Consider the following 124405-nt stretch of genomic DNA (forward strand, 5'->3'; position numbering starts at 1 on the left):
TTTTTATTTAAATTTTTTATGGACTTGGTCTCAGATGCGTTACCATAGCATCCCTGGTTTGAATCCAGCACATCTTCCCCTCAGTTTTTACTGTCAAACACAAACATGCAAAATGCCAAAAAGTGGTTTATTGATTTATATTGGGGACTTAAAACTTCTTTGTTTGTCTGAACTCTTCTTTGCTCAGGATTCTACTTTTGCTATGTCATCAGATCAATGCAATCAGATTGGAAAGGAAATAACAGTAATAACAGAAACAATTTCTGCACAGTTTAGATCTACGCTGTGTCTTCCCTTCTCCTAAAGCTTAGAAAATAAAGTGAAAGTGGTGTGGTCATCCTGCAATATCTGTCCCTCCACTAAAAAACTAGAGTTGACCATCTCCCACAACCCTGTGACATTTTGTTACTGATCTTTTGCATGGCATCATCTCAATGTCCTTTTCAGTAATAATGATGACTTTATTAAACTGCATAAATTTAGACCTTGTCATCTGTCGACAGGCTTTGTGCGGAGAGTTGGATCCTGGGCAACGGAGCAGACGACAACACTGAAAGCTGCTGTGTTGCTGTGGGCAAGCTAACTGTAAGTTGCCATTTGCCTTCCTATAAACCATATGATTTTAGCCCTGGTTGTATAAGTGTTTGTTTATGCATGTCATTAACAAAGCTGTGTGCTGGTTTAAAGATGTGTTAGATGAACAGAATGTTCATTTTGTCTTGATAGACTTTCAGTAACAACATATCTGGTGGAGCTAATCTGTTTCCTCACAGGCCAGCACCAGTCTGTGATTTAATTTAAGAGCACACAATCAAATGTAATTCATGCTATAAACACATTGGCATGCTAAAGCACACGGTTAACGATTACCCTGCTGCAATTCACTCAAACTGGTTGAGACCAAACAATCATTTCAATCACTTGAGAATATTTTCTCTACATCTCTTCAACCCCCGAAATGAGAATTTGAATTTCTGCTCACTTCTTGCTGGAACTTCAGTCTATAGCTGTGTTTTTTTTATTTTTATTATTTTTATTTTTATTTTTATTTTTATTTTTATTTTTTTATGATTTGACAATTTGGTCTAAACATGATTTGCATCTTGGACCAGGATGAAAATGAAAGTTACCTGATGGGAATTGAGGATGTGCTCTCGTCTATAAGGCTAATTTGATATTATTTCCTTTTCTTTACAGTTTACAGCACTTATACTGTACAGAGTTTAGATGGGAGCTGATTTGGTTGACACTGTCATTATGTTTTCCACAGATATTCTCTTCATGAACAAGACTGTAGGCAATGGGAACCAAAAGCAAACGTAAATAGGCTTAAATGAAAGATGACAACCATTCCTACAGTATCTAATGACACCCGGTGCTTCTAGAGTCTCAGAGTGGAGCAAAACACTGGTTTCTAACAAGCACTTGTCTAGAAGTTCAGTGTTGCTTTGGAGGGAATAGCGGTTCAGTAATGTATTGCCATGATGGAACGGGCCATTAATGTCTCCAAATGGTTTTCGGATGCCCATGACTGGAACTTGAGTTCTTCCCACAAAATCACTCAGTGAGGTGGAGTCTGCTGCTGAATCACTGAGGCAGTGAGATAACTGTGTAGTGTTCTACTTTTAAGTAAATTACAGGCACCCATTGGTGCAGAAATACAGTAGTTATATCTGAAAGTTTCACTGTGATGTTGTTTTCAGGTTGTACGTACGTACAAGAGCAGGACGTTTAGCAAAACAATGAATTTTCATAAAGTAGGGCAAATTAGCTTGATGTGTCAGAGAAGATGGTTGTTGCATGAAATGTGACCACTTCAAGAAGCTAATTTCTGCAGTAGAAGAGATGTCTTAGATCTAGTATTATTTGTCAGGTAGCTATGATATATGATGTAACTATCTATGTAGTGGTGAGCCGTGAAAACTTTAGCTAACACAGCAGCTAACAATGCTGCTACAACACAAAACAGTTGACTACAAGACACAGAAGTTGTTTAAGTGACTCTAATGAGCACTACCAGTCATTATTTCTATAACTACTGTTGTGATTTGCTGCAGTGATAAGCTGGTTAGAAAGGTTTGATCATGCACAAGTTATTGTTTGCTAGAACTGCCTTGTTGTTTGTTGATGGTGCTCATATCCACCTCCATCTGAGTTGTTCCAGAGACAATGATATTAAAAATTAGGTGGAAATTGCTGTCTTGGAGCATTTAAATATTACGGCCTGTCCCTATGGTTCACACTGAAATGAGCCAAAAGACTTCTATGTCCTCTGCTCTCCTATATTTGCAACTAATTGAAAATTGATTTGAAGGAGTGAAAAGTGGTGGTTGTTCCTGCTGATCTAAAAATGTTTCTGAAAATTCTTTCTTTCTTTCTTTCTTTCTTTCTTTCTTTCTTTCTTTCTTTCAAGATATCTGTCTTTTTTAAATATATCTATTTGAGCCTGAATCACGGTTCTCTTAGAAAGTCACAGAGCTACTGTTAAAACTACTGGTGTTTATGTTAGCACCATTTTTTCATCCATGTGGTTCTTAATAATTAAGATTAAACTTGGAACCATGAGCCAGGCTAAGTCCAATTTATATTCCAACTAATCGGGTCCGGGTGAGGTCCCATTCTGTCGCACTTAGTCTCAGGTCTGTGTTTCAACATGTCAGAAATGTAGATGCAGTGGAGCAGGCGTGCGTCATAATCGTAATGTGTTTTGTGTAGGAGCGTCATGCTGCTGTCAGTATGGTATTTATACTTGGGCTTGTGTAGGTTTTTCACCGTTCCATCTTGGTTGGGGTCCAAAACTTTGAAACCATTGAAAACTTCTACCACATTGTTCTTCAGCATTTGGCAGCTATGCACTATAACAACAGTGCTGGTTAGTTCACAGGATCATTAAATAAATATTTCTCCCCAAGGGTATTCTGACTGGCACATTGTAGAGTGATGGGTGTTACCCATTTACTTTTAACTCAGTATCACTAGCAATGTAGGGTCCCTATTGGTTGATTCTGCACTTTATGATTTACATAAAAAGCCAATGTTCAGTGCCAGCGTAGTGAGTAGTGTTCTTTATGAAGTGAGGCAAAATGTAAGAGCTTCTGACTTGAAGTCGAGCGAAGCTGGCATCCTGTCACAGACCTGCAGTTAACATTGGTGTTTATAAAGCATAACCATCCTGCCAAACCTTAACCAAAATTTATTTGCTATGAGTCTTTTCCTAATAGCTGCCATGTGCAGGTATTGTAAAAAAAAAAATGTGAGTTTGCATTGGATTTATGAACATTTTGTGACTGAATGTAGATTTTGCAGAAAATTCTTGATTAGAGACACAACAACAATATTTTGTGCTTTAATTTTTCCAGTCATTCTCTTACTCTTGTAACATCATGTAAAGTTTTGTTTTTGTCATATTTATTCAGTTAAAAATATGCGTCTAAATCCAATTTAGTCTTTGTAGTCAGGTTCTGTATATGCTCTGATACTGGGGAGGAGCCACAGACCAAATACGAGCAAGGACAATGGGACATCTGTACACACATGGCAGTGTCTAGTTGATTGCGAGAGGAGGTCTGGATATACTAAGACATTTGTCTCTTCCTACACACAGGCCAGACTAATCGTACAGCCAGTCTCTATGTTCCCTCAGCCCCTAAGTGTACCCCACTCCTGCACCCCACCCACCCAAAAAAACCTCCACCACGATTCCCCACTAAGGATTGTTTTACGCTTAATTTTGTTAGACTTAATGAGATTTCACTAATTAAATCTCCTCCTGGTTGGAGACCCCCCCCACCACCACCACCACCATTACATTGGCCCCCCTCCCCCTTCCACTAACAATCAGTCCAGCCCGTGTAGTGATTGCTTGTAGAGCTATTTTATACAAATAAACTTTTTTTTTCTTGAAGATCAAGGACTGTGGGTTGCACAAGAACAGGCCTGTGTTACTTTGCGGATTTCCAATTTCGCGCCAAGATGCTCCGCTGCACTTGTGATAGCCAATAGGTTTTCAAATCTGATTTGGTGTGTGTAAGGGCAGGAAGTAGCTGTCAAGTACATCTTGATGTCTCTGCATCATAAGGATGAAGTGCAACGGAGTATGTCAGGGGGGCTTTGTAACATGGCATTCTCAGTTTTGATAATATTTGTGTTTTAATTTTTCATTACACCTGGAGCTTTTCTTCAAAATAATAACACTGTGTTGCGAATCTTTCCCTTAAAAACCCACTGTCCGTATATTACAGCACAGTAGCCAAAGCTCAAATGAAAATCCATGTGACAGGACTTCACTGACAAAGCGCACACATGCTCCTGATACATGTCCCTAATAATAATCCCTGCATTAGCTGTATGGCAGCACTCAAAGGGAAGTGATGAAGGGTGGGACCAGCTCATTTCAAGCAGTGAGGCCTTGGAGGTCGTTGTTGACAGTAGCCGCTTGCCCTGCTATTGTGGACGACCCTCTGGGACTCTTGCGCTCACTATTGTGAGAGCCAGCCTCCCGTTTCCCATTTGAGCCCTGGACACCCGCTGCCAACTCCACTGCTCGGTTCTCCAGCTCCCCCATTCCTGTCTCATTTATGCCCACACAGACACACACACACACACACACACACACAAACACACCCTATCCGGCCTCAGAAGCCCCTGTGCTGTGGCCCTCGGGTGGGCGAGTGGGCAGTGTGCCCGTTTTTTAGACGGGAGTGCTTCCTTGATGAAGGCCCATGCTGATCGGATTTCTGCCACCTGTCATTCAGCTTAGGAGGCAGGAAAGGGGGCAAGAGTGGTTGTGAGTGGTGGGAGTGAGGGGGCGGGGTGAAGTGTCGTGGTGGTGGGGGGGGTTGAACAGAAGAGATGCCATGGCAATTTGGCACCGAGCCTGTAGCCTGCTGTTATTTCAGTATAGCCTCCCAGACTTCTCAAGTAGACCACTTAGTTCATGCAGTGGTGAGTTCGTCATTTAATCTAATAATAAAATAATCTAATTACACACATTGTCATTTGATTCTTTCTTAAATTTACTGAACATTGAAATCACATATTTAATATGAAAAATCTTTCAATAGAAGACTGTTTCCATTCAGGGTAGTTCACTGCGCTCTGTGGCCTCACAGGTCAAATCCTTTTTCTCAAGTACTGAATTTTCCCTTTGAAAGAAGTTAATACATGTGAATAATGGCATAGATTTGTAGTTTTTGGTCAAAAAGCTTCAGTTTTATTTTTGATTAATCTTTCTTTTCATGAAGGCGCCACCACATCTGATTAGAACTTTTTCAGGCACACGTCTACAATCTGTGTAGATTATTTCCTGGTTTTATATCCACACTAGAAAACACAGAGGACACATACGTATCTCTGCCAAGTACTTAATAACAAAAATATTCTAATCAGTGTCTGTGTATGGATCTACAGCACAATAATGATGGACAATATGATTTTTGGACGATGTGTAAATCATAAGAAAAATTTGAGCAAAAATATGACGTTTATCTTTTTATTCAAACGTTGCTGTGGTGTCACCTGCCATTAAGTGTTGCATCACGGTAGTGTACGTCCAATAGTTCATGTTCACATCAGCAACCACTAACAAGAAAATGGCATTTCATAAAAGAAAATAAAAAATTTGAGCATTCATCCTGACAAACTTAGAGAAGATTGGACAGGAAGAGTGTTGAAGAAAGTTTCTGCAAGGTTCAACAACATGGTGGACAGTGTAGCCGAGTGGAAATGAGCCTGGAAAATGTGAACAAATACATGTTGGATCCAAGACTCCAGGAACCTGTGTCTTACAGTTCAGGAGTTATGAGAAAAACCTCATGAAAGCCCAGTAATACCCAACAAATATGCTTACACACTGTGCTAAAACCATATTATTAGTTGTTATGTTATTAACCTGCTTGATGGTGGTAACAAAATAATATAACCTGCTGTAATTCATTGCAGGAAATCATCTCACAAACACAGCATGTTATTGCAAATCAGATGTTGGTGCTGTACTGGCAGTGAAGTGTCCAGGGCCTCGTTTAGCCTCGCTCACGGAGAGAAATTCATTTGTCTTTCCTCCTCCTGTGTGAGAGTAGCAGGTTTTCTTAGTTGTAATATCTGATATAGCTATAGCATACTTAGCCAGTCTTGTCAGCTGCCATTTCAAATTCCACAAAGGTGCAGCAGCCAAACCTATTGTGGAGCTCCTTTAGCCTCTCCTGCCTGGGTAAATATCACACCATCTTTAGCAAAGAGTTTGTCAGATTCTCTAGCCTGCGATCCAGCCTCGGGTGAAGGGGATTATCCGAGGTAATGAAATGATCCTAGGGTCTATTTTGGCAGCAGAAAGGGAAATCTACCTTTAATCAAAGAAGGTTAGAAGACAAACTGGCATGCGCCGACACAGTCTCTCTGACCTCGCTTTTACACGAATTGGGGGTCACACTTCTGCTCTTCGTTATTAGCTTCGCTGTGTGATCCCACATTTCCCCCCATCACAACTCGCTACCTCTACGCTTAACCATCATCCTCCAATCCATCCATATCCATTTCTCCCTCACCCAGGCTCTTTAGCCCACCAATCCTAATTGTAATTATGTTGATTTAACTTAGACACATGCGGCTCCCTCCCCGCCATCTGAATGGAAGCTTATTAGTTGGAATATTTTTTTTTATATTTATTTATTCCCATTTCTCAGGGTCCCTGTCGGCATTTCCAATTACTCTTGTCGTGCGGCTGTAATTGCCTCCATGCTAATGGTCGCCAGACAATCGTGCTAAATGAGGTGAGGCCGAGAGGCTAGGAGCCCGACTTCATTAAGAGCTAATGGGATTTTATAAGGGGGACTGAAGACCCAGCTCATCAAAACGAGGGAGATGGAAGGAAAACAAAACAGATGGAGGGGGAGAGCCAAATCACCACTATTCTAACTTAGCCTGCTCCTTTTCCTGGCACTCTGATGAAAAAAGAACAGGTTACTCTTCCTCTAGAAGAATACTACCCAATTATAAAGACAATATAACTGACTGTACAGTGATAGTGTGAGAATATACACAATGATAAATGGATAAGTTTGCATAATTCACTCTGGCTGTCCAGTTGAACATGAAAAGCAGTTATTTTTATGTGTCTCGGGCTCTTGGAAGCCGACTCAAAGCAGCTATTTCATTTTTTTTGGCCAAGTAACAGAAATGGATCCGTATAAATTATATATTTTAGAAGTGAGTGGACTGTCCGGTCCAAGTCCTCCCACACTTTTCACACTTCGATTAGACGAGGAGAGACTTAGACTCATGCAAACATAGATGGAAGGATGTGAATGCACGGTTTGAACACAGTGAGACCAAGGCAGCGATACATACTTTAAATCTGCATCTGGGTTGAAGGCCGACAACCCAGGCCACCAGATACCCGCTAGAAATAATGACAATGCTGCTTTAATGATGATGAAAATATCTGTTCTTATACACTTTATAATGTAAACTCTGCACACTTGGAAAAGAGAGATTCTGTAATGGGGTTCTCCGGAATGTAATCTTAAATATGAACATGGAGAATGTGAGTGTCTATAACTGGAACAAATGGCTGCAAGAAAAACTTGAATAAATAAATAAATATTTGTTGCTATTTCTCTGTAGCATTAGCACTGAACCCTCATGTCCATGCTTTCTTCGTTTTGCTTCTGCCACAAAAGGCTCAGTACAGTCGCATTAACAAACTCCTCCATTCAGACCCCTTAAACCAACCCTTCACAGACATAATGATCCCATACTGATCTGTCTGCCCTTGAAATGCATTGAAAGGCGGCCATCCATCTTGGCGTAATCGCTCCGTTCCCCAATGGAGTATAGTTACACTGTGTGCTCTGCAGTTGCAAGATCAGTTGCCCTACACTTTAATTTGCCGCGCCATCTTAAAGCCGACACAGTTTGTCTGCCGTCGGTTTCAGCTCGGTTGCCTCTTTGGCTCCTGTAGATGAGGGGGGCCTGCCAAATTCTATTACACGCTGAATAAACCAACGTGTTCACCTATGAGCAGGAGGCATTATAGAGTCAGTGGGGTAAAGGATACTGTAAAGTGGGGATACTACTACCACAACCCTTGCTCGGGTTCATGCTCTGGCTTTTAAGTATCTGCTGATTTGTTCATGGGAGCATGGAAGAGAATCAGTCTGTTACAGTTTAATGTATGTCAGCTATTGGTTATCAAGCTATAATATAACCAAGAAACATCTCTTGACTTTTTGCATCACTGGCAAAAACTACATTAGTGCTTTAAGCTGATGTTTGTGTATATCACCAACCCAGTCTGCTAGAAATTATGTTTAAAATCAAGAAGTTTGCAACATTTTCTGTTAATATAATGATGTTATGTTGTTCATTTAAATTTAAAAGTCACAAATACCTTAATACTGAACTTATCAATAAAATGTTCACAGATGACGTGTTTGTTTTCCATCAAAATACCTCAGTATAACACCCACTAGTGACTCCAGCATTATTGAACAGTTTTAAGTTCTGTTCAGACTCTCACAACACTTAAAGTTAGAGAAAGATCCTGTTCTGGTTTAATAGAGAAAAAGTTCAGAGTGACTTCAGACACAACCTGTTTATTCAGATTAAACTAAAACCACCATTTTCCCCTAAACTTAACCAAAGTGCTTTTGTTGCCTAAACCTAACCACAGACCACAGGAAGTGAACCCCGGTCTCTGGGGTGACAGTTGTGTGGTTTGTACGGCTGCCATCCACCCCAGACTACGTCCTGGAGATGCCGCTGCTGTTAATAAATGTAATGCTTTGTTCATTCAGTCATACTTCAAATATAATCCAGCCAGCGTAATTGGGAAATGACTTTATTAGTATATGAATGTAATTTCTAGGGGACAGGGTTGATATCACAGAACCTACATGAGCTGCTGTAAGTCCCACAGTTCTGCAAACCAAAACTCTATGTGAAATATAACAAGAAAATGACAGACTTCTCTTTTGATCAGTCTGTACAAACGTTTAGAGCTCTGCATGGCTACTCCTTCCCAGCGAGGCCAAATGGGAGATAATTATCTCTTTCGGGGACGACATGCAAATGGGACTCATAGAGTCGGTATTGAGGGAAATTCAGTGATATAAACAACTAGGAAGCACTGTCTGGTCACACAGTGGAAATTAGGCCAATTATCCACAGCTATTTTTGTTGTGGGCAGTGAGCAGAGGTAAAACTGTTGTCATCTGATGGAAAGATGCTGCTGTCGGATGTTAGGAATAGCTGAGCTACACCAGAAAGCCTCATAAAATATGAAATAACCTCACTAGTAAAACTGTAATTATACAGGGCATTCAATCTACACTCATTACAACATAATGACAAAGCTAAACTGAATTTTAGAGATTTTTGCAAATTTAGTAAAAAGGAAAAAGTGAAATATCACATTGACATAAGCGTTCAGACCCTTTGCTATTAGCTAATAGAGCTGAATTCATATTGAAAGATCCAATAAGCTCAGTCAGGTCTTTATTGCTCTGTACAGAATCTGCCTCCTCGTCTTTTTCCACAGACTTTTTTTCTGAAGAATTGACTAAGTAAGGCAGATGTGTCTAATCATTTGGGCTGCGGGGTGTTTTTGTCCCCTGAAATGCAGTTTGGGCTGCGCTGATGGTGGGATGATGGCTGTGGTCTGAGGCTCAGGCCTGGTAGGAACAGCTGTCCTACAGCTGCCATCTCTCCTGCGTTCGGGGGGGAGGGTGGGGGGTTGAAAAACAGTCCCAAACCTCCTGGGTCAGAGCCCTGGTATGGCGGTCTCCCTGGCAACTGGAGCTGAGACTGTGGTGGTGTGTGTGTGTGTGTGTGTGTCTGTGTGTACAGTATATGTGTGTGTGTGTGTGTGTGTGTGCAGCAGTGGGGAGAACAATCTGGCCAGTGAGAAGCAGAGTACTGGGGTGTAAGGGTACTGAGTCGATCTGTATTTCTTTCAATCCAGAGACTATTGGCTTTAACTGTTTCCCAGAGATGATATGGGACATGGCCAAAGTAGTGCACAAAGTGTCTTTTTTTTTTTTTTTTGCAAAACCAACAAACAACCACATTCAAACCACACTGAAATGATTAATATTCTGCCTCTCCTTCTTTTTCTCTAACTACTCTCTAAGCTCAACACAAGTGAATGTGAAGCTCCCTGAGCGGGGCAAGACGTTGAGAAACAGGGGAGAAAAAAAAAAGAAAAAGGAAAGAGAACGGGAGGGGGTGGGGGATCAGTGAAAAGAGGAGAACGTGAGTTTAGGAAGAAAGAATAGAGAGCAACGGCGAGAATGAGAACGAAGACGGGGGGATGGAGAGGAGAGGAGCAGAGAGGACAGGGAGGCCTCTGGAGATGGAAACGCAGGGAGGACAGGGGATGAATAGGAGAGGGAAAGTGGATATGTAGAGATACTTGGCTTTGGCCCCATCAAAATAGCGGTTGTCATGCTAACTCAACCCTCCTTCTTCTCTCTCTGTCTCTCTCACACACACTGAGGCTCTCTCCTTCACACCCCAAACATCTCAGACAGCTTCTAATTAAACACAACATTTATTAAAAACTGGTTGTTCTAACATTAAATGTCATGTTTTAGCAATGCCTTCAACATACGTTAACTTTTACACACAGTTCATTTCTAAGTTTTAATCTTTTTTTTTTTTTCTTTGATTTATATTCAAGACACCTTTGCCACTTTCCAGCTGATGAATATGGATACAGTGGTTGCTCAATCCTGGCAATTATCGTATAGAGTGTACTGTATTCTCACACTTAAACTTCAAATTATATAGCGCCCACCAACCTTCTGTGCAAACACATTTGATGGAACAGCCTGAGTTTGTGTTCTGCTTAGTGAGAAGTGCTGTACAGTGTATCACAATAAACTCACAAGACAAAAGCACGGTAACAGGTGTTAGCTATGACACTTGAGCAGTCAGTGTGTATTGGCTGAACAAGATGTGAGGGAGGAGTGAATGTGCGTGTGTGTGTGTGTTTGTGTGAATGTGTGTGTGTGTTTGTGTGAATGTGTGTGTGTGTTTACAGAGAAGAGTGGTTTTATTGACATTAGCTGCATAGAGTTTGGTGCAAACTGAATTTAAATTCCCTCCCATGTTTTTTTTTTTTTATTAAGCAGGGAGTTATAAAACTATTTAGAAAGCAACACGATTTAGATCAGTTGAGGAAACAATCAGCAACAATTTTGATGACTGATAAAGTGTCTGTGGAACTTTTCAGCCAAAAATGCCAAAATTTTTAAATATGTCGACTAGAACTGTGAGAAAGGCACCTCTGACTTTTTGACATTCTGGTATTCTATAGATATATATAGACTAATTAGAAAATAATTATCTTATTAAAACATACAACTTAATCCATACAATCCATTGGAATATGGTATATAAGGCTTGGGCCCATATTCCATAATATCAAATACACCAATATTTCCCACCATATGCAATATTTTTATTAAAAAAAAATATATATATATACATACATATACATATAAATTTTTTTTTTCTATATATAGACTAATTAGAAAATAATTATCTTATTAAAACATACAACTTAATCCATACAATCCATTGGAATATGGTATATAAGGCTTGGGCCCATATTCCATAATATCAAATACACCAATATTTCCCACCATATGCAATATTTTTATTAAAAAAAAATATATATATATATATATACATACATATACATATAAATTTTTTTCTGCTTACTGTACATTGGCATGTGATAAATAAAACTTTGAAATGTTGTTTAGTGGCAGCAGCGCTTATACCTGACACATAAAATACAATAATATAATTACATAAAAAACTCCTGAAACATTGAACACAATAATATAATTATAAAAAAAGTGAACAAAAACCCTGAAATATACAATATATTTGTATTGTTTTAAAAAAAAGTGATAATAATAGCGATAATATTATATCTCGCAATATTTGAGCTGAACTATATCAGGCTGGATATCGCTAATATAGCCATACCTTACTTATAAAATAATATTTGATTGTCTCAAGTGACCTCATAATGCTTTGAGGGGTCAAAAACAAATATCATATAATCAGCTTCATCCACATCTTTGTAGCAGTAGATGCTCTCTGCTTCTTCCCAGGGCTGTAAACGCATTCCAGTGGAAACATGACAGACAAATCTTTAAATATGATTCTTTCTTCCTCTCAGTTACAAGTGGGCCAGTTTTGGCTGCCCGGTGACAGGAAAACACCAAACATAGAGGGGCTGGACGGAGTTTCCATAGTAACAGACCTCATGTGAAAAGGTCACTGTCAGAGGTTTTTGCTCAGAAAAAAGCAGAAGGATTATAGAAAGGGGGTGAGTCAGACAAGAACAAACAAAACAAAAAAAAAAAAAGCAATTTTATTATCCATTTTTCTACATTCCTCTTTTCCCCCCAATGAATATTCTCACAATGATAAAAAATGTAGGATTTAAATAGCACAATTACATGGCTGCAAATGGTGAGAGCCCCCTCTCTTTTTTATTATTATTTCTTTATTCTCTTTTGAAGTCGGGAATTGAAAAGGGAGAGTGGTCGACAGCCAGCGCGATGCCTGAGCTTTGTGTTTCAGTGCAGATACGTCGCCTGCTTGCCCCCTCAATCACTGGCAGCTCCTTTCTCTCTCCCCTCGTCTCTCAAGTCATTTTAATTAAGTCAGTCTCACTGGCATGGTAGGCAAAGATAATTGGAGAAGGTTTTTGGATGCCATTTACTCTAAATGATGCCTGTTTCTTCCCATTCTCTCGCCTTTTCTCCACTCCCACAGCTTCTCCCGCCACCACCACCCCCCTCCCTCCCCCTCACTCCTCATCTCCTGGCAAAGAGTTACCTATCTTCCCTTTCCTTCCCTTTTTCTTCTCTTCCATCTCATATTCAAACGTGAAATATGGATTAACCTCTTCTGTGTGGCTGAGGGGACGACTTCCTGTGAATTGCAAATTTTGGCCAACACTGCAATTTATTTGAAATGGCAAATCAGGCAAGGCAATTTGCTGGAAATGAAGAGGTTCTTTGAACTTTCCTCATTTGAAAAAAGTTTGTGTTTTCTCATCGCATGGGAAGCATCTGCCGCACAAAAAAAAAAAAAAAAAAAAAAAAAAAACTTATAGAAATGTCTGTTTCAAGCTTTCATGGAAAAGTACAACATGAGGAATCAAGATGGGCTTTGATTCATGTCTTTATTTCTGTCAATGAGGTGTCAGGGAACACTTTGAATATCTCGGTGTCGAGGAACATGCATTTCAGGCAGTCAATGAAGTCCAGAGTTGTATCCATGTTCCCATATTACTACCATATGCCAGGAGCTGGTACTTACATTAAAACCAAGTCAATTCATGTTTATTGATTACAAACTTGTATTATGATGCACTTCAATCCGCTAGGTCTAAATTCACTTGTAATATATGGGGATAATACTGTCGAAATGTATCAAAGTGTATCAAGTACTCAATGCATGATTGATAGGCCAAACTACACACAGAGAAAGGTGGAAGTACATGTGTCCATACTAATCCATGTTAGCAGCCCCACCAGTGTTTCAGTGGTCCACACTGTATGTCAACCGTGTGGGATTTGTCAGTGTGTGTGAGTGTTAAGTGTTCATGTGGGGCTCCCTCTATCAATCAGGTAGGGCTGGGCCCTGCTGCTGAAAGGGGGCTACAGCGGGCCACCCATCCAGTCAGGCGCTCTGGGGAGATCCAATGTCCTTAGTGCTTTAATGCGCTCCAGATGTCCCTTCAGCTGAGAGAGAGAGAGAGAGAGAGAGAGAGAGAGAGAGAGAGAGAGGGGGGGGGGGCCAGATAGGGGGACCGTGAGGCCGGAGCACCTTAAAGCAGACCTCGGTCTGGCTCACGAACTGTAGCTCTGGTTTGTCAATCTTCTCCTCGGGGGGGGGGGGTTGTGGTTGTTGATGCACCTGCAGTTTTGTGTTTTTTGGTAGCTGAAGGGCCGAATCTCCCCATTTAAAACATGACTAATAGCATTCGTTTTTGTCTCAGGAATAAGTGCGTATACTGTCTTTGTGTACTTCCTGCAGTCTGGAGTGGCTTTGTCTTCGTTGCCTGTCTTCTTCGTCTTGCAGGAGGGGAGGAAGACAGAGACTGTTACACCAAATAAATATTTCTTTCTGCAGTGAACTTCTATTACTTGGATCACATAAAATAAAACAATAAACAGTTACATACATTCATGTATGTGTTGGGAGAGGTATTTAGTTCAAGAAACTCAGGCTCAATACTCCACCTAAAGGATGAAACAAGTAGAAGCACAAAAATGATCGACATGTCATCAGAAAGAAAAAGAAAAATTACAAAACTATGTCCTTAGTGCTGACCTTCTGCTGCCCACCCTTTTTTCTTTAGTTCCATTGCCAGCTATAATAAACTGTCATCGGAAGTCTTGACCGCACAGTCTAATATATATTTCTCACATACAAATTTATGGAGTTACCTGTCTATCTAGCTCTTGCATATATTATAAAACTCATTAAGTATTTACTAAAATGTCAACATACACAATGCAGCACGTCCCCACTTTTGATGTAGGCGGGAAGTTAAAAGAAAAAATAAGAGTCGAAGCACTTTCTAGTTGATGAAACACATAATGTCTGTATATCTTTATGTCTCAAATGTCACACTGAGAGGCATGAGAGTTTGAGCAGGAGGGTTCTAGTTTTAATAAATGGTGTTTACCAATCTTTTTTTTTTTTCAGTTTTAGCAGAGCTTCCACAGACATTTTTCTTCTATGGCAGTAAACTTTACGTATGGGCTCGTGTATAACTGTGCTGCATTCAGCTTCAATAGAGATTTGGGCTTGACACACAGTAATGTTAATCACTGTAACAGCAGGCTACAACTATGTACTGGCACTTCCCCACAAACTCAGGCAGCGGAGCTAGCTGAGCTACAACGCAGGTAGCCACATAGTTACTCTCTGAAAGGGGCATAAACATGTTTCTAGTGACTCTCAGAGCTCCACCAGCCTTAAGTCTTTCCAGCAGAGAAGCAGAGTCCAACAGTAAACCTCACACTGTCAGACACTGCGTAGCATCGATGCTACAGCTCACACCTCTGCTGCATTTTTTAAATTTGAGTCTGGCTTTACTCTAATGTCTGGATGATATGTCTGTCTACTGCTGCTACCTTCACTTCCTTATCTCTTTTTTACCTCCAGCATGACCGTGCATTTATTTTCTTCTTTTCCCATGTCCTCCCTCCTGTCTAGCCTGCAAAGATCTCTTTCTCTGCCTCTCCTCATCTTCCTTTTCTCCCTTTCCCTCTCCCACTTTCTCTTTTATTTTGAGCTCTCTACTCACCCCTCTCCCTCCCTCTCCCACTTGTGTCTCTTTACCTCTGCTGTCCACCTCTCTGTCTGTCCTTCCCTGCCACGCATGCTCTATGTCGCTCCCCGTTGCATTTCAGAGGAAATTTAATATGGGTTTGTTTGGTGTTTCCAAGAATTCCATTCAGCTGCCGGCTGTCTTTGCCCCCCGACTCTAAGACAAACAGAGGCCGTCCAGCCAAGAGCAGCAAACACCACTGATGTTGGCCTCACTATTTGGTCTTCACGTTTCATGACGACTCCTGCTCCACTTCATTTTTTTGTTTGTTCCCTTCTGCCTGACTTCTTTTCCAGATAACTTCAGTTTTGGGTTTACTGCACTTGCATGTCTGATGTGAAAGTTTGTTTCTGTAAAAGCTTTCTGATGGCAGCCACACAGTGTCTGTTTATGGATTATACCTAAAGAGCATTGACTTACATTTAACAAGCATTTGAGGGCTTTTACGTCACCTGCTGGGGATGTAAACAAATATTCGTACTCCTGATTTGACACATAGGAGTGTCTCCTGAAATAGCGCCCCGAAGGCAGCAGGCGTACCAGACCTTGGTTGTCATGGTTACAATAATTAACACGCAGAGTATATTGGCAGTGGCAGACCTACATTCGTCGTCATGGTTACTATAATAAAGGCTTGGTTAGGTTTAGGAAAAGATTGTGATTTCGGTTTAAATAAGTACATCCTCAAAATCTTTGTTGCGATGGTTACAATAATAAGAACGTGGTTAACTTTGGTGAAAACTTTGTCATAAACTGCTACTTTCACATGGGAATCAAACTGTGTCATATCCCTGTGTTTTGTTGGCCCATTAATCAGCCACAACCTCCTCCTAACACGGACTTTGTCTCTCTTTATACTACGTCACCGCACTTTTCCCTTTGCTCCTGTCGTTATGACTACGGCTACTAGACTTCGCCTAACAACAAAACTTAACTATGGGTCATAATAACCTGCTGCACAGATGACCTGTGGGCTCGTTTTTACAGGAGGGCAGTCTCTCATGTATGTTCTGAAGGTACAAACAATCTCCAAATTTTGCAGTGATATACAGTACTGTGCAAGTCTTGCTGTAGACGGTTATCTTATATATTCTACATTGGTATGTCAATAGGAAATACTATATATTAGATTTCTTTTGCAAATAGTGAAATATTTCAGTGAGATATTTGTATGATCTTGAAGAAAGTAACAAAGCAACAGACTGCTTTCAAAATAAGAAGAGAACAGCTGTGTAGGGGAAAGAAAATTAGGTGAGGGACAGCCATACTAAAAAGAAGGTGAGGTTACTGAAGAAGTGACCACTATGGCAAGAATGAGCATAGGAACAAAAAACACAGTGGTCATCCTGCATCAGAAAGGTCTCTCACAGCAGACAGGTGTTTCTAGATGTGCTATCCAAACTCTTCTGCAGGAGCACAAAGAAATTGGAAAGTTTGAGGACCAGAAACACAGTGGTCGGTTGAGGAAACAGTGCAGCAGATGAAAGACAAATGAAATGAAGAACTTCTCATTGAAGTTGAAAAATGTCCATCAGCTCATAACTGGCAGAAACCAGTGTGACCGTGGGACACCCTGCAGTCCACAGAAGTCTGGTCAGAAGTCGTCTTTATGGGAGACTCGCAGCCAAAGAGCAATTCTTCTAATGTGGAAACAAAGCCAAGTGACTCATTTATACACGGCAGCAGGTGCTCTGTACCGATGAGTTCAAGTTTGAAATATTTGGCTGCAAAAGAAGTCAGTTTGTTCTCTGAGGGGATACATGTCTGCAACACTGGAGCGTGGCGGAGGCTCCTTGCAGGTTAGGGGCTACATTTTTTAAATATGGAGCTGGGGATTTGGTCAGAATTACTGGTCTTCTTAATTCTGAGAACTATCCATCATATGATCCCATCAGGGAGGTGTCTGATCGGCCTCAGATTCATTCTACAGCAGGACAACAAGACTAAAAATACAACCAGTCATAAAGAACTATCTTCAGAGACAAGATGAACAAGGAGTCCTGCAACAGATGGTCTGATCCCCACAGAGCCCTGTGTCACAGTCTGGGTTCACATGAAGAGACAGAAAACTGTGGCAAGTTTTCCAAGATGCTGGAACAACTTACCTGCCAAGTACCTTAAAAACTGTGAGCAGGTGTACGAGGAGAACTGGTTCTGTTTTAAAGCCAAAAGGGATAAATGACAGAAGAAAATCAGAAAATTATATGAAGCAATCTACATGATTTCTTAAAACTTAAAGTGTAGGCATTCTCCATGTCCAGCATAAATCCAAATACGGATATTGTTGTCACATAAATTCATACAGATAGAGATAGCTTTGTGTCATACACACACCCTACATAATATATCTCAGCTATACTGAATCACTTGATATCTAAACAACATCACACACCTTTAGGAGTGTGTAAACAGCAGGATCTTAGGTTTTGTGACACAGATATAGCTTTTAGTTTTTTGCAGCTTTGCTGCAAATAACATAACCAAATAATATATCTTCTCTTATCTCCCTGCTTTGCATGCTCAGTCTGACCTGTCATTACCCTGGCTGGGGTCCTCAGTGCACACTTGTCATACATGCCAGTCTGCTCAGTCATCCTCTGCTTCTGTCTGGCCTGCAGCAGCTCTTTTTAAACAGACTACTGTCTGCCTGTCTGCCTTGTCCCGCCAAGACAAACTCACCAAAACCCCCTCCCCAGCCAGAGCTCTGCTAACACTTAAGTGGCTAACACCACAGACACACATAGATATGCACAAGTGTACACACACACACACACACAGAGAGAGAGAGAGAGAGAGAGAGAGAGAGAGAGAGAGAGAGAGAGAGAGAGAGAGAGAGAGAGAGAGAGAGAGAGAGAGAGAGAGAGAGAGAGAGAGAGAGAGAGAGAGAGAGCTGCCCACCTGCTAATCCCCATCTCATTAATCCCCCACCACTCTCCTCAAATATTCCCTTCTGCTGGTCTCACTGTGTGTGTGTGTGTGTGTGTGTGTGTGTGTGTGTGTGTGTGTGTGTGTGTGTGTGTGTGTGTGTGTGTGTGTACTGGTGTTTGTGGGTCACTTTCATTTTGGTTGAACATTTCAAATTTTTGTCTGGACTGACTGAGTGATGAAGTTACACCATTGGTCGGCTGGCCGATCATTGGAGTTTTCCCATTGGCCATTCCTCTTTCAAAATGATTTGGCACAAACAGTTTCTATTATGTTTACAAGCAGTGTTGCCAAATTAGGCCAGGGACACATTGGCTGCGTGGTGTGTGCATGGCGGCTGCGGAACTTCTTGTTTTTCATTTTGGCACACATGTTGAGGGGTCAGAGCGGACTCACTGCCACACGTCTCACTCTCTCGCCACATGAAAAAATATAAATATATATATATAATCATTTTAGCAGCTGCATGTGGAGACAGTGGCATTTTATTGACATTTTGTGTCAAAAATAAATCAGAAATGAATTTATAATTTATTATCCAACATTCTAATAGCCTGATAGAGTTGGCAGTAGCAGCGACAGCAGCTGCCATGCAGTGTGTTCCCAGCGTTAGCGTCTTTGACGCTAGATTTACCAACTTATTCAGACCTGTTTTTTTCAAAAAGCACCTAGTGATGAATGTCGTTAGGTACGTTTTGGACAAAGCTAGGCTACTTTCCGTAGAAGAGTATTGCACCAGCATTGCCCCACAAGCTTGAACTTATGCTCTCCTGCAGCAGTAGAGCAGCATCTGTGAAGCGAATGCTGTTTAACATGTAGTCTCAATGTGTTGCGATTCAGTCACTGTTTCATTTTTGTTCCGAAAAACATGTAAATGAGAACAGTTTTATTGTGAATTCAGCTGTATTAAATTACTGTATATGTGAGCACAGAGAGAATGAAAGAAAAACGGCGCAGAGAAAATGACCCAAGCAGTGTCCTAAAGTGTTGAGCTCTCGTCCTCTACATAGAATTCCCTAGATAGTGAACAGGGAGTAGTGAATGACTGAGTGATTTAAGACACAACCTTTGTGACTTTTTGAGCAGGCTAAAGCTAGTAGCAGTTTCAGAATAGTTTTGAACTATGTCCTCATTTCACAAGGTCGAGCCATATACTAGATTCTGATCTAGCTGATGGCTCAGGAGAGTTCAGGAGAATTCAACCACAAACATCAGCTGAGCACCCCAGGGGGTCTAATAAACACTGTTTGGGATTTTCTCAACAGCTTTTACTGAACTATAGATAATTGCAAACATGTTCAACTATCTGTGTAAAAGGCAGATCCAAGAAAAACAGAAAACATTGTAGCCGGGGGTCATTTTCTGTTGTTTGTGACTGTGTTGGAGACTCAAATTTCCAAAATAAATATTGCAGCCAGTATTAGAGGATGAAAATTAATGAAGTCCTTTTTTTATTTACAGTAAGGTCATACTAAGGTCATGCGATGTAGAATGTAAACCTAAATGTGGCATCTCTTAATATTATCCTGAGCTTCTTTCCCTGAGACAAGTGAACACCTGGACCCACTTACTGTTTTTCAGGGTGTGCATTAGCTGTGTTTCCATAGTAACATCCTGTTAATACAGCCAATCTAGGCTTATTCATTATTTGAATATAAAGACCATATCAGCAAGTTGGGGTGATTGTCAGGGGCATTGAATTGGTTTGCTGACATGCTGTTGTTAGCATGCTTATAGTACTTAGTACTGTAAATGATAGCAGATCATAGTAGACATGTAAACCTTATGTAGCACAGGTAGCAAATCTTAGAAATTACATTTACACTACTGATTTTTTCTGTTTTGAGATAATTTTGAATTGCAGTTTTTTATCAAAATAATGGAAACTTAGTGAACATATCTAGCAAGTCACAAACTGCTGATACTGAACAAATAAGCAAAAGGGTGGTTTTTATTAAATGTTGAACAAATCAGAAGTTTACGAGTCCTGTGCCTTGAACACCCACCATCTACCCTGACCACCATCCTGTAACTTGTATTTTGTACAAAAAGAAAAAAATTGCTACTAAACATGATCTAGGTAGTGACTGCGTTTCTCTGCTAAATGTATTAGGCAAATAAATATGTAGAGCTGAGCCTGATGAGTTGAGTCTAAGATATCAGAGAATAAACCCTGTGGCGCCACCCTCAGGACAAACTTTACAGTCTTTACCAAAATAAAAGTAAAGATGGAAGAATGATCAGGTTCTCCTGTTGATATGGAAAATATACCTCAGTGTTGTAATTTAAGGATTGGTTGTAGCATGCATAACAGCGTTGGAGAAATTTACAGGCAAGTGCTTAAATATCTATAGTACATCCACAGAAGCTAGACACCGTTCAGTGTTCGTGCACTACAATCTAATATAACACAATGAGCCTCAAATGACGATAGAGTTGTATTAATAAGTCACTGACACAGTGCCAGAAAAAAAAGTTAATTGATCAGGTTTATTCACTGCAGGACAATTGTGTTGGAGTACATTATATACAGGTCTTCATGTTTTCGTTACCAAAGCCTGCTGGTTCCACCAGCTAACATTCCAGTTTATTATGTATTAGTGGAATGTATTTGCTCTGTAGTGATTAGAAACCACACTGCTGTGAAACTATAGCAGCTAGCTTGAGAATCACCGGCTGATGATTACATTTTGCTCTGTGCTTGTTTTAAACCTTCTGGCCATTTTCAGAATTCAATTCAAACTGTAATACCTGTTCCACCACATGACCATATAAACTAATTCACTTTATCCTCAGTTCAGTTCAGGAAGCTGAAAAAGTGAATTACTGTTAACTGTGCCACTTCGTCAAGTCAAATGCCTCTGAGTTTGAGTTGTCAGCTACTCTTTTATTCTGTAATGTGTTTAAAGTGAATAAGCCACCCTCCGCTCTGTGTCATTCTGTTGTCAGTCACGTAGCTCTACCCGTAGCTGAAGTTGCTCCGGACTGACATGGATGGCACACACCCGCTGTGATAAGGTATCCGTTTAAAAAAAGAAACCTTGCAGATGCAACGGCAGATAAGGTGCACAATGTATGTGCCAGCAAACATGACACTGGAGGAAGAGGAGGACTGAAGTGTTGGTGTGAGGTGGGGGTTGGGGGTTTGGGGTGGGGGTGGGGGGGAGCGGGGTTGATTGCATTTCCAATTTCGCCTGAATTTTTCTACCTTCAGCGTTCTGATGTTTATCAGCTTAGCAGACACTCTGCAGACACTCGGCCCTCCACTACCTTTCAACATTAAAATTCCTTAGCTGCTTTTCTGGGAGATGGCTGAACGCAGCCGAATGGAACACAAGGAACATGCAAGACAGCGCTTGTATATACATCACGCTAAAACCTCAATGAATCTCTGGATGCCTTGAACAAAACATCAGGTCACTTCTCCTCTGTGTTCCCAACCTTGAAACACTGTTAAACAAGACACAATTATGTAATAATAAAGCTATACACCCCAAATGTGCCGAGCCCATTGGTTCTCACTAAAAAACTGGTCATAAATATATTTCAGTTCCAGTTGTAGCTTTTTTGGGCACCACCTTGGTCTGGATTGACTGGATTGATTGAATTGACTGACACAAAACATGAGGCAGGTGTGGTGGTGATCTCCTGACTTTTTTTCTTTTGACATCACCATGAGGTTAACATTTTTGGTTTTGAGAGAAACTATTGGATGGATTGCTCTGAAATTTGGTTTAGACTTTTTATGTTCCTGTCAGAATGAGCTGTAATAACTTTAGTTTGGCTCTGACTTCTTCATTTAATGCCACCATAAGGTCAAAATTTTAATTCATCCAATACCTTTCATGACCATACACCTGCAGAACTAATGACATTTCCATCAGCCTCAGCTGTGTTTAGTGCTAATTATCAAATGCTAAACTAAGATGGTGAACATGGTAAACATTATACCTGCTAAACAGCGACTGTCCTTTAGGAACAAGCAATAGGTCATCTGTGCAGCATCTTTTTATGACCTATCGTTAGGTTTTATTGTTAGATGACCTCTAGTGGCCGTAGTAATTATGACGGGAGCAAAGGAGGAAGTCAGATGACGTAGTATATGGTGCAAGGAGGAGTAAGGAGGAGAAGATTGAGGTGGATGGATGGGTCGACAAAACACAGGCGACAATTTCCTGTGTGAAACCTTTAGTCAGTTAGTGTTATTTTTTTGGTCCATGATATGTTTATTATTGTAACCATGACGACAAAGGTCCTCTCTAAACTTAAGGAAGAACATATTTTAACCCAAACCACAAATCTTTCCTAAACCTAGCGAAGTAGTTTTTGTAACCAAACTGTGACACTTACGCAAACTTAACTGCGTGTTTATTATTATCACTATGACAATGAAGAACCAGTATACCTACTACTGGTATGCTTCTATGGGTTGTGTTATTGTAACCATGACAATGAAGGTCCGGGACACCTATCGCTGGCATGCTCTCATGGGTTTTATCTGAGGGCAGGGACAGGCAACCGATATGGTAGAGGACTTGTTGGCTAAACATCAGCATTAGCATTAGCATTGTGATTAGCGTAGTGATTTTGAGCATGTGAGCACGGCACGCTGATGTTAAAATTTAACTCACAGCACTGCATAATTACAGCCTCACAGACTCAGACTCATAGTCCATTCAGTAATTTTCTAAAACAGCTGAGAACTGTAGCTGTTGCAAACAGGAGTAAATGTTTAGCCACAGACTTGGGGCGCTATTGAGTATTTAGGGCAGCAGGAAGGTGTATGTGGGACTGAGTCAAAATAAACAGTTCACTGTAATAACTGAACATGTCCTCCAGTACAGCAGTGTGGCTCATTGATACCTTTTTATATAGTCTTTAGGCTACAGTGGAGCTCAGAGGAAGATACTGGATTTATTGATTTATTGTTATCTCCAGACCTGTCATTTAATGAATGTGGCTTGAGATCCACATACTTCTGATCATCATCTCATCCATGGTTCTCAGAGCCTTTTTGCACCATACAGACGCAGTGCTATTTTTGTTGGTGAAGGGGAGTGCACTGTTGGCACTCTCCACCCACCCCACCCACCCTCTTCCCAGGAGTGTGTGTTCATATGCCTGTATGAGTGTGTGTGTGTTTGTTTTAGGAAATGATGCAGCGCCATTTTGTTTAAATTTATCCACGACAGAGCTGAAACAAAAATAAGTTCACTGAAGCAGGTCCGACAACCATTCGGTCCCTGCGTGCCACGTTTGCCATGTGTGTGCCGTGTACGTATGTAGCAGAGCATGTCCATGTTCTTCTTCTTATTTTCTATGTGGGAGGACTGAGGAGTGTGCTGCAGCCTACTGGGAGCAAACAAACCTCCACGCTGGCATATTTGAGCCGTAGCCAATGGGAAGCTGTTTTCAAATTAATGAGTGCTCTCTCTGATGTTTTGGCTTTTTTTTACTTTAAGTCAAGAAAGTCGATTTTGCATTAATGTGTTAATCATGTAACACAGTAATCAATCAGAAACTTCAGTTGCAGTTGAGAGCACAGCATCGCAATCATAAACATGCACTGATTTGATTTTTGGCTAGAAATTTGCATCCACCCAAACCAGCACCATATGGCTATATACAGTATCTATACAGCACTACCTAACCATATGATCTATGTATATAGGGTGGTAGTTTAAGTAAAACAATTAAAATAAAAAAAACATCTATATGTATATAAATATATATGTATTTTTTTTATAATTTTTATTAATTATAATAACATGCATAATAAACACATCAAATTATTCATTTACATTTTTGAATTTTGAATTTCAGTATGAATTGTTGAAACATTTTTGTTCTTCATTCCAGTGGCACAATGAAAAGAAAACCACACTTAGTTATAATCTCAACTCAGTGCTTTGTATGAATCAATATCTAAATGAATATAAAAAATGAAAGCAGACAGTTAAAGTAAAAACCAATTGTTAGTTAAAGCCCACATTTTGAGGAGTTTTTTTTTTTTTAATTGTTTTAACTAAAAAACCATCAAAAGAATAGACATTAATATGAAGTCCTTCTATTTGCTTTCTTTCTAACCTTTATTAGTAAAGTAAAAGAAAAAAAGGTTAAAAATCAGGCACCCCTTGATACAGATGATTAAAGATGCTACAGTCATTTACCTGCAGCCTGAATATTCTTTTCATCTTGGTCTTATATGTTTAGCCTCTTAAAAATAATAAAAAATAAAATAAAAAGGCTTACCTCATTATAATAATGGCTTTTAGCTATGCTAATAAGGTTATTTGCTCCTGTCCACTGGGAATTACAAAAATTCTTCTACTGTACTGCAATTTCTCCACAATCCATTTTACTTGAGACTTTAATCTAATTTTTAAAAGCAGGAAGGAAGACAATCAAACCGGAATCTGTAATATCCAAACAAACATTTGCATAAACACAAAGAAAACAAGAATCGCAGTCAGACTGGAGCACCGACGCTATTGTCAGCAGTTAGAAAGAAAGAGATGAATCTTGCAAACTGTTACGCCCAGGGGAAATCCTTGTGTCTTCATTATGGCTGTGGGGCATATTTGAATATGTGAAGGACGTTCATTAAGAAGTTCAGTATGAAAGAATAAACTGGAAAGGTTATAAATTTAAATTCAAGCACAAAATGTCATTGGAAACTGATAAGGACGAGTCAGTGAAAGCTTTGGAGTGAAGTCAGCCCAATGAGTGAGAAGAGGGAAACCAAAGGACTAAAATGTTCCACCTGCTAAGCTGCTGAACGGTGAAGTTGTCTCATGAAGATTTAACCTTGCAAAGCTGTAAACAAATTCTGAGCATTGCAATTTGTTTATAACCTACTCTGGCTTGTGATCATCTAATTAATTAGTCCTTATTCAATAGCTAACTGAGGTAACACAACATTCTCTGCAAATTGTATGTGGGTGTGTTGCTTTTTGCTCAGCCATGCGGTGACCACAGGGGCACTCACTTTTTCTTTGTGGATCTTATTTCAACAGCACAACATCTTGCTCCAAATACCCAGCTGCAATATTTGCAATAAGGTAACACTGAGAAACTTCCAGAGCACTGGAGAGACAGAAAATCATACAAACTTCTTCTTCCCTCAACCCTCGAGACGAAATCTTTCATACAACATCCTACATTAATCCACCATGCCTCGCCACTTTCACTGCGATCCTGGTGAACCCGGACTTAACAATGTTCTCAACAATGCTGAAACGTCCTTCACCGAGCTTCAAATCCATGCCTTATCTATCTTGTGGGTGAGGATGAGTCCAATCAACAAGAGCAGATGAATAAATGATACTAGTATGAATTGTAAGTGTGGGTTGGTGAGGGGCAGGGTGTTGCGAGGTTGGGGCGGAGGGAGGGCTGCTGGCTCAGGTTAATGAGGTGGTCTGGGAGTGTGGACTGGGTCCTGAGTATGTGCGGAGCTCTCTTTAGCCTCGGGGTTATTTGTAGCCCTAAGACCACTGGTGAGACTATCTTTGCCTCTGGCTGTGAATGCACTCACGCCTCTGAGTGTATGTGTGTGTGTAGAGACGCATGTGTGCTTGTGTGTAAGGGCAAGACACAGTATGTGTGTGATATTGCCCTCAGGATGACACTGGTTGAAGCTTTGCTATCTCTGTGTTTAGTGTTGGCATTTGTGCATTAATATACAGTACATGCCTGTGTTTGCATGTATGCCCATTCCCGAGTGTGTGTGGGGTGTTTGCGCTCTGATCTGTGTGTTTTCCGATTTCTGTGTTGAGTCCGACCACAAATGTGTAAACAGGGGGCCCCCCTCCGCTGCCCCAGTCTCATTACCATTCCGCACTTCCCTCCACCAGTTTACTCAACGCCATCAAGGCCTTGCCTCCTGGTGTTTGCATTGTAAATCAGGCCTGACAATAAGGCGATGATTAGATCCTACTCATATTCAAAAACACCTGATTTATTTATTCATCTTCCTCTCTTGCAGGGCATCAAGATGCATAATTTCTGACCAAGGTGACATACCCACTTCCAAATGTTATTCATTGCATCTGCAGGTCAACCCTCTTAAACCAGCAAACTCAAACAGGACAGATTAAATGAGATTTTGATAGGGAAATGTGCAAATGACAGCGCATCCACAGAAAGCACGGTTTCCTGCTTCCTGCATGCACGTGATATCAGATCAGGTGTCAGGTATCTGTCATGGCTCCAACATGTGGAGAGTGGATGTGACTCTGGCTTTGGGTGTAAAACTGCGATACGGTGTCTCTTTTTTCATGAATATCCTCAACATACAGTATTATTCATGGAACACTTCAGGATTCTGAGAAGCAGATCAAATCGATCAATAGTTAAGTCAGATCTGCGTTTGCAGTTTGTTGTTGTGGTTTTTAAGAAATTGGCATCATGGGGATTGAGCTAATTTGTCTCAGAATTGCAGACTGCCCTTGTAAAATTATTTCATTATTTTTTCCTAAGCAATTCTGTGGCTAATGAAAGCAAATAGGGAGACTTGCATGTGATTTCGAGAGGCTTTTACTAGTTTGTTGAAAACAGCATGGTGAATTTTGGATTGCACTAAGAAGAGCTTTTGTTGATAATCAATACTAAGTGAAGTAAATAAGTGTGTACATAAATATCATTTTAATCTCAACAACTGTTGGATGAATTGTCATGAAATTGGTTCATATGGTGCCAAAAGGATGAATCCTGATTACTCCGGTGATCGCACAGCCACCAGCCCGAGGTGGACATTTGTGGTTTTGAGTAAAATGTCCAATAACTACTGGATGGATTCCCATGAAAGTTGCTTCAGGCATTCATGGTCCCCTCAGGATGAAGTGTAATCACTTTGGTGCTCCCATAAAAGTGCACTCCACACATCTAGCATTGCACTTCTGTCACTCTGTCGAACTTGCAGTGCACAGTTTAAAGTTCCTCTCCAGACATGTTTTAAACTATGTAAAAATATTCTGCTATGATTAATATTTTGTGTAACATGGTTTTCCCACATAAAATGTGAGGAAGAATGGAAAACTGGGACTGGAAGCTCATCATATCAAGTTAGAGGAGGAACCATCAGAGAGACTCAACCACAAGTTTGTTGTGAACAAAATCCACAACGAGCAGACATATTAGAACGGTTAGCGCAGTTAGCATTTTTTATTTGTTTATGTTGTTTGTTAGCTTGTAACTGGCAGTGGCGGACACAGTGTTAGTGGTTGTGCTGATTCAAACTCTTGCTCTCTGCACTAACAATGATGTATGAATCCCTGGCTGTCTGAATCCGTTTTTATGAGACTGTCATTGGTTCACTGCAGTTCCAAGGTGGAAATACGCCATAATGGTGTTGAATGATTAAAATATTCCCTGTCAAAACCTAGTGCCTACATTACCCTGAATACAACTGGACTGCTGATGTTTTGGATGGCGATTTGGGTGTGTTATACTAGCAGCACCTAATAGGCTGTAAACATCATCATACGACATTACCTCCATGCCAACTGTCACCTATCTTTGGTTTGGTAGTGAGTGCAGTGAGTTGAACTGGGCTATAAAAATCAGGATATAACAGTCTCAGTCTCAAACATCCAACTCAACAACATCATTATTTTCATTTCATTTTCTTTTTCTTTTTTTTTTTTTTTTGAGGAATTAATCCATTACCTGCTCTAAAACTTGTGTGACTATGTCTGCCCTGTCACCTTTGTTCACTACTTTACTACTGTGATTTTGCAAGAAGTGAAGTGTTGATAAATCCACTTGAGAGAGGATCACATCTTTTATCTACCACGTCTGCTTTTAATGATCTGGTGCCAAACCCCTGCCAGGTCACGATCTAGATTGCAAGGCATGTGCTCCATGATGCTGCTCTCTGTGTTTAAATAAGGAGGGTCCGCTTTCCTTTTCTTTTTTTTTTTCTTTTTTTTTTTATCACCTTGGCTTACACCAGGAAGCATTCCCATTTCACATTTGATAAAAGTTCAACACTGTACAATGAATTCACCTTCAAACCAAAGGCAGACAAGGTTGAAGTGTGGTGGCCAGAGGCGGGCAGTGATCACATCATATGTAACCAGATATGGATTTTCATTTCAGTTGCTTGGTGGTACACGGAGTGAAACTGCAGCTACACTACTGACTAACCTTACATCAGTGCAGCAGAGGCCCATTCTGTGCCTGAGAATTGCTGGAAAATTGAATGCTGAATAGAAGCGTTTCTTACTGCACAGAATCCGATGAAAGAGCGCGAGTGCCTCCAATCCAAATTCATAAAACCCTTTGATGTTTGTTGGAATAATTTTATGCCTACTTCTCATTTTCCATTTTATGCTTGCTTTTGAATTTTGATTGCGACTACAGGCATTTTTCAATTGATATGCATTATGAACACTGTAATAATTCAAAGGCCTTTGTTGAGGAACAAACATGTCATTTGTCCTCAAAATGAATTTTACGACTTATTGTGTAACTGTACACCTTTGGTGAGTTCAGAGAGCGTGGTTGTGGAATGATTATTGTCTCCTTTTGCAAGACGTCTTTAAAAGAGAGATTTGTACTTTTAGTTTTCTGGGGTGCGTTTCATTTCACTGTTGAAATTAAATGTCTTGTTTGTTGGTGTTCTTGCAGAGTTCCTGTCTGTTGTTGTACGTACATTCACACTTCAGCAGCCGTGGTATGGCATGTGCTTGTGCATGTTACGTGTCCCCGTGTGTTTATTTATGGATGCACGATTGCCTCCTCAAATTTGGCGTTTGGTGGCTCATTCCTTCGAGGGACGGCGAAACTTGAGAGGCCGCCTAAAATACTGTGCAGTAATTGGAATTGCTTTATCTTCAGTCTCATCAATTAATGTGCAATTTTCCATTTAATCACTAACACGCTCGCTGCATTTGCAATTAAAATGAGGACTGATAACAGAGAAGATGCCTTTCAGCTGATACCAGTTGGAATGAGAAGAGAAACCAGGAGACGCAATCAGTACACAAAATGACTCGCAGAGACATGCACATGGCACACAAACAAATGTGAACACACACAGGGCAAACAGTCATGCTCGTATAATGCCGCGCTGAATACATACACGCGCAAGCATAGCCGGCACACACAGACACAGTATTACATGATAAAACATGCAGATTTGCAGCTAAAACCCCAAATTAGAACTCATCAATGAAACTAAACCGGCATTTAACATCAGAGCGTTGGCAGCAGCGGCGGGTTCAGATGCCACTCACTCTCAGTCGGGTCTCAGCCGGTTTGTCTTGTCTCTGACTTTTCCAGGCAGAGACATTGCCAGGTTTCTGGGTCTCAGTGAGGGATGAGCTCACTGTCTGCAAACGCATGTCATGCATTATCCTGATTCCGAAGAAGGGGATGAGATGTTTGCATCACTTCCTGTCTGGCAGCAGGAATCTGAAATTTACCTAAAGAGAGTCTCTTTATTCAAGGAGCATGGAGCTCAACACACACATATGAGGATATAGCAGGAGCATACAACAGGGGTTTTTAAAGCATTGAAAGCAGGAGGGCTGCGTAACACTGCTGTGGTGTTCATACTTAGCAGAATTAACCACACAATCACATTTATGTTCCTAATACTCCTTACATTTATTGTAAGCTCATTGTATGTTATGGTATATTTTCATTTTGTATGATTTCCCCTGTGATATTCAGGTAAATCTTTTTTTTAGATCCTTGCATGGTGTTCTTCTAAAACTTATTATATGATATTTATAGTTTCTTTTCATCAGACCAGAACCTCACAACTCAGAATCACATACTGCAAATCCTCGGCTTTAGTGGTCAGGCGGATTTACAGCACATTTTTTATATCCTGAGGCGGCAGCTCTGAACGGATGTTGCAACCAGCGCAGAGATTTTGCTCAGATGTTCCAGTTCCATTTCACTAGCTTATAATCAAGCGTTTTCCTCCAGGTCAATACTGTTCAGTCCATGTGCACCAGTCCATTGTAATTGCTGCCTGTCTTTCATGACCACACAAGGATTTATGTGGCATTATGAGGCGTTTTTCCAATAAGTGCAGTAGCTCAAGGTATCCGGTGAACTTTTGGAATTTGAAGAAATATTCATTTGACAATCCGCATCAGTGTTTAAAGCACCAAACTGAACTTTGTAGTGTCTGTATCAGTCAGTTTGTGAGATCAAGGATTAGATTTATTTTTCACTCAAGTAAAATTTGATAAATAAAAGGTTTAATAAAGTTTACCCTCACATTTATCAAAACATCCCTTCCCCCCCTCAGGTCAAATAAGTAATTTACAAGACATTTTCATGCAGCGTATACACGTAGGTTAGATGTAGCTTCAGGATGGAGCACCTGCTGTGCTTGCCTATAGTAAGTTGGGGCAATGGTAGGGGTCTGTGCGTGTGTGTGTGAGTTGGTGTGTGTAACACAATTAGCTCCTTCAGTGGGGGTGGGGGCGATGGTTACAGCGGCATTCCACAGGGTACGGTCCTCAGCCCTGTGGGGTTCCAGCCAATAGCAATTAGCCCACCAACAAGAGCCCTAATTAGCCCTCTTGATTGGCTTGGTAACGGCGGAAAACACAACAACACCAGCAGCCAGCACATCGAGACAACCAAGGTGACTCCGCCATGATGCGTTACTTTAAAAGCCAGCTGTAATTAGTAAACAAGCATAGCTGTCTGTAATTGGTAAACAAGTAGTCGGGTTTGTTTGTGGTGTCATTATGAACCTGCTGGTATGTAAAAAATGTCTGTAAAGGGCTCCATGATTGAGTTTGTGTTGCTTTGTTTTCTTTCGGTTCAGTAGCTGCTTGTAGATCACCCAGTATTAATACATCATCCCAGCTCTATGCAACACATGCAGAGGGAGACTGAGGGGAGACAGAGCAAAAGAAAATAAATTAGTAAACGGAGAAGAGGAAAAGAAGTGGGAGAGGGGAGAGTGAGTTAGATGCTGTGTGAGAATCCCATCTCCTATTATTTAATTATAGCAGCACCTGGTGGCTGCTGCTATAATAGAATTTACAATCACTGCTTGCACTGGATTCATGTTTTCTCTCTTCTTTTTTTCCCCCTGTATTTCTTTCCTAGTCTCAATGTGAAGCTATCCCATGATGCAACATGTGTCCCCAGCACCTGCAGTGACAATGATGGCCACCCAGAGTGTTCCTCCACCATCGTACCAGGAGAGCCAACAGGTCAGGGGTTTACCTCAGTGCTTGACATACCAACTCATCCTATAGCAGCACCACACGAATGAACCATATGGGTCTTCTAACACAGGCATACTATTTTCCTCCAAAGTTACTGTTTGGGTTATTTCAGTAGATTCTTCTTTGTTAGGCTCAATTGGACAAACGATGATGTCAATTCTGACTTAAGCGATCAAATAATAAGATCAGAATGTGGTGGTGGTGGTTAATTAGGTGAAGCAGATTAGCACTGAGTGGCAAAATCTTGATTATCGTCATGTCGTTATCTTCATTATTGTCATGATTATTGTGCTTAAAATCGGCAAGCAAGTTTTCAGGTGATTTCAATTACTCACTCAATCAATATTTTTTGTGCAAGAAAAACCACTGAATCAATAATTCCTGCTCTTTCCAACTAGTAATGTCATGATTAGTAGTTGGTTAAGAAGATACAAATATAATTGTTAAGTCTAAAAAAATTTTTTTTTTCTTTTTATGGGAGATAATAATGATGACATGGTAGCATTGAAGTAATATTACTTTATTACAGTGGATTCTTCAGTATAATAATAATTATAACAGTTTTCTCTTTTAAATAGGCTTATTAAAATATTTAGAAAAATGTTGAGGTAACTGAGTTTGTACATTTGATGAAGGTGACAAAATATAGAAATGACCATCAAGTGATATTATATTAGATTAAGAAGTAAGTCAATTTTATATGGTATATGGCCTACACATAAACAAATATATATTCTTCGCCAAAAAGACAAATGATACATCTGATGTGACTAATGTTTCGGGTCAACTAGACCCCAGACAGGTCCCAATCCCTTTTTGGTAACTGCTATAAACTCTTATTAGGCACTTGGGAGGGGTTGTGCTATGTAAAAGGTTGTGTCAACACCAATCACAGATACAGAGTACATGAACATCCATTGTATTTAACCAGGTTTTGTAGCTGAGGTCCCTGTATGATGCTGTAATGGACAAATGTCATCAGTTCAAAATCATGTTTATAAGTATTTTCAAAAAATTTGAGAAAAGTCACAAAGCGTCAAGGTGATAAAATTATGTTTTTAGAGCAAACAACACATCAGGGTTAAATACAGTAAAGCTACAATAATGTCACAATGGATAAGTAAAATTTTCTACAGGAATATTAAAGGAATATTATTGTAATAAAACATTACAGCTGTATTAATCTAGTATCATAGTAATGCCTTTTATAATTGTTATGTTATAATGAAGACATGAGTGCGAGAGTGAAACATACTGATGTCAAAGTGTAAGAATAAAAGGACAATTCTGAAGCCTGCAGTGTTCAGCACAGCACGTGATGCCACCAACAGGTCAGTGTAATTAACTGTGGCTGGACACAGGCTTTGTCTCACACCACAGACCATCCCGTGGAGGTGAAGCAGAGCAGGTTCATCTGACCGTCTAACCCTCCTCCTTGTCCACACCACCTCTGTCTGCTTTCGCCCAGAGGATTAGTGCCAGGGGAGAGCTCCCGAGCTGCAAGTGTGCGCGCTTGGCAAATGCAAATGAGAGCTAGTTAAGTGTGAAGAAGCTAATTTATTTTCCATTTGGTGCTTGGATTAAGACTTGAAGCTTCCTCCCACCCCACCCTGACTCAAAAAAAAAAAGGCAGGGGGAAATGGGGGTTGTTAGACTCATTTCCTCAGAGAGAAGGAATGAGAGAGAGAGGAAAGTGGGGTAAAGGATAAGGACGACAATGGGTAGTGTTTGTAAAGCATGTCACTCCTCTGCCCACCCCAAAGCACAAATTACACCAGAGGAAGTTAACAGATTCTCTAATGAGTCCAAGTTGAACCCCACCACCACCACCACCACCACCGACACCAGTGGTCTTTTGGTTTTCATATTATCACTTACTGTTCTGTTGTTATAAAATGAATATTTACGCTATCATTTAACTGGAATCTATCTATGACCTGAGCGTGCCTTGTTCAGTGACTTAATCCGTCCTGTGTGATTCATTTTGCGTAACAGCTTCATTACAAGGCTACTGACCTGTTTGGCAATATTTATTCATTCCAGCTTCAGCCTCATTTGCAGTCTGTGTTGCACCGTAATGCTTTTGAAAAGTGATTAAAAAATTACCTGACAAGCAGCTGCATGCTCAGGAGATAACCCTGTGATCATGTGACACTCACGCTTAAGCTAATTAAAAGCAAATCTTTTGCGATTCTGGTCCAGTCAGTTTAGACCATTATAGGTGAGATGAAAACACTGAAACACATTAATTTCTTGAATTTATGTTTAATTTTGATTTGCACCAACATTTGATTTGTTCAAATGTAATATGATTTTTTGTTTTGTTTTAAGCCATGTAGTAACTTGGTTTTAGGGATAATAATGTGGGTCCAGATTGAAATGTCTCAACAACTACTCAGATCGTTCACTATGAAATTTGGTGCAGATACTCATAGTGTCTAAGTGCCTATGCACAAGTGCTGTCTCAAAGATATCAAAGCTCTGCACTCCCACCTGCTTCAACTGAAAACCACTATACTATAATAAACTAATAACTAATAAAACTATAATAATGATGTTATATTTAAAAAGCTTTTTGAATGTAATTTTGTGATTTTTTTTTATTTTTATTTCTTTTATCCCCAGATGACGGGTACCACTCAGCAGAACACTAAGACCCCACAGGTCCATATCCCAGCAGCCACCGCAACAGGAAATACCTCTGTCAGTGTGACCCTTGACCCTCAGGCCCAGCTTGAGTCTGACAAAAGAGCCGTTTACAGGTTGGTTCAATCTCCCATGAGACGTTTATGTGTTATTGTAGGGTCTGTCCGCCTGTCTTGAACAATGCACGTCCCAGTTAACATAGAGCACTTGTTTAACTGCTGGACACAGCAGTTAAACACCATTTTCTTTATGCTGCTGTTAATCACTTTGCCTCTTGGTAAACAAATGTCACTATTTGGCCCAATATTTGTCAGTCTAACTTCAGTAATAGGCACTATACCGCCCCTGAGTTTCCCTTCACTCGTTCCTCCTTTGAAATAATTATTGCATTTTCTCTCTAGCCTCATGCTGTGCTTTAAGAAATTGTAGCAAATTGACTTGATGTGCTGCTCGCCAGTGAAGGCCACAAGCAGTAGTGTTGTTTTTAATGTGTTCTCTTAAACTGGCCATGACATAAAGCTTTTGAAAATTGTACTTTGAAGGGTGCATCCTTCAATTTTCACTTAGTATCGTTCTTAAACCAAAGAGCACCTTCAGTAAATGCGTTCACTCATCAAAGGCGAGCAGAAGCACCCTCGATTTCCTCTTTGAATTTAATAAATTGACTTTAAAATAAATGTATGATACAGCAGCAGCAGTCTGGCTGTTTCTCTGACTTCTGCACAGTGTGTACTCACTCTAGGCTCTTGACTCCGTCATTATTAGGCTGAGACAATGAACGAATGAATGACTTTTCAAGTGCTTTCCAGTATTGTAGTGGATTACATCCAACCATGTAGGCTAAAAAAACAAACAAAAAAATGAAAAATACCTAAATACCACAAAATACTGCCATTGAGATTTTACTGGGCGAACAGAGTTGTTTTTTGTAAGGTTTCCGCATGACTCCAGACTTTAATTGTAAAACATAATTTATTTCTCTTTCACGCCAACAGTCATTTTCAAAGGTAAGCATCACTCTTCAAGTCATAGAGACTTCATCAACTGGTTTCGGTCACTTAATATAAAAATGAACCATACTGAGAGAGACACCACATTTTGTGAAAACAGCCTCGTTCCAGGCCATCTATCAAAAGCACTGTGTAAATTTTGAAATAACTTTTTGTCATTACTAAAAATATGATTGTATATTAGTGCACTTTCTTTACTTTAAAATCAATTAGCACTAAGCTCTGAGTAAAAGTATTGTGAAATGTTGTCTGTTAATCTCCACTCTGAACTGTAAAGAAGATTTTTTTCACCACTTTTTTTTTTCTTTATTATGTTTTCTTTATTTTAAGATGTTTACAGATCACGCGGCTGGTATTTGTTCCAAATTTTGTTCCTTTATTTAACATGTAGAAGCCCTTGAAGGCACCACCGTGTTAGGTGTAGAAAATCACTGCTGGGTGAAACGCAAAACACCAGTAAAATTCTTTTTTTTAAAAACACCTCACTCCTCTCTCAGCTTATCACTAGAATATTGATGCACTCTTATAATGAGCTTGTATTATCTATTTATGAAGTAAATTATTCAAAATACAGACATTTTTAATGTTACTGGGTGATCTCCTGGTGTAGGCAGCACACCAACAACTAACTAGGTTTGTTGAGCCAAGGTGCCATGCGCTGCCTGGTGCCGCCTGTAAAGTAACGATGACACTGCAGACTGTGCTGGGCCGCCTGTCCCGGCTCCTCGGGTCCCACCCGCGGGTATCCGCCACTGCTGTCTGAGGTAGCGCGAGCCCCCATGCTCAGGCCTGAGGCGAGCTCCTGTAAAGTCCTTAGCAGCTCCTCTGAGATACAAGGCTGCCTTTGATGTGAGCAGCCATGTTTGAAACAGCTTGGTGTGGTGGTTGGGGGTGGGGTGGAGGAGCGGTCCAAATCAGTAAATCAGCCCCTCTTCCACTTGCACATGGGGTTTTTTCAACCTCCACTTTTCTCCTCTTCCCCCCACTAAACCGCATATGGAGGAGAGTAAAGAAGAAGCTCTCAGCAGCAACAAAACACAACAAGAATGACTGCAGCAAAGACATACAGACCTCATTATTTAGAAGTGTATTTAAATGTGCTCTCAGCTCTGTAGTTCTCTTGTTGTTTTCTATAGAGAATACATTAATGTTAATAATGCTAATGTACTTTATTAGTTGCTTTTTTGGAGTGCCTCTATAAGAGCCGAGATCTGTCTTTCCATTCTTCAGTGTGTTAATTAATGTAGAACAGTTTTTAACATGCACAGTAGAAGATGAGAAACAGCTCTGTCCAAAGTGGGAAAGACAATGCCGTCCAGCACCTCTAAAGCTGAGCAATGAACACATGTCTCATTTGTCTACAAATAGAAATGTAAAGATTAAAAATTTATGGCAGTGGTAGACAATATATGATATATATTGCCTATAATATATATACAATATAATGGATGTGTTGACAAAACATAGGACTTTTACACAGGAGACTGCTGTTCTTTTCCAAATGTGAAATGTGAAATGTTGTTTATCCATCACCATTGCACTACCTTAACTGCTTACGTATGTAATTGTAACCATGACAACAAAGGTCTACTACCCTTACTTATTTCAACCCCAACGGCAATCTTTTCCTCGACCTGACCAAGTAGGTTTTGTGCGTAAACCATTCTGTGACTATTTATTATTGTTACCATGACGACTAAGGTCCGGTATACTTGCTGCACAACAGCAGGAGCACTTTAATTCAACCATTAACAAAGCAAGCTGCTGTTAATTGTGTGTGTAGATGATCTCTCATTTAAATGAGTCTTTTTTACCTTTTTAAAGCACCATAGATTGCTGTAACTCTGTTAGCACATACATGTTGATGGTAAAACTGAAATCGTGTAGGCTACCTTCAGGTTTCCACACGCGCACATATATGATGTCTACTCATCGAATGAGTGAGCGAGCAAGAGAGAGAGAGATTGATTGGTGTTTTTTAGCCTTAAAGTTACGACACAACACGTCCATAAAACTCTATTAGTTTACCACATAAAAAAAAAAAACAAAACAGCCAGCTAAATAATAGGCTATAATATGCTATTAATGTATATGCTAGGGCTATATTGAATATCCCTGATGAATATAAAGTAAAAGTCGGCATTAAGCAATGCATTCCCTCATTTAGCATCATCATTTTAAGAACAGTTGCTTAACTAACCACTAACAATAGTAATAACAATACACAACAGCACAACCAAACCAAGCTACAGTAAACAAGTAGAAAACCACACAAGACAAAGAAAATAAAATGAAATCGTATTCCTGCCTATTCTCAGTTCATTCTCAGTTCCATCAAACTCTGCATCAATTCCAATATCATGATGGATGTTCATCAGTGCTCCACATCTGCAGTGTCATCATTCGGCATCAACGCACCGAACTCCTCCTTACCGCCCGCTCTCTTCTTGAATATAGTCTCCTAACAGGTTCTCCTGTTGTCACAATTTTATTTTCAAGATAGGTTATTAAAAAAAAAACAAACAAAATCATTGAAAAAAATGTAGGCACAGTGTGTACAAGATTACGGCTGCTGACGCCACTGCATGGTTCAACTAACCCTTGATTCATGGTGACATACATGGCTCCTGTGTCCAAGTATTTGAGCAAGACACCGGACACCCAATTCCTCCTCAGGGCCACCACCTTGCATGTTAGCTTCCACCTGTTCTGTGTTGTTTTCCTCCAGACCCACCCAAGATATTATACTGCTGTTTTCACATGCTGAGTAGTACCAGAGGAAGTTGAGAAAAGAGATGGCGCACAGGATCATTTCCTGTCACTGTGTCACATGGTTTTGCCACCAACCCGCCCCTTTAGGAGACTAGTGGGAGGTCTGAGTGTATTCACTCCAATGGGAGACGTGAACGGGATCACAGTTTATGATAAATATTGGATCACAAGCCACAGATCTTCTGCGCATTCTGACACTAAAATGGCATTTTTAAGACAGACAGATCAGGAGAAAATTAACTTATTTAACTATACAAGACCCATCTCTGTCTTAGCAACACACTCTTGCAAGATCTGGCAACACAGATCTCTCTTCTCTCTGTTGGTTCTGGTCTGGTTTCACTGCTGCAGTGCTGCCAGTGTTGTTGCTTTCCAACCGGATAAACTTATACATGAAACATCAATTAAAAGGTAAAACTGAAATTTTGGCTAAATAATACTATTAATGTCATTATTATTTAACTTTTTTTGGACGGAAAACAGAGAGTATTATTAGACTGATATGAACTTGTACTAGGCCGATCAGATATTAAGCTAGCAGTTGTATTGTAATGCCCAAGCTTTGTGCACCAATAGGCCGTAATAACAGAAAAAAAATATCTGTCTTTTCTTTCCCATCTAATGCAGTCTGGATAAGGTTTGATATTGATATTAGCTACTGTCACATTTCATACCAGTTGCATAATCCTGAATGAGCTAGCTAGTGTCATTTGGCAATTTAGGAAACAGGAAGTGTTATACTATTTCATACCATTGGCACTGCTTGTAATGTATCGTCTTTGTCATAGAGTATCTTTCGTGGTACTAACCATAACAAGTCAACTTCATTTCATATGTCAAATTGGTGGAATGGCCCTTTAACTACAGAATTTGTAACATGAAGTGGCATAAAGTGGCAAATATCTGTCTACTAAGCAGCCGTTTAAAGAGTATCATTTAGTTTTAAGGCAAAAACAGCTGTATATTATCAGTGTCTTTATGTGACACAACAGGGGCATCAGGGTAGAGAAATAAGATGGGAAGTTGAGTTACTTCCCAGTTAAATTGCGCTATGGAGAATATAGAGCCAGCTGAGTCTGTAAATGTGTGTGATGGCCAATTAAAATGTTGTGATCAACAGTGTCAGAGGCAGCGCTGAGCTCAGGGAGCAACAGGAGCTGAGGGTTCACCAGTGTGTGCTGTTAAATGTGATTATTTGTAGCTCTTAAGTAAAATCCGTGCTGCTCTGTATTCAGAGGAGGAAGAGCGGGGTAGAATTTGGGAATTATTTTTGTCCGTGCAAGGAGCTAATGCCTAAACACACCTTGTTACCTTGTTATAAACGCAATTAAATTTGACTTCACAAGTCACTGTCTCCCACAGTGAGTGGAATTATGCAAAAAGACACAAATAGCACTCGTATTTTAATAGAAGTCTGATCTGCCAGTGTTCCTGCCTGTACACAGTGCTCATATGGGGGCTGTAGACTTTGAAAAGAGTAAAGCATGGAGAATCAGTATCTCTGCCATTTTTCTTTAATTATTCTGCTCAGGAAGTGTGTGTGTGTGTGTGGGCTTTAATGTTTCTTTTCACTAATTGCTAGAATGCCAACTTCATGAGGAGATGTGTGGTTTCCTCTATCCCTCTCTCTGTCTCTCTGCCTACTTTGTTATTAGCAGCGGAGTAAATGTGTGATAGGGTAATTAGCCTAATGAGTTGTGGCATTTACTATAAAGATCCTTCTGGATTCTCTGCATCTTATTAAAAAGCCGGTGAGGGTTTTGTTTTTCAGGTTTGCGGATGTAGTGCTCACAGCTGATGGAAGCCGATTCGGCTCATAGATGGAAACATGCACTTAATTGAAAGAGACATCATAATAGACCTTTTTTAAAAACAGAAATGTCCTTGTGATGCTCAGAAACAACTCCAGTAGAAGAGCTTTGTTTACTAGAACATGCTGTTTTAAGGTCACACTTTAATGAGTTTGTTTGAGTTAACTGTTCACTTGCTTTACATGGAGAGAACTTAGGGAAACAGTTATGAACAGTAAGTGTATTTTTTACAAGTCCTCACAGGCAGTATTACACATCTTCTGTATACAGAAAGAGCCATATCCACAAAATTTCCAAGGACCTAAGCACTATTCAAGAATATTCTATAGTCAGGAATAAAAGACACAATCTGCTCTTCAGATTTATTTCTTACAAGAACTTACTCATCATCCTCTACTTGGCTTAAGAAGCAGTTGTTCATGATATGTGACATGTTTTGTTTGCATCAGTGGAAGAAATCAGCAATAAAATTGGATTTATTCTGTGTTTTGACAGTGTTGGGATCCTCTCACAAAGAATCCAGTATTGTAGCGCAGAGCCCTGTATGGTGCATATTATCATTCACTCCTCTCCATAGTGGGTCTTTGCTGAAAGCCTCTCTCATGCCAGCCTGGGTGTTTTGCATTGAGACTGGATTTAAAGGTTTGTGTGTATTTGTGGGAGGGTTAACACGCTGTCATGCTAACAGTCACCAAACTACAAGAGATACAAGAATTTATTCAGCCCATGTTTATGCTCGCGTATGTGCTTGTTGTTAATGGCATGAAAGAAGTGAAAACTTGAAGCCCGCTCGTGTCGTACACAACAGGAGGGAGTGCTTTTAATTTGACACATCCAAGGACAGTATTGGCCACATTTGTGCTTTTCCTTGTGTGTTTGCCTGCCTCCGTAATGCACCATAAAGTCTGTTTATCCTCACTGCCACAATGCATCAATGCATCCTCGACCACTGCGCTGCTCCTCCAGCGGCGCGAACACTCTAGCTGTCTGACGGGCTTAAAACAGGCCATGCCTCCGCCATTTAGCGGGTCAGCGTGTGTTGGTGCTCAGTCGCTGCTGAATGCAGGAAACTGTGTCCAAGCTCAAGTGGTTTTATTGGCTGTTTCTCTCAGATACCCATTTTTATGAGTTCCCTCACCGCTTGACTTTGGATGAGAAAGCCCACAGATTTCTTTCCTTGTTTTTTTTTTTTTTCATTTTTTTATTTTTTATTGTTATTATTTTTATTTAGGAAACTTAGTAATCCGTGCTAAGTTATCTGTTCTGTTCTTGGCACAAGAGTGGCCCACAGAAAACGTAGAGGGGAACAGCTGCCAGAAATACCTTTGAAAATACAACAGACTAGTGATGTGTTTGTGAGGTTTGCCTTTCAGGCTGTATACAGCCTGAAAGGCAAACCTGCAGACACTAGTCATGCCTAAAACGCTGCTAGATGCTAGAAATGAATAAATATAGCACAGAACTCTTTGTACTGCAGATGCAAATACAACTTTTGGACTACACATATATATATATACTGTATATACATATATTTATGGATACATATACATGTATGTATACGCATACTTCCAGAGGCTTCAGCTTCAGAGAAACAAAACCCCAAGTTAAGTTCAGAATGAGACATGAGAATGAAAAGGTGAGTTTGAAAAGTAGAGAAAAGAAGACAGGTTTTATTCAGATTGTGCCGCGGGTTCTTTGTGTGTGCGTGTGCACATGTGTACAGTACGCGTGTGTGTGTCTGCGTACCCAACCCTTCACATAGGGTGTGCTTCAGACATGTAGCCTGGGGAAACGGGGGCCTTGTTGGGAGCAAAAGCAGCAGGACTCCACCACGAACCGGCTTCTAATATACGCGGGTACAGCAGGCCTGATTAGCTGGCAAACAGTGGGGAGCAGCAAAAGAGGGGGGAGGGAGGGGGGGGGACTCCATCTCTCTCTCTCTCCAACTCACACACACATTCACATAAACACATACCTTCAAATCCCCACCCCCACCCCTTTCTGTACCCCCTTGGTGGCCTGCCAGATTATTGCGAAAACAGGCAAACATGACTTGTTCCTTAGATGACTGTGCTGCTTTGATTTGAGCTTGTTTTCATGCACACCTCTGCATCTGCAGGTTTAACATTTTGTTGTCGTTGAGAGAAAACCTTATAAATCCAATTTAAGTGATGAAACTCAAACTTAAAGGATAATTCCAGCTGGGATTGAAAGTCCATTCTTGATGTGAGAAAAAGGAGAAAAATCTCCACAAGGTCCATTCAGGCACTTTTCTGGAGCTTTTGATCTTGTAACACAATCTCCCTCAGCAGATGGAGTTGCACATGTGATGAGATTGTAGATCATTTGAATTCCCATGAGTGTTCAGTCCTGACTCTGAGCACTAGCTTTTTGTCCTTCTTTCATTTCATCATCAAATGTACGTGTGTCTAGAATTTAGGTTCACCTAGAAAAAATGTTTATCAAACTGACTAGCTAGCTGGTGAACACAGTGGAGCATTTAGCAGCTACAAGCCAAATATCTTTGTCAGGAATTGTCAGAGACCAAAAACAGAGCTAAAAGAAAGTGAATACTTGACTTAAAGTCAACAAGTGGCTGTAAACACCACTACAGATGAATGATAATGTAAATCTGGAATTGATCCATGCGTAAATAAGCAACGATTTCCTAACAAGTTACACATCAACTTGAAAGGTGATGGTATGTCACAAGAGAAGTCAAAAATAAAATCATTGCAGGAAGTTTTAATCACCAAGTCAGTAACTGCCAAAGGACTCGAGAGTTTCACACTCATCTCTCTCCCATCGTAAGTGGACAGCTCTATGTACATTGTGTGAACCGAGCGGCAACCTCCGGGGCTGAACGAAGTAAACACCTAAGTGCCAAAAAGCAGTTCTTCAAATGACTGGAGGCTAGCTCCAACAGCCAGTCAACCCCCATAGACTCCCATGTTAAAATATCCAACTTTACAGCAGAAATGAACATGTTTACAGCCTGGTACAGATAAAAACAGCCATGGTCGCTACACCTAATTTGGGGCTATGTTTACCTTTATTTACAGTCTATGGTGTAAACCTACCCAAGAAACCACGAGGACACATTTGAGATCGGATCACCACATTCGGAGGTGGTCTGCGTTACATATGGTCATATTCTTTTAGCAGTGTGAACGCAAATGCGCCCTTGGACCACACTGAAGGACCACCTACTCAACTGACGTCCTCTGTCACAGTGTAATCAGTTCCACCACAGTTTCATAACAAACCCAAAAAAAATTTTGCGATTTCAAATGGCTAAAAACCGTGTTCCATCGTAGAGCTGTGCGCAAGGCGATGATTCGCTCAGCCCCCTCCGTGCCTCACTCTGTCTCTCAAACGACAACACATTGGTGTTTATTTGCATATAGAGCAGGTAAGTGAGATCCGATCACAAGCGGACACTCGAGACGCAGGTGGAGACGCATTTTAATGCCAGGTCTGAACAGGGCCTTAGACCACTCAGTTCATGTGCAAGCCTCACAAACAACGCCATTGTTGTGGGACTGACGGAGAGCTTCTTGCCATGTTGGCAACATCAGCTCCAGAACAGCTGCTGAATTTGAATAACTATGACTTGACAAAATGTTTTTAGGTGTTAAAATAGTTTCCAACCTCTAACGGCTTTCCCATTTTACCTTTTTGAAGTCTGACCTGTAATCAAACATCAAAAATCAAGCATCACCTTATTTCCCTCCTCAGCCTCTGACTCACTGACCATAAAGCAGATGCCACTAGAGCTGCCACGTCCCTCACCTTCATGTTTAAGTCATCACGTTCCCCACCGCCTCTGATTCTCCGTTTTGGGCTTTTCGTTGATGTCCCAGCATGGTGCATGCTGGAGGGTGGGGTGGGGTGGGTGGGGGGGGCGTGCTGACTCCACTCACTGGCCGTCCTGTAAATCGCTCTTTTATGGCCCTTGTAATGATCCCCCAGCCAGCAATCTCCACTCCGTCGCACTGCAGATAGAACCTGCCGCTTCTGGCAGCCGACATGGGGGGGCTCAGGATGGTTGGAGGAGGTAGTGGGAGACTGGAAAACACACATCGTGTGACCATGAATTCACCCACACACACACACACACACACACACACACACACACACACAGGCAGGCAGACACATCCGGCTATGTTCCCGTTCATAAAAATGCATGCCTTTTCACACCCCATCTACCTTAATCCCAACTTCCTGTGTAAAGGTCATAGAAAGCGCCGAAGGCTAGTGTTTTTTAGCTCACACTAAGTTGGCGAGGTCCAACTATGTACAATGGTATGTCGTCAAGGATAGAAGTTTGCCCATGCAAACCCTGATTGCCTTGGTAGCATTAGCCTTTTACATCATATACTCCAAACCTGGATTCTAGCCACAGAGCACCGGTGACAATGTGATGCCTACAATTCCCATTGAACACCACCACTGAAGCTAATCTCAAAAACCCACAGTTTTCTTACACGTGTTCACTGAGCACTTATTGTCAGTTTTGCTCAGCTTAGAAGGAAGGAGCAAACATAACATGGGATGTTTCCTTCTAGCTTTCTGTCACAAAACATTTCTTCTCGTATGTTTAATTATAACAACATAACCTGTTGAATAATGTACAGTGAAAAGTTTGTTGACATGTCCATAGATGAGCAAAGAGAGGAAATGAATTGATGCAGCAAGGAATAAAATTATATTCAAATACATTACATGCAAATGCATCCGCATCAAGCTGTTGTTGTCTAGATAAAATTCTCACCATGCACTTGAACAAGTTGTTTACAGAATTTAGTAACATTTCTGCTCAGAGAAGTCTGTTGAAATGCAGTTTCAGTTTAATGTATTTTACTGTTTCTGAATGTTAATTAGACTGAGCATCATTAAACGAGACGTGCTTTAATGTTTGGGTTTAAGAAAGTAGCATCAGAAAGAATACGGCTGACAAAAGAGGAGTCTCGTTTGGTCACTGTATCGTCAGATGTAAAAGCTGTAAAAATGAAAAATTGGCTTAAGTTGGTCAGAATTAAAGATGCATAACATGAAATATAATTAATTAATTTACTGGTCTGGATTCTGTGCAGATGACTGTGCATTAGCATACCAATCTGAAATGATAATAAAACACAGATTCAAGTTTCACCTAAGTTAAAAACAAAGATTTGGACTCTACGAGCTGTAGTACTACTGGACGCTGTTTTAGCATCTTCAGTCTGATTCACATTCACTTGCAGGTGGCAAAGACATGAATAAGCACCTTTATCTAATCACTGTAATCCGACATATGTATTTCACTGAGCAAACCTAAAGGCATATAGTAGCAGTGTAATGCAGCCACCATGAAAACATTTTTTTTTGTGTGTGTTTTAACGCAATCCTTTTCATGTTGTGCCAAGATGCTTTTCATGCTATATAATGTCATATTTCTCCGATTATTACTAATTACCATAGGAAATTATTCAGTTTCAACAAGAGACTTTTCTTGTTATAACAACATATCACAAAAAAAAATTATAACTCCCATTATTACATGAAAAACATTAACACTGATTAACACTTACTCATTACAACATGATTTTTATAACAAGAAACGTTCATTCATATGTTAAAATGAAAAATAAAATCTAGTCAGTGCCTACAGCGACATGGCAGCATTCTGATCAATCAGGTAACATGATGAAGTTTTATGTGTCATTGTCATAAGCTGCTTTTGTGCTGTTTAATGTGCCTATACATAATTATTGTGTGTAGATCAGACTACATTTGCAGTTGTGACTGAAGGGACTGACAGACAGTAGAGGTCTATGCACATGAACTGACATCTCCACTCTCTGTTTTAAAGCCACACCATTTATTCACTATGTCTCATTCTAACCATGCAATGTAACTTAATCAAACTATATAAGCCAGTTTTTCTAGCCAATGTAAACTACAGTATCTTCTCTTTAAGCATTGATTGGACGTTCTCCTAGTTTGAACAACATATGGAAGTTAATTATTATAACAGCAAAATTTATCATGTTATAACAAGATTTTTTTCTAGATTTAACAACACCGATTTTGTGAATAAATGGGAAAGTGTTGTAATTATTTGCTATATAAGAGAAATGAGAAAATTTGTCATAATAGCATCTTTTTAAACCAAGGGCGTTTTCTTGTGAAATGTGAAACCAAGAAATATTTTTTTTCGGTATGGTGTTAGCTCATAAGACTTTATTTTGAAATCTGCTATGCAGTCACATAACATAACTTGTGTGTATAATGAATCTGTGACAAAGTCTTTTAAGGGTTTTGTGAGACAACAGCTTGATGCACACTGAATCAACATCTTCATGACAGCTGATGTCACCTTTAAATTCTATATTTGTTTTTATATATACATCAGTGTTTGTTTTGTAATACACACGAACATTACGTATTTAAGCAGCCATAAAGGTGTTGTGCAGTCTGTAGCTTTACCCACAATGCCCCTGTGTCCTCAGGCCCTGTAGTGCCACATCTCCTTGACAGCAGATGTCTATGGAAAGATGTTTTAGTAAGTGCATGTGCTTATTTCTGTGTCTGTGTGATGATTATGCAGCAAATCAACATGACTTGCGGTGTCACTTTGCTGACTCCAGTTGTCATGTTATATTCCTCCTTGTTTATAGATTGTAACACTCATAGAAAAAAAATAGACGCATAAATGATCTCACCTCATCGGCAGAATTAATCACTTTATGTAATATAAATAACTCTGAGACTAAATGTGAAAGTAAATAACTTGTTAAGACACCATCTGCAGTGCTGTGAGTGTTCCTGTTTGCTCTCAGTTACAGTCTTCACCCCCACCCAGATTCTCCCCCACCCCACCACAAGCAGACATTAAGCAGACAAGGCAGAAGCTCTCCACTCTGCACGTGACCCCCCTGTTTAGTATTCCTGTCACGTCTGGCTGAGGGAGCGGCATTAAATTGGGATCAGGCAGATTAGAGTATAATATAGACGACTATTAAAGGCTGCAAATGAGAGCCATGGGTTAGAGCCTTAGCAGGGGCCCAGCCTCCCTCCATGCCAGTGCAATATACACTCACCACACACATACACCGAATTACATGGCCACAACAATGACACTGTGTGGAATGAAAATGCAAGAAAAAATATGACCTCCAGTTAATGTTCATCTTTAACCAAACAACCACAAGTACCAGGAAGTACCAAAAAAACAATTAGAATATCAGGGGAAAAATCTACACTCATGTAACTTGGGTAAGTAACATTTATTCTATATGATTTATTTCACCATTATCTATCCAATCCTGATATAGCAGCTCCACTTGGGGAGTGCCAAATGGCACCTCAACAGTGAGGAGAGAAAGGACAAGCACTAATTTTCTTCCTCCCAACACAGACTTAAGTCCTGTCAGTCCAGACAAGCCTGCTATAGTAGCCATCGCCTGCTATTACCACAGTCAAAGAAACAAGTTAAAGGTCCCATATTGTATAAAGGTAGATTTCCATGTGTTTTTGTGATTATAAAGCAGGTCTAGGCTCTATATTAATACTGTGAAAGTATCAAAGCGCTCAGTCCACAGAGAAATGCACACAGTCTCTATTCAGAAACTGAGCTTTAAAACAAACCGTCAGGACGTCTGTTACTTTGTGATGTCACAACAAAGCAGTCACCACTGTCAGTCATGCACCAAGCCCAGCCCACATTCAACCTTACAGGATTTGGTTTCTATTTGGTTTTTGGTTTGTTTATCTGAAATCTGTTATATTTTTTTTCAATCACTAAGAAAACAGTCAGCCAATCAGAAGAGAGTATTCAAATTAAAAAGTGAAAGTGAAAAAAGTGTAAAATATGGAACCTGTACAGAAGGTAATGACTTACCTACACCTGATCTTTTTGCCTGTAAAATGAACTCTGCCTGTTTGCGTGGTTTCGCTGTTGTAACACTGTCATTCACTGTAACCTACACTCAAAGAACTGGACTGAGATCATCTGAAAATGTTAGTCTCAAAGCAAACTGGTGTGGACTGTTTGTGGTGTGAAAGCAAAACAGATCAACCACAGGATTTTATGATGTTTTTGAAAATGACAGCGTGTGACTTCCACTATAGGGCGTACGAAACATACAACATTATTGAAAACTCTAATAGTTAGGCTTTGACAATATCCAAAATTTTATATGTTGATACACTCCCACGCCCAGATATCGTGATATACAATATTATCATATACAATTATTGCATTTAATTTTTCAGGTATAAGGGATAAGACTTGGCTACAGGACAGACTGAAAAAAAAATTATGTTATGAAAAATATCATATATGGCAGGCAATGTCACGATATTCAGTATTATCAAATATCAGCCCCAGTCTAAAAAAGTTCACTCTACATCCTTGAAATTTAAATTGTACTGGGTGTATATTTTGAAAATTTCCCCAAGAGTCAGACAGCAGAACACATCTTCTTCCCCCACTCATTTGGAAACAAGGAATGGAGTAGAAACATAAATTACATCAATTACACCAACAGTGTCATTTTTCAAGAAGTAAAAACTTGTGCAATCAGAGCAAGTTGAAAGATGTAACAATGAGATCGATATTCCACATTTAAGGACTTCCACATGTATTCCACATGTAGAGACAAAGTGACCAAGGATCAGATTAGAAAATGCTGGATTTTTTAAACCAGTCCCTCATAAATTTGGTTTCAATCCTTGACAATACCTTCCTGTATACAGCTAAAACAACTGGATCTGAAAACATTGCCACTAGTAACCATCTTACAGTGTTTATATAACTTACTGCCAAGTCCTGAGTCCTTATCATAATTCATTTGATAGGGACATACTGTATTTTTAGACATTCCCCTGGGTCTCTTCTAAGTTAAAGATAACAAAAAGAACAGTGGGAGAGTATAAAAGGGGCACAGTGAGAAAAACAGTCTTGATGGAATAGGCAATGGAGAGAACAGTGATCACAAGTGTGAAAAACAGCTCCATGGGGCACAAATATTCAGATCCACCAAAAGCTTTTATTCTCACTCGGTCATCTTTCCAACTTCTTCTCAGATTTTATTGCCTTGTAGTTCTCTGTCATCGTGGCCATTAGGGCAGCAGCTTTCCTCCAAGAGGAGATGCTCAATAATTTTGGTAGTATGGACCATTGCACAGTGTATCTGGAGGATCTTATGTGAGTGACATTCCCAATAAAAGGCAGATGTTAACAATGTAGGTGACACTGTGAAGCCTAGCGCCATCACTGGACCATATCCTATCCACTTAAAGATCCTTTTTTGAACCTTGTGCGTGTGTTCAGCGTGTCCTTTAGGGAATGTCATGGAGCTGCCACACTATTAAAAGTAGAGTGAAGACAGGATAAGTGCTTTGGAGTGGAGCTCATATTATATCTTTAATTCTTCCCTCTATTGAATGTCCATTAATGTGTCTTTGCACATCAATGGTAAGAGAAACATAGACAGATTACCACTTTATTTTTTAAGTACATAGAAATATCTGTAAAAGGACTGTTTGTATGAGAGCACATGAGAGGCTCATGCAACTAAAGCCCCACATTGAGATAAGATTTATTATAGGAAAGTTGGCATGATTTCAATATTACCTGCACTAGTCAAGTAATTATTATTACCCAATTTCTTTTTTTCTTTTTTTTTTGTTGGTCTTCCTGTTATTTTAGTCCAGTCTGGAAAGAAACTTTGCATTTTAAAAGTGCATCTTTAGTTTGCATATGTACATCTTTGCTTACAGTGTCTCAGCTCAGCAGCCAACAAGCTAATGTACTTAACAGTTACACTGCTTATATACTGATGTCTGCATGGCACGTATAATGTACTGTATACAGTGTGATAACTATCTTAGATGTAGACCAACCAACAGACCAACACAGCCATTCCTACAGCCACACTGTTAAAATTGAAATACAATTATGTGCATTTGTAACATACTGCCAATTAAATGGCTCGGTGAGTGATGTCAGCTGTGACTTCGACAGACTTTGAGTGGGAAAAAAGAAGCTAGATGCAGACAGTGTTGTAACAGAGTGATATCCCTCTGAGTTGGACAAATGTGTCTCAGATGAGCTGATACATTTCAGATCTTTATGAGACCTGACAGATAGAACACACCTCTGAGCTGCTGGACTGTGGATTACAGTTAATATTTCCTGTGTCTGCCACTCAGTGTCAGAGAGGGTGTTACTTTTTCCTCAACTGCCACAGAGATCCATCAACATGCTGTCACCCACATGGTCACTGAATATGAAATTGTCCTCTTGGACTTTGACGACTTGATCCGTGACTTCACAGAGGACTGGAGGAAAGCAGATGGTCTTGGCAGATTTGTCACTGATGTTTAGTGCTGTGTTTCACTGTGTTGTTATGGCTCTGGCTGCATTTTCTTTCATAGTTATATATGTGGCAGGTGATGTTTCACTTTAGTTTATGTTTTAGCTCTTTAAGATAAATAAAAAAATAATGCATAATGGTATGGCTTTTATTCTATCAAAATAATTAACATAATACATGCTGTGAAGGTTACTTATTCCTGATTTGTTGTGTGCTGGGAGAGGATGTACATTATATATGTGTGCGTGCGTACAAATTTGTATCCAGGGCCCATGGTCATGATGATCTGTGCATGAAAAGCACTCAAGTGTTTTTAAGATTTTAATGTGTTGAATATGGTAAAAATTTGTAATTTATTCTTAGTCTTTAATTAATGTGCTGATGGAAACAGGATAATGTTAATTGGCTTGTAAGTGTATTTGGCTGCTTTCAAGGAAAAGTCCATGATAAAACCTTTGTGTCTATTTGCCTATGTGTCGTACTCTCAGAGGTAACTGACCAAACAAAGACAATATCACATCATGTTGGGAGTTTCATAGTAGAAACAGTTTCAGCTTTGTGTAAAATATTAACAGCAGATTATTTGTGTTAGCCCTTTAAAATCAATGCGCAAACATTTGTTTCTACATGTGAAACTTTGTTTACTTTACAACTCTTCTTTAGGGTTTTGGAAAGGCAGTCTGGGAAATGTAGGAATTCACCAACTGAGGTAAACATAGAGGAGACAAGTCAGTGTCTGCACCACAAGAATGAACTGCAAAAGCCAAAACCCCAAAATCTGAACTGTCTTCTGATGGGACAATAGAAATTTGAGGCTCCTGTTTTGGCTTGATGCACGCCAACATGTACTGCTAATACATAATCAGTGATATAATAATTAAGATCAGTGACAATAAAAAGTGCTGCTCTCTCTCTTTCTCCTCAGACATCCGTTGTTCCCCCTGCTGGCATTGTTGTTTGAGAAATGTGAGCAGGCCACACAGGGATCTGAATGCATCACGTCAGCCAGCTTTGATGTGGACATAGAAAACTTTGTGCACCAGCAGGAACGAGAACATAAGCCCTTCTTCAGTGAAGATCCAGAGCTGGACAACTTGGTGAGCCAACGTCTGTGACAAAGAACACATGGATTTCTGTTGGTTTCGGGAACCTAACCATCTACATTGTAAATTAGAAATGCCTGCTTGTCTGTTTGCAGCGGATCCTATCATTACTACTCCTAATTATTCCCTCCTTTTTCCTGTAATCTTCCCATCCTACCCCTATACTTCCCCTTGTTCAACACCTAGCAGTAATTACAAATTAAGAGAAGGAGGATGCTGATCATGTTCCCTGAGAAAAGAGGGGGAGGAGCTGAAGCCAGACAAAGACAGAGACAAAGAAAAAAAGTGCACTTTTGCTATTACAGTACTTGGGATGGCAGGCCGACAAGTGCTCAACAGTCAATTAACCCTGCATCTGTGTGTTTTATGAGGCACTGGGTGCAGGCATTCCTCCCAGAGGGCACTAACTCTTCCACAGGGCAGTAATGTTACACTGGGCTTGACTGGCTGCGATGGGTGCAAGAGTTACTGGTCCCTTGATTAAGTGAGCGCAGTTTAATTAGCTGATTTATCTCCTCCTTGGCCAAGCACTTTCCTGTCCATTCTGTTGACCTTGAGTGGTGACTTGATGGGAGTGCACCACAGTGAGTCTCAAAGAGTGGAGAAAAGCGAGGCTATGGATGGCTAGATGGCTGGTGAAGAGAAGAAAATACAGAGAGATATTGTAAATGAATGATTCCTGTTATTAAAAAAGTATCACTTACAAACAGATCCCCTTAACTGGGTTGGACTGATTGCTAATTTTGCCAAAATTTGACTTGATATAGGAATTGTAATCATGTCACACTTTAGAACAACAAAATATGTTCAAATTACTTTTTTTCCCCATTATGTAATATTTTCATTAATATTATTAATACATTTCAGGTAATAAACCTGGTCCCAAGCTGTTTCCTAGCAACACAAACTCCAATGAAATGGTCTGTTATATATCAGACAGTCCGTCAGCGTCATCTACCTCCAATTTTACAGACGGTCCTCTCTGACCCCTGCTACTGCATTCAATCAAATTGTTTGATAAATGTCTGAGCAGAGCAATAATTCCATTGTGGCAGGGGAGGATTTTCCTCGACAGCTTGCGAGGGAGTCTGTCTGTAAAACTTGAACCGAAACCTCCCAGAAGAAACTTCTACAACAATTCCCTTTCACTGGAGACTTCCAATGCCCCATCGTGGTCTGAATGCTGTCTGAAGGTCTTTGCTTGTATGCCAGGAACACCGTTTTGAGGAAAATACTGAAATCTTGTAAATAGAGGGAATTACTTGGCATGACTACAGTCAAATTAAAACTGCTTATTATCACTGAATGTTATTTTTATTACTCCTGTCTTGAAGTCTTGTATCTGTTTTGCTACTGAAAGCTGCATTTTTTTTTTTACCTTAAAGCTACAACAGCAGGAGGTGTACCATGATTGGTTTTCATATGATTTTTCACTCTACTTCTCAGGTTAAGTGCAATGAGTGACTCACTTTTAGTTTTGTTGTCTCACACTGACTTTAAAATGCAAGTAATGCCTAATATATACCGTTACATCAATACAGTGGAGGTGATGTGGCGTAGGAATTAACTATATATATTGTGACTGACTATATTCAAGCATGAAAGTGCATCCGCATCCTTGACTGTTGGGAACAACATGTGAAGCAAAACAATCTCATGAAACAAAACTGCATCTCACGATCTCCATTCTCTGAAGAAGTCTGTGAGATCCAGGTGAAAGCTCCGAAAAAAGAACTGAGTGTACCTTTAAGCTTACATTATTTTCTCATTGTGAGCAATAAGATTTTTGGAGAACCCAGCAAAACAGATGCCATTCTAGAGGTAAAAGAAAGGGGAGGTTGTATGAAGAGGGTTTTGAAGATTTAAGTAACATAAAATAAGATATTTTATTTGTTTAAACACTGAAGCCAAAATAGCCAGTCTTATAGACACACAGTGGAAAGGTCTGACTTCCCATCATTCCTTAGGCTCCGTGTGTTGATTTCTGGCTATGGGAGAATGAAGGATAAAAGGATTATACCCCCCCTGTATACTTGCAATCTATATGCATCTCTGGAATAAACATGAAAATTGAATGTCGCTCCCTGCTCATCAATAAAATAAATTGCTGCACGTCACATCTCAGCCTTTAAAACTGACTGTAAACACCTCAGTTCACTGTTCCACATCTAGACCTGACAGTCTGGCTCTGGATTTTGTTTTACCTAATGTGGCCAGTGTGTGTTTGAGTATGTCCAGAGCTGATGAGGGTGATCATCTATGCATACCCATATTTAGCACAAACTATCCAGTAACTCAGTGCCCATGTGGTTTCTGTATTATTTTCTTTTGAACTGGTTTTCTAAACCCTGTAAAATTTACCAAAGAGCAGTTGTCCCTGAATTTTCATTCTAATTAAAAATAAACAAATAGGGCCACAGTATTTGGTAAGTTTTGAACAATGGTGATGGATAAAAAATAATGTATCAAAATATACAATATGAAGATGTTAAAATGGTTTTCTGTTTGTTTTTTTCTCCCTTTAAACACCTCTAAAATGAACCAAATATTATTACAACTATTCACATATACAACTATACACATATTTCATGGAAAAATGGAAAAGTTAAGGCTATGTAAATTTTAAGTTTTTTGACCCCTAAAGCCCCTTATACTGTGCAGAAAATCCATTGAAATCCTGGGAATTTTTTAAATTCATAACACCCTAAGAATCCCATAAACACCTAAATAACATCATAATTAATAGGTTAATTGAAATTATTTTGAAATAAAAAAAATGCATGAAGTATGTTGTGAATGGGATCAGTTTTATGGTTTGTCTCTGTTTCCTTCAGATGGTAAAGGCCATTCAGGTGTTGAGGATCCACCTACTGGAATTAGAGAAGGTCAATGAGCTCTGTAAGGATTTCTGCAACCGTTACATCACCTGCCTGAAGACCAAGATGCACAGTGACAACCTCCTCCGTAATGACCTGGGAGGACCCTATTCTCCATCACACACCAGTCTCAGCATGCAGCAGGTCAGTCACGGACTATGTGGATTTTACAGTTCATAGTAGCACTTCCCAAGATCCCAATCTTGTCATTTATCACCATCATCATCATTTGCTGTCGGGAGTTTTTCACTCACAAACAGTAGTGCTACCTTCTTACATTTGCTCACTAGTGTCTCTCTGTGATCCCCCAGGAACTAATTCAGACCTCCTCTCCATCCATGACCTCTGTCTCCAGCTCTGTTAACCCTTCAGGGATTGTGGTGCCTGCCGGGGGTCTGCAACAGAGCAATGTCGCCATGACTACCATCAACTCTCAAGTGGTATCGGGTAAGCATGTGATTACAGACACACGATGACCCTGAAACATACAATACAAGCTTCAAATTGTCTCATTAGTTTTCTTGTGCAATGTCATATAATATTTCTCTGACTTATTCTCCATAGTAAACTCTGCTAATAACTTTGACATCCGTGACACTTGGACTGGTTCAGGCTGTTCTTGCCAGACAAGCACCTTCATTTCACACAGACTGTGGAGCTTCTACACTAAAAGGCATATTATGATTTTTCAAGTTTCCATGGTCACATTGCTTTTACAGTGAACCAGTTTTGGTACCTCTCCAGTCTTATCAATATGTGGGAATATATTGTGTGTAAAATCTCTGAACCCTTTGTTCCTTCAATGGACAACTTAATTTGCATTCCCAGCACTGAACTGTATTACTTCACATCTAGATGTAAACATTTTTATAAATCTGTCTATAGACAGACATTATGCAGTGATGTGCAGTTATTTTTTGTTACTAGAGGATAAATGGTAACTATCAATTATTAATGTACATACAGTCTGTTTCTATTCACTGATACACAGTTTAGCATAAATTTCTGTTCCAACCTTACCAGTAGAAGTTTTTATGTCACCAATAGAGAGACTTCTACACCTACCTCCTGGCCTTTGGTGTTCCCCAAGGATCCATTTTGGGACAACTTTTGTTTTCTATACCTATTGTTCCAATGGATCACATTTTACAGAGATCTGTCATTAAATTCTACTTCTATGGCTGTGACACACAGCTCAGTGTCTCTGTTTGACCTGGTCATGCTAATGTGACACAGGTATTGTCACTTCTAGCAGAAATTAATGTCACAAAACATGTTACATTTTAACTCATCTTCATTAGCGATCATTCTGTTTGGCCTACCTTTTATCACTATTCTTGTCCAATCAGGTACATCATCAATCTGTCAAACTTAAGTGCACACAGATTGGGAGTGATATTTCACTTTTGTCTCTGGACCAGGGTGAATCAATCATGGTTTCTCCAGCTGAGAACCTTAACCAAAATGAAACCATTTTCATCTCTATCTGATTTTGAGAACGTGTCCATTCTTTTATCTCTTCTCATTTAGACTACTCCAGTTCTCTTTATTCAGGCCTTAGACAGAAATTAGTTGCTCATCTCCAGCTATATCAAAATATTGATGGTCAATTCAATTTTTTAATCATTTTGATTTATTAATGTTCTTGTACTCTGTGTCATTAACTCATTATCTTAGCAAATTTCATCGTTTCTCTCTGTTTTGGTTTTTGATTTTTTTGCCGTAAAGCACTTTACGGATGTATCAGTTAGAATGCATCATGATTTTGCATGAATAATCCATAATGTGAAATAAAGTATATGCTGCACAAAAGCCAGTATAGTGATAGCATGTTGTTGATTACAACCATACTACCAGCAGATACAAGCATATTCAGTACCTAGCGTTCTGAAATGAACCGTAACGTTTAACTGCTATTATATTACATTTTAATCTTTGTTACAGCTATAGTGACTGATTTTTGTCTACATGTGTATCAGAGAGCGATGGTTTGGATCTTTCATAGAGTGCTTGGCTGATAGGTTCCTATAATGTCAAGCCTCCACAGTGAAATGTTAATCCTGCCCTCTGGAAATCCCTTTTAACCCAAAATAAATCAATGTCTCTGCCTTTGATCACTACACATTGAAGAGCTCAAACAGACTGTGATAAGAGTGTCTTGATCAAGGCTAATTAAGCCAGCATCAAAAACACTCTCTCTTCTCTTTTTTCTGGGTTAAAGAATACTAATGCACCTTGAATTGAATCATTTGGTCTCTTGTTTGCCTTGTTTTTGTTTGTGGTGCAGGCAAGAAGTAAATAAGGCTCTGGTGGTAGTGCTGGATGTGGCTTTTCAGTAGCTGCTGAAGCCACTTGATACTCATGACGGCAAATTATCCCCTCAGGTGGGACCCTGTACCAGCCGGTTACCATGGTGACATCACAAGGACAAGTGTTAACGCAGGCGCTGCCGCCAGGAACCATCCAGATCCAGAACTCGCAGGTAAAGCCGTTGGGCTGCTGATGCTTTGGCCAGCACATTCGCTCCCTCCCTGTGCACTCACCACCCACTGTCTCAATTTGTTGTTATTAAACGGGCCTCTTTACATCTCACAGAATCCCCCCTGGGCGCCTTTTTCTTTTTCTTCGTCTGAACACAAGCCCCCGCTGAGACACAAAATGGAAATTGTTTATTCCCATGATGTTTAGGGCACTTACATGATCCTGTCAGGTACGACGTCAGATGACAGCCATTTACTTTGTCACATAACGCTATCTTCATTTATAGAGCAAACATTTTTGATGATGTGCTTTACACAGATGCAAGAAATAAAACCCAAAGTTGCTACAGAATATTCTCAATCCAACATGTACTTATTTTTCAACAACCTTTTGACAAACTTTATAAAGTGCCACACACTTCTAGGTGTGAAAAGAAAGAGAGTACAGTAATTTGGAATTATTATAGACAGGAAATATGACTATAAATGTTTTATCTCCTTTTCATGAGAGGGTTTAGAACAGCCAACCCCACATGAATGCCTGGAAATGGATTTTTTTATGATGCAAGGACACATTTGTGGTTTTAATATTTCCTTTCATTGTAGTTCAATTTTCTCTCACTGTGTCTTTTCTGTTCGAGTGTTAGGTTGTTGTGGAGATGAATGAGCCGACCCATTATTACCCATCTATCTATCCATGTATCTATCTATTTTTCTATCTATGTATCTATCTATTTTTCTATCTATCTATCCATCCATCTATCTATCTATCTATCTATCTATCTATCTATCTATCTATCTATCTATGTTTTTGACAACTGAAAACTAAAATGGTTTCCAGCCAAGTTACAGAACGACTATATTGTATTAATCCTCATATACATTTTTTTTATGTCATTCATTGTGGTTTCTCTCTATGATGAGTTGAACTAATACTTGTTTATTGTAGTCCAGCTCAATCCTAAAAATATCACACAGTGAATTTAAACCAAGCATCATCACAGCTGATCATTTAATATAATCATAACATATTATTATTATTACATGAATTTCCCCTAGGGGATAAACAAAGTATATATCTATCTATCTATTGAAAACATATGCAGCAGGACATTCTGTTCAACTTAATTGTTCATTTTTTTACTTACTAGCTGTACTGTTTGTTGCCTTTATTCTTTTTAAGGAAAGTGCTCAGCCATCAGAAAGCTACTTCTGCTTTTGTTAAAGGTTAATCTAGGTAGGAGAGGACTGTTGGCATCCAGAACCTTTATTACTTTCCTTTTGTTGTACACAGAGCCTCCCCTATTGGGAAAGAGAGTATCAAGAGTATAAACCCTCCTCTAAAAGTAGAGAACATCAGGCACTTGAGCCCTTGTTAGGTCTGCTCACAGGACACAGGATCTTTCCATTGCTGTGTACAACGGAAGCACAAGGAATCCGACCATGATAATTGGTGCTGACTCATTAAAAGGTAGTCACAACACAGGACTGAGACACCACACCAAAGGCAAAATAACAGACCAACAACTGTAGAGCAGACAAAATATACTGTGGGAGAGTCAGTTGAACATAAAACAGTGTCTAGCATTAGCAGTAGCACTGGTAATGTCTTTATTATACAATAGTTAGTCATATCACTGATGAACAAGTTCAGTAATAAATAAATGGGAACAGCTATTTTTGTTTTGTTTACTGTGCACATAAAGGACTGTTGCTGCATGGTGTGAGATGGCCTGATTAACTGGGATGAATGTCTGTAGACTGTGAAGTTGTAAAGTGTAAATTTAAGACCACAGCTTTTGAATATAAGAGACCAGGTTTATTGGTTATTGAGCCACAAGTTAGATTGACAGTGCACCATAAAATTATGCAACAGAAGATAATGAATTAGTTGAAACCAATTTTCCCTTTCAATTTAATTCTGCTCTTCAGAGTGGGAGTCTGCGTGATACTTGGAAGAAAATTAACTTGTAACTAGTGTTTGAACCACAAAAGAAACAACAGAACAAGAATTCAGATTTACGGATTACAGATATTCTCTTGTTCTAAACATGTCAAACATCCATGACTCAAAAAAACTCCAGGCTAGGTATATGTAACGTATCAGCAGTGGGGCCAGCATTTGCCCGGCCTTCGTACGTGCCTATAGATATGAATAAAAAGTGGGAGCAGTGCTCCATGTGCAGCAGTCCCGGCCTGGAGAGCAGCTCAGTTTCACGCAGGTAATTCTGTGCTTGACAGTTAGAGGGGGCCTCGGTGAATTGCCGTGACCCAGCCGAGGCAGAGTGTTACATGTGGGCTGGGAATTGAACACAGCCCCGTCACTACTTTGCCGACAAGCCCGGAGTAATCACACTCTCGAGCCTGGTGCCGCCAATTAATCCAACCTTGCTTTCCCCCAGAACACACATGCTCCCAGGGCTGAGGGGGGATAAGAGGAGGGTTACCCACGTGACACCCAGCTGCAACTGTAATGAGTCTTGTTTTGTGTGGAGACTATGAGGGGGGATCCGAGTGGATGTGAATGTGTATTTATGGGCATTGTGTGAGTTAAGGGAGGTTTGCATTCGTGTGAGTGCATGTAGGGTTTGACTATTATTTATTTATTATTATTCGTTTTTTCAATTTATTCAAACATTTTTTCCCACATGATTAAGTGACATTTTCATATGCATTTTATCTTTCACAAATGGGTACCTCATTCAAAAAATCATAAAAACTCAAAGCACCACTGGTACTGCCTGGTACAATGACAATTACAGATTTAAATGATTGCTTCATATTATACGTTTATATATTATATATCACATAATTATGAATATGCAGGCATTAAAAGACGTGTGTGTGTGTGTGTGTGTGTGTGTGTGTGTGTGTGTACATTTTTATATATGTGTTTTTATGTATGAAGTATTGTCTTTGCAGATAGTGTCAAACAGGGTTTGCTAATGGCTGCTATTGAGGGTCCATTGTGTTTCATATTATCTGCCTCAGAGCCCACATACACTTTTATCTCTGCAATGAAATGAACACACGCATATTGTACTATAGTGGACACACAGATACGCACACACTTGGGATTTTCCCTTTTTTTCACTTAGGAGAACATTGTATCAGCTTTCATTATTTCTCTGGGGATTTAACTAACCTTTAACCATAAATAACTAAATCAGGCTTAACCCCAGCCCTTGCCCGAATGTTGACCTAACCCTAACCTAAGGCTTACCCTAAAATCAACCAACAATCGAGGCTTAAACCTGTTGTGTGAAAATATTCTACTGCTCGCACAAGAAACATGGGCTGCACTGCTCAGAAATGTGTTTTGCATCTTGTTGCTTGGATGTTTGAGCTTCACTGTGCAGTCTGACAACTAGAAGGCTGTTGTCACATTCACATATCAGACACAAATTATCACTATTTTTATGTCTTAAAACATCTCTGGAGGGGATCTTTAAGAAGATCACAGAAACTGGCCTGAGGCTGGTGAAATGTTATATATTCAATATTTTTCTATTTTTTCAACAAATCCTGTTTTTTTAAAAAAAAGGCCCAAACCAACAATATGTTAATCCAACTTTAAATCCTTTCTGACTTCCCTAGCAAGTCTTTGTCACTCAGCCAAAACTCAGACAAATATATACTTTCACATAAGAAAATTATAAAAAAAAAAAAAAAAAGAACAGCTATGTAATTTCCTAAAACATCTGGCCACTATTTCCTCAAGGAGTAAATAGTCATGTGCTGGAGACTATTTTCAGTGTTGGCTTAAACCACATTTGATGCCCTACTGAGTATATCTGGCAGCAGGATGGTGTCTGTGGGGCTGAGTCAAAACAGTGTGTGTGTTCATGGTAATGAAGGAAACATGTCACCCAGTGCAACAGTGGCTTCTTATGTGTTTTTAATAGTTTTTGACAACAGTGGAGCAGTCTTGGATACCTACTCAATACCTGTTATTTGGATCAATTCATTGTTGGTTTGGGTCTTTATATGGAATTTGTTGATCGTTAGAAAAATATAGGACATCAATAGACTTTTCCTTTAATAATTCTTTGCATTCTTTTTAAATTCTTTTTGAATCTTAACTTAACCTTGACTGTAACCATAGAAATATCCCCTGAACACCATAGCAAGCCCTAAATGCCTTTACATGAACAGTAGACTAACAAGTCAGCCCTCACAAGTACGGCTCTGCCAGACCGAGCACATGCATTCACACACACACACACACACACACACACACACACACACACACATCCATATGTACACTGCAGGGTGTCAAAGACTGTCAATATCCTGAGATCATCTTGTCCTTCAGCACTCACACTCCAAACAATAACATCTGAATAATGATTTCTCACTGAACACAAAGACAGGCTTAGGTCAATACAAATGAAAAGCTAAGCCAAACACAGCCACACTTTGTACCAGTTCCTCACTAATTCAGCATCAAACTGGAGTCCAAACTTTTGACCAAAGGCTCAGCTGACTCTCCAGTCCTTAAACTCGCTGAAGCACAAAACAGGAGACTGACCCTCTTGTGTTTCCACATAGTCAAGAGTGCTGCTTTTTTATATTTTAAGTATCATTACTCAAACTCAGTTACCATGGTGACACTTGAGGAGGTGTTTCTGGCCTTGCCACCGAAAGAAAAAAGATAGGTAATTGGTAGTCTCCCTTTGTTTCCGTGGCAACAATAACTGAGACCTACCATCCACTCCTTTTTTTTTTGTCTTTCTTCTTCTTTCTGCCCTTCCTGGTCTCTGTTGTAAAGGTAAACGTGGACCTGTCATCTCTGTTGGACAGTGAAGACAAGAAGTCCAAGAATAAGAGGGGCGTTCTGCCCAAACACGCCACCAACATCATGCGGTCCTGGCTGTTTCAGCATCCCATGGTGAGGCACAGTGTGTGTGTGTGTGTGTGTTGCAGGACCCCGCAAGTTGGGCTGTTTGAGGGTTAAGACTTGGTTTTAGGGTTTGTTTTAGAATTAGGTTCAGGTTAGTGCAAGGGTTAAGGTCAGGCATTTAGTTGTGATGGTTGAGATTAGGGTAAATGGCTTGGAAATGCATTAAGTCAATGACAGGTCCCCACAAACGTGTAGCTCTACAAACGTGTGTGTGTGTGTGTGTGTGTGTGTGTGTGTGTGTGTTTGAATTAATCTCAATGATCACATTTGTTGGCCTTCTCAGGGGAAGTGTTATGAAGTGGTAGTTATGAAGAGAAGGAAAATGGATGAGACATATATGGGGGGGGGGGTTAAGTAGTTAAATGGGGAGGTTCGCTGGATGTTGGAAGAGCAGGAAATGTCAGTCAGCGTTCAGCATGAGAAGTCAGCATCAATAAGGGAGTGGCACACAAATACTATTAATTACAGAAAACTGCTTGAAACCTGAGAGGTCATCTCTTCCTCCTTTCAGCACCCGTACCCAACAGAAGATGAGAAAAGGCAGATTGCTGCACAAACAAGTCTAACCCTTTTGCAAGTGAACAACTGGTAAGATGCTGAATGTCACCATTAAACCTCATATGCACACATAGACAGAAAAACACCACTTTTACTGCAAACTACTATTATTGTAATAGAAATATAAGTGGAGGCTTCACTTGAAGTGAACTTGGATGTACTGGAGCGCCTCAGCACATTGCTGGCACTGTGGCGCCATCTCCTGGTCATATATCTCTAGTACACCAGAGCCCAAATTGTGCCTCCCTACTTGTTTGTTTTCAAAGAACAGGTTTTTCTTAAGAGCTACTTTAAAGAGACGATGATAGTGTTGTTTTGTAAACTAAAAAGAATTGTATCTGTGACGATCTATAAGTCACATGACTGTTCAATAGTCTATTAGGAAATCAAAAGCAACCTCCTTGGTGAATAATTTTGGACGGTATCTCACACTGGTCTGAACATTTCTGTGTGCGCATTCTTAAAGATAGAAATTGTTGTTATCCCAACATATTTTACCCACAAAGCATTTTAATGATAATCTGATGATACTCTGTAATAATCAATAATAATATATAATGTAGGTTTATCAACGCTCGTCGGCGTATCCTCCAGCCGATGCTGGATGCCAGTAACCCAGACCCAGCTCCTAAAGCGAAGAAGATGAAGTCCCAGCACCGTCCCACACAACGTTTCTGGCCTGACTCCATCGTGGCTGGAGTTCTGCAGACGCACAGATCTCAAACAGGAAACAACTCAGACAGTACGTCAACACTAAACCTTCCAAACAATTAAACACAAATATATCCAGAGGTTTTTTTTTTCCCTAAACTGTACTTAACATTTAAACACATGAATGAAAGGTTTTTAAGAACTGAATCTTGTGTGTTCGAATCTTAACCACTAGGTGACACTGTTGAATCATCTTTGCTTTTTATGTGAGAGGACGTGAAGGCAAAGTCACGAACAAAGAGTATAATATTATTTTTTAAAAAAGTAGCATTTGTCCCTCAGGAATCATAAGTTGGATCTGAGCATGTTTTTTAAAACTGTGTGGAAAAAATTACAGCTCTCTGCAGATAGAAAAAGAAATAATGATAAATACTGTTACCCATGGCAACTGTCTAGTTTTTCATGTCAAAGCTCAGAGTAGATTATAGATTTTAGTTGCTGGGTGTAATGTATAATCTATCTGCCACCTCTGTACTGCAGCTGTTGCAGGTAAAGACTCAAAGCTTTCTACAAGTCAAACAACTTCACTGTCATAAATTTAACTCAACCATTTCATGAGCATATTTGTGTTAAACTCTTAATAAAAGCTCTGCTTCTAGGTAATAATAAACTGCAAAACTACGGTTCATAGTTAAGTAGTTTATTCAGTGGAAGGAAGGAATGCCAAATACACAACTTTATGTATCTTGATATGATATTATATCAATAAATGTAGACCTCCAAAGAAACTTACACGCCTTTACAAGCATTTATTATTTATGGTCCCGTTTTTATTTAGATACATGTGCACCGCAATACTACTGCTGTGTGATCATGACTGCATGTAAACCGGAGAACTGAGAGCTCCCAAGGATAATCTGAGTTTATAATAACAGTTTATAATTGTGCGCCACATCCTCACCCCTCCTCTGTTTTCCTGCTTTCCCCTCAGACCCGCTGAGCATGGACAGCCTCCAGTCACTGTCCTCAGACTCAGCCACCCTGGCCATGCAGCAAGCCATGCTGGGTGCCGATGACTCCATGGACGGCACCGAGGAGGACGAGGAAGAGGAGGAGGAGGAAGAAGAGGAGGAAGGAATGGAGGAGGAGGAAGAGGAGGAGGACGTGGATGAGGAAAACGACAGGGGGAGGCAAAGGAGAGATCTGAGCATGGAGCACAGAGAGGAACTGGAGTAGTGGAACAGGGGGAAAGGACTATATGAACTTTGACCACAGTTGTCCACTTAAATACGGCCTCATTCAAACTCCAACTAGACGGCTCTAATGTAAAGTGACTCTTGGGAGCATTTAAGGGCATATTAGGTTTTCTCAACGTTCATCAGAGACTCTTCTGCGGAGCCTAATCAGACACAATGACCATCACAATCATGATTATAGAGAATGAATATTAGTTTAATGATGAATATGTGTTGTTCCATTTTATGACAGTATGTCCTCATGCAGTGAGCTCCAGAAATATTCAGATAGTAACACTTTTTCTTACTTTTTTTTTTAGCTCCTATTATTTCTGGAAAGAAATGACACAGAAACTTAAAGGTTGAATAGATTACTGTCAGTTTTAAATTGAAGACGTTTTTGCTCATTTTACTGTGATGGTTAAAAAAGAGAGCAATGACATTTTCTGTCTGTTTTGAATTCAGGATACAGTGAAATGAAAATTGAAACGCTGGATAGTAGAATGAAGAGTCTGAAGTAGCTGCACATGCATTAAAAAAAAACTAAAATAAAATCTTTGCACAGTGATAATTGCTGATTGAATGTGTAAACAACTACTTAACTGATTGTAATCTGTCCAGAATGTTTTACCAGCATGAAGTTAGTCACAAAAAAGGGCTGCAGCTTTTTTTTAAACTGTTTATTCTGAATGAAAGTACAACATTTTCAACTGACGGCTCACAATTTAACTTTGCCGTTCATGTGTCATTTGGTTTCCTAAAATAAAAGTGAGGCACAAAAAAAAAAAAGTGTCATGCTGTGCAGATATCAGCATCCACTGCTGGGACATAATTCGCGCCTTTTAGCTGACTCATATGTTCTCAGGTTGAGCAACACTCTCATACGATGTGTTTCTTTCTCATGAGCGAAACACTTCACTTCACTGCTGCAGTAAATCTCGTTCCAGCATGACTTTTGAAACAATCTTTATTTTTCTTCTACCATGAGCAAAAGAAAAAAAAAAAAAAAAAGAAACCTGTAGTAAACCAGTGTATACTGACTGCACATATAGTATGTATATTGGATTTTTCATATGTTTGCATTCTGGTGTTGAAGGTTTGCATATTTATTCTGTTTTTTGTTTTGTTTAGTTTTTTTGGTTTTTTTGTGTGTGGCCTCAGAGGGTAGCTAAATGAACAACATAACGACGACAGCTGCTTCCACATATACTAGTAGGTTTGACTGTTGAAAAAGCCCATGGGCCGTGCACATACTTGACTTCAACCATCAACTCTTAGAATTGCTTGTGTATTTTTGCGACTCTCGGGCGACTCTGTCACAAAATAAGAGCATGACAAGCCCTGCCAGTCGCCACAGACTGTCTTCACCCACATCTCAGCATCAGGAGAGATCACAGACAAAAGATGGCCAGCGACTTTGGAATCCCTAACCGACAGAGCCGGTGTCATTTACTGACAAACTTTTTCAAGGAAGAAGACAATTTTGAGGAAAACGAGAGAAAGAGAAATGAAAAAAAACAAACAAACAAAAAAAAAAAAAAAAAACTCAGTAGTAACATCTCTTTCAATTTTATGTGAAGGATTTTGAAGAAACTGTGAAACAATTTCAGCTGTTTTGTACTAAAACACACAAATGGAGTCACTCGTTTCTAATGTGAAGACGTCTAGAAAAAGAAAAACATGTTATATTGAATGTTCTGATTGTTCATTGTGAAGTATGTTGCTCATTAATATTCTTTTCTCAATTGCTTTTTTTTTTTAAAATGGATCTTCCAGAGCAAGTGACAGACAATAGGAAATATTTCTATTTCATTTGTACACTTTGTTGTCATAATCTATTGTGTTTCAATAGACCAATTTTAATAATTAAACATATAAAGGTACTGATTTTGACTTGGTGATCTGAAAGTTCTGCACATGTTTAGGCTGAGCAAACATCTAGGGCAGCGGTTCCCAACCTTTTCACTTGAAAATCTCAAAAATGTTGGCAGCCCACATACAACTTAGTCTCTTGACTCTCTGTCCTTTTAATTCTTCCTAACCATTTCAATAGTCCACTTTTTGTCATGAATGTAATCTAAACAATCAGACTGAGATAGCAAACAAGTAAGATGTGGCCCGGCAATATAAAAGTTCCTATCATTGGTTTACCACAGTGATAGGCCTTTATATGAGAAGATAGAAAAACAACGAAAGGATGTTTTTAATCAATTTTAATGTTTTTAAAGATAAAATTGTAACACATTTAAACATTTAAAGGCCCCATATTATATAAAGTGAGATCTCCATGTCATTATTATAAAGCAGGTCTAGGGTCTATATTAATACTGTGAAAGTATCAAGTGCTCAGTCCACAGAGAAATGCACACAGCCTGTATTCAGAAATTGAGCCTTCAAACAAGCTGTCGCGACTTCTGTAACTTTGTGATGTCACAACAAAGCAGTCACCACTGTCAGCACGGCCCACCTGGACCCACCATCCAACCTTGCAGGATTTGGATTCTCTGAGTATTTACCTGAAATCCGTTATATTTTTATTCTATCGCTCCGAAAACAGTCAGCCAATCGGAAGAGAGGCACAGAGCCTGTCATGTAAAAAAAATACACGCATTTATCTTCTTATGGATATCAACATGTCAAATCACCACCAAACACCAGAAAATATTTTATGTATATGTATAGTATATATACGATTGATTTGATTATATGATTTGACATGTTGATATCCATAAGAAGACAAATGTGTGTATATTTTGTGATTCTCTGAGCCTCTCTTCCGATTAGCTGACTGTTTTCTGAGTGATAGAATAAAATATAGGCTATATACTGTATATACAGCCTACATCTTTTTATCAAAACTGTATGGTTTTGTCTGCCCACTTTCAATACCTTCACGGCCTCACCAGTGGGTCCCGGCCCACAGGTTGGGAGCCACTGATCTAGTGCCATAAATCCACAGACAGCAAGTAGGCAGTTTGATTCATGAGAATCTTTAGAGAAGAAAGCACCAAACACAAAACAATTAACACAAGCAGTTTTCTTTGCTACACACACTAAGCCAGTATCTCAACAGAGGAAGACTTCAGTGTGTGTGTGTGTGTGTGACACTTGTGAAACCCTCGCAGGGCCCTGCTTCATTGTAACATGTTTCCAGATTACAGAGTTAGCAGTCTAAATATTGGTTTAACGCCCCACATTTTCCTGTCAAATGCGTAGCCTACCACCCACTGGTTATCGCTCTATCCTGTGATTTAACTTGCTGAAGGACGCCCACCCAAATGCTCTCCCACCTTTATCAGCCGATTACCACAAAAGAACCCAACAGAGCTTTTGACCACAGGGTTTCAACTTTTTTCAAATGTGGATTCTGCTCCCTCAGAACAAATGTTAATCACTGTTGTGGGTGTTTGCTGCACAAGCCACATTGTATTGTTTTCACACGGCTTGTACGCTTGTATGTAATTGCATCCTTGCATTGTTTTCTCCCCCCTCCCTCCTCTTAAAAAGGTCAAACTTTAACTGCAGAAACACTTATTAAATATCTGTTACCATGTACTTCTGCTATTTTTCTCCTGCTTCAGCCACTTTTTTTCTGGTAGGAGGAATTTGAATTGCCGTGGCCATGCAGGGTTTCAAAATGATATGTTAGGCGTAGGTGATTAGGCATGGATCAGAAGTTCTTATACTTGGAAGGGAAATCACCCATATTTACAAAAGTGGTCTAATAAAAAAACCTGTCTATGGGCATCCCAACATTTCTTCTATAATTATTCCACACAGGTCTCTCTGTACAGCAGGTCAGATGGGCCCCAGTAAAACACCAGTTGGAGAGGCAGTGGGATAAAATGTAAATGTAATAATCTGCCCTTATAGTAGCTAAGGTAGGCGTTTTAATTTAGAGATGGCTTCCGCTACAGCAGGAAGACTGGTCATAAATCATTTACCATTGTATCTTTTTAATTAATACAGAGTCCAGTCAGTAAATCCAGTTTGGAGTTTTAGGTTAGAGACACTTTGACTTATAAAAAGCACTTAAAGTAAAGTAAATAAAAAGTTTGCGGTTTGCTGAACCATGCCTTTCAAAAAAGATCTCAGAGGAGTTACAATCAAGAACTATTGATTTGCATGAAGCTGAAAGGGTTACAGAGTCATCTCAAAGAGTTTGGATCTCCATCAGTCCACAGTCAGACAAGCCGTCTGTACATGGAGATGATTTAGTTCTGTGGCTACTCTCCCTAGAGGTGGGCGTCCAGCTAAGATGACTCCAACCACACACAAAAGAATGATCAATGAGGTAACAAAGAACCTCAGAGTAAAAGCTAAAGGCTCAAAGGAATCACTGGAGCTGGTTAACAGTGGTTCATACGGTTCATAAGTATACCACACAGAAATCATGGAAGCTGCTGCTCTCCAACAAAACACAAAAACATCACTTCACCTGAAGTTTGCCAGAGAGTATCTTCACACCGCTCAGACAATGTTTTGTAGATTCATGAAACTAAGGTTGAATTGTTTAGGAAGAACACAAGTCAACATCTCTTAATGCCCGCCCAGTCATAGCAGTCTAGAACCGGTAACCAGTAACAGCTGATAGGAGGGGATTTTTTTCTCTGGCCAATCACCCTCCATCATCTCCTCCCAATAGAGGTTTTGCAGTGTTATGACAATGTCATGCTACTTCTATCTGTGATTGCGAGAGAGGGCAAAGATCGTTGGTAATGAAAATTTAAACTGGAGATTTTTAAAGCATTTGAACAAACAAATGCTTTTATTTTCCTGAAGAAAACAAGTTTGTGTGATCGGACCGAACAAACCATCATTAACGCTGATAAACTTGCAGACATACTGCAGCTCTTCTTATTTATACCATTAAATATAATAACATTGGATTCAATGCACAGGCGAAACACAAAACAATGCAAATCTGAATGTTTTTAAAATCGGAGACAGCACAGTGCAGCTCTTCGCATTCACTCCTGTATGTCAGATCGATTCAGTCAAATGGGATTTTTTCTCTCAGACACCAGGGTCAGAAACATGCCGTACAGTACAGTATTTAGCAGCAGCTCCCAGTGAAGTAAAAATAGTCTCAGAATGACAGAGGCTGAAAAAGCCACTGGCAATGGTTCACTTGTTTGAAGTGGGCCACAGCCACTGTGCTTCACAGCAGCATGGATATACCAGAGAGAAAACACACACATGTATATACACACCCAAAACTGTATGGCCTAATGTTGGTTAATGGAGGTCTGCTGCAGTCAGTGCCATCTGGGCGACATGATCCCAGATGTCTTCTCTGTAATTAGAGCCAGACCCGGCTCGGCCTGGTCCAGCCCAGATCCAACCTCTCATTTACCCAGGTCCTCCCTGAATACTTAAGGAGCTTTCCAATACTGTGGAGGCCTTTACAGGAACTTTTTAGATCTGGAACATATTGTATAATTTTGTCACTAGAGAAAGCTGGAAGACTTAAGGTAAGGCGGTTATAGCTTTCATCATGTGTTGAAGATATTTACCTGGCATGGGATCCTATAATTGAATTTGAACACCAAGTCACCAGTCTAGAGGTTTTCTTCTATTACTGTAGATTTGTAGGCATTTCTGCTTTATTATATCACATGTAGCGAAGACTGACAGGGAAGATAAGATAGAGAAAGGCGAGCAGTGATATGTGACAAAGGTCACGAGCGTGATTCGTACTTACAGCACCGAGAACACACGGTATCTTCTATTTCTACTTGACTGTGTCAAAAAATAAACCTTTTTCTTATCATCGGGGTAGGTGTTCAAAATGTCCATCGCCCAGGCGGCGGCCAAGGCCATGCTATCTGATGCCCTGCTGCAGGACGGCCCTGGGATAAACCGGATCAACCACCTGGAGCTGGAGCTTCCTCTGGACAAGGTCATCAAATTTGTGTCTGTCGGGCTTCCACTGCTGCTGGTGTGCATGGCGTTTGCCCGGGAGATCTCCCTGGGTGAGCAACTCTCTGTCTCGATCCCTTGTTTTGTTAAAAAACTATGTTAGGACCTTTGTTTGGTTTTCCATTTGCTGTTGCCCCTAATTACATCCTGTATTCATGAGCGCTTGTTTTTTATTCCATGCTTGTCCATGCTTTCGATGCTTACTCCACGTTTCAGTGACACTGTTATGCAGTGCCCTCTGTATAGTAATTATGCCCTGTTTGTCCTTGAATTGCTCTGTGTACTGGCTAAACTGCATTTAGTTCAACTTGTGATGAGGAGGAATATCATACATACTAATGTAAACATACTTATCATTCCTGAGGTCAGTGGTAGCTGATTTAAAATTAAAACAAAGGTCTAAAAAAAATTCAAAGTTTTCATGTAATAAAAGAAGAAAAACTGTAAAAGCTCCAAAGCTATTGAAGGTAAAAGTGGAAGTTTAGCTGTTTAGCCTAATGTGTTTTGTTAAAACTTCTGACAAGTGTGCATATCTTCGCTCTTTCACAGCAGGTTTTTATCTTTGCACTCAGAAACATCTCATCCCTTACAATTCCAACTTGAGGAAACTAATTATTAAGAGCAATAACAATGAGAGCCATAATTACACGGCACTTTCCTCGACAAATTTAGGCTGCTGTGAAGCAAGAGGAAGAAAACACTTAAACAGCACCTATCATAAAAGGAAGGGAGACATTGACTGTTGGCTCCATTATGAACGCCTCACCACAACAGAAACCAGAATAGCAATAATGATATGACAACGCAATGTCACTAAAAACACAAAATCACAATGGTCTTCAAACTCCAATCAGTAGTTTATTGGCTGTTTTGCTGTTCATTTTACTGCTTGAACTGATTTAGAACCAGCAGAAAATAACATGTTTTGAATGGATTGGTTTGGTGTATTTTCACATGAAACAAGCCCACAGCCTGTCAGTCCACAGCCACATAAATAACACAAAAAGTACATCTGACAACCAAAGGATACGTGGCAAGTCCTCAGCAGTCAGAGTCTGCTGCTGAGGAGGCTGACTCGCTTGACTTTAAACTAAACATCATCTCTCCAGAGCTGGTCTGCAATCAGCCTTATGCTCCTGATGCTAATTGCCGTGGGGGATGATTGAGAGCAGCGTTCACTAACGCTGGCACACTGTAATTACAAGCCGAAGTTCTTCTGTGGCGGCTCCCCTCTATTTCAGTCAAATGAGAGGATATGTTGATTAACCAGAGGGGGGGGGGGTGGGGGGTAGGGGGGGGTGTCGTCGAACATGACATGGTGCTGAACGGCTCAACTGATGGATCTTGGCTGCCTATCTGCCGGGTTGTCAGTTTCACAACAGTGCTTGATTGCGCTGCTGTCTGGGAGTCTGGTTTACTTGCACCTGGACTCTCAGCCAAGAATTCTTGTACAAAGCAGAAATGTGGGGATGATCTGCCAGAGTTAATTGGGGAGTGGGAGTGGGAGATAGGAGCAGTGGCAGAAATTTAGGCGCCCCTTGCTTTGCCAAATGGCTCACAGGGGTTGGGAGCTGAGGGGGAGACGATTTTATGAGATTTCATGAGAAGGCATGTGCTGTCGTTTTTATTTAGGGTGACTTGTTAACGCATGCGCCCACACACGCTCTCACAAGCAAACTGGAAAAATAGATTCCCATAGCAAGCTGCATTAGAACATACGGTGGTGTCAGTTGTTATTACAACTACAGCAGTCACCATAACTTAAACCTTAGCAAGTACCAGTGTAGCTCCTGTTATTGTAATGTGGAGCATAAGAGCACTTATTTTCTCTGGTAACCCATATATCACATGAAAACATCTGTTTTCAGTCTTCTGTTTAATATTAACATGCTTTTCTCCATTGAAGGCAAATTATAGGAATTGCTCCACCATGATGCCTTTAGAGGTTTGCGAGGCTTTGAGCAGAAAGAACATGACAGACAGCTTTATACTGCAACACTCATTACTCTTTCATTAAGTGGCTGCCAATAATGGATGTTGATGAACCATCACTGTCTTGTCCATTCATATACCATCTGTCCTCATCATTAGCCTCATTATGTTGGCCTATAAAAGGGTCTACATTTATTTCAGAACCAGAACTTTCAATATATGTGATTACAAATATAATACATATAAACACACACACACACACACACACACACACACACACACACACACACATACATGGCTATAGGATAATTGGGCCACGTACCAGTTGCCTATAATGAGGTGGACTGGTACAAGAAATTCCATCCTGACAGTAAATTAGTGGCAGTATGTTTCTACTTACAGGCAGTTCGGCAGATGTGGAGGGTGCTTGTAAAAAATAGAAGCTCCATGTTTCTCTTGTAAGGCTGTGTTGTAGGTGGGGCACACCCTTTGGTGTGTTTCCTCCCGAGCTCTGTGTTTAAGGGTGGAGAACCCTTGGGAAATGACAGATGGGTGTAGAGCATACATTCAAGTGGTCAGACTATATGTGGTAATATCAAGGTGAACTAAATATAAGGTGGAGGAGGCCAGTTTTGGAAGGGAGCCACCCAGGGTTTTTAAATGCCAGGCTGCCATTTGGAAACATATGATTTCCCCGGTGAAAATCTGTAGCACTGAAAAGAAAAGGGCATGCAGAAGCTCACATGTACGTGTCTGGTTGTGGACCTCCGGTGCTGAGCACTGTGTGTATGTGTTTAAGTATATGTGTTTTTGTGTGTGTGTGTGTGTGTGTGTGTGTGTGTGTGTGTGTGTGTGTGTGTGTGTGTGAGAGAGAGAGAGAGATATCAAGAGCTTAGAGATTGCTTACAGGCAAATTGATAAAGCAGGATCAAAGGAGGCTGCAGGAACCAATTCCCTATATGAGCAGATAATGTTACAGATCAACATTTGTTTATTCTGCAGGGCCTCAGATCAGCTGTTTCCCTCCCAGCAATTTCACTATTAAGCAGGCCAGCTACGTTGACACATACTGCTGGGACTCTCTCATGCATCACGAATTTGACAGCGATGGGAACTTTGAGGAGCGCTCTCTCTGGGTTCACAAAGTAAGTCGAGAGATTCTGATCAGGCTTTCTTGACCTGTTATTGTCACATGTAAGTGGTTGTCAGACAAATTGCTGAAACATTTTTATCCTTATTGTAATTTGCAAGACTTCAGTTGAAAATGTCAGCATAAACCTTTAATAAGAAGCACAGACCCTGATTTGTTGCAACAACCATTAGTGAAGTATTCTGAAACAGTGCAGTTGACATTTAAGGCCCAGTCACAAGCAGGAAAGAAGTTCTAAATCAGGAATTTGTAATACTGGTTTGTGAAGCCATTGTTTATGTGACTTGTCTGCTTCTCTGTTACTTTGCCTTTTCTTCCTCTCCATCTGCCTCTCCCCACCCTGTCATCCTTTTCTCTCATTGTCTGTCCAGATGTTCCCTTACTCTCTCCTGGCCATGGCGGTGCTGATGTACCTGCCAGCTCTGATCTGGCGCCAGCTCGTGATGCCCTCACTGGGCTCAGACCTGCTCTTCATAATCGACGAACTAGATAAGTCATACAACCGCTCGATCCGACTGGCCCAGAGCATTCTCGATATGCGCCAGACCACTAAGAACCCGCTCACATTTCAGGCTGAGCTGCAGAGGTGAGAGACCAGTGACTGTCGTGGCATGAATATCCGCTGCTATGCGTATCAGTTTCAAATAAAATACTAAATATTTTCCAGTTTTTCTTTTTTTGTTTATGTTTTGAATACCCAAATCCTATGAGTGCATATTTGCCGTAAGACAAGATTATGCCTTTGTTAAATGAAACTTTAATGATTCCCATAGAGAAATTGGGTCACTGGAGCAGCAAATAAAAACGATCCACCAGTGAGAAATATTGCCCAAAGGTTACAGAGGTGATCTTAAGCTGTCAGTTTGAATCTCTTGATAAACTGGGGAGTGTGGCTCGGGAAACTGAAGAGTAATGTTTTCCTCTCCCTCAGCAGCTACCATTGACATACCCTTGAGCAAGGTTTTAAGATCCAAGAGTCTCAGTGGATGGTTTGTTGTGAGTGTTGTGGTGGGCAGCTCCTAGTAGCTAAAAGTAGAAAGCTATGGTTGGGTGTTGGGTTGGGAGGCTCCCAGCTGGAAATATGTTTAGCCGTATGAACATGAAGGAGAACATTGTGCTGAGTTTCCTCTCCTTGTCCGATTGCAGGGCAAAGAAGAAGCGATACTTTGAGTACCCTCTGCTGGAGCGATACATGCAATGCAAACAGAACTCCTACTTCCTTGTTAGCATGCTTTTCTTACGTGGCTTCCTCCTCCTGACCTTCATGACCGCTGCCTGTCTCTACCTGGCTTACTTCCACCTCTCGGCCTTCCTGCAGGATGAGTTCAGCTGCTTTGTCCGCACCGGCATGCTGCGCGATCAGAACTGGGTTCCTGAGCTGGTTCAGTGTAAAATGATTGGTCAGTTGGTGTTTCAGGTGATAAGCGTGGCCAACGGTGCAATCTACGTCCTGTTGGCCCCCATTGTTCTTTTCAGCCTGATTCGGCTCTTTGTTTGGGACACCACCTTCATCTCCGTCTATGATGTCCTCCCAGCTCTGGATCTCCTCAACCGCCGCAGGCTCGGCTGCCCGCTAAATGACCTCAATGTCCTTCTGCTGTTCTTGCGTGCCAACGTAGCGCACTTAAAGTCCTACGGAAACGTGAGGGCGTTGTGCTCGCTGGCGCCGCCACAGGTAGGCAACACCACTGCAGGGCAAGGCTTAAACGCAATGCTGACCCAAGAAGAGATGGAGGAGCGGGAAGAGGCTGCGATGGAGCTGGCGGAGGAGGTGGAGGAGGCCAAGGAGGAAGGGAAGCTCAACTTGGTGGATATCATGACCATTCTGGGAGCAGCACAGGGAAGAGTGGTGAACTGCAGTGAGAAGAGGCCTCTGGTGGAGCAGAATATGAGTCTGGGTACCGTAACACTTATCTACACACTCAAACGCTTTCTACTAGTGGCTATTTTTGTCTACATCATTTGGGATGTACAGAAAATTATTAAGTGACCTCCAGACTAAAGATAAAGGATAATGAATACAAAGTGCTTTAAATATTACTGAACACAGAATAATTTCATATTCAAGTGGACCTGAGGAAGCAGTTTGAGAAACTGTAAGCAGTAAATCCAAATAAAAGTGTTTGGTAAAATTGTTTCTTTGTATTGTTTCTGATTTGTCTTGTTTTTGTTGTTTCTTTTTGAAATCAAACTGAATCACCTATATTTCTAAAAGAGTCTTTTCAAATCACTGGCTAATGTAGAAGAGATAGATTTGTGGTACTTCCAAGCCCTAACTAACCTCTCTGTCTCTTCACAGAGCCAAACCACCAGGGGTACCATGAGTTGAAGGAGACAGCACCCTTTAGTCATTACTAGGCCTCCTATGGACTGAATCAGAGTGATAACAATGGGGGGGTTGGGACATTCTCTACAGTAGATTTTGAAGAGTGCTGTACCCACAAAGACTGTGGACACCAATCATGGGTTTCTGCGGTCTGAAGGAAAAAAAAAAAAAAGCCTCTTTTAGAATTACAGGGCAAATTGTTCTGGCTGGAAATGTCAATGGATTTGGATTTGTCAATTTTCAGCAGCCGTGCATCTGTAGCTGCCACAGACTTTCCTTCTGTCTCTTAGTCTGGTCCCATTTATTTTCAAGAAACCAGAGGTGGAAGCTTGCAAGTGAAAGTGGCTGTTGTAATCATGTTTACTAACAACTATATGTCGACATGACTGTGTGCATTTGTGAGAAATAGGAGTTTTGATACAGTACGCAGTATAATGTATGCTGTGTACTGTATACATTTTTTGAGAGACAGAAAAACATTTTAGTGGCAGTTATGGATTCCTCTCTGTAACTTATATTTGATGAACTTAATAAGAGGTCACATTACTGAATATTATAATTTATGTACTCTCTTTCCTTTTTCCTCCTTATATTGGTATTTACTTTATCAGCAAATAAAATGAAATTTGTCTGTGTGTGAATTATGATAAGTGTTTTCTATGTAATTATAAATAAATAAACGTGGTGTAGCTACAAGTGCTTCCCTCATCATTAAATCTGCAGATGTATAATTTATATATACCAAGGTGATTTTTTGATCTGTCCTTTTAAGGGTAGCAGAGAGCCACTCGTCTTTTCAGTGCTTTTATTTTTAGTACATGTAATTACAGAGCTGAGTGGGCAAAGCACTGCTTCTGTGCAGAGATGTCAGATGCTTGTCTACAAAAGGTAGATACATAAAATACTGTATTTACAGGCAGGAAATGTCTATACGATCAAATTCAATAGAATGAGGCATGCGCATGGTGCGTACAAGCAGCTGTAGAAATTACAGTATTTTGACACAGCTAAGAGATGACTGTGAGCTGTTTTTGTCAACGTGCTTGTAATATAAATTTAACTGTTAATGAACCAGATGATACAGCAAACAATCAATGAGCATGTGGCATCTGCCATTATCTTTGTGCTTCAGAGTACCAGCCTAGCTGGAAACAAATTGGACACAATGCCTCCTTTACATGATTCAGCCTTGGCAAATATATACACATATGTGTGTGTGTATGTATATATATATATATATATATATATATATGTATATAAATCCAGCAAACGTTCCACTTGTGTCACCATGTGTGACTATTGCACTGAATGAGCCAAGAATCACTGGTGTGCAGCAACAGGGCGAAGTAAAGCATGCAATTATTTTGATGTAGTCAAAGGCACAAAGGCAGGCTAAGTTCCTTGTGGGTAATAAGGGCCAGTGGTGTACAACAGGAATGCGATGTAGATCTATCTGAGACTTATAATGAACCCTTTGGAAGTCCAGATACAAATGATGTGTGTGTGTGTTTTGTAGACTATCACGTCACTGCAACAAAAAAAAAACTTAATGAACTGTGTTTTATTATCGAAACAGGAAATCACGGGGCATGGAACACTTTATAGTCAAGGCATTTCAGCTTTCAGATATTTTCCACATCAAAGTAATGGTTAGGCTTTTTATGCTGCAGCACAACTTTAACAGTCATGCATGTAAGATTCCATCCAATCCATCCAGCACAGAGTAAGAAGGGAGACAGGTGATGATGATGAATGTTCTTAATTACATATTTTGAATGGGAGTAAACTTAAACTTTAAAGCTTAACACAAAGGCAAAAACATGAGTATCTGCTGTTTGTGATGGTGTTGTTGTTTGGGCTGCAGCTGGCTGGCTCAGGCCACTTGAGGGCATCATTGAGTCATAATGAAATCAGACTGCCAGCATTGTTTTGATAGCAATATATTAATTTAGGGCTGCATCATAAGTGGGGTCAGTGTTGATATTTATAATTCCTGTAATCAAAACAAAAGAGAATGCAGTCTCATTCAAATCAGCCTTATCAGGCGTTCAGCAGGTCCAGACTCTTCTGCCAGAGTCTGTAAAAGCTTCTGTGCCGCAGCCAATTTTATGGTGAGGCTGCTGTTGCTGTGATTGGACCGCTGCCTTTTTGGAGTCAAGAAACTGCTGGCAATCTTCACTGAGTTCGGCTATGTCAGCAGGCTGGACACCAACAACCACTGTTTGCACTCTGTTTCCCAAAATGTTGGGCTTATGCTTTAAAGCAGAATTTGATTGAGTGAAATGAGAGATCAAGGGCGTCCTTAGCCTGCTCCACGCTGTCATTCCTGCCTGCCTGGATAATGGTGATGACTCTGTTACATCCAAACAATACTGAGGCGGTATCATCACAAGGTTTACATAGCTCGCAGCACAGCAGCAGGCACGGCGCAGGATCCAAGTTATTGAGTTTGTAGTCTGTTGTAGTCTGACAACTCTGAGCCACAACCTTTTGCACTCAACTCTGCATGAGAGATCTACTGATGGGAACAGACAGAAACATCAAATTACTTTGCGCTCATCCTGTTTGTTTCCACTGAGTATGGCAATGATCTATGTGCTAGAGGCTGGTGTGAGAGGAGGGGATTTGGGGATTGGGATGCTTTAAAACTGATCACACTACCATCTAATTAGAAATGATGTATGAGGACAATGATGATTCTTTTTTTTTTTGGGTTCTTTGTTCCTGTCCAGTAATAACTACCTGAAATACAGCTAGCCTTTTCAGTGATGGGGTTTTTACAAATACACTGTTTTGCCATTTAGGTTGCTGGCTGTAAATGAGTCTGAGTCAGATGCCTGCAGATCAGTCTCATGAGGAATTTAAAGCGAGTTTCACATGGCGACAGCATGCAAAACAGTAGCTGATAGTAAACCACAGTTGAGGTGACCTTCAGTTCATGATTCAATTGATCCATTGTAGCTCAACTCCTCGCTCAGACGACCATCTAATAAAGAAAGAAGCTTAAATTAAAAGTGATAGCCATTCTGAGCAGAAAACACACACTCAGGCAGTTTTATGCTGTTGCCACAATGATTAGAGATGCCTTAAAAGGCCATAACTGCCTGTCAGGGAATGATGTGATTATAGTCAAACATGTAATAGCTGGTGGAACTTGTAAAGTGCTTAAATAATACTGGTATTATAGCATATCTTGGCTGAGATTTTTACATGTTGCAATCAACATTTGTCCTGTAAATTCCAGCAATATAATACTACAATATTACACGTTGCCCCAAGAAACTGCATCCTATCCTTTGCATTCATTGTGCAGTGCCAGTGTGCACACCTGTGGCTGTGTTTTCCCAGCTATCTCCTCCTTAGGAGCTGTTTTTGGGTGACTACCTGACCAATTGTAATTTAAGGCACACCAGGATTGTACCACTTAAGGAAGGGCTGCTCATTTACCCCCCCCCCCTAAAGAGAGCTCTCTTTAGCTAAGCTAAAGTTAGCTTAGAAATGGAGTGCACTAACATCAACAAACAACCCACCACAACACAGACTCAAACACAAATTCCACATGAGCACAAAAAAAACCCCAAACTGACTGACACTGGGGAAAAATTATGACATTACGTTTTATAAATCCTATTTCAAAAAAACATAATGTTCGAACTATAGTCTCGCATAGGCAGACCTATCACCAGACTTTATTTTTTGCACTGTGGCAGTGCTGGAGAGTTAGATATTGTTTAAAATATAGTTTATAGTCAAACTATATTAACAGTGTACCTTTAGTTAGCTCATCTATCAACATGATGTCGGTCAATCATGTTCAGTCTCCTATGGTCGAACTAGACAGTGGGATTTTCAGTGAGCTGGTGGATCGTCAAAACATCTATAAAGGTTTTACCGTCCCTGTCAGTCTCTTTACAAGCCCTCTCTGTGTGCCTGTCATTCGGGGTGCTCATGAGAGTGTGCTGCATGGGTGTTCCATATTTAAAGCTTCACAGCAAGGGTAGGAAGGGTAGACATTTCCATCTTCCCCTGGTAATCTTTTAACTGGCACTATCCAAGTGCCATACAGGGCTTAATTTCTTTCCCAGTCCAACCATCATGTCACTTTTGGCCGGTGCCCAGCATGCTCGCTTGTTTCTATCTACGCAGTGCAAGCACATGTGCAAGTGCAAGCAACAGGATGCTATGTGCAGTTCACCACTGGTTCCATTAATAACAAGGGTGTTCTTAATGTTACAGAACCTTAAATATTTTAAGCAGTTATTTCTTCGATGCTTTTACAACAGTACCCTCAGTAATACAGAGGCTCACTGTAGACTGTGGCTAATTAGAGAAACTTATCCAAAAAGAAAAATCTGCAGCAGTCCTCATTGACCCCTCTCAGCATGGAGAGCTCTTATCTTCAGAGTGCAGAGTAAATGCTCACTCTACATTTGACTCACAGGTTTGCTTTTAAGCATGCCTCCCATCCTCTGAGTGACTAATCTGTCTCTTTTCCTGAGGTTTTCGAGTCATCAAGTTTTAATTGAGTGGTCTTCTTCTCTTTATTTTGCCATGTAAGTTGCCAATGCTAAGTACTCAGTCCTTCCTCTTCAAACAAAGCACTGTCACTGCTGCAGGAAATGTAGAACAGCAAGGGATGAAAACACCTACCTAACACCTGCTGTGTGGCTTTCATGAACTGGCTATACTGTAGCGTGAATTACCTGTATAATATCATGTAAAATATCATGTAAAATATCTACAGGTCCTCACATTCAACTTTAGTCATGAAACATATGTAAGGGCAAACAGTAATGATTTGAAACCATCCAAGGCTGAATAGATTAAGGAAACCTCTCAAACAGAAGATGAATTATTTTGATTATAATGTGTTTCTGAAGCTCGGTGCAACTCATCAAACAGGAGCAGAAGTTGATTATATAATAATCCTCAGGTTTATTACCAGTATATGTCCACAAGGCGCAGTTCGACTTGGAAGCAAACACAGGTAAAACTCACATTTAGAAAACAAATTTTATTAAACAGGAACTGTTTCTCATAATACCAAAGCAAGGCTGAACAAATTTAATTAATTGCCCAGGAGTACAAACCTCGTTTCTGTGCCTACAAAGGTCAGGACAGTTGGACAGGGAATCATAAACTGAGTGCAGATGGGCTACAGCAGGTCTGTCTCAGAGGATCATACCCCCTCTGGATTCTTCAAGGACGCCTTTGGTCCTAAATCCAACCAAATCCAACCAATCGTACACTTTGCACATAATTCTGGTTCAATTTTCATCTGGGACAGCCTAACTCACTTTTCAAAGACCTGTTTTTGTCGCTGTCACTCTTATTGTTAGGTTTAAAAGTGTTAAACAACAGGTTAACAAGCAGCTGCGAGTATTTGCCTCACAGGCAAATATACAGCCTGCCCCAACTTATTGCTTGGGGTTTTTGGGGCTGAATGAAGACTGAAGACAAGACCTGCAGATGCTACTCTGGGCTGAAAACACTTCATAGTCTCTTATTACTATTATTATTATTATTATTATTATTATTATCATTATTATTATTTGGCCTTCTTCAGCGTAACATTACACCCCCACCCCCACAAACACACACAAACACACACACACACACCCCTCCAAACCTTTTGTGTAAGTCAAACTGTATTTACAGAACACCGGGGCTGACCCCCAGTGTGACCCCAATCCACCCTGACTTGTAGCGCTGACAAGCCTCTTACCTCAGGTGTCAATGTCAAGTACAGCTGTCAGCTGGTATGGATGTGGGATGACACAGAAAGAAGGGGGATAGGGGGTGGGGGGCGGTGACATTGTATTTCAGTGAGTGCTGTCATTTCCTTACACTGATAATGTCCTGGAAGGTGGAAATCTGCTCTCCTATCTCCTCCCTCCACGTCCTCAAACGCTGGTATATCATTTTAGCTTATTCATTCATTGAGTCATTTACACCACATGTTTCAAAATAATAGGCTGGCTGTTTGAGAAAAGGACTAAAATCACATCTTGACTGCAAGTGCTGAGATTCACACAGACAAAAACAACTCTAATACTGATGTAATTTGCTGCTGCTCGTTTTCTTTTTCATTTAAACTTAAATTTTCAACAAGATATCTGTACAAAATTCAGTTTCAACTAAAAAGCACAGAACCTTTCAATCTTCTGCCAACACTGAACAACTCTCTTACTCATACCCTTCTTTCCCATCACTTACCTTTTAACTTGAGCAACTCTGTAAACATATTCTTCAGATATGATGGAAGCCAACTTCTGTTATAAACTATCAGAAGTTGGCTGCATCAAAATCTGAAGAAGATACTGGCTAAAGTATGGCTAAAAAATATTAGTTCTCTAAATGGTGGAAATGCCCATGTCCAGATGACAACCAACATCTAATCAATCAGCCCAATTTTCCACCAGATTTCACTGGAAATCTGTTCTAAGGTTTTTGACATTTCCTTTCAACAGACAAACCAACAAACTAATCAATGTCTGAAAAAATAACCTTGGCAACAGAGATGTGATTTATTTGTATTAGTAATCTTTTTTTTTCTTGCACCACACACACTGCTCAGTCTCTTGTGTCAGTGTGAAGTACTTGCAATTAAGCAGCCCAACATTCACCCTTACCACCTCCATCATAACTACCCTTGCTGGTGTTTCTATGGATGACATTGTGTCATGTGCAGTCTCTCCTAAGGCTGTGCACAAAGTTTATTGTTGAAAGATCGAAAAACACTATGAAATGCCCTCATTAGAAAGCTGTTCAAAAACATCCCAAAAATCCAGATGGAACTTCAATTAGATTTGTAGTGCAGGAAGAAATATATATACAGTATGTGTGCCAAATTTCATATATGATTGTTATGTCCTGTGTAGGGATGGCCGAGACACAACATGAGTACCCCATCTTCCTCAAGTCCCATGTAATCACAGGAACTGATTACTGGTAGACATTAAACTGTTGTATTCATTTACAAATTGCTTCCCAATAATCTGAGAGTATATTCCAGCTTCAGGGTGGACAAAGGTCAAAATAACAAACAACACACCAACATAACCTGCCCAAATATAACAGAACCAACTTACAATAACTAGCCTGGCAGTCCACCCCCACTAACCCTCAAATACACAAAAGCCCTAGAAATGGCAAAAGGTTACTCAGATGTAGACAATATTGTGGTCGGCTGGGCCAGGAGGTAGATGAATTTTCTCCCCTTGTAGCTCGGCTGCACCATTTCGGTCCTTATATTCAAGGACATCTGACAGGAGCCAATCAGCTGCTAAATCCAATACTGTCCATCAATCACCTCCTCGTCCCAGCACACGCTCCTTTGCATGCATGCAAAGAGGCTATGCCAACTTTCAGCCCACAAAAAAAAATATACACAACCAAATTAACAATACGATCGCAGTTGTAACAATTACATATTTGAACACTTGTAAACGTCTTGATAATGTAAGAGTCAAATATATCACACATACAGAACAAGACTGTAGACAACAGGAAACACCACAGCAAATTTTCAGATCAGTGCTAGGAAGTTTTTATTCATCAGTGGTGGAAGTGCTGAATCAGCTCCATCGTCCTGTAGCTAGGCATGAGCCGGAGAATGTGTCAGATCTGTTCAGTTTGGTGACAGATGATTTTCAAAGCCCAAGCTCTCATTTGCATGACTTTAAAATTGGAAGCAGTTTGACCTCTGTCTTGAAGCTGCAAATTTGATTAGTTGTGGTGTCCAGTTGTATCAATAGGAGAGAGCATAACCAATTCAAGAGAGAAATCAAAGTGAAATTAATGAAAACACAGGGATCTGTTTGTTTGTGCCATTTCTTAACTTTAAACCAATCACTGCTTTCCTTTGTTGTTTGCGTCACTATTTAACACACTGGGGAATCCTTTAACAAAATTTTTCAAAATGCAGGGTAGTCCGTTATGAGAACTGTCCCCTAAAAATTGTATTTCTATGCAAATAAACTGCAAGTGTAAAAACATGTTTTTCAAAACGCAATTGCGATCAGGTTAATTTACATATTTGGTAAGTTGCAAATGCATTGATACTGAATGTATCATTAAAATGTCGATGCATCATGAACGCTGCATGTTGAAAAATGATGCTAAAGGGGTAACCGGTGCATTAAAAAGTTGCCTTTTGTGTGAAAAATACTTATTTTACACATCAAAATCTCTTTCCAAGCACTGGGTAATACTACTGAATATGTGAACGAAATGTTATGTAAACTCTTTTGTGTCTCCACAAAAAAAAAAAAAAAAAAAAAAAGAAGAAATTAATTGCCTCAAGTGTTGTCACTTGCGTGATTGTTGACTCGGTTTGAAAATGGCTGTGGAAGAGAAATGAGTTTACCAGGCATCTGTAGTCTGCTCCTCATCTCTGACTGAGACTTGAGGCTCCAGGCTACATTAGCTGCTGCTGGCATAATACCCCTGAATCTCTGAACTGACTGAACTGTCAGTGGTTGAGTTGCACTGTGGGTAATGGCAGGTGCCAGTTTTTGATATGGAAGAAGATGAATGTGTGGAATAAAAATGATAATCTTGATCCTTTTTTTTTTTTTTTAAAGCTGTCAATTGTAAGTCTGATGATGTTATATGAATGTAATATTAAATCGGTTAATTAGTCTTTTAAGCTGCCAGTGCACCTTACCAAAAGTGCTGGTTGGATGGTCAAACAGCTTTGGAAACCCCTCCGCCACATCGTCCTAACAATGGATTTGAGGGTTTGAGTGTGACATTTTCTGCAACTTTTCACATTGATAGTTCGACACTAACGTCAACTTTATGCAAGGACTGTTCAGCTGTGTGGAAGTGAGACAAGAGCCAGGGTATAAAACTTGTCTCTCAGCTCTCTAAATTTGATCATTCTTCACACTGGCATTCTTTGTGCGTATAAATGAATGAATGCCTTCTGGGAGTGCGGCATTATCCCCATATTTAAATGACTATTACTGTACATGTTCCCCTTCTCTAAGACAACCTTCATTTTACTCCACCTTTGAGTGTGGCCCAAGCAGAAACCTCCGGGGCAGAAAAATGAAGCTAGCACAAAGTGCTAAAAACTACTGCTACTGCACTACCGTTTTTGGACCTCACAGACTCCCATGTTAAAATGTTCAACTTCACAGCATAAGTAAACATGTTTACAGCCTGGAGCAGCTCACTCTGAAGTTCAAAACTGCTCCTCAAAAACTTATGGGTAACATCTTTATTTACAGTCTATGGTTTGGCCATGCAGAGCTGTTTTAAAAAAAACTTCCGATGCCATTTGACAACAGAACTATTTCTTTTCAACCATAACCCAGGCCCTGAGGTGTTCTGACTTACGCCTAAGTGATAAATTTCTTGAATCATTTGCCATGTTCTCCTTCGCTTCTCCTTGGTAATTTAATTTATTGTTGTTTATCTCATCTGCAGTCTCAACAAAAACTAAATGTGAAACAGATATTGACCTTACATTCTGTGCAGTGCAGTTACTTTAATTGTCTTAGGTACCAATTAGTGTTAATGAGGAGGCAGAGTTTTCAGTGACAGATTGCAATACATGATCATCAGTGTCTTCAACAATGATTAAAATAATTTAATAAATAATTTAAAATAAAATCATTTCTCACTTTTCTGAGGGAAGTTAGAGTGGTTTTAAACACAGAAACAAAAACACAGTGTAAATCATTGTTCACTTGCAGTCTAAGGGTTGATGTTGCACTTGAGTTTTCACAGTACTGGAATGTCGCATGACGTGGTGAGGGGAATTTCTTTGAGGCGAAGTGAATAAGGGCTTGTTGAACCACTGCACCGCAGGTATCACCACAGCCAAACTCCAAACTAAAGGTACGGTCACAATAGCACTCAACATTTAACTTAAAGCCTATACAGTCGTCAAATACGAGTGACTTTACTATTTTGGTGTGAAATCCAGCTTGTTACGGCAGACTTATAGGCTGCGAGTGTTACTACAAGTGTTGTTGTCTCCCAATTCCTAGTTTTTTAAACTCCCACAAAAAAGCTAAGACATTTACCAGTTTTGATTTTCATGTCCTGGAGTTTATTTTTTCTCATGCACCATGAGAAGAGCTTACACGAAAAAGCTCTCAGACCTGTTTATCTTCTCTAGTGGGAGCAGGTGATATGGTGGGCATTTTATTGGCCCACCTGCTGCTGTTGTGGTTTAAATGAAGTGGGCTGCAGAAATGGTTCCTGTACTGACTGGGGGGCAGATGTAGTGCTGCTGTGTGTATTGCCCCCCCACACAATAAATATCATGGCTGTCTCACTGACGCAGCTGAATGAAAGCTCTGTATTTGACTGATGACTTGTTTAAGAGAGAGAGAAATGGAAAGAGTGGGCGACAGGAAGACTGATATAAATGTGCCAAGTGTTGGCCCATCTGCATCTATATCATCTGTCAACAATCCTGAAGCATCACACCCCTGAGAGGTGTGTGTGTCTTTGTGTGGGTGCGCTCAAACAGGTGTGTTTATGTGTATGTTTGAAGGTGGTAGACATACAGCTGCTGTGAAGTACATATTCATGTGCTCTGATTGATGCCCTTATATTCAAAGCACATTTCTTAGTACATCAATGGGATGAATGGCCATTAAAAACATCACTGATGCTGCATGTTGAGCCTGTGAAAGATTATCAAGAGCACTTTGGGATGTACTGTGTAATATAAAAAATGAATGCAGTGGTGTAGTCGGTTTTGTTACTCAATGTGTTCCTCTTTTAACTATCACTGACCTCTAACAGCTGATTTTTAAAGGAAAATGTATCACAGACATAAAAAGTTCCAGGTGCTCAGGGTGAAACTGCACTACCTATCCAAATACCTGAGAACCTCATCCAGGTTGTGCACCTGTTCTGAGACTTTTACTGATTACATGACTTCATTCAGGGCCTGAGGGAAGCAGTCAGTTCCTGCCAACATGAGAAGCAGAACACTGGAAACCCTGTAAGTGCGTTTTCATTGTGTGGCATGTCTTCCATATCAGGCAGCTGGAATTAAGCATACTTGTATACGTTGGTGTTACAGGTGATGGTAATTGCCTCTGTCATGTTCCTCAGCACACTCTGTTCTGTTGATAACATGCCCTTGGCCTCTAGTCAATCCAGTTATTTATCAAGTGACTCTGAACAGCAAAAGACTCGCTCTGTTTAAAACCGGTTTGGTTTTTTTTTCTCGACTGAAACCTCAAAGTGACACGTGTGGCACTCAGTCAAATACAGCTTCTGTTTCTGGAGATACGCGTCCACATCTGGGTCATCCTTTGCTGCTGTTGACTTTGAATATTTTCTGCAAGTGTCGCAGCACCATTTCAACTCCTCTGCCCACAAACTGTGTTGAATTTTTCTTGCTGTTTTCCTAAAACGTAAGTATGTCATTGTGGAGTACAGATGTCCAACACTTTCCACATTGTTTTAATTTTGACATCATAACGCAACATGAAGTTATTAATACCCTAGTTTAGAATAAATTTATAGTATGTAACTTTTCCACATTAAAATGACTAACCCTATGTTACATACTTTGTTGAGTTGTGTTCTTACATTATCACAAATATTTTCAGCAATTCTCAAACCTAGAGAAATCTGGGATCTTAATCATGGGACGTCATATCCCCTATGTGCATGGGTTGGCATTGTGGTTGCCTGCCAGAAACATCAAAATTGACCTTATCCAGTTTTAAGCCACATTTTTAAGATCCATTTTTTACACCAAGGTCGTTTCAACTATATATTTTAACCGGGTAAAGGATTTTAGTCATCAGATGTCAGAATCTTACGTTAATAGGAGAAAAAAGCCAAACAAATGTTAGGCACATCCTGTGTCGCAGTGAATCACTGATTTTTTAAAGTGAAACTACTTTATTCTGTGTTTCTACTGGTTTTAATCCCCTGGTCTATTTGTTATAGAGAGGAGGAGATCTCTGTGGATAATTCAGATACTGGTAAAAATCTCCTGAACATTTGGTTCATAAGTTATCAGAGAAACAATCCAAACAAAGGTTAGCAGCAGCGGAGCCGCTTCTTGCAATATGCAGACTATGCAGATGCATAGGGCCCACTAGGGGGCCCCCAACCTGCAAGTTCAGCCTCAACATATTTTGGAGACTTAAATTTATCTGTCTTTATTTGTAGCCAGCCAAGCCTCCTCATGTGTTTAGTGAAGCACTTATATACTCGAAAATTAAATGTAGGATATAAACAAAAGTAAGCAGCAATGACACATTGTTTACCCTTTATTATCATTTTCTGTAGGTTTTAATTGCTTGGGTCAATTTGATGTTTAATTAGAATTTTAGAGAGTTTTTTTCATGAATTTAGCCTGTTTTCCTATGAAAATGTAACAGATTGATGGATCTCCTAAGATCATCTTAAAGGGTTTGGAATCCCCCCCATCATAGTTTGACAAAGTAGGGACCCCCAAACAACATCTTGCATACGGACCCCAAAAAGGTAGAAACAGCCCTCAGCAGCAGTCTCAGCTCCCAACCCTTCCCTGTAGTTCAGTTCCTGCCATATAGCATCAGTGAAACACTGACTTTACATGAGAAACTGCTTTACATTGTTTTTAGTGGTTATAATCACCAGGTCTGTTTGATTTGGAGAGGAGACCTCTGTGGATAATTAAGCTCTGACTAAAAACTCCTGAAAAACTGACACTGAAGGAATCCAAACCAGGAGAAACCACGACCTCACTGCTGTCTTTTGTTATTGTTGTGATTGAGAGTTGGAAATATAATTTCTCTTTGCTTTCATGCTGAAAATTAGACTATTAAACTGGTGCTGGCAAAATATTGACTAACAAATCTCCTCTCTACTGAGATTTTTGACTTCAGTGTGTACTGGGACTGTACTAGTTTGGCACACTCCAGCAGTTACAAAAGCCCCTGTCTTTTCCTGCCTACTTTTATATGTTAGACCAACTGCTAGATTTTAAAATGGATGTGCAGCCTCAACTGCGTATTGTGAGATGAAGATTAGCTTCCCTATAGGTACACAGCTGACCATCAATATCGTCGTTGATATTTGTTTGAATGTAGGTTGACGTCAGGTGGCCAAACTTCAATGTCAGGACAATATCAAATGGCAAAATCGATTTGACGTAGACTACTGACATTGGTATTTTGTTGATTTTAAGTTGCTGTTGTTGTTACGTAGCCAAAATCCAATGTCTTCCAAATGTCTCATGCCCATGCCATCTTGACATAAAAAATATTGACATTCTATAGTTATACGCAAAACATCTGTCAAACGTCACATCAGTTAGCCAACATTGGTTTTTAACATAAACCCAATTGTCATTTAACCTCTGTCCGCCATTAGAGTCATTACAGTCCAACAAGCAACAGTTAGCTAAATACTATAAAGACATATCCTACGTATTGTGCCTATTGCACAATCATGACCCAACATACAGTAGCTACAACGCTGTTAACAGATTTTTGTTTATTTACTGAAAAATGACTTAGCATCAACACAATTTTCACTGTGCGTAAAGTAGAGACACTTACGATTCCATAAGTTGCCAGTTTTAGCCAAAAACTTGAAATTTTAGACATAGGAAAATAATTTTCTTTACTTTCACTTAATTGTGGCACAGATTCAACGTGTAAAATCATTAAGCTTTAGAGCCTTGGTAGATATATTTTTGTATTTTTGATAGAGCCAGACTAGCTAAAGCTAATTGCCTCTTAAGTGAAGCTCCATAGTTAATGCAAAGATTTGAGTGGTATTAATCTTTTCATCTAACTCTCTTCAAGAAGGCAAACAAATGTAAAATGATTTACATAAAATGTAAATCTATTCATTTAATACATGACAAGAGGAGCTATAGCGGGCAATACTGGCACTTAGTGTGCTGTAAGCTCAAAGCTAGGTGCTGGAGATCAGACTTACTATTAGCTGGAGAGGCGCACATGACACACAAAAAACTGTGATAGTTGAAAATGTTTTATTTTGAAAGTTAGATGTCTCTTCTGATTATTTTCGCCTAAATGTTCTCTTGTAAAAGGACTTGAGGTTGAGTTCAGCTGATTTGCAATTCAGCCCCGCAGACCAGGCCAGCAAATCAGTTCAAATGCCATTTGCTAGGCCTCTACATCAAGTCCCAGCACATGGTTTTCGCAGTGCAGTGCAGTCTGGTGGTGTTGTTGCTGTCAAGCACTTTTGGCGAGACTAGTTTTTCTCTGCTGCTCAGTTTGCTCCATCCTTCATGTCAGTCTCAGCTGTCTCTGTGCCTCAGAACGAGATGGACAGAGCCCCCATGCCAACACACACACGCGCACATGCACCCACACAAACACGCACACACACAACATGACAGCAAGGAGGATAAGATGATTGACGATGAAAACGATTTCTTCTGAATCCAACAAGTCCCTCCATCAGGACCTAAGATATTTATCAAACCAGCCGGATGCCCAATTAGAATTTTAGTTCATTATAATTGTAGTCATTATATTTACTTCTCCGACCTTTGGCAGCCTTGTTTATCTTCTCCCCTTGATGATTAAAATGTCTAGCCTGCATTTTAATCACATCACAGTTATTCTTTTTGACCCTGACTTCTATGAAGCCAGGGTGACTTCATCATTAGTTAATATGGACTAATCAGACATGATTTCTTACAAAGTGAACACCATGACTGATCAGTGATTTCCTCACACTACAGCTGGATACCAGTGACAGGTTACCCACCTACAGCTGCGAGGAACTACTGACGTATTTTTCTCATCCTTTTGTTTTTGAAGTGACTAAAAAAACAACACGTTGGTACCAAAGTAAAAATAAGAGGCAACTAAAGTATGACAGTGAGAAGATGTTTCCAAATCAAAGACAACTAGACTCGTTTGGTCCTGAGGAGGCTTCATCGCTTCGCAACTCACAAAGTTTCTCAATGAGCAAGCATAAACTTTGAAATACAATGATTCCTGTGTTTTCAGATCAGTTAAAGAAGGAGAAGGAAGAGAAGTAGAAAGTTGGAGAGACAAACTCTGAGCTGAGGCCTCATTTTCAAGAACAAACAAGAAATCCAGCTGCCTTAGACTTAAGACCAAAACTTAAATCATTATAAATCAAGATGAGGTCTTTGTGTGTTGTTTCAGTGTGGTCTGATTGATTTTATTTTCCATGTAAATGTGTCCATAAGATGTTGCAGAAAAAAACACAAAAAGATGTTTCTTGTCTTAGCCTCAAACATTGGAAATTATTGAAATGTGTCTCAAACAGTGAATAAATATAATTAAGTATATATGGACACCAATGTGCACATTTTGGCCAGAGAGGACCGGTGGTTTGAAAGGGTAAAAGAAGTGACAATATATTTGTCAAACTGACCAGTGAGCAGTGATTAGAACAGAGGCTAAACATAAATCCAGATGCCTTCGTAAAGCTGTAAGAATTATAGTGAATGTTACACCAAACATCTCATAATTCAAATCGAGCCCACAGTACATAAAACATTCTTAAAGGTATTTAAGAATGTTGAATGGCATTTGCCTTTATCGGGACAGCACAGTGAGAGAGAGACAGGCAAGTCAGGGAGAGAAAGAGGGGATGACATGCAGCAAAGGTCCACGGGTCGGACTAGAACCCTTGCTGCGGTTAGGGCTGAGCCTATCTGGTATGCACTCTACCAGGTGAGCCACGAGGCGCCCCTCCTCCACATTTTTCTCTCTTGTAGCTGCTAGTTCAGTGACAGAATGGCTGCTTGGTGTTGTGTTGTTAATACAGTTAAAATGACAAAAAAGAAAAGAAAAAAAAGTTTGGATGGTGGGTCCAGGTGAGCCGTGCCAGGGGTGGTGGCTGCTTTGTTGTGACATCACAAAGTGACAGATGTCCTGACTGCTCGTTTTGAGGCTCAATTTCTGAATACAGGCTGTGTGCATTTCTCTGTGGACTGAGCGCTTTGATACTTTCACAGTATTTACATAGAACCTAGAACTACTTCATAATCAAAAAAAGACATGGAAATCTCACTTTATGCCATTTGGGACCTTTAACTTGTAACATGTCCAAGATAAGTAAGGACACATCTGTCGTCATTGTTAGCCAAATCAAAGTAACATGAGTGCCAATTCAATAGTGATCATGAAAAAATGAAGTTTTTTCTTCACAGAATCGCATGTTACTCCACAACTCCATTACTCCATTAGTAACCCCAGCATTAGACCACGTCTGCAGAAAAACATCTCAAATGTTTCAGTCTCAAACGACTACTGCTGTCTTTTGAGCCACTGTAAGGACTGTGTGGTGGGCCATCTGGATCCATTGTCTCTGTACAAAGGAGGTGGAGGACATATTGAGCGGAGAAACACACTCTGAAAACAGCTATGACCCTGAAAAGGGTTAAATTAGCCATCAAACGTGAACTCAAAAAGGTGAGTGTGCTCACAAACAGGCAGTGACACTGAGGTGAGAAGAAGTGCACATTATATGGTGCAAAGGCAAACATTAACAGTGAAAAGACATCATGATATTAAAATTTATCAACAAGTATTTGTAGAGACCTGAAACTTTGTGGATGTGAGTCACTGAATCACTTTCAATCACTTTTAATTAATGCAAATTTATGTTGTAGTTGTAATTTATGTAATAACATGGCAATGAAGGAAAACTGTCCTCCTCCTGAAATGTCTGTATGCTGTCGAAAAGCATTGATTTCACTATGATGTTAGAAATTCAATCCCAGAAGACAAACTCTCAGAACGCATTGATGTTTTCAAAGAGACTCTTGAACTAAAAATGATGCTATGTAGCAGTCGAGCATTCTGGATGCTGCAACATCCTTGAACATACAAAGAGTTTTCAAAAAGTGTTCAGCTCTTTGCTGATTCAATGTGTGATAGTAACAAACTTTACAAAAAAACTAATAAATGGACAAATCAAAGGGACCAAACATCCACGGTTATGGACGAACATCTTGAGCTGATTTTCACTCCTCATTTTAATCCACTGGAAACAATGGCTGCCTGGATGGGCATTAAAAACTAATTTGCAGTTAATGGTCTGAAATGTTAACATAGTCAATAAAAACTGAATGGATCTTCATTTTTAATATATATATATAATGTGCATTGGAGCTTTGCATTAAGTCTGAACTCAGCTGTTTCATGTTATACTTTTATCAAAGACCAGTTTTTAGTGGTCCAACAGTTGAGTCGAATAACAGGTTATTAACCCCATACGACTATTTACATAATTATTTAATGTTTAATTATTAAGGAAAATGTGCTGTACATGCTCTGGTTCCAGCTCCCAAATGTCAGAATTTGCTGCTTTCGATTAAAAATGTAACTGTTGATCAGACGAAATAGGCATTTTCAAGACACCACCCTTGTCTCTACCTGTGTGCATCATGATTATTCTTTCCCACACTGACTCTTTGACACATCTGTCACATGATGACAAGATCGAATTATTGTTTGGGCAGCAGACTACTGGCTCTAGGTTCAAACTTGGCAGAAGCAATAAACATTTAGACACGAAACTGCTGTCTTGTTCCTCTCACCATCCTTTATGTGCCTGTTTCCTGCTCTCTTCACTCGGTGCCCTTCAGTTTGCAAGCAGCAGCTGCAGAGTATCTGCTATGACAATCTGCCCGGGCCTCCAGAGAACAGACCACTGCCATCAAACTGCTGACTGGATCACTCCATTCAGCAGAGGATGTCTCTGACATTAATCCCTGAATGCACAAACTAGATTTTAGAACCCTGCAGGACGTTCTCTCTCATTCTCCTCTTGTTTCACTGGGGAAAGTGATGTGTAGCCCCCTCATGAAGTTTGTGGCCTATGCCCCATCCTTCACATTTTATTCAGGGCTTCTCATCATGAACCTTCCCTGTTGCCAAAAATGACCAACCATCAGCACCCAGAAGGACCCCAACTCAGCTCTCATCCGCTGCTGCGCTACTGCATGACCACAACACCCTTCAAATGGATGGAGATCCTCATCATTTCATGGGTCCTGGGTTCCGTCCTCATGAAGAACATTATGTCATTGTTTGACATGTGCTGTTGTAGGTATGATCTGGGCTGAAGTGAAGGAGATCTAGAGTCAAGTAGTGGGTGGAGTACCTGGTCAAACTGTGGAACTTCTCAGATTTCAGGATGCTGGTGATCTTCCTTGCCTCCTTCAGCTGCAGCTTCTCAGTTAGTTGTGAGACCTTCTGATTTAGCGCAGGCCTATGTTGGCCTCCACACACACCCTGAGTTTTCCTCAGGGCTTTAACCCTCCCAGTCAGGTTAGGGTTAGTATTGGAAACAATACATCTGACCCTGTACGCTGGCTCACCATCGATGGGTGGCGAGGGTCTGGCGGAGGGTTGGAGTGCACTCCTCTGGATTTGGTTGATCCAGGGCACATGAAAGGTGGGATGGACCCTCAGAGATTGGGGTGGAGATAGGGAATGGGCCAATGAAAAAACTTGCCAGGACTCCACCCTCAATGACAGATCCTTAGTGGCCAGCCATACCCTTTGCTCCATGAGACAGGATGGATGGTTGGCAATCCACTGGTACCAGATTTCAGAAGGTAGAAGACCTTTGTGTGTGCAGGGTGTGTTGTCATCCAGGGTATATTGATGTTGCTGCCTGCAGAGCTTTGTGAAATCTCAGCATGCCTCCTGCCAGATGAGGCCATTTAACTGAAATGTCTCTATCCACATGCAGCCTGGCTATCCTTGACTCTGCTGGAGTTAAAATATCAGGAGCTAGAAAAAAAGATCATATATATATATATATATATATATATATTTATATATATGTAGAACTTTTGAGCCTGGTTCACCATCAACACACAAAGTCTGAAATGAATTTTTTACGGCAGTGTAATATTACTTGCTGGTTCATCAGCATGTTTTGCAGCACCCTTGAAAGATGCGCCCCACATTTGAAATGTGATCACAGCCTTGAAGATTCAAAATCTGGGCAAGTTAGATTGGCCTGAAATGCCAGACACTACACTGGTCATCCAAGTCCAGGACAAAATGATTTGAACCTGACCACTGACCAGAGATAATTTTAGGTTTTCTATCACTCTCACACTGATTGAAACTGTATTCTTTAATTATAGGGAGCTCACAGTTCTGTTCAGTTCACAGTGTCTGGAATGTGTTTCCTGCAGAGTTTAATCAAAAGAATAATGTTAATATATGGTTATCGGTAAGAATATATTCTTGTAATTTGAATCCTCCAGTTCATCACTGCAATTTATCACATTCTGAAGACACTAGTCATAGTGCACAATTTGGCAATGTTTTACCCTGTCATCACTGGCACTGAGAAACAGCAGGAACAGTCCAGTGACTTTATGTAACAGGTCGGTTTATGTCTTCTTTTTTTTGCATTTTAACTTCTCAGTCCTGAAAAGGTGCCAGCTCGTTTACCAAGCAGTTAATGAATTATGGTCCACAGAGATATTATTTCTTGCCTGGGGAAAGGACGGCTATGGATTTTTCAAATGATCAATTATCCGATGTAATGGGTTATTGTTTTAGAGCTCATTCCCATAAGCCTGTGCATTAATCTCAACGAATAGTCTGTGTAAGTGTTTGTTTCTTTGTTTGTTTTTTTAAGAGCTTGCACATTCCTAATATGGATACTATAGAACATATCAGAGCACTTGGCATTGTCATTTCCAGGCTGATCCTCTTGTGAAACATTTTAATATGCATCCACAGTGACTGCTTAGCCAAACATTAAAGAGACAAAGAGATTGCTGTCCTCATCTCTCGCACTGAAAATCCTGGTCCATGTATGAGACACAGTGCAAGGCTGTATAATGAGGTTTTTTTTCTTGTAAATATTGTGCTAAATGGCATATCACGTTAGGTAAACACAGTGTAAGCCGGGATGATTGCACATATTAATTCGCTAGAAAGCTAATTGACTGTGTTTGCCTTTGTGTGGTCTTTGTAAATCCACAGCAACTGACGGAGAGATGACAGAGGCTTTTATGAAGTCGATGTTGTTGACTGAGAGTCCCGTGCATATAAATGTGCTGAACTGGAATGGTTGTTTATCAGTGTGTTCCAAAACCACAACAGAAGTGATTTGACTTGTGACAGTTTTCTGATCTGCCTCCTCTGGGCTTAAAGTCATGTTGGGTTTAGTCACAAAAACTACTTGGTTAAAGTTATGGTTAAAAGAAGAAGCAACAGCTTGCTTTGATGTGGAAATGTAAATTTCTGAGAATCCAGCTGAAGCATTTATAAGGCTTTCATTAACTAGTTAAAGCTTGAATCTTTCTCCTATCAAACAACATAGCATCAATATGGAAAACAACTCAAATGATAAAGTTGCAGATTATTATAATCATATTATTATTACTGAGTAGGATACAATACCTCTACTTATCTGGGTGAAATTTCCCTCACAATTGCATTCTTCAGCTTGCCTGCAGCCCAGAAGCTGGTCAATCATTTGGTTCAGCCTTATTTGTCTGTTTTGAGATATTACTGTGTACTTAAGTTTGGCTCAAACCCCTGATTTACAAAGAACAGGAAATAGGAGACTCTTTCCACTCCTGTGTAATGCAGCATAAGGCAATTTGGCAATCTCAGGAAGCAGCGCAGTGGACAGACTGTGGGAAATGTTGACCACGGTACGTTAGGCTCAGCAGGAGGCTGCCTTGAACTGCTGGGTGAAAAATCTATTAGCAATGCTGATTTGTCATTTGTCAGAATTTCTGCTATTGTACACAGAAAGTGTGCTTTGATTTGCAGAGACATCCTGCCCAAACAAATAGCACTCACGTCTTCTTTTGTCCCTTTAATTGGTGCCTTCTCAGACTCTTTGAAAGCTTTCTTAGGAAAAGTGTCTGTGCGGCAGTTGAAGAGTGTGTTTGATAATCGTGTGGGAACAGACTAGAATAGAAGTTTGAAAAAGTTTATCCATCAATAAAAAACTATTTTGAAACGTTTAAAATTAAATAATCTTCAATATGTGGTTTATACTGAAGTCAAGTTATAGGTCTCAGTTTGAGTGTGTTAGTTTCGTAGCTGTTTCTGCTACAGCTGACTGATACTGGAGTTTTGGCCAATAATAACATCAATGTCTGGGAGTTTTAAAAGTCTGACTATATAATCGATATTTGTTGTGGCCAGACAGCACAGATATTGAGAAATTGCAAAACAAAATTAACATGCATCAGTCGCATCATATGAATTGTCATAACCATGTTGTTACCATTAACATTATCAAAAACATTCTTGTTTACATTATTATCATGTCAAAAGGATAAACAAAAACAAAACACACATAAAATGTAATCTATTACTTAACTGTGAAGACAAAGTGTGGGCGCCCCTTCCGCAATAGGTCAACAAGATCACCAGGAAGATAATCCAGGACAGGTTGACAGAAATCATCAAATAGGTCATCATTACCCTGTAATGTTGCCCTGAGGTGTTCCATAGGAAAAAACTTAAATATCTTTCTATACCACTGTGTGACTGAGTGAGGCTTCTCCACGATCAACTGAAACAGAACACATCGCCTTGCTAGAGGCAGAAGCTTACCCATTAAAGTCAGCCGATAAAGAGAGCTGCCCCCTAGGTACATTCAGGAGAAACAAGTCTGGTTCTATCTTTACCATTTTGTGGAAAATTGAGGCTTAGCAACATTTTTCCTTACATCAAGGGGCATTGCCAGATACAATGATAGTAAGTTCCTACTTCTTCCTACTTTTTGACACTTCACACAGAGGGGAGAGATCTGGGGATTAACTTTGTTTAAAAAGTGAGGCGTGTGCTGCAGTCTGTGCATTGTGGCCACTTTTAAAACAGTATGCATTCTCCTTGAAACATTTGCAATGTGTCAAGATACTTGGCAGGGAGGTTGATGCAAGCATCTTGGAGAGGTTCATACAGATGTCTGCACTTGTCAGTGCTGTCTAGTGGACAGTCTTTGTAATAGAGACTCTGTGTCTGAGTGTCTACATGTGATATTGACCTGTACATCAGCCTGGCTGATTCACTATATCAGTCTAATGCCAGTGTCTTGTGCAGTTCTAATTTTGGTTACTGGATACTGAAAGGTGCTGAACTGCTTTACAGCAACAGGTATATTGAATTATGGCACACACTGGAAGACTGCTACATTCCCATTGCAAACACAAACACAACAAAGCCTATCTAATAACGGCTGATGGAGATAGGCACAAACATAACAAAACTTTTGCAGAACTTCTTTCAGAAAAGGCCAAATTAAAGAATGACCTGCAGTATTTGATATTAGATGATAAAATCTTATCTTAATTTTAAAGAACGGAATGTATTTAGATATTTCTTCGCAGCCATATTTTTGTCAGTCCAACAGAATTTTAGCTCTCACTAGGACCAGAGCCACCTCCACAAAGTCATATTTACAGAGAAAACATTGTGGTAATAGACAAAACATGAAATAAGCTTAACTGGCCCAGAATAGTAACTTCCTGTACCTATGATTTATTAGCTTGGAGACAGAAAATATGATTTGTTGCGCCAAAGTCCTTATCAATCTCATTAAATCTGCAAAACACAAGATTCATATCAGCATATGTAATTAGATGATCCAACATCTTCATTAGATTTATATGATTGGTTCCCCCTCCTCTATGTGTGTGTGTGTGTGTGTGTTTAAACATTTGCCTTTCTGCTCTGGTCATATTGAAACAGGTTCTCAACATCCTGCTGTTTAAAGCCTGTTTCATGCTGCAGAGAAGAAACATCAAGCAGTGGTGATCAGGAGAAATCCCCCATAATGCAGAGGGCAATTGCATGTGGGTATGCTTACTTTTTGACACCTAGCAAAAATGTATAAATGCAACATGGAAATGGATAAATATAAACTGCATGCCTACTGAAAGCAAACAAAAAGAAAAAAAAACAGAGGAATGAACATGAGCTGTTACTCGTTGTATTGTAAATTGAATATCAAGTAAGATATCACCAGCAGGATTTCATCTCAAAAAGGCAAAGGTCAGGGAAAAAAAGACATTCATCTTTTTCATTTGGGACCACTGAGGTTTTCATCTATTCATGTATCCAACCTCAGCTTATCCAGGTAAATCAGTCTTTTTTCAGTCTTTCCTCATTAGCATGGCAGAGGAGATAGCAGAAAGGACCAGAGCCGATTATTTTCAAATAGCAAAATTGCATTTTGAATTCCAGATTCCTGGAGAGGAGAATAATACAGATATGACAAACACAGAGAAGGGTGTGTGTGCCAAAAATACAAGCAGTCTCTGTAGTCTGTATGTGTGAAAAACTTCCTATCTGCTAATAAGCATTATATAAAAATTATAACTGAGGCTGATTAGCTTTGTAGGTATTTGGTCATAAACCAAAGTATTTCACAAAGTGAAATTTTGACCTGATAGTGTTGGTAAATCAAAGGTTTGTTTTTTAAAGATATTCATCCTCTGGGACCATGAATCTGTGTACTGTCACTGCAATCCATGTAATTGTCAAGATATTTCAATAAAAGACACAAATCTCAACCTACCTACTTTGACCAGAAAAGTAATCTGGATAAATCTGTATGCACAGTATGTAGTGTATTCTATATCCTTTTTTTTTATATTCTTAATTAAGCAGTCGCACACTGTTTTCAGCCAAATACAAAAGTATGGTCAGGAGGTTGCCGTTAGATTTTCTATAGAGAACGTGTGGAATGTGTCTCTATGTGCACACCCTGATTGTAGAATGTACAGAAGCACATGCACAACCTTGGATGTCTGTAGCAAATGGAAATAAAGTCAGGGGATCACCAGTGTGATTCATCCTCCAGGGACCATTTATGTCTGTACATACAACCATCCAGTGGTTGAGTGTTGAGATATTTTACTCTGGAACAAAGCAGGAGCCCCAGTTGTTGAGGTGTTTCATCTTTATTTTTTTCACATACAGAACTGTTGGTTGACCTTCAGTAAAAAATCAGGTCTAAGCCGCCTACTCACTGGGATGATGATTATTTTTTCATAAATGCTGTAATTAAAAATAAATGTTGTCTTTTAAAGGGCCCAAGAGACAGAAATTAGCACTCAATTCCTTATAGAAATATTAGCATAGATAGTGGGTGTGCACACGAATAGATGGCACTGTCACCCAAATGCCAAATGTCAGAAACACTTGGAGATATGCTTGTCCTCCTGTGTCCTTTTATGTCATTCACCCCTCTGCTGACTATGAATAATACCACAGCTGTAGGATGATGATGTGATGTGACAGATATTACAAGAGAGCTGCTGCTTTGTTATGTAATTTACAGCAATTTCTAAACTTGTTTGACATTGCTTTGCAGATACATGCACTGTATTCCACTTTATAATTTTAATGTCCTGGTTCCTATGATAATTTTAAGATTAACCCTCTGGCTGAGTTCAACTAATAGGGTAGAAGAGTAAAAAGAAATGCTAATTATAGCGTTCACATTCCCCATGTTAGCCCTGAAAAGTTGCTCAAGCTCATCCCCACTTTTTCAATTGTGCTTACTATTTAATATGAAGGACATTGTGGTGAAATCTGAAGAACCACCAGAGAACTACCAAACATTTCAGAGTAGTTTAGAACAACAAAAGTGACTCACATACCCTTGTGTGGGAGAGTGTTTCAAAGTAAATGTCTCATTACCTGTATGTCTACCAATGTGAGAGACAAAGTCAGATGTCCTTGTGTTCTGCCTATGCAGTTAAAACCAGCAGATGTTTCAAGACCAGGATCAGTGAACATGGCAGCGGCATATGCTCAGGGGAGTATAAGAGCTGTGCCGCAGCCAACTTTTACATTTCATTGTGTCTGTGTGTGTGTGTGTGTGTGTGTGTGTGTATATGTGTGTGTGTGTGTGTGTGTGTGTGTGTGTGTGTGTGTGTGTGTGTGTGTGTGTGTGTGTGTGTTTGCAGGGATGTGGACGATGCCTGGCCTGTTCAATGCACTTTACAGTTGACAATTATTCTTGAAGAAAATGTAACTCTGCATATTACATATACATAATTATACATAATTATATTTATACATATTAATGAACCCCACTGCCTCTGTGATCCCCTGGCTTATCTCTCGACATAAATTCTCATGAAATATGTTACAGATATCACAAGTTAATCTTAGTGACATTGGGGATTGATCCTCTGACTTTTCATCTTGCCCCAAGGTCAGGTCAAAGTCTTGTCTACTGACAGATTGGCATAAAATTTTGTACAAGCATTCACGGTTCTCAGACAATGTACCTACTTTGGAAACCTGATCCCACCATGAACCATTGTGGTTTTGAGTAAAATTTCAATTAATTAAAAATCTTGATTAATTAATTAATAATTAATCTTAGTCAGTGTAATGAAATCACATTGACTAATGGATAGATTGACATGAAATTTTGGACATTCTTGCCCCTCACGACATGATGTTAGCATTCAGCTCAAAGCACTGCTGTGCAGGAGTACAGCCTCACAGAGTTGAATTCAACATGGCTGTGGTCCGCATTATAAATTAATCAACAGAAAACTGCACCTGCAGTACATCAAACTACAGCATACACCATGAGGTAAATAATTAGGTAGGGAACACTTTGTTTGGATCGTCCACCTACAGTGTTTACAGAGTATTCACCCTAACCCTAACCATTAAATGGTTCATTAATTGTTGGTTGAATATGTGTATATTGTATAGTTCAACAAAGATACCGTGTGAACTCTCTGTAGGTAGAATATTCAGAAAAAGTGTAACTTTAAGAAATATAAAGCATGACCGTGGTGTTCAGTAGTTTGCACCTGAACATATTTCATTGAACTATTTCTATAATTTTAATTTATGTTGTACTTTAGGATTTGCAGGGATGAAAAAAATACTGGAAAATTTTAGTCAGGTAAAAATAAAGTTAAATTACTTGTGCAAAAAATGTACATAAATAAAAAGAAGTTAAAATGTACATAGTAAATTATTGCATTACATTTTAAAGGGGGGGGGGTAAAGAAATAATGTTATATGGTGACAATGCCATATGATAAAACATCTTTAGATTGATAGATAGGTAGATACTTTATTTATCCCCTAGGTGAAATGCATTTGTCCATTAGCTCATAATAACAATAATAATAATAAAAACAGTTAATGATAAATACAGAATAATAATTAGATTAGTCCACTTCCTCTGGCTGAGGTGTTGTATAGCCTGATGACAGTGGGAGCAAAGGATCTCCTGAACCTCTCTGTTCTGCAGCGCAGTGAGATGAGACGTTTGCTGCACCTGTAGCTGCTTCTCTGTACTGCCAGAATGCTGTGGAGAGGGTGTTTGGTATTGTCTACATTTCATGTGTCTCTCCACAGCAGTCCTGAGTGAGTCCAGACTCCTCCCAAGCACAGACCCAGCCTTTTTTTTTTAAATATATTTTTTTGGGCCTTTTTTTGCCTTTATGATAGCACAGTAGAGAGAGACAGGAAATGGGGAGGCAGAGAGAGGTTGAATAACATGCAGTAAAGGGCTGTCCAATGCGGGATTCAAACCGGGGCCAACTGCAGCGAGGACTGTAGCCTCTACATATAGGGCCCCTGCTCAACCCACTGCGCCACTCAATGCCCCAAGACCCAGCCTTTTTGACCAGCTTGTCCAGTCTCTTTGTGTTCATGTCAGACAGGCTGCTGCCCAGCAGACTGCAGCATAAAAAGTACACTGGCCACCATTGCATTGCACTGCAGACATCAAAGGACCTGAGCTGCCTGAGGAAAAATAGCCAGATCTGCTCCTTCCGGTAGATGACATCTGTTTTCAGGGACCAGTCCAGTTAACAGTCCACGTGCACACCTATCTATTTATAAGTGTGCAACACCTCCATTCACTGAAGGCCATCGTCAGAACCCAGTGCTCCTCTTCCTGCCCATTCCTGATATGTGCTACAATAGCTATGTCATCCAAGTATTTCTGGATGTGGCAGGACTCAAGAGTTGTATTTAAAATACGCTGTATACAGGGTAAACAGGAGTGGAGCCAGAACATGCCCCTGTGGAGCCCCAGTGCTGCTCATGACCTCATCCCTGAGACATAGTTACCCAGCCTGACGTACTGTGGTCGTCTTGTCAATCCAGTCGAGGACGTTAAGCAGGGATCCACCCCCATCCCTTCCAGAAGAATGGGGGGTTGGATGGTGTTAAATGCACTTGAGAAATCAAAGAACATAATCCTCATGTAACTACCAGTTCCAGGGTCCAGTTCCTGAATGAGCAGGTGGTTGCAGCCTGCCTGAGTACACAGGGCTTGTAGGAAGGTTGAAGAAAAACCAGATTATGATCTGATCTGCCAAATGGTGGTAGAGCTGAAGCAGTGTAGGCCTCCTTGACATTTACATACAACAGATCAAGTGTCTTATTTTTCTTTGTAGGACAGTCAACATACTGAGTGAAGCCATTCAGGTGAGAGGTGAGAGTGACATGATTAAAATCCCCCGAAATTGCAATGAATGCATCAGGGTGCTGGGTCTGTACTCTCGCAACATTATCGTGAATGACATCAGGCTCTGCTCATGGTTGAATGTAAACAACAATGGCGATGATGTGTGAGAACTCCCTTGGTACAGTCTAGGACCAACTGCCAACAGTTCAATATGCCAACAGCAGATCTTCTCCTTCACTGTGATATGACCGGGGTTGCACCATCTATTGTTCACAAGCAGAACCAGTCCTCCACCTTTATTCTTTCCACTTGCTCTGGCGTCTCTGTCCACTCATACTGCAGTGAAGCTGGGTAAATCCACACAACGGTCAGGAGTGTTGTCGTTTAACCAGGTCTCCATGAAACACATGAGACTACACTCACGATACGTTCACTGGTTCTTCACAAGTGCCTCCAGTTCATCACACTTGTTAGCCAGGGAATTGACATTTCCCATGAGGATCAATGGTAGAAAAGGCTTATATCTCCATTTCCTAGCCTTTAGCTTAGCCCCGGCTCTGCATCCATGGTATGGCTTCTTCAGCTCAAGTTTAACTCCATATCTGGTAAACTTTAAAGCCAGGAGTTCTTCCTTTGTGTACATTATTTTCTCCATCGTCAGACGAAACAAGGAAGTAGAATAAAAAAAACATCAATCGACAAAAAATATACTAATACATTGCAAAAAACTACGAGCTATGCAGTCTTGCTCCGTATGGTGTTTTTTTATATAATACAAGACATATCAGGAGTCAAATAAGCAGTCAACACCATGACCATGTATTTCCACCTTGGAACTGCTGTGAACCAATGACAGTCTCATAAAATCAGGGTTTCATACGTCACAAACCTAAGGTACCCATCCTGTCAACTTGTGAGGATGGGGGGCGAGGCATAATACACTTGAAACCTTGTAAGTACAGAGTGAGAGTTAGCTTTAGCACAACCACTAACACTGTCAGCCATGGCCAGTTACGAGCTAACAAACAACATAAACAAATAAAATATGCTAACTACGCTAACTGTTCTAATGCGTCTGCTAGTCTCTGATTTAGGTCACAACAAACTCCTCATCAGAGTCTGTATTTGACTGAGGCTCAAACATGTGGCTGAGTCTCTCTGATGTTTCCTCTAACACTAACCATCTTGATACACTGCTCTTTCTCCAGTCACCAAAACCTTATCTGTGCAGAGAGCAAGATAGCACAGCCATGGAACACTGTGTCAGCCACAAGCTGACAAACAACATCAACAAATAACTAGCTTACCGTTCTGATACATCTTCTGGTGCACAACAAATTCTGGGTTTGAATGAGGCTCAAACAAATGGCTGAGTCTCTCTGATGTTTCCTCCTCTAACCATCTTGATGCTCTCTGCTCTTTCACCTGTCAACCTTGTGCAAGCAGAGGTGGTAGTTCAAGACCTGATTAGGAATTTCTCAAAGAGGAAGTAAGTGTTGATGTGCTTCCACCCCCAGTTTTCATTTGTTCTTTTTTTCTATGTGGGAAAAACATGTTAAACAAAATATTACTCATAGCAGAGTATTTTTACATAGTTTAAAAATGCCTGGAGAGGAACTTTAAAATATCAGTGTATAGTCCAACACAACATTTTCCATAGACAGACACTCTGCAGCTTTTGCAAACTGTATAAAACTTCCTTCCTCAGATAGATAAATAGATAGATAGATAGATAGATAGATAGATAGATAGATAGATAGATAGCTACTTTACTAATAACCAGAAAAGAGAACAAAACCACTATAACAGGTGTCTATATGAAGCTGCATATATCAAACAGCTGCCAGCTCCTAATTAACTGCAGAATAAAGCTTCACTATAGGGCAGACAATGTGGAGATCTACAAACAATATAAACTCCACAGCAGCTGCAGCCACACACACAAACAGACACCACACACCCACCCCCACACACACACACACACAAACACACACACACACACACGCACACACACACACACACACACACACACACACACGCACACACACACACACACACACACACACACACACGCACACACACACACACACACACACACACACACACGCACACACACACACACACACACACACACACACACGCACACACACACACACACACACACACACACACACATTTGTATCATTTTGCATCATATGGTCATTCCTTCATTTCAGTCTCTCAGTCTCAGATGTTAATGTACTGTAGGGGTTTGTGTTGAACATGTGCTGCATCTTTGAAAGGGTGGATGTCTGGTACCACAGAGGATGTCTGGAGAAACTGGATGTGTGTCCGACAGTACATGTCTGGAACCAAGATATTAAAACTGACATGAACCAAAAGAGAGAAAAAAACACACTTGAGTAATAACAGAGGGACTCTCAGCCCCACTGATTCCGACAGCCATGCAGTCTGCTCAGCATCCTCAAATACTCCCGCATGTTGAAAGGCAACGTGACTGCAAAACACGTTGAATAAAATCATCAGGAAATCATTTCTCATTTACAAAACTGATATATCTCTCAACATTTTTTTTTCCTCTCTCTTCACAAAGTTTCAGAAGTAGCTCTGATCAGGTTTAGTCTTTCCATATTGTTCAACGCATCACAAATAAGACACTGACTGATAATTGCCAGTTATTCCTTATGCCAAATAATTAGACACTAGCTTTGAGAGGCAGCTGATAGATACCAGGAGAAGTTCAGTTATTTTTCACAAAGCTCTCTGTATGCTCTTGATTGTACCCCTGCCACGCTGGCACTTTGTCCGCCCACAATATGCGCATGACTGCCTACCCACAATGCCAAACGCTCAGTCACTGGGCTGCTCTGCTACCTACCGTTATTTCATCTCATCTGTCACAATTTGGATGCCTCAAACACCAGTGAATCACACTGATGGTGAGCGGCTGCAGATGTTTTATACAAATGGGTCACATCCCAACAGTCTCCCCTAATTAGATCATTGTTGTGCAAAGGGGCAGTTGCATGTATTATTAACAAACCATTACAGTGAGTGCCTTTCATCAATCATAAAAACCGGCTCTAATTGGGTTTGTAGGCTTTTATTTATCAGATGGGCCAGAACAGTCATTATTCTCCCTCTTCAAAGCAAACAGATCTTATTAGCATGTTTTGTCAGTTTGCTGTTGTGTTAATTTGGACCTGTACCCAGGTTTGCTTGGTGATAACGAGGTGGGGGACTTAAATGACTCTGTTTATTTTAAACCTTTCATTTGATGCACCTGTTGGCTGAAACATTTTTCAGTGGATTTTTTAAATGAATATTTTTATGCTTTTTTATCCAGGTACTAATTCATTCATCATGCACGTCTTACTTGCTGCTTTCTCAGTCTTGACTCCTGCCCCAAAACTACTCATGCAGGACACATTACCAGTGCATCATGCTGAGGCTGTGCCTGTCAGCTTTAAATACCCTAAGAGATCACCAATAAAAGGAGTACAGAACTTTTTTAAACCGAGTACCATGCTCAAACGACATCTACATTTATTTCAAGCTAAATAAAACAGTATGCAATGCAGTGTTCAGTTATTTAGAGCAGTTAAAGGATATCAAGTTATGGCTCTCACAAGTTGAAGTCTTAATTTGCTGATTTTAAGATTTGGAGAAATGATCATATTTGATTACTTGGGTCTACAGTCTGCAGGAGTAGCACTTGTATGTGGTGGTATGAAAACCTTGCCCTGGTTCAGTGAGTCAGTGGAGAAAAGCTGATTATTGAAAAAAAAACAAAAAAAAAAAACAGCTCAGTATCTTACAATACCGTCATAACTCTTAAGTTTTACTTCATATAAATTCTGCAGTGAGCTCCTCCCCCAGGTGCTGACTACTGACGGCTCCTTGGAGCTATGCAGGAAAACGTTTAGCATACAGAAGTTTAAGGTGACTGGGCCTTGAATATTAATTCAGAAATCTCTGCTGTTCTAAGCTGCTTGATGCCCATTTCATGTTTCCAAGAAGAGACGTGGCCCTACTGGAGACGTTGAAGACAGGGTGTCCACTGGGAAATATCAAGTGAAGTACACAGTATGGCAAGCACTGCCCAGATGCCTCACATTAAACCAGACAGTCCTTTTTCAGTCTTGATGGACATCTACTGGTTTTGGGTGATGAGGAGAAAATAAATGTAATATTGTAATATTGTATAGATGCCATGTAAAATTATAAAGATTTAAACAAGACAAACCTCAAGGGGAGGCAGCATGGTTGCTCACAGTAGCTGAGGTATACGTATGTGCCTCAGGCGTTCTTATAGCCTCTAAACATCTGCATAGTGAGGTCCTTATGTATTCACAAGTTATTGTATAGGTTCATCATCATACTGGAATGAATAACTATGACATTGATCATTTTACTGTTAACTTATAAATGTCAATGTATCAATACATTTTTGGTTATGCTGAGGGTTTAGACTCTACATTGCTACAATGATATTAGAAAACAGAGTGGCATAGATTCAGGGCATTTATACTTTCACAGTATTAATATAGAACCTAGACCTGCTTTATAATCAAAAATACATGGAAATCTCACTTTATACAATATGGAGCCTTTAAATGTAAAACACTTGAGCTCTACTGAAGTGCTGTATCACAGAAATGAAAACAATTTCTTTCTGTCCAGTTTTAAAATCAATCAAAATTAAATTTTAAAAACACACATACATTAGCTAGTATTTGGACAAATATCAAAGCATTGTAGAATGCAACAATATACTGTACAAATAAACCTCTCTAACACTGTCTTTTAGAAATTACATTTATATAATACCAATTTGGAACAGGAATTGTAATGCTACTTACGATAGAGCAGAAAATGTTAAATATTTATGTATTGTGCAAGTTGCAAAATGTTCATAATGAACAACTCTGTGGTCTTCACTGATAACCTTCATTTGTTTATTCTGCAGTATCAACAATTCAGTGTGCTCATAGCAACTAAAGTATGATTAACATTGTTATGTTCAGGCACACACCGCACAGAGGGAATATTAGGGTTAAATTGCGGTCTTGGTTGAATATGAAAAAAACAAAACAAAAAACATATGTCTGACAGATAACAATACTACTTTTACATTTGTAAAGGAAACACAGACATACAGTTGTAAACACATGAGCATGTGGCATCACTGCAATTACAGCTGAAGGGAATATTGTGGAAACTAGACAAGATTTATTGCCAGACAAGATTTATTGCCTACAGGGTAAAATCAAATTTTAATTCCATTAAACACTGCTGTCTGCTCAGTGACTCTTTACAATTACCCGCTCCATCTGCCTCTTGTTCTGTATCCAAATTAATAACCACTAGTTTGGGATTTTGTATAGCTTTTCACTGGTTACAGAACCTTATGCAATTACGTAAGGATCCCCTCAAATGCTCTCCACCACACAGGCATTTCTTTCTGCACACATTCAGCATAGAAGCTGTTCCCAAATTTTATTGAGCAGGCAAGGTCAATTACATGGTGCAGTGATTCAATTGTTGTAGTCATAGCGTAACAGTGTCATTGAGTGTTACTTTTTAAAGTTCGACTAGCAATATTTTTTTTTATTTTTACCTTAACAATTTTCTTCTTGAACACTATTAAAAAACTTGGGAGGGCAATGCCCTTTATGCTTAACTTCAAGTCACATGCAAGTGATGATTTCAAGTATGTTCTCCAAATTGTATGAGCCATTTTAAGCAAAGCAGCACAGTCAAACACAGACATGAACTGAAATACAGAATACTGTGTTTTGCAGTCAGTGACACCCATATACACTTTTAAAATTTAAAAATTTTATAAATCACTATAATTATTATGACTTGCTTTGCTGTTTTGATACTTGTAGAATGAGTTGAGCATTTGTCAGTCAAGCAATAACACTGATTTCCCAGCAATTAGAAGTACTACCTCTGCCAACCAGCCAAGTTGCAGGAAATATGGTCACAATTCTCCCTGAGTTACAGCACTGAATAATAGACATGTTTCTGGACAGGGCCGTTTCTAGCTTTTTGGGGGCCCTATGCAAGATGCTGTTTGGGGGCCCTTATTTTTGTCAAACTACGATGGGGGAATTCCAAACCCTTTTGGATGATTCATGGAGATCCATCAATCTGTTACACTTTAAGAGGGAAACAGGCTAAATTAATGAAAAACTCAAATTATTAAATTTCAAATAAAACATCTCAAGTTGACCCAAGTAATTGAAACCTACAGAAGATGACAATAAAAGGTTAACAATGCAACATATGCAGAATTTTCCTCAAAAATTTATATATATAATGTTTATATATATAACAATACATTGCAATATACAGTGCCCCTTTAAAGCATGCACTCAGCTGTCACTTTTAGGCTCTCTCTGCTTTCATCTGCACAATGTACTCTTTAAAGTAATAAAAACTATGGTAAATTAGTGATGAGCACTATATGATATAGAGGGAAACATTTTACCCATATTTGCAGGGTATTACAAAGTGGACAACTTGTATCTAACTGATGATATGGTCTTACCTCGTATTCTTACTGAGGGCAGAACTAGCGGTCATGTACAGTAGTAAAAATTAAATTTACTTTCATTTGTGTTATTATTGTTCTGTTGAATAAAAAAAAAATACTACATCAAAAACTCAATTCTATTGTAGGAATAGAGGCAGGTTTGTTCCAATTAGCAAACTACATTGTCACAATAAATATTGTAATAAATGTGGCAAAGACTGCAATTAAGTCAGCAGAGTTGTCAAGTAACCACAAAATACATTGACAAAATACAGCAGGAGAGAGAACAGGACAATCTTTGTTATGTCTATGTGAATAATCTACTGCTATACTACTACTACTACTACTACTACTACTAGTAATAATAATAATAATAATAATAATAACAATAATAGGCCTAATAATAATAATAATAAGTTTTATTTATAAAGTACACCACATCATAGGCCTATAAAATGACACACTAAACTTAATACAATAATCATAAAAACAATACTAAATTAATGTTACGGTGGTAAATATTTAACAGCGTAGGAGGTCTATGACTGAGAGGTGACACCCACCAGATGACGACATCGCAGACATCGCAGACATTTGCCCAACATTACACCCTCCCTCCCAAAGTGTAATGTTACTGAGTTGCTGCAACAAAATGCTCTGCAGCCCCACTTCACTCAATCAGTCCCACAGCACAGTCCATTCAAATGACAATTTTATTTTAGTCATTTCCTAAAGCACACACTGTATAAAGCTGGGTTTATTTGCATACCAACAATCCTAGCCAGCTAGCTGAGCTAACCAGCAGGATAAAAGTAGAAAACTTTCTCAAAAATTGGCTAACATCATAGATACCCCCTCCACCCCACAAGTGAATCTACATCATTAACAAATGCCTTACCTTTTTCCTGTGAGCGTTTTTCTTCTTCAGTTTTCTTTTTATCTTTTTTCTGCACCAAAGGGACATGTCCATGATACCATTATTAACGCTGCTCTCATTCTCCTCAGATGTGACGTGCAGCTGTCAGTCCTCCTATCATACCTGTAGGCAGACGTCACTCATTGCCTGAAAGCCTAATGATGATTTTGACTTGATTACCCCACAAACATAAGCCACAGCTTCCCTGTCATTGCAGCTTAGTTTTGTTTATATCCTACATTTAATTTTTGAGCATATAAGTGCTTCACTAAACACATAAGGAGGCTGGGCAGGAGGCTTCTCCCCAAATATATTGAGGCTGAACTTGCAGATTGGGGGGCCCCTAGTGGCTGCGGGGGCCCTATGCATCTGCATAGTAGGCATATAGCAATAAATAGCTCTGTTTTTGCAGAACATTATGATGTCACAGTGAAGCTGACCTTTGACCTTTTGGATATAAAATGTTATCACTTCATAATTTTGTCCTATCAGACATTTGAGTTAGATTGTGGCATAATCATAGACTGTATATACAGATGGACATAGCCTCTCTGATATCACTGACAAGAGCGGTGTTGAAGGTCAGAGTGGGCTGCTCCACCGTTGCCATCTTGGCAGTCTCGACTCCGCCTAACTCCCTGCTAATCCAAAAATGGGCAAAAGGTTGGGCGTGTGGAGCTGAGACTTTGGTGCATGTCGGTTTGTGGCAAGCATTCACCCACCCACCCTCAATTAGTTACTCAAAGCCGTAATAAAATTTAAACAGGTGAGTTATATATGTCTAGTGCCAAGTGCATTATTAAAAAGGGTGTGACAGTGAAAAAACATATGAATCATTAGTAACAAGGTTAAAGGAGTGAGGGCTTTATTAGAAAGACCTCCGAACTCACCCCTCAGCTAGTTGATCAGTGTAGCCAGACTGAGTCTTTTTTTCCAGACTCAACACTGCCTTAATTTAGTCACAGATGTGGCTACAATATCTGAAAATATATGTAGATTGCCCATTTAAAAGCAGTGAATAAATACATGTCCTGTAGTATCCTGAATACATGTACAAAATGCTGCACATATCATCAGCATTTTCCCATGAAAATCACAAATCCTAGCATTATGTGCAAGTAAATTAGCTTATTGCCTATATCTGTTCAAGTCCCTCAAACATGATGCTGAAACACCTATTTATCACTGAAGTCTTCATTTAGCACACATTCACTTTTTGATATGAAAATTGCAAAAGCAAATAGCGGTAAGCAAAGACAGGCACAACACATCACTGACTTTGAAGTGGATCATTGTGGTGATGGTTGTGGCGGGGGTGGGGGGGCCTACATCTTGAGTCCTGAGAAAAAGAGGATATTGTTTTCAGGGATTAGCACTGGCACAGCTGAGAAAAGAAAATATGTCAAATGCTTCAAAGTGACTGAAATAAAAGGAAAATTTTCAGGTGAATATAAAAGCAGTGATCAGAAAGTTGGCATAACCTCCAAATGCACTTTCTTTGTCAAGTCCACCATTATCAACTTTTTAACTTTGACAGGGGCTGTGGTGTTCATGTTAAGGCCTTTGTTATTTCATTTCATAATAGATAGATAGAGTTTAACTGAATACAAATCAGTGAACATTTTTATTTCAAAGTCAAAATTATTTTCTTCTACGGTTAGAAACCTTGATATCATTATTGTTATTCGTTTTCTCTTAGCAACCTGTACAGTACATTTCAGTGTTACTCTGAAGGAAAGTGACATAAAAGGGACAGATGGTCTGAATTAGCTAGAGTGCGGTTGTCTGATTTGTTTGGGTAAATCACAGACACACTGTCACATGACGCAGGATCCTGCTCATTGCAAACTGAAGCTCAGTGAACTCATTTTTGGTGGCTGTCACTTGAAATTCCCTGCACTGACACAGCTCAATCTGCTGTCCCCTCGCTACTACGTCTGCCTGTGCTTTGAGTCCAGTGTGTGCTGATGATGCAATGAGATGTGGTCAGTGGAGTTTTACTGCCAGCCATCCTCAAGCGCAGCAGAGAGGAGGAGGGAAGTGATCGAGGTAGAGAAAGTGCCGAGAAAGTGGCAGAGAGTGAAGCGGCGACAAGAGGCACTTGAAATCTTTTCACAGGCCAAAAGACAGGGCTGTAACTATCTTGTTTTTCAGTGTTGATCAATGCGCCTTTTTCATTTCACCCTTTATCATTTAGTCTATAAAATGTCAGACAACAGCGAAAAAAAAATTGCTTCATAATTTCCCAGAGCCCAAGATGATATGTTGAAATGACTGGTTTTGTCAGCAAGGGCAAAATCCAAATGTGTCTATTTTACAGCAACAGAGAAAAGTAGCAAATCCTCACATCGGAGAAGCCAGACAGAAAATCTTTGGCATTTTTGCTGGTTAAATAACTGAAAACATTAATCAATAATTGTTGATGACGTTTTGTCAATTAGCTAATTACTTTAACTGCACTAAAATTCAGGACTAAAATTATGGACTTGGTGTCAGAACTGTCACCTTGCCTGGCCTGCATCATAATCATAGACTGTACAGTATATCTATAGAGATGGACGTAGCCACCGTGAGAGCGGTGTTGAAACTCCACTGTCGCCATTTTGACAGTGCCTGAGTCCACCTAACTCCACTCAAAGTGGTCATTCCCTCAATTATGCATAACTTTTATTAAGTCTTAATAAAATTTAAAAAGGTGAGTTGTATAAAATTTCACCCAGCTGTACAGTTGTTATGAGGGAGGAAATTAGCTATAGAGACCAAAACAGTTTTTCGTACCAGGCTGTAGACATGATAGATCCACTCTTAACAACAGCCTATATTTGCTTCTGTGCCTATTAATGAACGTCCTCCAACCGAGGTGTTCTCATCGGTGAGGATGAATCTGTCATGTCAAAGGTGATTGAGAACGGCAGGTAGTCTCTCTATGCCTCTTTCCCTCATGCCAAAAATTTCCCCTCTTCATCTGGTTTTCCTCTAGCATCCCATTTTGTGGCCAAATGGAGAGTGGAGTGCGCACTGCCATCTGTGCAGTGGGGGTAGAGGGGAGCTAATAGTTCCACACAAGGGATCAAGATCTCATCACTCTTAACCCCATGAGGAAAGCCAGGTTGTACATGGCCTCCACAGTTGGACAAACCATTTACCTCTAATGTTCTGCTGCTAAGTTAAGAGGGATGAAGGGAAGGGATGGGCAAAACCCTGCCCTCCTACAGTAAATCCCACGAGAAACCAAAATCATTTTGAAAAAGGTCCAGTTGTTTCTCTGCTCTTATTGACGTAGCCTTGTGCTTAAAGCAGAAAAATTAAACGACAGGTTCTTCAAAAGCCCTCGTCAATCTCCAGTTATCTGGGAATGCTTTCTGCCTCACAGCCCATGTATTTAACAGCAGTAGCAGAGATATTTGTTGTGAATGTTTTTGACCTTTTTTCTCTGCACAACAGAGAAGTGTATCTCAGTAGGTTCCTTTTTATGGTGGTATTGCTATTCTGTTCATGTCTGACCACCTGGTCTGTGATGGTGTGGTGATGGCTGGGGGAAAATCAGGTCAAGTGAGCTATCTCTTCCCCCAGGAGCAAACATCAAAAAAGTCTCATTTGGTGAGGCTGCAGAATTTCATACAGAGCTTCAGGTGCTTTACTGTCAACTTTACTGGCTCCAGGTTAATTCCTTTCCATTGATTTATTGAAATCTGATGTCTTAGGTTCAGAAAGAAAAGATGCTTTGTGTTTTTAAACAAATGTAGATGTCATTTTGACAAGTTGGTAGTACCTTGGAATAAATATCTTTAGTATCTATAATGATAATATGCAAATGTAATTTTTAAAATAAATACATTATGTAAATACGAGCAATAAATTGAAAGGATTCATTTCACACATCAAAATCAGTACAATTGTCATGGGGAGTTCTGCTTAACCTGTGTTATTATCAAACCACAGAGACTTCAGGTTTGAAATGAGATGTTGTCAGGATGTATGAGTTGTATTTGAGTTTTAGTTCTTCGGAGGCATGCCAATGTCACAACTGTATGAGCCAAAGTAAATTCATTCACAAGCTCAATCACTTATATTTCACCTCTGAGATTAAATCTTAAAGGTGATTTGAAGCAAAGCATTAATCACGCAGGTGGGCTGACACCATGTCCTTGTTAGGTTTTGTATATGCATGTTCTTTATATGAGTATCAATTGGATTTTGTCAAATTACCTGGCATGTCACAGTGCTACATCAGATAAATCATTTAACAATCACATGATGATCCTTTATTATAATATGATAAAAATTATTGTCAAATTAATTTATGACCAATACAGATTGAAATATTCCAGCAACTACTGAAAATGCCATGAAATTTTGTACAGTCATGGTCCCCAGATGCTGAATCCTACTGGCTTTGGTGATATTTTGTTTTTAGTGACAATTAGCTAATGTTATCATGCTAACACGCTAAATTAAGGTGATGGACATTGTAAACACTGTACATGCTAACGTTAGCATGTTAACATTGTCATTGTTAGCATGACGGCATTATCTGTGTCTAAGTACAGCCTCATAGAGCCACAAGCATTACTGTAGACTCTTCCAGGACATGTTTGTGTCCTTTAAACAGCAAAAACAATTTTATAGAAATGTGGTGTTGCTGCAAAAACAGAGTAATTTTAACATTTAGTCTACTGTATCTGCTATAACTGTAACTATCAAGACAAGAGGAACAAGGAGTCCTCCAACAGATGGTCTGGCCCACACAGAGCCCTGATCTCAACATCATGGAGTCAGTCTGGGTTCACATGAAAAGACAGAAGACACTAGACAGAAAAAATGTGGCAGATTCTTCAAGATGCTGAAACAACCTACCTGCCAGGCATCTGAAAAACTGTATGCAGGTGTACAAGGAGAACTGGTGCTGTTTTAAAGGCAAATGGGGGGTATCAGCAAAAACTGATTTGATTTAGTTTTTTTGTTTCCTGTTAACTGCACTTTGTATGAAGTTAACTAATAAATCATTTTTGACTTGAAATAAGCACCAATACCAGCCAAAATATCATTAAAAAAAGAAGGAAAGGAAAAGACTAAAAGCACAAAGTGCTTCCCTCCCACATGGAAGCAGGAACTGCCTGATATGACTTTGAAAGGCATAAAACAGTGTTTTCTTCCTGGCTTCATTACTCAGTGTACTTTCCTATGACCCCCCACTGTTTCCCTTATCCAGAGAAACACATTTGAAGAGCAACTCTGCGTTAGTAATTTCTTTATCCTCTTTCATTTATGGATTTTATGATGACAAAATGATCTTTCTTTCTATTTATTTCAGTTTGTTTCTTTCTCTGCAAGGTGTAATTTGCCTATATTGTTACAGGGATAAAATCTTTTTTTGGTCAAAACTGACACATACAAAGATCTAAAGCCTGTATCAAAGGTTTCAATGTCTTCTCAGCATAGACTATTACTATTTAAACTATTAAACTTAACTTTTTACCCAGGGCTTAATCGATCATTACCTGTCAGCTGCACTCAACACATAAACACATCATTTTTCCCGAGGTGGTATCAGCTATAACATTAAATCCTAATTTTTATTTTTATTTATTTATTTTTACAAAATACAGATATTTCATTGTCATTGATTTAAATGTAAATTTTTTTTTTCATTTTTACTTGAAAGGACCTTGATTAAATCTGTGGTATAAAGCAGTACCTGAGGCAACAAGCTAGAGAGGCTTCAGCTTGATCCTTCCTGTAGAAATCCCATCTACGAAAGCATGAACTAGGATCTAAACCAAAATTGATTTTAGCAATTGTTTTGTGGTGTTTTATTCTCCCAGGGACAATGATTATCCTTTTTTTCCTCTCTGTTCAACTCTTAATCACTGAAAAATACATCAGTTAAATAGATTTATTCATTAAGTCCTTCACCCAAGCTTTTCTTAAAAACCCCATCTTGATTTAAACCCCCCCCCCCAAAAAAAAAAAAACCCAAAATATATACAATGATGTGGTGGCCAAGCAGCCCAGCAGGCCAGAGTTGTAATGAACATATGATATCATTATGTCAAGGGCAGAGCTGTAATTCACAGCAGGTTTCATCAAAGATTGGCTGAGATATGACTTGATTTATTGTTTGGCAACTTTGCCACCAATTTCAATTGGCTCTGACAGATGAACGCTTTTGCAAATGAAAAAGCCAACAACTAAATGTTATCAGGCTTTGTTTAAAGAACATCTGTGTCAATGTTGATAAAAATCAGGAAATTTTGATTTTAAGGCAAACGCGTCAACAGTTAGAAGACAAAAATACCAATTTTCTTACTGCAGTGACCCCTAAAGGTCAAGGGACACCAGATTTGTTGTGCTACCTCCTGATGGGGTCCTGCGTCCATGTACGACGATTAGTTTTCATACATTAAAGTGTTGCTGAGATATGACCTCACTTCCTGTTTGGTGGCTGGTTTTCACTGCCTTTTTCGATTGGCTGTGACAGACCAATGCTTTGGAAAATCAAAAATCTGCGTGATAACTTTTGTTAGGCTTGTTAGGAAACTCGTCTGTGCCAAATTAGTATAGCGCTGTTACATAAAATCCAATATGGTGGTAATCGATGTCAGAGAGTGCATTGAAATTGGCTTGATCCAATGAATCCTATACTTCTGATCTTTGAAAATCGACCATATGCTTCAAAAGTTGCATGTGTGAACGCAGCTCCAATTTTCTCCTGTTGGTGGTGGAAGAGTGCTTCAGGCACAGATATTAAACTTGGTGAAAAGCATCATGGGAGTTTCCCCGATCAGGTTGCCACATTTCAAAACTATTTACCAAACGGTTCTTGGGGCTGCCATAGACTGTCATGGCAGATGAAGAAAAAGAACATGAAGAAGAAAAGGTAGAAACACAGGGCCTAAGCAACACACATATCCTCATCTGCAGAGCCACTGCATGCCAACTTGGCTTCTTTCTGGAAAGCTATTTATGTTATCTTTGTTTGTGATGATTGATGCTTTGTGTCAGGACCTGTGTTGTGTGTGTTTGTGTTTGTGAGTGTGTGTGTCTGTCCTGTGCAAATAAATTTTACCTTCACCAGAATCGAATGGAGGATCAGCCAATTTCAAAGTGCCAGCCAATAATCTGAGTCTAAAACTGAAGGAGTGAAGTCGGTGTGTGTCTGTGTGAAAGGAAAAGAGAAGGCAGTGAGGAAACTCAGTTGCAATTGCCAGTTCAAAGGGTCCAATTTTGAAACTGAGCTGGTAATTATCTTGAAGGCTTTACAGGCTGTGTTATAGGGCTGATTCTCTCTTTCTCTTTCTGCATCTCCCAAATTCATTAATACTCCCGCATACAGTAAAACTCCCGCTCAGCTGGCAGCCAACCATTTTATTAAAACTTACAATATCAACTTTTATGTTAACACCCACACTCACAGCAAGAAATCTCACGCAGTGCAAAATAACATGAAATGCAGTTGAGGATTGACTTTGAGTAACAGCTTTTGTTCTTTAAAAATATTCACTCATTGGTTGAGACAATACTATGGTGCCCCCCTAGGGTCAGCTGGGAAAAAAAAAAGGCCATGTATAATATGTGCCCATGGTTTTGTAATCCCTCCCCACAGATTTTTAAACCATTTCCACAGATTAGTACAAAGCACAATAAAAACAACATTACAGAATGAAATGTGTGCAAACACAACATAGCATTAAATCTACCTTTAAATCTAAATAAACTGGACTTACTTGATGGATGTGGTTGCCGATGAAATGCTCCATGTGCATGGTTCAAGGGGAATCTGGGGGAACCTGCTAACTACTCAGACTAACTACTCAGACATCTGAAATATGACAAAGAGAGACAAGTATTGTAGGGCTTTAATGTACTCTAAGGGATCACAAATGAAAAAGGTTCCACTCCAATGTTGTTGAGTAGAATTATGACGCAGCGTAAAAGGGAAACACTTACCAGTACCTCAAAACTGTGCTTGACTACAGTACTTGCTTGAATGTACTTAGTTATGTTCCGTCAGCGACTACAACATCAATACAGCTGCATTAAAATGTAGAATAGTTGACCACAGAGAGGAACAGGAGACTGAGCGGATGTGTAACAGTGACACCCAGCAGAGCAACCATCTGTGTGTACCCTCGTCACAGGCAGGGGGGCTGTATGGCAATTAAGTTAAGAAGATAACTTCATCATCTTCTCTCTGTGACCATGCATTTAAAATGTTGATATGGATGATCATACTGAACAGCGTGTCGCCATTAACTCGTGGTTATGTTGATTTTGTCGGACTATGTTGCAACCATGAAATAGTGATTTGGTTTCGTCTTTCGAATTCCTTATCAGATGATGGCTGTGATGTAGTTTTGTTGTTTGCCAACTGAAGAGAGGGCAAGGAGGAATTTAGATGTTTTCAGGAGTTTCACTATGGACAGAGGTCCCGACAAAAACCACCTGAAAACACTAATGTGGACACAAATCATTTTCACACACACACACACACACACACACAAATATTTTATGTATCTTCATAATATTTGTCCCAAAGGTGCTAGGTTTCATGTTATGTCAAAATGTTTTGACATAGGTTTTACTTTCTAAGGTAGAAAACAACATTTGATTTTGTTATGAGCTGTAGCTAGCTGGGTCACTCCCATGTCCAAAGACAAATTGCTTTGACAGCAGCAGAAGTGACTGAGTAGAAGCATGCTGACAGACTGGGTATACTGTCAGAGACAAATTAAAATTTGAAGATATTTATGAAATCAGATGATGGGATCAGAAGTATGTTTTCTCTCATTTCATAGGAATGAATACAAGGATCAGTCAGGTCATGTGGGCCAGATGTCTTCTAACAGTAACTTCTAAATCAAACTTTTTGTTGCTCATCCTAAGTAAAAATCATCATAAATATTATTTCTTCAAAAGAGTGAGTGAATATGGTGGGTTCACTGAGTTGAGCTGATGAGGCGTTGCCCTCCTCTGCATCCCTGTCTTAGATTTAAGCTGAGATTGTTCTGGATGGGATGAGCTGAAAAGACTCTTTTCTGGTCTTGACCCAGTTCCTCGTGACTCATTATTTTCCATGTTTATGGCTTTAGGAGTTTTCCTACTGATTTGCTCATGTACTGCTCTACTGATGCTAGTCTGCTCTCGCCTCAGTATAGAGAACACTACAGTTCTCCAAACGTCCAAAAGTTCTCATTTTACATGACACGACTTTCATATACAGTACCAGACTCTTTAAACTGTGTTCAAATGGTCCACTGACAAGTGGAAAATAGCAGTGCTGTTTCTCTGCTTCTATCTCTTTCTCTAATGTCTTGCAAAGCTAATACTGCTTCTTAACCCCCATCTCATCTGCTTCTGATTTTTCTATTGTTTTATTTGCCAACTTTAGATTTTTCTTTTCTGAAACCCTTTGCTGGTGTAGTTGCCTCTGTTACTGTCTCATGCTCTCTTGTACTGCTGTTTTCTTTACTGTCAATGCCTTCAGCAATGGCATACTGTCATTGCTTGACCAGTTATAGCCAAAAAGAGACATAAATTAGGACGATACTGATGTCTCACCTTACAGGTAAAAACATGGAGGATCTGATATTGCCTGTTTGCATCCATCTTGAAATTTCCTGCCCTCTTGTGGTGGCAGCAGGCTATCATCTCTGGAAGCTGTGGAAGCCGATGTTTGAGGTCGATATATTAGGAAGAAATAGGAAGGAAAAAGCAGACAGGTGTAGCGTTAACGCCATATTTTAGAATTTACTCTCGTTGAAATGGGGCACCAGTCCTCTGGGAGGACAACAATGAATTACTTCATTGCCAAATTTATCAATCTCATATCGGAAGCCATGACTTCCGGATTCAATGGATCTCCAGTCTCTATGTCACAAGAACACAACAGGACAACAACTGGGTGTAAATAAAGGAGTTTATTAACTAAACTACTCTGTACAGAGTAAATGCAAGGTGTAATAATCATAAAGATGAAAATAATAATGAAATGAGCAGTGTGATGAGTTAGCAATGGTGGGAGAGAATATGTTATGACTATACACTATGGCCATACAGCTAATGATACTATGTCTACTAATTAGGTTTGATGATTAAATATTGCTATGTTTCGACATCAACCCAGTCATGAGCAGAGTGTTAAGACCGGCCTACTGTGAGTTGCGCTGTAGCTGAAGACCCTCGGCTGGAACCCAGGTGGCTATGGTTGCCGTGGTAACCTCGGAGACGCGGGATCTAGGTGGATTCTCCTGGAGGCCGTGTCCCGTTATCACGGTGACGGATTCTGCCGGTGTCTCAGCGGTTCAGCTCTGGTGGCGTTTGCCAGGAGACTTTCTGTCTCGGGCACTCTTGATTTCTGCTCAGCTTCTCTGCAGGCGGTCGTGAGGATGTTATCTGCCGGCGTCTCTTGTGGGTTGATTGGAATTAAACTCTAATGCTCTTCACTTTGGCTGGATAACTTTAGAGGAGACTGGCGTTGACCAGATGACTCTAAAGTTGTCAAAATCTTCAAAAAGGAAAACTTGATGATGATTAAAAGTTACAAAATTACTCTGAGGCACTTCTGTTGTTTTGGTTCAGTTGGTCTTGACTTGGCTTATAAAAATGAAAGATCGTGCATGTAGACAAAAATGATGTTACTTTGAGCTTGTGGCAAAGAAAAATAAAAGACGCGAAAAGTGCAAAAATGACTAAGAGCCATGAGTTTGTGGCTAGCAGCTTAGAGCTAAGAGTTTACATGGCTACAGAGCCGGGCTTTGAGCCGGGACTCTGAGCTTTGAGCAAAGATCTCAGCTTCTAGTTTCTGCATCGGCTTCCTCCTTAGCATCTCGCCGAGTTTCTAACTTTTTCTCGTTTCTAACATTTCTGACCTCTTCTCACCTTTCAGGCTTTTTCTGCACTTTTCTGACTTCTCTTCATCTTACTTCTGACTTCTGAACTTGCGTGAATTGTTCATGACTGTTTTATCCCCTGGGGGGCTGGCGCATGTTTCAGGGGCGTCACCCGTCGTCTCCTTTGTTTCCACTTGGAGAAGAGAGTAATTTTCCACTGAACTTTGGAATAATTTAATTCTAGAGTTTACTTATAAACTCGCACATCCGTCTTCCACCATGACCACAAAACATTAAATGAAATAACATATAAAACTACTTGCACTAATAATGGCAGAGAGGAGTAATACCAGTGTTGATTTCATATTACATCCTTCAAACCTGGAATTAATCATGATACAAGTGGTTAATTGATCAAACAACAATATAAACATTTCCCAAAGCTAATAGTCTATAAATGTGGATTACACAGCAGTTCTTTGACTGTAATAATAATAATATGGACATTCTGGATGTCATGTAGTGTGTGTTACCTCGTGTGAAGGATGCTGACAGTATGGTCACATGAAGGACATTGTCTTAAAATCTACATGTTACATTTCAAACATTCTATGGGATAGAAGTTTGGGATTAAACTATTGCATAGGAACATCTCATGAGTTACAGAACAGCTAGATATTTAATTTTACATTCTTCCTCAGATCTGTGTCTGTGAAGAGATTTATATATAAGAAACAATCAAATACCATCAGACAGAGTCTTATTGTTACAAACTGGAGATTTTGCCTATATTCTCCAGTTGTCTGGTGTCCATTGGTTGATCCTCTGGAGCTGACCCTTTGACCTTTGGTCTGGTTCTGTGTCGTTCGGACATGCTAACAGCATGGTCTGTTTGTGGAAGAGGGGTCCTTTGTCTCTGTTTCCTATCAATTTGATAGTTTGATGGTGGGAAGACTCGCAAAGTGTCAATTGTGGGTCCGTAACTCTGCATGTCCTTATAATAAACTTCTAATGGCTTGTCACTGATGCCAGGCCAGGTATGTATGCTACAAAGGCGATAAAGATATAGGTAGCTGTAGCTACACTAACTGCCAGTTACAGTGCAGCTGTCTTCTTAAGATTGGTGTAAAAGCTAGATTTGTGGAAATATGCAAAAACACTATGTAATTCAACACACACAACTCAAGAAGCATCAAAGATAACCTTATTTAAAAAGTGAATCACCCCTTCATCACTGCAACATCATCTGAGTTTCTGTCATTGTGTAAAACTGGTTTTACTTCTGCAGTAGCCTGGCCGGCTACTTTTGCATGACGCCCTTTTTAATAAACAATTTTTTGTCACTCTGAACAGAACATCCTGAAGTGTGATCTGGTGGATTACATCATTGCCTGTCTCATTACATTGTTAATGCCACTCTTACAATCCATTAATATTCATGCATATTCACAGGGTAAGGAGGATCCTAAAGTGTACAATTTCATCTCATGAATGGATAGTTAGGTGGCTAGATTATTTTGAAGAGAGAATGCCAAAGAGGGTGAACAGCTGAGTAGTTTCTTTACCTCCCTGTCTGTCTGTATTGCATTGTGGACAAAGAGCTGATAGAGTTGTGTTATATATTTAAGAGATAACTTTTGTGGCGAGAAATAAACTGAAAACAGATCAGATATGACATGAATGCCACTTTTCAGTCCTTTTGTAAAACCAGCTGTTCCAACATTTACCACAGGACCACAAAAGCTTAACCCACATTTCTATCACCAGTACGATGTGTTGATATTTATTTTCATGGAGTTGAAGATTACCCTCTGAAAAAAATTATCTCTGATGTAATCAACATTTAAAATGTAATTTAAAGTCTGTTGCACATTTGTGGCAGTGCCCTGACTGAGCGCCAGTGCCGCAGGAAATTTTCTTGTGTCTTGTGTCTTCACTACATGTTTTCTTCACAACCATTTTTCAATGTCATTAAATAGATCTTTTTCACAGCACACATATTGGCTGTCATAGCAGGAAAACCACAGGTGAACACCAGGTCTACATTCCCTCAAATGTCAAGTCAATCTTATTTATACAGCACCAAAATATGCACTTATCTCAGGGCACTTTTTATATAGAGCAGGTCTAGACCATACTCATACCCAACATTCAACCATGAGCAAGCAAGGAAAAACTCCCTTTTAACAGGAAGAAACCTTGAACAGAACCAGGCTCTGGGTGGGCGGACATCTGCCTCAACCAGCTTGGTTTTCCATGTGTGCTGTGAAAAAGGTCTACTGGCTTATGTGGGCTCCCGTTGACTTTCTTCCACTTCTGTGGCTTCTCTTCCAGACTGAAGTCTTCTTTGTTGTCTCAGAGAGGATCTCTTCAGACACGTCAGTCTCCAGTGAGAGCATTAGGGAGGGACTCCTGCTTTTATGTTTCATTCTGGTGTTTATCTGTAGGTTTGTCCTGAGGCCTACTGTCCTGTCCTTCTCATGCTTCTCCTGATGGCTGGTGATGTTCTGTTCGGGAGGGTGACTGTTCTCTCTCTCAGCCTCAGGCTCATTGGAGATCTTCAAGGCTGAAAAATGCTGCTCAAATCTGATCTCCTGTGCCATCACCCACAGAGGTTGTCCTGCTCACACCTCAAGTTTTGTTCCAAGAGCAATTCCTGTGACACCCTGGCATAAAATTTGACTTTCTTCTCAATCTTACACTGAAGGTTGTCAGCCTGCTGCCTGGCTGTGACATCAGTTGACCTTGTGGTATGAAGCTCTCAGTGTCTCCAGTTCTTCTAGGAGAACCTTGTTTTTCTCCATCTCCACCTGGAGCTCAGCTGTAAACTTCTCCTGGCTGATGACAAAGTATGTGCCAACTGCAGCTCCTTGTAATCTTTTTTCTGCTTCCTATTGATATTATTCCTCACCTGAGTGGCAATCTTTGTGGTACTGAGGGTTTCTGCATTGCTGTACTTTACAGCCTCTCTCTAGCTGCTTGGCCATTTTCAGACCTGGTATTAACATCTGTCTCGGGTGATCTGATCACAAGTGGTCAGCTACAAGCGTGTACGCACCCAAGACACATTGGGGACGCATTTGGGATCCAATCACTCAGACCACATTCAGAGGTGGTCTGGGCCACATGTGGCCACATTCTTTCAGCAGTGTGAATGCAAATGCGTCCTGACCACACTGAAGGACCGCCTCCTCCACTGACGTCCCCTGCCACAGTCTGATTAGTCCTGCCACAGTTTTGTTGGGCCTGAACATGTGGTCAGACAAAGCAGGCCTGGTTGGGCCTACTTGTAACCCCTGAAGCCTGACCTCAAGCATGGTCTTTTGTCTTCAACCCCCTGAACATAGGAAAAAGCGCCAAAGGCTGCCCCAGAGACTCAAACTCCCAGCATGCTCTACGTTTCACACCTGAAGTGGATTCTGGGGAGTCTCAAACTCACGCTCCTCGTTGGCAGTGATGCACGGAATCCTGTCGTCACTGTGTCTATAAATGCCTGTGC

The 124405-nt window shown here is 39.9% G+C and overlaps 2 protein-coding genes across 3 annotated transcripts; both read left to right on the plus strand.

Annotated features, from left to right (window-relative positions):
- The first annotated feature begins 510 nt into the window (after positions 1-510).
- Positions 511-64823, plus strand: pknox2 (PBX/knotted 1 homeobox 2). The gene is made up of 11 exons (XM_022745972.1): positions 511-585; positions 31370-31476; positions 34117-34253; positions 51020-51191; positions 54032-54217; positions 54385-54520; positions 56458-56555; positions 61325-61444; positions 61968-62044; positions 62578-62756; positions 63657-64823. Exons 2-11 carry the CDS (start codon positions 31390-31392, stop codon positions 63899-63901), a joined length of 1437 nt encoding a protein of 478 aa, XP_022601693.1. The 5' UTR covers positions 511-585; positions 31370-31389; the 3' UTR covers positions 63902-64823.
- A 4868-nt stretch (positions 64824-69691) lies between these two features.
- On the plus strand, positions 69692-75364 carry panx3 (pannexin 3). 2 transcript variants are annotated; one of them, XM_022746027.1, is made up of 5 exons: positions 69692-69875; positions 72757-72899; positions 73276-73490; positions 74051-74802; positions 75204-75364. In XM_022746027.1, the coding sequence occupies exons 1-5, from the start codon at positions 69692-69694 to the stop codon at positions 75260-75262; spliced, it is 1353 nt and encodes a 450-aa protein (XP_022601748.1). In that variant the 3' UTR covers positions 75263-75364. The 2 variants fall into 2 exon arrangements, with proteins under 2 accessions (XP_022601748.1, XP_022601747.1); XM_022746026.1 differs by lacking the exon at positions 75204-75364 and having other exon boundaries at positions 74051-74894.
- Positions 75365-124405: the final 49041 nt, after the last annotated feature.

The sequence above is a fragment of the Seriola dumerili genome, unplaced genomic scaffold (genome assembly GCF_002260705.1).
Source record: "Seriola dumerili isolate Sdu_G_001 unplaced genomic scaffold, Sdu_1.0 BDQW01000091.1, whole genome shotgun sequence".
In the NCBI taxonomy this organism is placed as follows: Eukaryota; Metazoa; Chordata; class Actinopteri; order Carangiformes; family Carangidae; genus Seriola; species Seriola dumerili.

What these genes read in the sequence shown, in the direction of transcription:
- pknox2 (XM_022745972.1), top strand. Translation starts at nt 31,390, where the DNA reads ATGATGCAACATGTGTCCCCAGCACCTGCAGTGACAATGATGGCCACC. An exon ending in CGTACCAGGAGAGCCAACAG is followed by an intron (nt 31,477 to 34,116) that starts GTCAGGGGTTTA and finishes TTTTATCCCCAG; the next exon opens with ATGACGGGTACCACTCAGCA. An exon ending in GACAAAAGAGCCGTTTACAG is followed by an intron (nt 34,254 to 51,019) that starts GTTGGTTCAATC and finishes CTTTCTCCTCAG; the next exon opens with ACATCCGTTGTTCCCCCTGC.
- panx3 (XM_022746026.1), top strand. Translation starts at nt 69,692, where the DNA reads ATGTCCATCGCCCAGGCGGCGGCCAAGGCCATGCTATCTGATGCCCTG. An exon ending in TGCCCGGGAGATCTCCCTGG is followed by an intron (nt 69,876 to 72,756) that starts GTGAGCAACTCT and finishes TTTATTCTGCAG; the next exon opens with GGCCTCAGATCAGCTGTTTC. An exon ending in TTTCAGGCTGAGCTGCAGAG is followed by an intron (nt 73,491 to 74,050) that starts GTGAGAGACCAG and finishes GTCCGATTGCAG; the next exon opens with GGCAAAGAAGAAGCGATACT.